The sequence below is a fragment of the Crotalus tigris genome, unplaced genomic scaffold (genome assembly GCF_016545835.1).
Source record: "Crotalus tigris isolate CLP2741 ecotype Arizona unplaced genomic scaffold, ASM1654583v1 scf7180000024441.2113493, whole genome shotgun sequence".
NCBI lineage: Eukaryota > Metazoa > Chordata > Lepidosauria > Squamata > Viperidae > Crotalus > Crotalus tigris.
The window spans coordinates 894,176-1,019,521 of NW_024100610.1; the positions used below are offsets into that span (position 1 = coordinate 894,176).

General features: G+C 38.3%; 2 protein-coding genes and 1 long non-coding RNA gene across 3 annotated transcripts; 1 reads left to right on the plus strand and 2 right to left on the minus strand.

The window, feature by feature from the left end:
- Positions 1-2,597: 2,597 nt before the first annotated feature.
- On the minus strand, positions 2,598-42,374 carry LOC120302950 (neurofilament medium polypeptide-like). Its single transcript, XM_039331981.1, has 9 exons — positions 41,811-42,374; positions 28,734-28,948; positions 16,690-16,750; positions 14,523-14,618; positions 11,654-11,821; positions 10,926-11,051; positions 8,927-9,147; positions 6,364-6,419; positions 2,598-6,096 (listed from the first exon to the last, which is right to left on the minus strand). The coding sequence occupies exons 1-9, from the start codon at positions 42,144-42,146 to the stop codon at positions 4,004-4,006; spliced, it is 3,372 nt and encodes a 1,123-aa protein (XP_039187915.1). The 5' UTR covers positions 42,147-42,374; the 3' UTR covers positions 2,598-4,003.
- A 6,504-nt stretch (positions 42,375-48,878) lies between these two features.
- Positions 48,879-66,192, minus strand: LOC120302954. The gene is made up of 3 exons (XR_005555293.1): positions 65,734-66,192; positions 65,103-65,190; positions 48,879-48,976 (listed from the first exon to the last, which is right to left on the minus strand). It is a non-coding gene; the product is annotated as an uncharacterized LOC120302954 (long non-coding RNA).
- A 28,140-nt stretch (positions 66,193-94,332) lies between these two features.
- On the plus strand, positions 94,333-114,325 carry LOC120302929 (keratin, type II cytoskeletal cochleal-like). The gene is made up of 9 exons (XM_039331949.1): positions 94,333-94,814; positions 96,837-97,048; positions 102,269-102,329; positions 104,635-104,730; positions 106,518-106,682; positions 107,478-107,603; positions 109,949-110,169; positions 111,010-111,044; positions 113,727-114,325. Exons 1-9 carry the CDS (start codon positions 94,455-94,457, stop codon positions 113,915-113,917), a joined length of 1,467 nt encoding a protein of 488 aa, XP_039187883.1. The 5' UTR covers positions 94,333-94,454; the 3' UTR covers positions 113,918-114,325.
- The last annotated feature ends 11,021 nt before the right edge of the window (positions 114,326-125,346 follow it).

Below are 125,346 nucleotides of genomic sequence, written 5' to 3' on the forward strand. Positions count from 1 at the left end.
TTGGCAGGCTCAGAGGAAGGGAAAGAGGCTTTTGGAGGAATTGGAGGTGGGGCAAAAAGGAGCGAGGCCCCTTTAAGGAAAAGGTGGAAGAGACAGGTTCAGAAAAAGAAAAGGAGGCGAGGTTGTCGTGCAGGAATACAAGCTAATTTGAGGGCTAATCCACATGGAGCTCTGTTTCTATCTCTCCTGTTTGCCATTTTAGAGACTAAAATGGACGATCTGAAAGTTGAGCTGGCCACGAACAAGGAGTGTATATCGAAGGTGATGGCCCTTTGAGAGCTGTATGCAACGGAATTTCATTTTGATGTACGCCGATTGGTGTACATTCCAAGTGACAATAAAGTTTTATAATATTATATATTATTATTATATATATATATATTATTAAAACCATACCCGTTAGTGATTACATCTTGTTTCTTAAAGATAGACAAAAGCTATGTCATTAGTTCACCAGGAAGTGCTGTGGCTGCAAAGAAATTGATATTTTGATTTGTATTGCACTGTACAAGATAATAAATTAGCAAAATGTCCAGTATTCTGTGGGGTGGTTTGGTATATACAGAGGATGGATTTATACTGGGGGGATTCCATGAAGATCCATGACACCACTCCTTATCTATGCAGTTCCACCCAGCACTCTGTTTGTTGGTATTATCAGCCTCCAGTGAAATGTTCAAGTTCAGATGAGTGTTTGGGGAGAGAAAATTGGGACTTATTCTTTCCTTTCCAACCTGAATACCAAGGTTTTGAGAGGAATAAATGACAATTTTTCCAGTTAATTTTTTTCACCGTTTCCTTTTTAAATAGCTTAGGACTTTATTTAACACAGCCATATTTTAATACAATACACATACACAACAGGGATATTGCATTCAATGCCATCAAATGAGTCGATTCTCACTGAATGGATATTTAAGCCACAGAAAATGAGCAAAATGAACAGTATCGGGTACAGAAACAGAGAACTAGGTCTTACTCAAATTTAGCATCTAGTTACTGTGAGGACTTTTGACTTCCCATCTGATAATTGCAGAGAAGCCACCCCCATAGACCAGATGACAATGTAAATAACAATGCAGATAACATCTTACAACTGACTCAGTGCCTGTTTCTTTTGTCACTTAGGAACCACAACACAAAGGCAGTGAAAATTATAACCCTAATGCTTGGGGTACTTCCTACCCCTGTGCTCTTAGTGGTAGAATGTAGCTTGCTCACCTCCCTGGCTTGTAAAAGAAACCCATGCAGAAGGCCACCAAATACAGGTAGTCCTCAACTTACGGCCACAATTGAGCCCAAATTTTCTGTTGCTAAGCGAGATAGTTGTTAAGTGAAATTTGCCGCGTTTTAGGACTTTTCTTGCCACAGTTATTAAATGAATCACACAGTTGTTAAGTGAATCTGGCTTCCCCATTGACCTTGCTTATCAGAAGGTTGTAAAACATGACCCGGGGACACTGCAACCCTCATAAATAGGAGTCAGTTGCCAAGCATCCGAATTTTGGTCATGTGCCCATGCGGATGCTGCAACGGTCGTGTGAAAAAAAAAAGTCACTTTTTTCAGTGCCACTGTAACTTCAAATGGTCACTAAATGAACTGTTGTAAGTTGAGGACTATCTGTATTTTTGATGAAAATAGGGAGAGGAGAAATATGTGGAAGGCCCGACAAAGTTTCCCAGTGAACAGAGCCCTGAATGGAACCCTGCCCGTTCTCCTAATAGCCATATTTTTGCAAAGGTGAGAATGGCCCAGAAATACCACATGTTCTTTAAACCAGAGCTGGAAGGGTTTGTTAACAGAAAAACTCATTGTCTAGAGATGCCCTTGATTGTTATGGGGATGAAGATCTATTCAATATCTTGCTTTAATAAAATCAGTCACCTGTACATCTCTAGTTAATTTAAATAACAGTACAGTTGCATGAATGTCTGATCCCAGTGTATAAAAATGCCAGCTGCAACATGCTTTAATTTTAGTGCAAGAAAGCATTATATTTCAGTAAGACCAAAATAAGTGCTACAAATATATTATCTCGCCAAAGAACAAAAAATATACCCAGAGAATAGTTTCCGATTTTTCATTTACTACTTCCTTGTTAGCACAATATCCCATTTTCAATTACAGCGTATGCATAGGTGTTAAAATCCTTGCTTTAGAAACAGGCGAACACAACACTATGGATTCTTATGATAAAGGCAACTTTAAATATCCTGTTTGCTGTTTTCTTTATCAAGATTAAGGAATGTGAAATAATCATAGCTATTATCCAACTTTTTTGGTCTTTTTCTCTCCTAATTTTCCACATGACTGTCTGCTTCCTCGGTGCAGTTTCAGGACTTCAAGTTACGTAAAGTGTCCTTCCTTCATCATACTTGTGCTGGAAACATTAATTCCCCTTCTTCAGCTTGTTTCTGTACTGCATTTTTGCTCAGGGAGAAAGTTATAGTGAATTCATTTGCTCCCTACGAGTTAAAAAAAAGTACTCAGGCCCTTAACTTTTGTATCCTCACAAATAGGAATAAGAGGGTGAAGAAATGTTTCTTCCACCCAGCTCAACCAATTAGTCCATGCTTAAGCTGTACTTTCTTATCCATTTTTTTTTTAGCTCTGATCACGAGATTCCTAATCCTTGAATATCATTACTGTACCCATTTTCAGTTTTATAATTCCAGTTATAATTTGGAAATACAAGACATTTATCACTATTCCTATCTAGGTTTATATAAATATACAAATAATATTCACCCACCTGCTGCTATTTCCCCAGAATTATAACATGCTAGCATAAACATAATATGGTTATGTTTTGATAGACATTTTGACCTGAATTTGGGTGAAACTTCACTAGCTTGGTTTCAACTTTACTTCTCACATTTTCCCTCCCCTCCGTATTTTGCATGCAAATTGCAATACAAAACTATAAGAGTTAAATTATTCTTATTAATCTTTCTACCCCTTCCTAGCCACATGTTTACAGTCACTGAAAAGCATAAGATTTCTTTTCAGTTAGGCATCTGCAACTGAATTGCTATCAGAAGTTCAAGGGCTTCACTGAAGATTTAAATTTGAGACTCTGCTCAGAGGTTACAATCAAAGATAAAAGGATGCATGGCATTGGATTCTATAACGGTCAGGCAATGTACGAAGCCTCTGGACTATGTTTATCCATCTGCATAGGTGTGCAAATATCAGAAATGAAACAACTTAAGGGAATGCTGAAGCATATGTCTGCAGGCACCTTAAGATCCTTGGCCTAAAACAAGACAAAACAAATTAATAACAGACTCAACAAAAAACCGAACCTTCAAGAACTGGCTGGTGAGTTTTCACTATGCATGCTGCTATCCATTAAGGTTCGCAAAAGGCTTCTAAGCATATGAAAAGAATAATTTTTGCCTTTAAGAATTCAGTGGATCAACTCAAAAGGAGACTCTTGAAATCAGCCCAAAGATCAGCAGTGAAATATACTAACTAGCATCCATCTAATAAGCTTTCTTGCAAAGCATCGTACTGTTTACTTTGATACATATTTAAAATTTGATATATGTAAATAACAGAAAAAGTATAACAAACAACATATAGTAAATTAGATAGTGTTGGTTTATGTTTCGTTGCAGTTTACGTCTCTAGTACTGTAACTGCAATATTAGTCCCCTCACCATAAAGTATAGCATTAAAAAATTCAAATAATGTTCTGAGCATGACTCACAAATTATAATAACCAAAGAAGATTGGGTCATCTTCAAGCCTGCAGGATCCCGTGTTCTATAGTTATGTTGATAACAGAAACATTTTTATGGATTCCCATTCACAATCCATCTGTCTTTAGAAGAACTTGAGCTTCTAGAATGTGGTACCTGATTCCTATTCATGTGTTTGTGAGAAACTTACTTTGTGGATGGGTTGCGATATAATAACATTTCACCGGAAGGAAAGTAGTGTTACACATCAGAGCAAACCTCATAAGCCAAGGTAATGGGATGTGAGAATGCTGGCCTTTCACTCATTTCTGTTGTCATGGCTTGTATACGGATTCTCCACTGCAACTTCATCTGTGTTGCTGTAGCTTCTAGAAAGGGCAACTTCAGATTGATCTTCTCCTTCACCACTTTGGTCTTTATAAATTCCAGATGGGGAAAGTTTTCCACTTTCAGAATTGTGGCTTTGGCTTCTTTCTAGAACATCTTCAGCCTTGTCACTTTTAGTTCTAGAGTGGGATGTAACTGCACATTTATAACTGTAGTTTCTAGAAATCACACCCTCTGTGCATTTTTCATTTTCTTTGTCACAACTAGTAGAAACATGAGCGTCCTGGATATCTCCATCTTCTTCATTGGAGCTTCTTGATAAGAAATCAGCTGCTTTAAAACTCCCACTATCTTCACTGTGGCTTCTAGAAAAGCTGTGTTCAGCAGCATCTTCCTTTTTTCTGTGAAGGTGAATAGGAGTGGAAGTCTTTACAGGACTTATATTATCACCGAGATTTCTAGAAAAGCTGCCTGCTTGTTCACATTCAGTTCTGGAAGGACCAGACTGTGAGACCACTTCCTTTGTCTCATTTGCATTTCTGACATCATAATCTGGAAAAGTTGTAACTCTTTTGATTTCTTTACTCTGATCTTTCGTAAGATTAGCAGCTACAGCTCCCCTTCTGCTGCTTTGACCTCTGGAGGAACCACCTTCCAAAATGCTTCTGTTGAATCTGGAAACCACAGCTTTTACAAAACCTTCGCTTCCATCAATCTGACTGCTAGAATAGTCACTTTTATCTGGGACACTGTGAGGTCTGGCAAAAACACATCGAGTGAAGCCTTCTTTTCTGTTGGTGTGGTTTTTAGAAAGCCCACTCTCTGAATTGCTTTTTCTCCCATATACAAAACAGCTGGGATTATTTCTTGAGATACCTCTATTCTCTGTTGTCTGGAGTCTAGAAAGTTCAGGCAGTGAGAGGTCTTCACTTCTGGGACTAGGGTCTCCTGAAATATTGGTTTCCAAAGCACTTCCTCTTGCCTTACTATGATTTTTTAAATCTGTCTCCTCACACAAACCTTCATCTACACTAGTAGGAGTTCTGATAAATACACTGTCACTTAAAGTTGTACTTCTTATACTTGGGGTTCTGAAGCCACCACCCTTTGAGATGGATTTTTTCTCACCACTAAGGCTCCCCTCTACATAGGCTGTATTACTATCAGTGGGGTAATTATGAGGGTTGCTCTCCTCTGTACCTTCAGTGTGGCCTTGACTAACGATTGTATTGGTAGAGTCTTGACTTTGGTCTCTTTGTATTGGAGAAAAGTCACCCAAAGAACTACCGGTATTTCTGTTGGCCTTGCTGCTGCTTTCAGAAATGCCACCTACTGGGACTCCACCATCTTCAGTGCTTCTCGTTCTAGAAGGTACAGGTTCAGCAATTTTTTCACGGCTGCCTCTAGATTCAGGTTCATCATTCTGGCTTCTAGATAGGCTGACCTCTGAGATGTCCCTGTTCATTTCACGATAAGTTCCAGGAACGCCACCTTCAGGGAGCCCATCATCTTCAGCACTGGTGGTTGTGGAAACAGTAGGTTCAGCATATTCTTCATTTCCATGAACATTTCCGCATTCATTATCATCACTCTGGCTTCTAGAAAGCCAGCCTTCTACATAGGACGCACTAGTCCCACTATAACTTCTAAAAAGGCTGTCTTCTGAGATATCACGGCAGAGACTTCTACCAAAAGCATTCTCTGTAAACTCTCTGCTGCCTTGGCTTTGAGACTGGTAACCAACTGGTACGCTTTCTTTTCTAGAACTATAGTATCTACGTCCAGAGGAATGACTGCTTTCTCCGCTTTGATTTCTGGAAAATTTGGAGGTCAACAATTCTGTACTTCTATGACTTGGACTTCCAGAATCAGAGCCCTCTTGAATATTGTCACGTGTCTCACTGTGAGTTCTGGCAAATATAGTGTCAGTCAGGGCTTCATTTTCATTGTGATTTCTAGAAAGTCCAGTTACCAAACTATTTCCACTATGGATCATTTTATTTGTCAAATCTTTTGCTCCTGATGCCACATCTGGGACATTTGTGATGTCAGAGTTGGATAAAACTGCAAAGGCAAAATACAAAACACAGGGGTTTTTTTTCTTTTTAATGTAATTTTCTATTTTATTTTTGCTTTTAGTACTCATACATCTGAATTAACATAATTTTGAAGAGCATTATACAAGTTTTTGATGCTATTCCCCACTAGCTTTGTATAATCTCAGCTCATTCAGTTCTTCAACATTTGGGAAAGCAAATGAGATTTGAGCAAATGTTGGTGCCTTTTTTAAAAAAATGATCATTTCAAAGAAACATTAAACAAGAAACTTACAGGACTTTGGTCTGCAGTAGATTTTGCTAATGAATGCAGGTGATGGAGATTCCATGCTGTAATTAAAACAACAACAAATTAGCTCAGTTTTACTATAAAAACCAGTTTTCAGAAGGATAATATAGCAATATAAGGGTTCCATCCTGGAAAACTAAAGCATTTCCAGAACAACAGATTCTTGCTGCCAGGATAAAAAGCCTTAATTCTTACACTGCCTAATTATTTGTCACTGGTGCCTCCTCCTTTTTCTTCTTAGCACTTATAAAATAGGTGATTGTAAATACAAAGCTCTTTGGAACTCTTGAATCTTTAGAATTCCAATGAACACGTATCTCTGTGGTATTCTAAGCACCCAGAAGATTCTATGGCACATTTTATGGCACCCATGTAAATATTTGTTAAATGTATTAGCTACCAAACCTGTGCAAATTCAAAGACCTCTTTTCACACTAACACCACACAAACTCCAGTATTCGTCCCTTGCCTCAGAACAGGGATCTTCAAACATGGCCCTTTTATGACTTGTGGACTTCAACTCCCAGAATTCCTCAGCCAGGCATGCTGACTGAGGAATTCTGGGAGTTGAGGTTCACAAAAAAAGGGCCACGTTTAAAGACCCCTGCCTTAGAAGGAACCTGAATTAGATTAGATTGCCATGTGACCTGAAATGGTGGTGATCAGCTTCATTATGTAGATGCCCACACTATGAATGGAAGCAATGCTGTAGAACAGGGGTCCCTGACCCCCGGTCCGTGGCCTGGTGCTGGGCCATAGCCAATTTGGACCCGGGCTACAGAAATGGTGAGTGAGCACGCGTGTGCGCATGCATGCTGAAAGCTGCATTTGTGAAAGCAGAGCACATGAAACCATCCCCCCTTCCCCTGCTGCTGCCACAGCTGCCTCCAGCGGTCCACTAAGCGGGAAAGGTTGGAGACCACTGCTGTAGAAGACATACAATAATAAAAGTCTGGATGGCAAGAAAATATGCAGGCAGCTAGAGAAAAACAACATCTGTATTTTGGAATTATGTTTTGAACTAATCTTTGGCTTTAGTGCTATGCTTCACAACAAACGTCCAGAAATGGGAGTTTAGTTGAACAATAAGAGAACCCGTGTTAGTCTCTGATTAAAAAAAATAATATCAAAAAGAGTATGGTCACAGCTTTTCTGACTAACACATTTTATTAAATTTGATTTTTAAGATTTTTAATAAAAAATGTTATTTGGAAAAAGTGCTACCAGACTTCTGATGTAGTGATCAAGGATTTTAGGATTCTGAACATTAACTGTATACAATATCGAATGCTAGAACATTCTGGAGCTAGCATGTTAATTCTTCAGGCAGATGTGGCTAATTCTATATTGTAGTGTCTCTATCAAAGAAACTGTATAGCTTTCTCAGAACAGAAAGTATTACAAACCTGCTGAATGTTTCGGTTTTCCTACTCAAAATCTGAATCTGATGTTTTTAAATGCAAAGTTGTATTCTGAATATTTTTTCTTTAGATTTTGACATTCAAGCACTATAAAATGGTTGGTATTTCCTGGTTTCTTTTATTTTGATGTTGAAAAGAACTTTCTGATATGACATGCCATAGGCCAGGGCTTTTCAACCAGTGGTACACGTACTACCTGTGGTACATTGGCATCTGGCAGGTGGTATGTGACCATCCTACAAAAGTGGTAGTGGGGAGGGGAATGAGCTGAACCGGTGGCAGCACCACACAAGCCTGAGTGAGAGATGGCTGGAGCTGTAGGGCTGTCAGGGCTCAGCAGAAGCACCAGGATCAGTGATGCTTTCTAGCTGATCAGTGCTTCTTTGGGGCTGTCAGGGCTCAGTGGAAGTGCCAGGATCAGTGCCAGGCTCCAGCTGGAGCTCGGCGCTGATCCTGGCACTTCTGCTGAGCCCTGAAGAAGCGCCAATCAGCTGGAATGTTGCAGCATCTCCAGGGTCTTGTGATTTACATTCAGATGTTTGGCAACTGATTCATATTTACGACGGTCACAGTGTCCCAGGGTCATGTGAAGTGACCAAAACCTGCTGCAACCACCCAGCAGATGGGTGGAATAAAAGCCAAACACCCCCCACTCCACCCCCGCTGCCAATCCCCAACAGAAATGCTCACAACAATGAAAACCTCGGACAGGAGGAAGAGTGCTGCTGGGCGGGCAGGCAGGTGTCTTGCTCGGCTGTGGCTTGGGGGCCACTTTTTCAGTTCCATTGTAACTTTGAACAGTCATTAAGTGAACTGTTGTAAGTCGAGGACTATCTGTACTTTATCACTTTTTTCCTTTTTGGGGGGGGGGGTCATCAAGTTTTTGACACCTTGCTAGGCAACTGGTGGTACTCGGATATTGCCATATCCTAAAAGTGGTACAATGGGTGAAAAGGTTGAAAAGCCCTGCTGTAGGCATCGGATGCTTGAATCCTGCAATAATTTCTGAAAGAAATTCAATCTCCCAGGAGAATTTTGAACAGATACAATATATTGGAGGCAAATTAATCTAAACTCTACTTTCCTTTCAGTCTATATATCCAGAAGCTTCAAATAAACAATCTTACCTGATTTCTTCTCCTTCTACTAGTTTCCTGTAAGTGAGAATCTCAATGTCCAAAGCCAGCTTGGTATTCATCAGCTCTTGATACTCCTTAACCAGCTGAGCCAAGTCTTGCCTGGCGTTATACAGGGCATCTTCCAATTTTGCCAGTTTTGCTTTGGCATCCTTGAGGGATGCTTCTCCTTGTAGACCAACGTCTTTGATGTTATCCTCTAAATGTAGACACTGAGTACACAGAAGATCACAAGTAAGGGAAAGAAGCTTGGTGATCTCTCAAGCACCCTATTTCTCTTCTTTCTTCCCTTTTGAAATAAATAAACTGGGAAGGACACAAAAATGTCTTTACTCCTGCATGTCAGTACTTTTCAATAGCAGATATAAATTGTGGCATGTCTCCAAGCACACAGGCAAACATAGAGAAATGCCTGCTCATGTATCTGCACCAGCTCATTGCCACCACTTGTAATTTTCCTTTATTACCCCATAAACTTTGATGTACAGGAATAGTTTGGTTGTTGCTATTAGCTTGGATAACCATCAAATGTGAATACTTCTAAACCATACAGGAAAAGAAAAAGCATACATAATTATATTTCTTAATCAGATACTACATCAACCACACCAAGTAAATTAACACAACTGAGTGGGCAAATATGGCCAGATGACCTTCCTGGACTTAAATTCTCCAATTATAGTTTTTTTCCCCCTCCTTTGCTCTTTAAGATATAAGTTTTCAAAATTTTTGTCCTAAATGCTGACATTCCTGTAGACCAGGGGTAGGCAACCTTGGCTCTTTTATGACTCATGGACTTCAACTCCCAGAATTCGTGAGCCAGCCATGCTGGCTCAGGAATGGAAGTTGAAGTCCACGAGTCATAAAAGGTTGCCTACCCCTGCTGTAGACCATCTCTCCCAGCTTGATATCTGCCAGATGTGTTGGGCCACATTTCTCTTCAGTTCCAGCACATCTGGCTGGAGATGATGGAAACTGATAGTTAATCAGATGCGGCGGCTCCCAGAATGAGAAATAAATTTACTAAGGCAACAACATGGTACTTACTGTATCATGGCACCTCAATATGCATAATGAGATCCATACAAACCCAAATTAAATATACCTATACCTATTTATATCTATTCCTATACCTATTTATTTATACATATTTCTTAACCATCCATCTCTCTCAGATATAGTTATACTTATACACATACGTGTGTACACATACACACTCTTATGAGAGCCAGTTTGGTCTAGTGCTAGGCAACCTTGGCTCAGGAATTCTGGGAGTTGAAGTCCTCAAGTCATAAAAGAACCAAGGTTGCCTACCCCTGGTCTAGTGGTTAAGGCATCAGACTAGAAGCCAAGAGACTCTTATTTCCAGTCCCGCCTTAGGCACAAAGCCAGCTGGATGATCTTGGGCCAGCCACTCACTCTCAGCCCTAGGAAGAAAGCAAGAGCAAGTCACTTCCAAGATCTTGGCCAGAAAATTACAGGGACTAAGTCAGGCAGTTGTGGGGCATCAACACTGACTAGAACAGTGGTTCTCAACCTTTCTAATGCCGCGACCCCATAATACAGTTCCCCATGTTGTGGTGACCCCCAACCACTTATACATCACCGGGTGCCAGGGGCGTGGCCAAAGAAAAGGGGAAAAAAATGGCAGACAGCCTTGTTTGGCGACCCCCGTGAAACGGTCGTTCGACCCCAAATGGGGTCCCGACCCACAGGTTGAGAACCACTGGACTAGAAGGAAATAAAAAATCCCCAAATAAATATATTCTCATGTGATTACACTTTCATGTGCTTGCATGAAGACTTTCAAAATGAGATGAAATAACCAGAACCTCATATAATGTATAACATGATGGGAGTTTAGTCATATTTATTTTATTTTTAGGAGTTTTTTTATATCTATCCTATTGTGCCAAGAGCATAGATTTCGTTTGCATATTCCTATGGGGAGGATTGTGTTTTCGCAATCTTCTACCAGTCATATTCTTACCTGGCTTTTCAGACAGGTAATGCAAGACCTCAATTTTTGGATCTGTATATTTAACTCAGCAATCATTCTCCGGTCGTTAAGGAGATGGTCCCCGTACTTAGCAGATAACACTTCTCTTTCATTCAGCTGGAGGCGAGAATTAAAAGAATATTACACACTGTAATGCTTCCTGCCCCCCTCTCGTAACATCCACAGTATGGAATATAAAGCTGCCAACCCCCCCCCCCACAAAACCATTACTTTGTGATCTACAAGAACCATATTCACTAAAGCAAATCTCTCTCCCTCAACCATCTGGAGCTTTAGACTCAAATGCCCAGACCATATACAGTAACATTAGATTTGTGACTAAAAGAGTATAATAAAATGCTTTATATCTGAATATTAATTTATTTTCTGCTTTCTCATCAGCATTCGTTATGAATTCTTTTATTTTCTTCTCTGCCCTCATTCTTTGCCTCATTATTTCTTTGATCCAGAGATTTTTTTTATACCAGATTTTATTTCTTTCTTGTCCTTGCTGAATCTCATTGCCATATTTTCTGTCAGCCTCCATTTTCTATTTCTTCGTGCCATGCTTTTAAGTTCAGTTAGACATGGAGTTCTGTGGCAAAACCAAGTGTCTATTCATTATTTTCCTTTTCAGTCTGTTCATTATTTTCCTTTCATTACAACTGAGGTTCCCAAGAAGCACTTTGGAAAATTTTTAACGATACATGAATGTATACCTTGGATCGGGTGAGTGCCTCCAACTCTTCCCAGCTTTTCATAGCCAAATCTTCATACTGAGCTCTCACATCCTCCACAATCTGGTGGGGGTCAGGAATGTATCTGTTGTTGTCAATCCCCAGGACAACTGAAATATCTTTAACCTGGGACATCACTTCCTCAAGCTCCTAGAATCAAAAGGATGTGGGCTGAGATTAATATGTAAATCATACATTAAGTTTACAGAAAGGACAATATCTACGTTTATTGGTGATTGGAAACCCCTTATTTCTGCATAAAAATGAGGTTATGATTTATGTTTTTGAGGCGAGGCTTAGACAGGATAGATTATAGACAGAAGGGAGTCATTATGTAATGTTATAGAGAAAGATTAAAATATAATTGTACTTTTAACTGCTGTGATGAAGATCAGAGGACATTTCTTTGTACCTTTATAATCTTTTTAATTGTCTTTTTCTTTTTTCTACCACTTTTTTCATATTGCAGTTTTAGCTCTTTCTGTTATTTATCCTTTTTCCCCCTTTGTTCTAGTTTAATTTGCATTTTGATTATTGCTGTTAAGATTTTCAATATCAGTTATATAAAAAAGCAGTGGAAGTTGATTGGAGAACATGCAGGTAGAATTCTCTGTACGAAGAGAACAGAACTGTACATCTTAATGTTTAATTTGATTGTGTAATGGAAAGCTGAGTTCAAAACCTTTTTACCACATACTCTAAAACAAGGCTTGGAGAAAAAGCCACGTTTTCATGACCCGTTTAAATGAGCTCAAACCTAATTAGCAATTAAACAAATCTCTGTTCCATAGGGCAGGCAATGTACAAGAGGTCTGCTTCCTGGACCACCGTCAGAAGACACTATTTACCGTAACTGATGGGATCTGAAGCATTGAACAGGATGAGTAGAAACTATAGGAGATAGTTCCTTAGATAGCTAGGTTCTATAAGATGAAGGTCTTTACAGATGATAATCATCACCTTGAATTGCACCTAGAAATCACCTGATAATCAGCACAGCTCACAAAGCGAAGATGTTTCATGAGTAGTGGCATGTCTGCAAGTTCCCATGCCATCCCATTCTAATCAGCTGCAGTTTCTAAATAGTTTTCAAAGGGTAGCCCAATGTAGCACCCATTGCAATAGTATAAATATGTGATGAACAAGGAGTGGGTTACTACCTGAAGGGTCTTGTGAAGGAACAAGTGAAACAGGTAATAGCTTTCCTGGCCAAAATTATCACCTGTTCCTTGAGGGTCACTGAGAATCCAATTAACATGCCTTGAAAAATCTGGGATTCTTGTTCATCCAGCTATGCTGCCTTTTGAAAATGTCCTCTGATATTGAAAACAGATTTTATCAATAAAAGTCCAAAAGGTTAGACTTTGTTATAAAGAACAAAGAATCTCAGGATGCTGAGATCTATGTGATGTAATTAAGAAAGATACAAACTGACAAAAGATAGGTATATATGGGTTAGGATGGCAGGGAGATTATTTTTTTTCTTTCTGACTGATGGTATTTATTTTTTCCCCAAAACATTGGTTTTTGCTACAACTAGAGACAAAACAATAAGTGCTAACCTCACTGAATTGGAAAGTGGCCTAAATTTGGGGAGGGGGGAATCAGGACCATGCGAATATCAAGATACCCTTGAAGTCCTTATGATATTCCAGTGTAAGTATCATATACAAACAAAGAACTGGTTACAACAAGAAAAGAAAGCAAACTACCTCTGCCAGTAGTGCTTTTAATTCTAGCAACTGAATTGGGTAAGAATAATGAAACCCTTTAATGCAACATAAAATGAAAAAAAAGAAGGGTTAGAAGCCAGTATAGAAGGCAGCCCATGTCTACTTCTTAGACAAGCAATCAACCAGCCCACCTGCAACTCTTTCCCTTTATTGGATTTAATACAATAAAGCTTAAGTCATTGGAAATGAGCTCAGAGGCCAATGCAGAGTAGATGAACCATTCTTAACAGAGATAAGAAGGCTGTAAAGATGGGGGATTTCATAATGGCTTGTTTTAAGAAACAGATCCTCAAGGCCAGATATGTCAAACTTGCGATGTCACGTGATGTTGTGCAACATATCAGGACGGCTTTGCCATTGCCGGCAATGATGCATCTGGCCCATGGGCCAGCAGTTGACACCCCTGCTCAAGGCTATGAGAAAGAAGAATTCCAGGATGATTATGTATATGTATCTAGATCAGGGAAGGTGGGAAAGGCTGAGTGAGTACCAGGGGGTTCCTTACTGAACCAGGTGGAAATAATTAGGTCTCAAACACCAAGGATGTGTAACAGATGTAATTGCACACTAGTTGTACTCAGGAATGCCTGTGATTGACACAGATTACTGGTTTTGCTTCTTAGGTGCCACCATAACTATCCATATAAGTTAGAATTAAGATATGTGTACAAGATATTGCAGGTTACAATTGATCTGGCATGTGATGAAGCTCATGATTAGCAGAAAGGAGGACAGAAATCCAATGCAAAAATAATAAAAGAGTGGGAGTTGATTCACTTTGCACATGCTCCAAGGCACGAAACCTGAGGGGTTCTATGCAGGTATGAAAGTTTTCAAATCCATCTCTGAATATCTGTATAATTGCCATTATATACTTTGTTTTCCTCTTATTTCAGCAATCTTTCCAAGCTTCAGATTTGGTTCAAATATTTATTGTAAGATGCTTGTAGCAGTACAAGAAAGGGAGGGGATAAAATCAGAAAAAAAGTACATCTGCTGTTTAATTTCCCAATGTAGGTCAGTTCCACCTATTTTTAAGGCTAATGTTGCTTGCATCTAGTAATACAAGCAGCATCAGTATGCAAACATATGTCTCTTTCCCTCTCTTTCTTTCTTACCTGCTCATGGATAATATTCATTAATTCCACCCAAGCGTGAAGTCCACTTAGTTTCGTTTCCAGTTCTGTTTTGTGGAGAAAGCCATTATCCAGGTCCTGTAGATTAATGAAGGCCAGAGAAAAAGAATTTGTGACTTTTCACTTTAATTGGAACTTTTGGCATAAATTTCAGTCTCAAGTGAAAGGAGGAGAGACTGTTCTTTGCAGGATTAGCATTTTGCCATTGCCATTTGAAAATAGCATTAATAATAGGTCAGAAAATTTGATTTTAATTGGGAAAAATCTTTGTCAACAGAATTTTTCTGAAATATCTCACCAGTATGCTTGTTTTCCTCATTGGTGACATGAGTCTTCTCCTTCTGTAATTGCCATTTTGAAATTCAGGTGACATAAACCATGTTCTTGACTTATTATTGTAATTGGAATTCTGGTTGTAAGTCATTCCAGTCATTAAGGGGGGGGTCATCACATGACCAACCTGATTTTACATTTTTTTTGCCGCAGTTGTTAAACAAACCTGCAGTTATTAAACAAACCAGCATTTTTTTTTGCTAAAAACTAGAAGTTAAATACCATAAATTGTAGTCATGTGACCACGGGACTCTGCAAACAGCCATAAATGTGGGCCAGTTGCTAATTACCCAAAATGCAATCACATGACTGTCAGAACTTCAAATGTGAATAGCTCTTTTGGGTCTGTCGGAACTTCATCATAAGCAACTGATCATAATAAGTCAAATACCATCTATACCAGGGGTAGGCAACCTTGGCTCTCTTATGACTTGTGGACTTCAACTCCCAGAATTCCTGAGCCAGCATGGCTCAGCATGGAAACCTCTCCCTTTCCCCTCAGCATGGCTGGCTCAGGAATTCTGGGAGTTGAAGTCTACGAGTCATGAAAGAGCCAAGGTTGCCTACCCCTGATCTATACTGATGTCTGAGAGGTTAAAGGCTGTGGACTGGATTTTTTTACTCTGAAAATGTTGGGGAATCTATGCCAAAGAGAGATTCTAATCTATGACATTCATACAGCAATTTATAAATCCAGCATTTTAATGAGTAAAAATAAGTAACAATTGACAATATTGCACTGCTTACAATAATGTTAACAAGGAGTAAACAGCACTTGCTGATGTTGCAATAAAGCAAAGGGGGCACAGATATTATTCAGTACTATCTTGTTCCTAGTGTGTCATTCAGGAGATGCCTTGTTGTTCAAAGAAAGGAATGGTCCTATCCAGATGTTCACCACTAATACAGTCAGGGTGGAAGATGAGATTTTTCAGCCTTGCATTTCCAAGTTTCAAATTTAGGATTCTAGATTTAGGGAATCAGGGTATGTATGTCCTCTATAGATCTCATTTTCTAGCATATGTATGACTTCCACAATATTTTAATACTACTGGAAATGAGAAAGGAAAATGGGTTGGCCCACTAGTCATCACTTAATCATAAGGAAAAGGACATAAACAAGGCAAGTATGTTTAATACCGGATGAACACAATTAAAAGGAATTTACGGTTAATAACAGCATCCTAATAAGAATTGTTGATGCCTAAACAGCACATAGGTCACTCCAGCTAACATTGAAAATCATTCCTCTAGAGCTGGCCTAAGTGAAATTTGTACTGGGACAAGGATCATTAGAAAGTTTAGAATTGGAAATGCTGGAAAATACTCCATTATATATTAAATAGATTCAATATAATTAGATGCTTGACTAAAAAAATCATAACTCAATATTAGATGATCCTGAACAGAGCCTGGATTTTTTCTTTTGAATTGCTTTTCAGAGGAAGAATTACAATCAAGCAAAACTCTTTATGAATTCGTGACCACCGTCCCAAACCAGCAGCATCTATGATTTTTACCTGCTCATTCCAGCAACAATATCAAAACAAACTGGTATGATTACATTGTGGATTGCACTTGCTTTCTAAGGGGCGGTTAAAAAGTTGTGGCAATGATAAAAGTTTTAAAAAGGTGAAAATCAAAGCTAAGCTTCAAAAGTATAAAAACTGAACTACCAGATGTGAATCCAATTAAAACAAAACTACTTAAAAAAAAAGCTCAATTCTGTATAAAAGCTCAGTCAGATGATTTATCTACCTGGACCCTTGAACTACTGTTCCCTGCTTGGATCTGTAAGGAATGCTTCTCTGCCTACCTTCTTGAGTGTTGCGAAGGTGAATTCCATCCCCGTGCGTTTGTTTATTTCTTCTTCGTATCTAAATGAAAAAGGGTTGGTTGGTATGAATGAAATGACAAAAGATATCATTAAAAGAGACTGTATAATTTATGTTCTCTACATTAGCTCCCTTTATGCTTAGGAAATGAAACCAGTGATCCCAATGCAGACAAACAAACATCCTATAAAAAACATACACCTGGAGCATCTGCTCATGTAAGTGTGAATTATTATAACACCAAGATACGGATCTATTATACTGGTTTCTCTGCAAGTGCACACTCATCAGAGACTAGCCCCGCCCTGAAGAGTTAGCAAAGCAGCTATACAATGTCTGGTAAAATAATATACAAAATAATAATTCTGGAAATAATAGCAGAAAAGAGTAATGACGTTGTAACTAAATTTAGAACAAATGACAATCAGTGGGACTTCATCATTTGACTGCCTCAAGGAACAAAACAAACATTTTTTTCCAATCATTTGTCCCATTTCCTTCCCAAAACATTTTTGGTTTGACAGCCACAACTTCTCACTGGCCATCTCAGCACAGGTGGTCCTCGACTTACAACAGTTCATTTACTGCCCGTTCAAAGTTACAACAGCTCTGAAAGTTTTTCACACTCATGACCGTTGCAGCCTCCCCAGGGTCACATGATCAAAATTCAGATGTTTGGCAACGGGGTCATATTTATGACGGCTGCAGTGTCCCGGGGTCATGTGATCCCCTTTTGCGAACTTCCAACAAGCAAAGTCCACAGGGAAGCCAGATTCACTTAACAACTGTGTTACTAACTTAACAAATACAATGAGTCACTTAACAACTGTGGCAAGATAAGTCGTAAAATGGGGGGGGGAACTCGCTTAACAAATGTTTCACTTAGCAACATAATTTTTTGGCTCATTTGTGGTCATAACTCAAGGACTACCTGTGTCATAATTCCACATGACACAATCCCTGAAATCAAATAAGATCAGATGCTCAGATTTAACATACAGCCTGCAAAAGTGTAAGGATTGCTAGCAGAAGGGACACAGGAATTGCTCATACAATCTAAATAAGCTTCATAAAATCTTAACATCCTCAGCAATGCTATCAGGGTGATGGGGGAAGTGAAGCCTGCTTAGCCAGAATACATTGCTGGCTCTTATGCCAGTGTTTGCCTTTACAAAGGGACACTAATGTTGTCCTGGGATACAGAAATTACATCTGAGGAAATCACAAAGGATTTTTCATTGGATTTGAACAAATAACAAAAGCACATATCTGGCTTTTGAAAGCAAGTTATGGGCACTCTGAAAAAATTGACTGTCCAGTCATAAAGATCATTCATCAATTTGCTCCCTGCCCTACTAATCCCCTAAGATGCCTTTACACCCCAGGGGGAACGCACTTCAAGTAAAGCTCTGGGATGCGCTCACTCAGCCCTTTTCCTAAAAATGCTTATAAGGTCTTTTCATTTTTAAACATTAAGGGATGCTATTTATCATAACCAATGTTGGCCAGCTTTCTTCTTATGATTCAATCCCTGCCCAAAGGCTTGGAAATAATAACAATAGTTAATAGTTATTCAAGCAGGCAGAGAAACATCTGTGGGTACAACTGTTATGGACACCCAAATATCTATAGGACAGAATACATGAATGGCTCTATATTTGATCATTTCTGTCCAAACCAAATTGTTGCTTTTCCTGATCTCACATGATGTCATTGCCACTGTGATGGTGTTGTTTTTATACAAGTGTCTTAGCAGCAGCAGTCCCAAATTGGATCCTCAATTCAAATATAAATGGCTTTATCACCCTCTTTATATCCAAATTACCCTCAATTTAAAGACCATTAATTAAACAATATTTACTATAAGTATCTAGTTAGAAAATAGTGTTCTCAAACTACGTATCTCAAATCATATTTTAATGGGTTTTGACATATTTTTATCACCCTATTAACCCTGGATAAATTACAGCAAATTCCACAAATTCAGAAGAATGAAAACACAGTCTTCAATTAGGATCCTGTCAAGCAGGATCAGGATTGAAAATAATGGTCTATATGGCAGTGGTGGGATTCAGCCAGTTCGCACTACTTCGGCAGAACCGGTAGCTAATTTTTTGTTGCCCAGGCCCAGAATGGACTTTCGGAAGCGGCATCCACACAGAGAACCAGTTGTTCACATATTAGAATCCCACCACTGGTCTATGGTCTTGATCAGGATGAAGACCACACTTGCTCTTTGAATGGCATGCTGAAAACTCTGCAGAGGATGGGACAAATTAAATCTAATTAAAGCCTAATTAAATCCCAATTAAATTAGGCACAGTTAAGATATTATTCTCTGTGTAGCCAATAATTTCTCCTTTCTATCATGTTAACAATTACTTCCATGAAAACAATCTTTGGAGGAGTTGTAAAAGCAAAGCCTAAAACCTGGATGATTGCAAGATTTGTACCCCTAAATTTGAACATGGTCACTTACCTTAGACTAATGTAGCAGGAAGCCTCCCCCCCCCTAAGCTTTATCTACCTGCTTGCTTGGTAATATGGAAGGAGGAGCTCTAAACTGGTTTCCCCCTTAGTGACCCCCTAGGATAGTCCACCTAAATGATGAAGTTCTAGGTTTACTGAGGCTTCCAATTTGGTTAATAATGGAGGGCCTTGTTCTACTCTCTGTGGTTTCCTTGGGTCTGCGCATAAAAAAACCCCACATCTTTCTTCCCATCAACAGTAAACTAAGTAGAAGGCTAACATTTACCCCTTCCCATGATTTATATATAAATCAAATGCACTGGAAACCCTCAAAATGTTCTCATTTCTCACAGCAGCAACCTTGATCACTTGCTTCTCAAAGTCCTAATACTGGAAAAGCCTAATATAGCCCCCATTTATAGCATTATAGGATCAATGTTGCCCTGCTCTTGGGATTACACTATCTGGCAATTTTTTCCAATTTCACTGATATCCAGCTACCTTTTTTAATAGGAGCTTTAAAGATCATAGAGATGACACATTCAGTGGCTGAATAGATGACCACATATCCATGGAGAGACTGTTGGGTGCCAAAATAGCTCTGAACCATCTATCCTGTGACATGAACTTGTTTTCTCCCTACTGACTCATTTTTCCTGCGTTTGGTTTGCATTTGAAACTGCCACATGCAGACTGCCTACTTCCTTGTGGAATGATATGTTCAATATGGTGAGGGAAAGGTTGATGACTGTAGGATTCCTGGTCTGATTAGTTTCTGAAACACCTAACCAAAGAGAAGAATGTGAATGAAGAATTTATCACTGCAAAGCTAGTGCCTCTTAAAAAATATAGTAGCAACCCATAGTCACTCTTAATGTTACTGTAATAAGATTCTTCACATTGCAGTAATTCTTCAGGGAGACGGCTAGTTCTGCAAATAGTTGTAAACCAACTTAATTTGATTTTCTGCTATTTAAGTCACTCCTCCCTAACAGCAAGAGTGGGTAGTTTTCTGAAATTACATTCTTTGGTTCTTCCGGTTGTTCCAGCTGTACACCATATGCCATATATATTAATTGCTCATGTATATGAAAACAGTAATCAACTGTGCTTCATTTTATTTTACATTCTTCATAAAAGGTGTAGCAGAACATTTTAGAGCAAATAAAGACAGCTGAGATTTATTTCCTGTTCCATCTAATTCAACTTGTAAACATCCCCAGAAAGGTAAGACAAGTCTAGCAAACAATGTAAAGCAATTCCAGGAGTGATACAAGGTAGTTTCCTCTTGTTCCCCAAAGAGGGATTGTCAAGATATATGTTTAAAGGCAAGTTTGCTTAGGTGCTTAAGATGAGACGAGAGTACGACATCCTCCCTTGTGATTTATTTTTCTATTAATTAAACAAATTTATGTAGCTGCCCGACTCATATGGAGCAAATCCGAGCAGTGTACAGCATTAAAAATTCATAGTTAAAAATCCACAATTTTTGAAAAATCTACCCCACACCTGACCCAATGGTGGCAACAACAGAATCAGACAAATCACTTTATTTGCTTTGAATGAGGCCCCAAACCCACTGACAAAACCATGTCTTCAAGGTTTTGCGGAAAAGCAATAAGGTGGGAGCCACTCTTATTTTTTGGGGAATGATGTTTCAAAGGGAAGGTGTCATCACAGAGAAGTCAAGTTCATTAGATATCAGAGAAATGCTGGTGGGTTATAATATAATTCTGAAGGAAATCCATTCTAGAATCTAGTAATGAGGCAAGAGAGGCTTTTTCCTGGCTACCAGACCATAACCTATAATCATTCTTACTTTCATGTGAAGTGTTAATATACCACTTTATAATGCCTTGGTAACACCACACTTGGAATATTACATCCAGTTTTGATCACCACAATATAAAAAAGATGGTGAGACTCTGGAGAGAGTGCAGAGAAGAGCAACAAAGATGATCAGGGGACTGGAGGCTAAAACATATAAAGAACAGTTGCTGGAATAAGGTATGTCTAGTTTATTGAAAAGAACTAGGAATGACATGATAGCAGTGTTCCAAAATCTAAGGGGCTGCCACAAAGAAAAGCAGAGCAACTGAAGGCAAGACAAGAAAACCTGGAACTAAGGAGAAATTTACTGACAGTGATAACAATCAGTGGAACGGCTTGCCTCCAGAACGTATGAGTGCTCCATCACTGGAGGCTTTTAAGAAGAGATTGGACAACCAATTGTCTGAAATATTATAGGGTTTACTGCTTGAGCAAGGGGTTGGACTAGAAGACCTCCAAGGTCCCTGCCAACACTGTTATTCTGTATCAGTTGCCTATAGATAGCCTCATCATCCATGTCTATTCTTTTTTATATAAAAGTTTTATTAATTTTTAAAAATTACAGTCTTTAGTGCTTAATAACCAACATGTTGTCTAGGTTCAAATATTTAACATTAACTTCTTCAATATAAATCTGTTCAATATTACACAATCCAGTATTTTTTCCCTGACCCTCCTTTCTTCTCCATATTTTTCCATTTTCTCCTCTATACTCAATTACAACTTTTGGTACTGTTAATGTATACAGAGTTAAATATAAACATCTTCATCATATTTTACTAATATCATTCAGATAGCAATAATATCAATTCATAAATCAACAATGTCAATTCATTAATCAATATCCTGTTTTTCGTGCTCTTGTTAAGGTTTGATTTCCCATCAGTATTTGAAATATCTTTTATCAGTTACGATTTTCTCAATATTAATTACATTTATATTGCTAAAAGTTTTATTCAAATCAATCCTCATCTTCATATCTCCCATATCAGAAAAGAAGAAAAAAAATGCTATCTTAATTCTAAAACATATCGTTCATTATAAAAGTCTAATTTTATCTAAGGGTCATCCGTTATTTTAATCTTATTTAAACAAGTATTTAAACATACAATGCCCCCTCTAAAAGGTCAAATCTTCTGTTTTTTAAATCTGACTCTTGCAATCTTTCTTTGCCAAGTCGTTTTCCAAGCCAGGGCAATTAGATCACCCAGAAACTTCTATATTTGTAAAAATTGCTTGGATGAGAAAGACAATTTAGGTAGGGTATTTATATTTATATTCCTTAAGCAATTCCCAGTTTCTTTCTCCCTCCATTTCTCTTTTCATTCCCTGTCTCCCAAGTTGTGACATTTCCCTTAACAGCTCTATATTCCCTTTTTTGAAATCTTCTTCCTTGCCATCATTTATATTTTGCAGATCTAAGTGGTAAGGTCTTTTGCATTTTCATTGTTATAACTAAGTCTTGCTGTATTTTGTTTGTATATAGTTGTTTATATTTCCCTTCTTTTGTCTCTTCCATCTCTAAATCCATTTCCTCTGTTTCGTCTTCTGATTTCTGGATTGTTTGTTCATATTTTGTGATCTTTATCTGGGAACTTTCTACTTGTAGGTTTAATTTGGAGATTTGCTCATTTATATTGCATAAATTGTTTTTAGTCTCATTATGATTTATTTTCATGTCCTCTTTACATTCAACAATTGTTTGATTAATCAGTTGTAGCATAGAATATATTTCTTTCTGAAAGATGTTTGTTTTTTCTTGAGGCATCATTCCTGGAGATCCTCTAGTATTACCAGACTCAGTAAGAGTAGATCAAAGTTTCCTCTAGTTTTCTGGTCTTCATATGTATCCTTTATAAAGTACAGGTTCAGTCCTGAAAGCAGTGTTTTATAGTAATCCTTTGTCTCAAGTATCCAAAAATTGACTATCAGGCAATGTTGTAATCCACAATGGTCAAAGTGTTCAAAATGTTAAATCTCTCTGAAAACAGCTCAAAAGTCTCTCCCAGCCAGGCGTAGTCCAAGGTCAAATTTTTCTTTCTCTCCCACTAGCTCTTAAAGTTAAAAGTCCAAGCTCAGTAGGTATTTATAATCCAAAAAGGTCAGGGTGATGAATATGCCAAAATATTTTCTTTTATTGCCAGCTGTCCTCCCAAGCAGCCAGGAAACAAAGTATAGTGCTATACACAAATCCACCACTATATGTCAATCAAAGTCCATTTTCCACTCTTAAAACAAAGGATTGCTTTCTTGTATTTCACCTCAATGTTTTTTTTCCAAAGATAAAATCTTAACAGTTAGTTCTCAAATTTATCAAAACTGTAGCTTTATGTTACTTCCACTTCAGTATTGTATGTTTCTGTCCCCCATAAGATTAAAATGCCGCTTCCATTTACATTCAGAGGTTTTTAGCTTCTTGGGAGCCTTTCCCAGGAAGTTCAGTTGTAAAATAGTAAAGAAAGGATCAATATTCTCACCCAGTTCCAAACATGCTGTTTACTATGTATTAAGTAGTGCGTTTTCCTTCTTCGGTTGTCAGCAGCTAATGGCCAGCTGCAGAGGTATGGACGGTCTTTCCCCTGCCGGTTTGGAGGGCTTTCCTTGGATTGAATGGAAAGATCACCATCTCTCTGTAATCAACAAGGCATCCCTCCTCTACATCGCCTCTTCAGGGCAATTATAGGCCCTTTTTAGGCCCCCCAGCAGGGCGAAATCAGGCGCGGAAGGCAGAGCCCTGCCTTCCTGCGTCCCATTTCACTGCAATGCAAACCGGAAGTCCCATGTCTATTCTTTCAGGTAAAACATCTCTTCCAGTTCTACCTGGAGTTCCCTGGGACTGAATCTGGAAGCTCTACCTTCAAAGCATATGTTTATCTACCGTGAATCTTCCTTTAATGCTTACACACTGGTTATAGTCCACAACCACCTAGAGTTACTAGGAATTGGGCAGAATATACATTTAATATATAGCTGTCGTCATACTGTGTTCATTCACTTTTTATGGATACTTAAGACCATTTTTCTTCTGTTCCCTATTAGCTGGAAAACCCAGTTTTACTACATGAGGCAGATTATTTTTCTAACATTATGATCTTTTAAAAATGGCATTTTAAAAATGTTTGCATTGATTTATAGAGTGGGGAGCTGAGCTGCCAAGCTTCTACATCTACATATCTCTGCACTATTACTTATTCACAATGAACGGCAACGTCTGAATAAGGTTGGAGTCACAGATAGCCTTACCTGGTTTCAGATCTGAAATAGGAAATTGAACTAGGGATGGACAGATCTAGAAATGCAATGAGTGTAAAATACTAACAATAGCAATAGCATTTAGACTTAGATGATTTACAACCGTCTCTGAGAAGTTTACAGAGTCAGCATATTGCCCCCAATGATCTTGGTCCTCATTTTCCCAACCTCGGAAGGATGGAAGGCTGAGTCAACCTTGAGCCCCATCAGGGTTGAACTCCAGGCTGTGGGCAGTGTTAGTCTGCAATACTGCATTCTAAACACTTTGCTACCAGGAGTCCCAGATATGTGCATTAAAAAACACAAAATACTACCTAGCTGCTTAGTCAAAATGAGGCTCCCATTATTTGTACCAGATGTACAGAAACTTTATGCCAGGGGTCTTCAAACTTGGCCCTTTTATGACTTGTGGATTTCAACTCCCAGAATTCCTCAGCCAGGCATGCTGGCTGAGGAATTCTGGGAGTTGAAGTCCACCAGTCATAAAAGGGCCGAATTTGAATACCCCTGCTTTATGCTATCAGTTATTGTAGGTCCTCCTATCTTGAGGCCTGAGTGTATACAAAGGCAGGTTCTCAGTGTGCCAAGTCCCAGCCTCAGAAGTTGGATTCCCAAGCTAAACCCTGAAGACCCTGAGCCAGCAGCAAAGATGACATGTTTGCAGCAGCTATAAATGAAAAGGAATCAGCAACAGAAACACCCAGAGGCTTCAGGAATAGGCCGTTCTTCCAAAGACAAAACAGGTGGTGACAGAACCTTCTCCCCACCCTGGGAGCTACCTATTTCATAAGTCCCATTAAAAGGATAATGGCAGAAAGGTTGGTTCTTCTGGTTTTTCTGCCCTTTGGCTGGAATGTTTGATTTGTAGCCAGGCTGTTAGGCTTAATTACAACCTGCCTCATCAATATAGCCCGCCAGATTCCTCTTTCCCTCTTCTTTGCAAATGAACTGATACTTCTTACTGACCCAGCCCACCTAGAGAGAGGATATTACAGATACCTGAGCTCTCCAAACAAAGTGTGCCAATCTGCTACGAGTTTCTGAACAAAACTGGTTTCAGAGGAGTCTGGAATCAAAGACTTAATGGAAATAGAAGGTTCCCTCCCAAGTCCCAATATTGGTAGCAGAAGGATAGGCAATTGGGGAGGGAAATATGGTAACGTGTGACATGACAACATGAGATGCACAGAATTGCATCTCATGTACACTGATTTTTCTTCAAGGCTGGCTCTGTGTCCTTTATAAAAAAGAAAGAGCAACCTTTAATGTGCTTCAAAATAAACAAATCTAATGGATATGATAAATGCAAAAGCAAAATTATTCAGGATAACTGAGCTGTAACCATTAATAGGTAATCCTAACACAGGAAGAAAATAGTTAATACATATAGAAGAATGGTTAGTCTTAACTTGATACTTCTTATCCTACTGTAAAATTCTGTTATTCAAATCGAATCAAAGCAAGCCTAAGAACCAGCTGCAAAATGTCTAGCATTAACAAGGAAACATTTAACTATCTTCTAGATTTTTATTTTTATTTTTTAAAAAAACAACAGCAGCAACATAATGAAACAAAGACGTTTCACAGATAAACATGCTGTCCCTGCTGGCTTTTTTTGCCTGCAGTTTGTCCCCCACCCAACAGTGTAATATAAAAGCCTATTACACCCAACAGTGTAATATGAAAGCCTATTAACTTGTCTGGTGGCTAAAAACATTAGAAGATATCTATCCAGAGATCTCAGATTGTAGTTTGGCACATTGCTCTTAGGCAGGTTCCTCATAATAAAATACTGGGTCAAAATTATGGGAATTTTCCAGATGGCACTTTTGTTAGAAAGTAAAAATATGTATAGGTTTTAAGTATTTTTCTTTTCAGAGAAATGACTTGCACAAAATATCATAGAATCTCCTCTCCTCCCCTCCCCTCCTCTCCTCCCCTCCCTTCTCCTGCAACCTATTTGATGGCCATCTTGACAGACTGCTAAACCAGTCACTATAAATATCTACCTACTCTTGCCCATCCCCATCTCATCCCACATTAAGAACAGTTGATTCTTGTTTCTCCCACTAGTAGGTGACACTCTGTGGGAGGGGAAATATTGGTGGATTGCTATCACTTTCCTTTACCCATCCCACATTAAACAGCAAAGGCAGTCCCACTCCCCAGCCTCGTGACCAAGGCAGCATAAAGACCATCAATAAGACCAATGCAATGTATACCATTATATTTTTCCACTGGTTGACAGAGCAGCCCTTTCAAATATGGCCAACTAGTTGCATCCAGTGTTGAAGCGTGCAGTGCCATTATAAGAGACCATGGGGTAAGACGTGAAGGAACATAAAAGGGAAGAAAAAGAAGAACGGAAGAAATAAACCTTTTGAAGTCTCCAATGCCAGACTGCTTTCAAATGGCTTCTGAGACTTAGGGTAGGGAATCATTCCTTAACCATCATCCATTCCTTAACCAAATCAGCCACAAAAACTGGGTTGGGAAAAAGGTGGGGGCTGGACAATTGCATGTCCCTTTTCAAGGTGTTCATTATGAAATCTCTTACTGTACTTAATTCTCAGATGCTTCCATTGGTAACTTTCCTAAATTTTCCTCATACTTTCTTTTGATAAAAATGACAGCATGAAGGGTAGAATACCTACAAAATCACCTGAAGAACTGCAGTTATCTTAAAGGCTAACTTTAAGGAATACTTATTTTCTCAAACAAAATAAGATGGGAATCTGATCTAAGTAAATGCTAGGAAAAAATACACTATTCTTAAGCAACTCAAGTCAAATCAAGCCAAGTCAAAACAAAGGAATGTACATTTTGAAATGTAAAATGATGTTAATCCCCTCCTAAAACCCATAGATATTAATTGGGCATCATAGTTGTGTCTGTACTAGGTAAATATTTTAATTTTTAATCCAGGGGAACAGCTAATGTGAAGAATATGGTCCGTGGTAAACTGGATATATTTCTGCTATTAAAAAAAGAAAATAAATCTGAATGTAAAATGTTGGGCTAAGAATTAACCTATTCTAGTTTCAGCTTTATAATAAAATTACATTCAATATTTGTTAAATTAACACTGAATAAATAATCTTGATCATCAAATTAGCTTTATTTTGTTTTTGGTTGTTTTTTTTTTAGACAAAATATACCCTTCTGCTTTCTATCCTCAATTTTATCCACTAATCTTTCTGGCAATCTTTTTATCCAGGTTCATCTTGAGAACACTTTTTGGTGAATTAGGCTAATGATTCATATGGCTGCAAACTGCATTCGTGTATCTTTTTAAAGAGGCTATTTATGGTTATGCACATTACTATTATTTATAAAACAGACATAAATGCTATGTGTAATAAAAATATTAAACAGAGAAAGTTGAAGAGAGGCATTGCTTGCAGCTTATATAGCAGTGGTTCCCAACCTTTTCTATGCCCCACACCTCTAGAACGCTTCTGATATATTCTTGTACCCCTTACAAAAGTTCGAAATGACAGCAACAAATTATGCATATACACAAGTTTCCACACCCCCTGGAATATCATCTCACACCCCCAGGGGATATGAGCACCCCTGTTTGGGAATCCTTGTTATATAGGAATACAAAAGAAAAAAAATAAGGGAGATCATTCAGTAAAGTAGTACTTCTTAAAACATTTTTAGGTTTGGATTTGGTAATAGAAAAAAGAACGATGGGGGGGGGGGAATAACCATGCTATAATCCTGAACTTAAGTAGGAGGTTGTCATTAGAAGAATGTAGGAAAGAAAGGTTGAGAAGTGAGACACTGGAGAAGGGCATATTAAATTTATACATAATTACACGTTTATCTCCTTGCTTCTCACATTTCTTTTCTTTTTGATTGAACTTCATGCATTGGCTTTTCAACCAGTGTACAATATCTACTTATCCATCAAACCACTATGAGGTTAAAAACATTATTCATCAACCAAACTCTAAAATTATGGGGTTGGTCTGTGTCTCAAAAGGGAATAACCTTTCATACAGGCCCCATAATGTGACTGTGTGTAACTTGATCTTTTCTTAGAATCTGTTCACAGGTCTAATGAATGAGAAATCAAGGAAGTCCATTTTGGCATTAGGGGAAAGCTCACTCTGATACTCATAGCACTAACAATGCTGGATTAGAAGCAAAGCTTCTTCTGACCCCCTTGGTTGAGCAATCAACTTCATTTTTTTCAGGAGTAAAGAAAAAGACATAATTGGAGAGGGTTATATGATGGCTATGGCCACAAAAAGTCCACCAGGGGAAAAAAAATACTATTTCAAGATCACTAGTAACTTTGCATTGCATGATAACAAAACCTTCACCACAGAGGCCTTCTGGCATAATTTTGTTTATAAAGTATGTAGGAATGCAATTATTAAAGTGCGTAGAAAAATGGAAAGATTTTATAGGTATGCTCACCAAACCTGTGAAGGACGAAAAGAAAAAGAGAGAAGAGACTCACTTGCTTCTGAAAGAATCCATAGAAGAATGCACTTCATCAAGTTCTGAGTCCAGCTGTTCTTTTTCCGCATCAATAGATCGCATTTCGAGATTCAGTTTGTTCATGTACCGGTCATAGAGGAGTTTGATGTCTAAATCAGAAAGGGAATTGTCTTGTTCTTTCAAAAAGTTCCATCTTGTAACCAGAACTTGGTTGTGCTGTTCCAGACTTTGGACCTGTGGATTATTAATAGGTAAAGAAGACTATAAGAATTTTCTTCATTCAGCTGCTGCCGTAACATAAACATTGCCATGTTAAAAGGATATTTTGCTCTCTCTCCAAAATTATCTGTGAATAAGTAGGAATGATGTTGCCTTACACTGGCTGGTAAGGTCAAGGAAAATTGGACAGGGGGTACAACCTGATTGCAATCAGCTAAAAAGCCTACATGCCTTTGAAGGTGGCTACTGCTTGGGAGGGGTTGTTTGCCCAGAATTTAACTCTTTACATAATGTCTAGACAATTCTTTCCCTTCTTTTTTGTTATCCCTGCTAGAAGGAAGGAAAGTTTTTTTAGTTTATGAAAGAGAATGGTTGGTATGTGCAGATGGGGATCAGTTAATATGGAAAATAGAGTACTTCCTTTTACAAGCAAATATTTTTAATTGATATTTATTAATTAAATTAATATGCATTTATATTTCTGACCTGGCCTAGCCCTTTCTGATGTGTGTGGTTTCTGCTAGATCTATATATCCATTTATTCACACACCCACATAAACATGTGAGTCATATGTACACATATATTGGACAAGATTGCGGGGGGTGGGGGTGGGGGGCAGAATCTTCAGGATTAGTTTTGGCCAGAGGCATCTGCAATATCAGATACATTAATCAAAATGAAATGCGGCAGCATTAGGCAATAAAAGTCCTGCTCCTTTCATAGGTGCGCATGCACAAAAAGGGCAGAGCTTTTGTACCATTACAGGACATTACTTTCATCATCTTTCCACTACCAAACCCCTTGCAGATCCTTCTAGTTTCAGCTTTTGGCAATCATCATTTGTTGATATGGGAAAGCAGGGCATTACATGGGATTTTTTTTTTTTTTTGCTGTGATAATAACTGTTTTCCTGTTTATTCTTCCTTTGGGGAACCATCTTCAAGATTATCTTCCTTTTGGATAAGTAGAGTAGCATCTCAAATATGCATGTTAAATTTTTATCTAGCTTATGGATAAAGCAGCCACTGCTTTCCCCATAGCATTACATCTGAATGTTATTTATTTATTTAGAAACATTTATATAACTGCCCATCTTTCAGCCACCTCTAGGCAGCTCCCAATCGAACATAATTATTATGACAGAACACAAATCAATTCCCACAATTTATTTCAGTATCAACATTCTAAAAGCAACATTCTTTGATAGATGGGTTTCTCTGCAAACTAAATACCCCGTTTTGTACATAATTATTTTATGTGGGTCAGACATTACTTCAGTTCACATAACAATGTGCTAACAACCATTTAAAAAAAAATATCCCAAACTTTACAAGGCCAATGGCTACTATAATAAAAGTCTTTAAAAAGCAGCTTGATAGATAGAGAAGATAAAGTACTTCTGATTGACTTCAAGAAGCATCCTTATCTCATAAGGTGGATAATATGAATCTAAGATGTTACACCTTGGTTGCTTGGTGGGTCATTTTTAGGCTACTTTATGGGACATTCTCAGCAAAGGGTAGCACCTGGCCAATTTTATTTGACTTGGGAGGCTAAGCAACTTCAGATTTTAATTAGTACAGACAAAGAAATAGCAGGGTTGTAGACAAGAGGGGAAATTTTAGAAGTATCTGAAAAGAAGGCCAGGACTGGGACCAAGAAAACTGCACATTTGTTCCCATGTGATCTCTAGATAGTGAGTTTGATTCACGAACATCTTTCCCTTTACAAGTACATCAGTTTAAACTTGCAAGCAATTGTGAAACTACAGAACAACATCTCTCACTTAAGGAGTCCACTGAATTGTCACTTTATGATGGCATGAGCATCAATATGGCATATTTTCTTAATATATTCTACTTGCTCAGCACACTTGTAAGAAAGGAATTGGAAAAAGACAGGAAAAGAGAAAACAAATGCACAAGTAAGTGTACCTAGGTTGCAGGTTTACAGGACAATCCAATCCACGCTTACTTGTAGATCAGAACTGACACAATTGGTGTAATCAAGGATCTTTCTCTCTCCACCCTTCCCCAGAGGTTTAATCTATTCTCATGAAACAACCACCTATTTTTGTTTTGGGTTTGTGTGTGTGTATGTGTGTGTGTGTGTGTGTGTGTGTGTGTGTGTGTGTATACAGGTAGTCTTTTTTTAGCCTTCTTACTTGTTTACAAAGTAAGTACTATGTCACCACATAAAGACTTTATGAGAGAGCCCTGAATGTTGATTTCTCATAACATCATGATTACATTCCTCTGAAGAGTTCCTGCTTGTAGGCTACTGCTATACCACAATTATGCAACTGCTGTTACATCTCAAGAGCATTTATTTATATCCACCCCTTTGATTTCCCCAACTTAACCCTACCCATCCATATAGCTCCCTTTCAACACATCGTCTCCCCCCCACTTTTTTAAACAGAGCATCAGACAAATGATGTGGATGAAAAACACATTATTACATTCTACTTTTGTGGAGGAAGATGACATGACATTATAGTTGTTAAATCCTACCGGCTAGCATGAAACAACTCTTGATGCATCCCCATTCTCTGCAAATGTTGGCATTATCCTTGCTCTTAACTATAGCGCTCTGATTATCAGCATAATTCAGAAAACATGAAATAGAGCTTGAAAATGTCCTGCTTCTAGAAACACACTGTAGAAACTTAAGAAATTGAAGGCTTGATAATCTGAAACCTGGCGGCAGAGCTAAAGAAAGTGCAAAAATCAGGTGATCATTATGAAGATGTTGATTCAATAGTTAGTATGTGGATAAAATTAGTTCATACTTCAATTTGCTCTTTCACTGGCTTTTTTAAAAAAATGCTTAATATCTAGTAGTTGTTCAGTATCCCTTTGTTCGCCTGTCTGTATTGTCTTATCACTCTGCACCCACATCTCTTCTGCTGGACAATGGTAATTTCCATGGGGCAGAAACTTGTCTTGGCAGTGATACTCTTAAGATTATGCCTCTTGTTCTGATACTGCCACTAAGGTGAAAATATGTCATATTATAGTATCTGCTATTATAAATTACTATCTGCAGCAGGGTAAAACACAGCTTTAAAAAAAAAGGGGGGGGGAACTATGATGCTTATTTTCACAGAAGTCCCCCAGAGATAATGCATTCCTCAACAACTGATGATCCATGTAGTAATCCAGAGATCAGATGACTGATTTGATATACTTGAAAAGGAGCTAACAGAGAAAGTAGATAAATAAACTGAAGCAAATCATCTCTAGCTGGGCTAAGAAAATAAATAATATGCTATCATCCCTGTTCCTCAAGAAAGATTCATTGTTGAAATTAAGACAGATAACAATGGGAGAGACAAAACAGAGATGATAACTTTCTGATTCTAATTAGGTGTTTTGTAACTTCATTAAAGCTTTAAATTAAAAAAAGCAACAGTTCCAAGCTTTTAAAACAATGATAACTGTGGAGTCATTTAAACAGACAGGTATTGCCAGAATAATTCCTTTAAGATAAATATAAATGGAAATTTCACACAACCCTTGAATGCTAAAACCTTACCTGCAGAAAATGGTGTTTTTATACCTATATTAAGTGTTTGAAATATATAACTCAATAAATAACCAGCTGTCTAGTTTGTCACCATGGTATTTGGTTGAGATGGTTAGAATCAAGATGGGATTAATAGATATGACCTTTATATTCTCCATCATTTTGAGTATCAGGATCATCAAGATCTGATCCATCACTTTTCTTCCTGATTTTCATGAAGCTGGACTCAATAATGTCAATTCTAAAAATGAAGGACAGATCCTTTAACAAAGCCTTTCCTAACCAAAATGTCATTCACATTTGTTGAATTTCAGTTTTCATGATCCTTTGACTAGGACACAGCCAAAGTATTTGAGGTTCAAACTATGTTAACTGAGTGTTACAGGAGATGAACTATCTGGAGGGCACTAAATTGGGGTAATATACATTACTATTTACTTCCATTTGTCTACTAATGATTGATTTGAGCATCTCGCTTCAGTAACTGCAGACAGAACATACTTCTACAACTCTTCAAATGCAATGGTTTCAATAGATGCAAGGAGAGGAGCATTTTACTCAGGAGGGTAAATAGTTTGTTTTTGAGCAAATGACTTCAGTGAATGAGGGAATATTTTTCTAACAGTGGGAGGATTGATTCTTTGGCACAGATGACAAAATAATTTCCACCCTTGTGGAAGATACTACCTCAAAAGCCTACACAGAAACCTTAAGTATCATCTTCTTGGTGAGGAGTTTCATCATATCTCTTGAAACATCTCTGTAGGAAGTTTTTTACAGCTTTCAGACTTGAAATATACATGTGGAAATATCATGCAGTAGGGAGGTGGGAGATGTCAGAAATATGATAAAGAATCAATCTCTTATCACTTTAAAAAAATGTTATTTTCCTTAACTATTCCTACTTAGAGAATTAGAGATTAGAAAAGATACAGAAAACCAAAAATAAACATTAAAGGGGAAAACATTTGCTGGCAACAGCCAGTCATTTGTGGCTACCAACCATATAGTGACATGAGTATTATTCTATCATTTTATCAGAAATATCTGATAATTGTGGTCACAGCTAAACTATGCCTCACATCCCAATGCAGTTGGATGTTATAGTTGAATATGGTTAAAATGTACAGGTAGTCCTTGTTTAGCTACCACAATTAGGACTGGCAACCCAGTCATTAAGTGAAGTAATCATTAGGTTAAACCACAACTGTATTTATGATCTTACTTCAGGTTTCCTTTGTTTTACAGATTTGTGAAGAAATGTCAGATTTGGTCCTAAAGTTACTGTTTGATAATCGTCATACTTGTGAATTGTTGCTAAACAAGGACTACCTGTACTGAGTTTATAAGTAGCTAATAATGTCTTGATCCAAATGATGTCAAGGAACAAAGTGTAGGTAAAGTGTAGGTAAAAGGAAAACAAAAAAAATGTTCATTCCATAAATCTCAACTTTTCAGAGAAAAGAATGGATCATAAATAAATATTTCTTACTAATAAGCTATAGGATCATAGCTAACAGACTCCAAAATATAAACTGTGTGATTATTGAACAAAGGAAAAAGATATGTCAATATAAATTTCTTCATGTCATAAAGGACAAGCATCTACAATGAACTTTATGTAATGGCACAGCCCAACTGATTCTCACAGATATTCTTTGTCCAGATGACATTGTATTTCATTACCATGGATTCTTATTGTTATCCTTTCATCTGATCACAGATAATCTAATAAGGAAGAAAAGCTAAAATAGCTGCCCAGCATCTTTTGGGTTTTCCATTTAAACCATCCAACACCTTACTTAGGGTTTGTGCCAAAGTTTGGATTTTTGTGTTTGCTTTTTTTTTTTTAAAGAGACTCTCCTCTACAAATGTCACAATAGAGATATGAAGATTGTAGTCACATGCCCAAAATAAAAAATAACAAGGATTGCTCTCACAGTCGATTATGTTGTCAAAGATTTCATGTAAAGGCAGAAAGACTTGTCTCCTTCCAAGCTTTTCACAACTGCTGGAGGGTTTTGGGAGAGGTAGAATTTTCTCTGACTCACACTTGTTTGATAAAATGAAGAAACAACTAGAGAGAGCAGGTTTTTTTTTTTTTTTTTTTTGTGATTTCCAACCTCACTGCAAATGAAAGAAAGCCCAGCTCTCACAGAAGTCACTTTCATGTACGTGACAATGAGGGGATAGTGCAGAGAGGAATTGGTGGCAAGATCAAATAGAAATATAGAAAGCCAGTGTTATATTCCTGGATCTCTTTTGAAGAGATCTTCTGTCACTATCACATTATAGCCTTTTTTTGTTAAAACTACATAAGCACGCATTGCTGTAAATTAGATTAAGTAGAATCTTTGAGTAAAGAATCATGGAATTAGCAAATGTATGAGGTTTTATAACTCTCTACTTCCTTGCCCAATGCAGAAATCTACTAAGTAATCCATCTCTATCAAGCACCTGTCTGAAACCCACCAAAAAGGAGAGTACCCTGCTGTTCCAAGCAGACTGTTCCTTTGTTAACTGCACCTATCCATTAGAAATAGCTCTTAATCTCTGGCATAAATCTCTTAATTTTCAACTCATTGAAAATAAGTCTTACGTTCTAGTCTTACGTTCATCATAAGACAGGTCTGAACCTTAAACAGCAGTTATTTGTAGATGCTTATACTGTCTGCTCTTTCTCCTTTGCAGACTAAACACCGCCAGCTCTTGGTCTTGTCCCCTCAAAAAAGTGAGCTGGACAAGATATTCCAGATGCAGCTCAGCCAAAGCCAAGTACAATGGAACCATTACTACTACAACTCCATCTTTACAGGGTTTAGTTATCAGTTTATATTCTTTCTTACTTATCAGTGTGCTGCCATTTCCTACAAATCTCCTTTTCTCTTCTCAGTTTGTCAGTATTTTTGATATACATTTCTATAATCCTCTTAAAGTTTCCCCCTCATTTTTTTTCTCACAGATGATTTGTGATAATAGATTCAATATTTTATTTTTCAAAATCTTCCTCCCATCTTCCTTACTCTTTAGGTTATCAAGTAGAGGTATAATCCTCATAATTTGCCTATCATTCAGTTGTGTCTATCTGAAGTTCAAGTAATATATCTTTCAACTTTCCTTTGTCGAATTATCTTCAACATGACATAGTCACTTTACCTCAAGGTGCCTAACATTTTCTTTCATTAACCAGTTCCTGTCTGTGGATTAAGATCGAGTCCAAGATAACTGATCTCTTTGTTTCATCATCTGAAAATTACAATTGTCAGACAGAGATTAGAAGTCTGAGGGATCCCCATTGTTATTTTTCCATCAGATATTTGGGTAATTGAAGTCTCCCACTATCACTCTGCTCTTGTAAGCACATTTCTTCCATCTTTATGAGATGCAGTCCCTTCTGAAGCATTTATTTACACTGGCATTTGTAGAAGGAGAGCCATATTACTCTATAGTGGCAAAAAACCAGAAAGAGTCTAGTAGTATCTTTTCCATATTCTTCCAGTGGAAATTCTTGATTTAGTTATCTTTGTGAAATTGAGAATCTGGAAATAATATTGTATGGTGTCTTCTATAAATTTCAGTGCAAATGCATTATACTTCATATTCCTTGGATATAGCTTATCCACTTAGATTAATGGCTTTAGTCCAAACTGCCATGATAATGAGCTTGCTAACCCATGTTTAGGGTATTATCACTTTAAAGAGCATCTGCTTCCCTTTATCTGTGACAAAGGAGTCAGCCCCTTCCTTTGGTCTCCTCTTCCTAAGCATAATTACTACTATTAGTTCACACTTTATGTTTGTTTGGACCTATGGAGATATTTTTGATGTTCCTTCCTGTATCCTTTACTATACACAACCTGGAAGCTTTGAACAAGAATATTACCGTGTTGGGCAATTAGCTTTGTAGAACCATAGGAAAAAGCACTATTCAATAACATTTCCCAAAGGAGGCTTCGAGATGAGGCATCTATTGTAAAACTGCACTGGCTTACTGACAACATTTATAGATGCTTTAGATAGATAGATAGATAGATAGATAGATAGATAGATAGATAGATAGATAGATAGATAGATAGCATTTAGAAGTCCGAGGGACTCCCATTCTTTGTTGTTTTTTCAGCAGATACTTGGGTAATTGAAGTCTCCCACTATCACTCTGTTCTAAGCAAATTTCTTCCCATCTTTATGAGATGCAGTCCCTTCTGAAGCATCTGTTTACACTGGCATTTGTAAAAGATAGATTTTCTCTTTGGAATAAAATCTGCAAAGGCAAAATTGTATGCTTATGCACTGCATTTTGATTGGCAATGCCAAAAGCCATGCACTTGAAGGACCATAATTTAGAAGAATTTGAGATACTTTCAAGAGCTTCAGGTATATGGGTAAAGAATAAGAGAAGCAGATGTCTTAAAAATGTATAGCTCCAACTGAATTTAGTGTCTGAGCAGTATACTTCCAGATATCCACTTATTCTTCTAGTTAGAAAGTTATGTACAACTCTTCTCTCCTTAAAGGATGCGGGGTTTTCTCTCTTTTTTTTAATAAAAAAAAGAAGTAGCACCGAGAAAACAAGGACAGTTACAAATTGTAGTCTACAAAATTCCTTGCAATGAGGTAGTGTGGTGGCAAAGTAAGAACCTTATCAGAAAGCATTGTTAAAGTAATTCTTGCCCAGACTTGCAGTATAGCTAATTGTTAGCCTTATGGCTTGGGTATAATAGTCCATATCCAGCCATGAAAACATTACTGGTGTTTATTTAAAAGGTTGAACTTAGGTTATAAAGAGGCCACTGATCAGCAAATACAACATTATGCTCAATGACAGATCACTAAGCCATAAGCTATTACCCATATACTCCAGTGTTTTGGAGAATAATCTTTTCTAGAACTTCCATTTGGGGTCCAATTAACATTGAGAAATCAGGACTGAACATAACCTCAATCTTTATTATGTGACTCAAGGAAAGTAGGATTGCATCCAGGATTCCACACAGAAAGCAAGAAAAATCCTTAAAATAATTAATGGGATTTTAAAGTGGCCTACGGGTTGATACTGGTATCCAATTGGAGAAGAAAAAAGCTTTTCAATATATGTAGAGATGGCTTAAGTGCGAAGCCCAGGATGACATTGACTATAGCAGAGACACATTTTGATGGCAAACAGTGCTCAAAATCCAAAGCAATCCATAGCATTGTGGCATTCTTTGGAAACGTTGCAAATAGGTTCTATGGTATTTTTAAATTTGCAAAATGATTTATGATTATATCACTCCATGTTACAACCATATTAAAGATCGATTGTGATCAGTTACTTTAACATAGAGAACTGAAGTTGGACAAGACTACCCTGTCACTGCCATATGATCATTACCATTTCCAATCTCACTCTTTGCTACTTGGTTCAGACATTCATTTATTACATGTAGAAACTGTAGCAAAGATGGACTGATCACAGATATGATCACTGGGATATCTGATTACAAGTAAAATAAAAACACTTCTGCAATGATAGAAATGGCTACATACTATATCAGTATCCTGTTGATTTCTTTTATTTCCATTCAATACATATTGCACAAGAAATTATGAGATTTGACTTCTAGAGCAAGGGTCCCCAACCCCCGGTCCATGGACCGGCACTGGTTCACAGCATGCCAGCAACTGGGTCACACAAACAAGCAAAGTCCCATCTGTGGTACGCAAGCACCATGCAAAACAACACCCTCTCTGGTCCGCAGGAAAAGAAATTTCTCTTTGGAACTGGTCCTTTGTGCCCAAAAGTTTGGGGACCGCTATTTTAGTCAGAGAGCTAGAATGACTAGAAGAATGATAAGCACAATTATATCACATCACCCATTCCTATGGCTGCTGGAAAGATACAAGATTTAAATTAGCCGTCATCCCAGTCCTTGGCTTCATATTACATCACCTGACTTCTAGATTTAAGCCCAGTCCTCTATTAACAGACCAATTTTTTTTAAAGAAAGTGGGTTTTTTTTTACTCATAATGACCAATTTCCATACAGACATTTCTATTGAGGAATACTGGTATATCAGTTAAACAAACAACATGTGCTTCAGAGGATTTGGGGGGAAGGTAGTAGAGGCGGATGGCCAGATGTCCCTTCTGTCCTTTATAAATGGGGGGAAATACTCTAAACCATACATTCCTTTGTGACTTTAAATTCAAGGCAATATTTGTAGTAGTGGTTAAATTGTTTTTTAAGGGAAATCATTCATCATTATGTGTCACCACTGAGAAAACATTAATTTTCCATAGAAAGCATTAAATTCCACATTGTACTGCGATAACACATTGGCTCCTAATGTGTTTTTCATTCAGGCAAAGAATGTACTTAAAATATGTAAAGGCCGGTTTCTTAAATGCTTCTTAGCATTTCCAAAGCTCAAAAACTCAACATCAGATCTCATTTTAAGGCACTGGAGGTCATGTCTGCTTATTTATCTGTGTGTATCTTTTAAACACAAGAATAGTATTGTAACTGAGAAATAAATGGAGCTTCTTAACATTAAAATGCAGATATATCATTCTGAAATGTGTGTGAATATACATATTGTATGTGTGAGTTTGGAAGATTGGCATCCCCAGAAGCAATACTTCAGATTAACATCTGTTTGCAGAGCAGGAGGGCTTTGCAGTAACCTGCCAAAACTATTTTTCTTTGAAAACAATCTTCCACCTTCACTATGGGTTCAATACATAAACACCTTTCTGGTAAGAAAGAGAGAGAGAGAGAGAGAGAGAAAGAAAAAAACCCTAAGCTCCTTGCAGCTTCCTTTTTTAAATTTCTAAAGTTTCATAATTCTGTAAAACTTTAAAGGGGTTTTGGATGATAGACTCAATTATCTGATGAACAAAATAGGTGTTTTCAAATAAGTCTTTGCAAGCCAGATGAGGCCCTGTTATATTCTTACTGATATACTTCTCTTTCATCAGTTTCATTTTTAGACACTGGAATCTGTAAGGAACAAGGTCAACCCTGGCATGAATCTTCTCATAACATTACATCTCTGCCTTCAAATGTTACCAATAAGTCATTTTTTTTCTTTTTAAATATAGCAGAGATATAACCTTGCTGCTTTAGGAAGAATGGCTGCTTCCTGAGTAGTAAAACCATTCCCATCAATGACCAAACTTTATAGCCATTGCACTTATTACATCTCAAGAGTCACCCTAAGATTTGTACAGTGGGTACGGCCAAGACCCGGAATGGGATGGGCAGTTGGGGAGATTTTAAAATGGGTCCTTAAGCTTGCGCAAAAGAGAAGGCAAACATTTTGACTCTTAACATCCCAATACCAAAAAATAAAAACATGCACATATGATCATTCCAAACATTGAACATATCAGCCTTGCCTACTTTAGCCCCCCCCAGAAAAACTACATTTTGTATACCAGTATTATAGGGAATGAGATGAAAGACAAGTAAGGTCTTTTAAAAAGTCAATTCCTGCCGATTTTTTGTTTGTTTGTTTGTTTAAAGGCTTCTAAAGCTCTACTCAGCCCACATTTTTGACATCTGGAAGACCCATTTCTCCTACCTAAATCTGTCCATTAAGAGTGATTTCATTGAAGGGCCTTCTCCAGTTGTTGCCATCTTTTGACATGGACAATAGGATTTCCCCAGAGATGGCTGTTATATTGTTTGTGGATGCTTCTGCTACTTCCTGCTGCCGTCACATTAAAGCATTCTGTTCTCCTTGCCTTAAATACCATCAGTTTGCTTTTATGAATAGGGATCCTCTTTTCAGTGGAATTATTTTACTACTGCTTTTACTACTACTGCAATCCATTGTTTATTTTTATGATTATATTTTTCATTTTTTATTGATTTTTGCAAAATTGCAGAATATAAACTTCCGAAAAATAAAAATAGAGAATTTTGGACTATAGGCATATTTTTAATGGTCTCCCTTGTTTCTGCCTCGAATATAGTTCCCTCCTTGTAGAAAACTACAGCATTTAGGAATAAACTTTGCTAAAACTATGTGATGTATTAGATATGAGAAATTTTCAGTTAGGGATGGCTTTGGGAACATGACAGCTCATCCCAATCTGCTGTGGCATATTCTAGAATGCTATTATTACAGTAAATCACCTTATTTATTTGGAGTCTTTCCATAATCGGCTATAATGTTATTCTGCATATTCTGCATCTTCCACATCAGCAGTTTATAATAAGGAAATCCATTTAACTTTCATATAGGGATGTTTAATGGAATGATGCTACACCAGGATTTAAATATAAGTAGCACCCCTGCTATTTTCAAATAGTATAAAATTAAATCCAGCAATGTCCAAAACAAGGCCAGCTGTGGTACACATAATTAGAAATGTGAAAGAAAACCAGTTCATTCCCAGTAACATGACAAATATCTGCCCTAACACTTTCAAAATAATGTTTAGCTGAATCCATAGAAGCTGCATTCTTATGGGCTAGTATCAGAATTGTATTGCTGTAGTATTAGCATTTTCAACAAACTACATTTCCCAGAATTCATTGGGGAAGTCATGACAGCTTAGCTGGTAAAATAAAACATGTTAAATTGATATTGTGCTCAGACAGTAATTACTCAATGAATGGAAAGCCTCAATTTGTTACTACCCAGAGGATGCTCCAGAAAATGAGCTGTTCATTGCTATTGTGCTGTGTGAAAACATAATGGTATAAATGATATACAAGTGTCAGTAGTGAAAATTAAAGCCAATGACAATATTTTTTTCTTCTCTGCATGTTGAATATTTCAGTTCAAATTTGATTGTAAACATGTAATTTCATTGTACGTCTTCTATACTATACATGTGCATAATAGTTTAAAAATATACATACTCGCAAGAGTATGCTTATTGTCACAACATCATTTAATATTTTGAGAGTACTGCATATGCTTTCAGTTCTCTGAGCTGGCAACCACATTTGAAATTTCAATGAATGAAAGGCTAATCTCCCTTTCCTTGCTTCCATTTACCTACAGAGGTGGTTTCCCATCAAAACCCAGATAATTACCCGAGGAATATCTGAAGGAATATGAATCTGTTGCTAAGAAGCAGTCCATGTACTATTATCTGGAAAATATAAAGTTGGTATTTTTTTGGTCTAAATTAAATCTGGCCACTGACAATTTGGCTGAAGTAGAAAATTAAACAGTAACTTGTTTATAGAAATACAACTTGATATTTATAGAAATACCATCATTGTCAGCATCATGTCTACCATCATCTTCTTATGATGCTCTAATCTGTCAGTTGAGTTAGCCTCCCATTTCCTCATGGTACATCATTACAAGGCTATTCTCTGCTCAAGATAAGGAGCAACTTCATCTTACCTTCCCAATTAAGGCAGCAAATTGGTCATTGAGCATCTTGAGATCTTCTTTCTCCTTGGTCTTTATTTCTTGGAGAGCTGGATCAACATCCAGGTGGAGCGGTGTCAAAAGATCTCTGTTGAAAGACACTTTGGGGTATGTATAATTGTAGCCATGTCCTGTGAGGCTGGAGGAACTGAAGCTTTTTTTACTGGCTTCTCCCATGGTAGGGCTGCTGCAGGCCCCATCCCTTGAAGAATGAGGAGAATGCGAAGGAGAACATTCTCTTCTCCAGCTATAGGAGGCTTTGGGAGAAGTAAGGGAGCCGGCACTGAAGTTCCCAGAATGACTTGTCATCCTTACGATGAGGGAGAGCAAGGAAGCACTAGGTCAGCTACCGAGAGAGAAGCAGCAGGTTGTGGAACAGCAATGTAGATTAATTCCTGTCTCTGCTGAGCTCAGTTTAGCTAATGAATTACAAACACCTGTTCTATGTTCATAAAGTCAGGAGGGTGTGACTGTTGATGTAATCCAGATCAACCTGTTGGCTTTGTCTCTCCCTCTTTCTCTTCCTCCTTCCCCTCATGCCTTTTGTAGTGTTGTTTGTGAGGTGAGCACATATGCCCAGACGCTTATAGGAAAAGAGGGAGGGAAAAAAAAAGCCCCAAACCAAAATTACTCCCTTGATTCCATCAACTTGCTTCCTGAGGAAAGGAAGTTAAGAGGAGGTTTCCTCAGTCTTAATGGCAAACAAGAGGTTTGAACAGAGACGCTATCTTGGCTGAACCTCAAGAGCAGGAAGCCTTAGAGGGTTGAACATGTTAAAACATTCAAGCCCTGCTTCTTCTCCAGTGACTGTATGCTCATTTCTATTGTAAAATGCCAGTTAAAGATTTTGCATGCTCAGGTCATTCAGTTTCAGGCAGTTTGAATACTGAGACAGATTCCAGGCACTTTTCTGTCTGGCTTGTCTAGTCAAAACGTTTTGATTAAGCTGCAAAATATACAAAATTATTTCCATCTACGCTTATAGGAAATGTGGGGAAGCTAATGTATTTAATCACATGGATAGTTAGGCTGCAGTTAAAGATGCTTGAATAATTCAGTGTTCACAATTCCTAATAAGAACTGAAAACATATTTTCCAGAGTTTTCAGCTTAAGCTATCCCTCAGATTTACAAATCGAATATATTTTTAAGGCATTCTGACTTCACTAGAGAGATTACATGATATTTGTGGGTGGAGGCTTAAAAAGTAAACAAAAGAGGAAGCATGATAGAACAAGTAAGGAAACACAGATGAAAAAAAATGGAATTCATTCCTAAATTTGTCATACAAAGAACAGTTTTGTGTCACTCTTAGACAATTGTATTTGTGCTCTTTATGTTTCATTGGGTGTTGCATATTGCTAGTTAAGTAAACTACTGACATTTCAAATGAAGTGCAAGTATTGTAATATATTCCCATGAAGGATTTCTTAGTCTTTTATTTTGGACTTGGTCTCAGTTGCTCAAAAAAGTGGTCATCTCAAAAGTATATTAAGGATTACACAATACTATTACTACTTTCTTGATAGAAAAATAAATCATTTCCATCTTGTACTTGTATGGGCAATGACCTCATTGCCCATACAATAAAGCATATTTCCTAGAAAGATGTTTCAATCCAAATATGAACCTGATGCTTCTATGCATGCATAACATCCCATTGAGATCAGTCTGATTTAAATGTTTTAATTTTAACTGAATTTTGATCCCAATTTAAGGGTTGAGACGTTTAACATACAAAACCTCTGCTCCTTCACAGAATTTTAGAGAGTATATTTCCAGACATTGCCTTACATTTGTAATCATCATATGGTTCTCTGCCATTTTTCCATCTTCTTTCTACCAGCATAGGATTGGTAATGTATAAAATTGTTTACCTGGAAGCACCTAGACCGAGCAATCCTAAATTCAAATTAAGGCATTCCAAAGTCAGCATGCCAATAAATCCTAAGGCCTGACTAGAAATGGCTCAGGAGAGCAGGAAGAGTAAATGTAAAGGTGCTCTTCCTGTGTTTTTCATTTAAATTGTCTCTCCATTGCATTTAATGGGAATAAATTTATAGCAATTTCTGAGCTAATTTATTCTGGATTGATATGACTGTATCTGGAATCTTGAATCTAATCTAGCCTGTCTCTGCCATACTCTGTTTTGTATTTTCTATAGTTGGGATTTCATTATCTTTTGAAGATCTGACCTCTATATATGTACTTTAATTCCAAAGTCCCAAATATGCTTCTCCAAAAGGCAACTGGACTTTCTTGGTTTTTTTCCTTGAAAATATTTTGCTTCTCATCCAAGAACTTCTTCAATTATGGATGATTGAGAATCTCCATAGACTAGTATCTCAAAGTATTCTTCATCCAAAGTAGAGAAGAAACATTAAACATTGGCCTTCATAAAATGAAAATTGCTCTTGAAGGGGCAGTTGATTATACGGACAGTAGGCAAAAATAGTTATAGTTTATGTGAGAAATTAGCCTGATTTCTATCTGGTCCTTTGCCTTTCTATAATATGTAACTATTTAGCTTTACTTAATTACTATGATATATAGGGCAGAATATCTGCCAACCCTTATGAAGTGGCTAAAAGAATTTAAGAGGAAAACAACTATTAAATACTTTGTTGAGGGTAGTAAAATGAAACCTCTGTTTTTGGATTAGTACACATTAAAAAGACTGGTTTAAAATCTACACAGGATGACATTTGCGAACTTTTGAAAAAATTAATTGGCCCCAGCTGCTGTTATAATAAATACATACATGGTGCTCTTGATAGTAATAGTAATGCACATTTGAAATTTGGTATGCTAGTGAGAAAGGCTTCTATGAATTCTTTTGCCAGTTGTATCTCACAATTTCTTGTTCCTGAAATCTAGACGTTAGTGCTTCTCAAACTTTTTCCTTCATTACCTATAATTGTTTAATAGAAAGCCGTTTTTATCTAATGTAGGTAACAACACTTTTAAGTCAATGTAAATGTTCCTACTGTGATTGGGTAATGGGCTCATGTATTGCTATCTAAAATAAAACCACTTTTACCCAATTTTGGGTAATTTACTTAGGTTTGGAAAGCACTGTATTATAGACTGTTATTCTGTATTAACTGACATGGGAAGAACATCTGTTGGAACCTTAATTGGATATTTATTTATATTCTTTTTATTTCTGGGAAGGAGATCTGTATCTCACACCCCAAAATAATAAGCAGTGGGACACCATGCGCCTCCCTTCAAGCTTTCCTAAATGCTTCCTGTCCTTACCAGATACCTGAAGCTCTGTGGTGATGTTGGCAATTCAGATTTATAAAATTAGCAAATTCTTCATACTGTTTGTTTTTCCACTCAGTCAAAACAAAATGTCGATCATATTTTCTGTCTTACCAGTCTGAACGTGCCGAATCAGAGAAAGTGATTACCTCTCTCTTGAAAAAATGCATGGCCCAAAGCTGATCTGATTATAATTAATAAATAGTAATTGATATAAAGATCTGGATTAAGTTTGACTTTTGTACACTAGTCATGGTTAGACATCAGCTCAACTCTGCTGTTCTGTAGCTTGTCACCATGGAGCATTGCAGAAAGACGTGTAAAGATTAAAGCTACTAGACTATTCTGATCAAACCTCTGGTCTCATAATGATACCTTCAGCTGGTTACACCAAGGATAACTGCTCCCTGCCGAAGAAGCAATGTTTCAGCTTTTGCTTCTTACTGGTTTAATCTATAGATTGTTAATGGTTTGATGTCACCTGAAATAAGGAGAATGAGATGTTCTCCAAGAAAGACTTACAAAAAAAAAAAAAAAATCATACTGGCATAAGTTAGTTCACTGAGAGGATTATTTATTGAGAAAATAGTTCTAAAATATTATTTTAGGCTGCTTTCCCAGGGGAATTTAACTAAGTTAAAAGATGTGGAGTCTTTTAAATGCATGAGCTAGTGTAGTCAAGCATAATATACTATGTCTCTAGTCCAGGGATCTTCAAACTGGGCCCTTTTATGACTTGTGGACTTCAACTCCCAGAATTCCTCAGCCAGGCACGCTTTGTAACCCTTTCTTACAATTAAAGAAAAAAGTGTAAGAAAAATAAAAATGAAATATATATTTAAGAACAAAAATAATTGTTGGAATCGGCTGCAAAATCAGCTGGGCTTATGTGAAATGGCCACTGCATATTCTCTTTTCCTTGACCTGGCAGAAAGTTAACAATTAGTCTTCTGAATCATCAGTAATTTATTAATTATTACAAAGATAGACATTCAACAATTGAAAGAAGCTGTGCCTGACAGAATAGCATGAAAAGTATTTGCCTATAAAGTTGCCAAGAGTTGGACATGACTGAACGGTTAAAACTACTACTACTTTTATTAGTCCTCAGAATTAGTTTTTTGAATGATTAGTTCTTAGTCTCTGGGCTCTCACTGAATCACTTCCTCTTTTTTTTTTTACTCTAAATCAGTAATGGTGAACTTTTGGGCTCAGCATATCAAAAATTCAGAAAATGCCTAATGTAACTGTTGGCATATGGATCCTGTTGGCAAAAGGATGCTTTTTCATGAGGCAACTGGACTTCCTTATTTTTCTTTAAAGACATTTCACTTCTCATCCAATGAGCTTCTTCAGCTCTGGCTGGATAGAGGGGAATGGGAGGATTCTGGCATATCGCTTCTCCCAAGCAAAAGAGAAACAATTATCTATCTCCCTCCTTGCCCATCTAGGTTACCTTGAAGCATGGCACTCAGTAGCAGTGCTAAGGCTGGACCTGAAATAAATGCCCAGGCCTTGACTTCAGCCCTAGAACCACTGCTGCCACTCAAAAAGGGCATCTTGTGCCATTCTCCAAGTCATACTAACCTACAGAAATAGTGCAATTGCCTTTGTGGTCCAGCACTCCTCAGGGTCTGCTATGCAATGCTTACCTTCAAGCAATCTTCTTTTTCTATTGACAAGCCCTTATAGCCCAGCTGAGGCTGTTCTGGATCATACACGCCCTTCGTTCTTGAAGCAGCTACGGAAAATGCTTTTCTGCAGCTTCTGAAAACCTCACTAAAGCATGCCCTGCTCTCATGTGATTTTTGGAGGGTACAGAGACCATGCACAAAAATACCCCATTCTTGCATGGCCTCCACAAATTATTTACATTTATTATTAATAAATAAACACATAATTGTAATTATTTTTCAAAATGCCTACCCAAGGCAGCTCTGCATCACATAAGACGTGGAAACTTTGGCGGATGCTCCTGCATGGCCTTGCGCCTGACAAAAAGAGTGGGAAAACATGCCCTATTCTTGTACAACTTCCAGAGGGTCCAGAGATCCATAAAAAATAACATGGGGTGCCACATGTATCATGGATTCACCATCGCTGCTCTAAATCTCCTATTTTCCTCTATCAGTTTCATTTTCCAACATCTTCAGTTCTGGGTCTCCATTAGCTTCTGAAGGAAAAGAAGACCCCCAACATAAGCTTTATTTTTCCACTTTCTATGACAAATCCTACCCAGTTCTCTTTAAAGAGATCTATTTTCCTTGTTCTCCATTCTTGACTTTGCTCTTCATTATTCTAACCTGCTCTTTTCATTCAAGATAATGATTCAGGAAAAGATAGGTCCCCCATGTTACAGAACATTGAGAGGGATAAAATCAATGTTTTCATTCAGCGGTTCTAGCAAGATCATCCAAAGGGCAGGTCTTAGGCTATTCCCAACCTCATTCAGCTAAAGCTGCTCATTTGGTAAACCTCAGGGCCATATTTTACTTCCTCTAACTATACGAAATCCCTCCACCATTTCTTCAAAGAACATCATACTTGCAATGCATCTATTATTTGAGAAATAAACACTCACTGACCAAAGTTTTCTGGGTCCCCAGATAAACCTCTCTGTTGAGGCCCTAAATTCATTGTCAAGTTTTCTTTGGCATTATGAAGGCATTTTTCATCTCCTTCATATTACATTTTACTACCAGAATCACTGCTTTATAAATATAAATTATAACCAAAGAAATAATAAATATTATGCATAGAGCAGGAAGGGATTTGAAATGTAAATTATATTAGTCCTTCATTTTAGCAAAAATGTTAAAAAGCATATGTATTTTTTTTAAATAATACTTCCGTAGAATTGTCTCCTAAGTTCCTGTTCCATGTCTTCCCATTCTCCTCTCAAGACCTTAAGACAATGATGTATACTTAAGATTTCAGAAAATGTTGCAAGTTAACAGGAAGATATAGAATCATACATGTATTTGTAATGAACCTCGCTTATACTTAAGCAAAATATTCTGTGGGAGGAGAAGTGGTTGCATTATATGTGAGAGACATGGAATTTCCTGCTTTTTTTTCCTTTTGTTGTGATGGCGTGGGAGTAATAACTTCTTTAAAAGGTGTTTTTCCACCTTTCCTGTTTAGACTTTTGTAAACAGGACCTTTCCAAATATCTATTGCAAATTAAAAAGGCAGATTTGCCCCAGTTCTAATTGGCTACATTAATTAAAAGCTGGAGGGACCAGAAGAGAATATATTTGTTATGGTCCCAGTGTGCCATGGCAATCAAAATCTTCCATAAATTTCAGTGAATCCAAATTGCCCTAATTGATTTGGAATCCTGTTAAATTATGTAACATTTTACAGGTAAAATTACAAACAGCTGTTTAATAATAATTGTCTTCCAAAACAGTAACAAAATATGTATAGGATCATTTGTTTTTACAAACATGTGGTATAATAATAATAATAATAATAATAATAATAATAATAATAATAATAATAGTAACAACAACAACAACAACAATAACAACAACAATAATAAAGTTGGAAGGGACCTTGGAGGTCATCTAGTTCAACCCCCTGCTTAGGCAGGAAATCCTATACCATTTCAGACAAATGGCTGTCTAGTCTTTTCTTAAAAACTTCCAGTGTTGGAGCATTCACCACTTCTGGAGGCAGGTTGTTCCACTGATTAATTGTTCTCACTGTCAAGAAGTTTCTCCTTAGTTATAAGTTGCTTCTCTCCTTGATCAGTTTCCATCCATTGCTTCTCGTCCTGCCTTCAGGCCCCTTGGAGAATAGCTTGACTCCCTCTTCTTTGTGGCAGCCCCTGAGATATCTCTTCAAAAGTTATCACAAAGGAGGGGGGCACTGGGGATCAGAAAAATTATTTCCATTATTCTCAAATTGGCAAGAAATTTATTTAATTGCATTTTAATTTTGCTGAACAAAGTTATACATGAATCAGAACAAAATTATATGTCAATATCTTCATTTTAAAAAAATTCTCCCCTCTCCAATATAGTTGGGGAAACTGTGCATAAAACAATTTTATAAAGAAGAATGAACATCAAATTGTTTGGGAAACTGCGCACACTAGAAAAAATCCAGAATAAAATGTACAATGTAGGAGAAATGCATATGGAAATATTTAATTTTCTTTTCTTCTGGAGATTTTAAACAAGCAAATATGCTCAGATGTGAACAAATAAGTTTGAAAAAAAAAATCAGAATTGAACATGATTGCCACTAAGTCACTAGCTCCACTGAATCAGACAGAACTCTAGGCAAAAGTTATCAACACCTTTGTACCCTTTTGTCAAAAACCTGAATCTACCATTAGAATAAAGAATTTTATTAAATAGCTAGTAGAAATGTTGACAATCTAAATAAAAATATAATCTTGATAAATGGGAATATTGTTCCATAGAGTCTTTATCATCGTCTGTTATGAAACTGCATTTTAGGGATTACACACATTCTATAAGCATTTCTAAATTCAACACAATTCTGATTTTGTGGAATGTGGTAATTTTCAAGATTAGATGAAACACTGTGTATAGAACAAATATTAAGTATTTTTATGACAAGAAATAGCATCATCAAAAATTCTGAAGACATCAACATCAATTTGGCTTTCTGTTCCTATGGAATGCTTTACACCCATTGTCTCGACACAGACACTGGATAAATTATATATAAGTATAAAAAGTAGTATAATTTTCAAAATTTTCCCAATTCGAGTTATCCAGTGTGCAGTTCCCAATAACACAATATTGCTTCTGAAATAAAAGAAATGCTACAGGAATTCTCTATGACTTTAAAGCCTGTTATTTATATTTTATGCATAGTACACAATGTATAGCTTGCTGCAGTTATCCCTTCTTTTGCTCATGTGCTTCTCCCATCCACCCACTACTGTGTAAGTGTAATATAGGTTGATGAAAGACACAACAAAGCCACTGTTATGCACTCAGTAATTGATGGCATTGTTTAATTAATGTTCATGTGGAGATATATCATTAAACCATCTCAATATGATTGGTTGTTCCACAATTCTTCTTGCTTTTCCCCCCTAAATACAAGTCTGTGCAATATCCTGTCCCAGGACATGCACTCACAAATGCGTGAAGGGGTGGGTTTGTTTTCTTTATTAAATGAGGCTTACAAACTTGCAGTATAGAGACAGGTTTCTCCAAAGTTCAGCAAATTTGGCTTTCAAAAGTTCCAAATCAAAGTGGCCACAGGAGAGTTTTTAGATGGAGTCCAAGCATCCAAGTTCAAAACCAGGATTGTGAGGTTCAGGTGTCAAGGCACTGAGAGTTCACAGGTAGTTGTTGTCAATAGAAAGCTTGTGCTTGCTGCTCCATTTTAACAGAAGAGGCCCTGGTGGAGCTCATTTACGAGAGTGAGACTCCTTCATAAACAATTTAGATGAGGGAATAGGAGTCCTCATCAAATTTGCAGGTGACACTAAACTGGCAGCGAACACCCCAGAAGATAGGCTCAAGATCCAAATGGGTCTTGACAGACTTGAACATTGGGCCCTACCTAACAAAATGAAATTCAGTGTAGAGAAAAGATTTTACACTTAGACAAGAAAAACCAAATGTACAGGTACAGATTAGGTGAAACCTGACTCAGTAGCAGTAACTACAGAGTCCTAGTGGGCAAACTCTTAAACATGAGCCAGCAGTGTGTGGCAGCAGCCCCCCCAAAAGCCAATGAAATCCTAGGCTTCATTAACAGAGGGATAGAATCAAGATGATGTGAAGTATTAGTATCACTTTATAAAGCCTAAGGCCACATTTGGAATACTGCATCCAGTTTTGGTCGCCACAATATAAAAAAGATGTTGAGACTCTGGAAAGAGTGCAGAAAAGAGCAACAAAGATGATTAGAAGCTAAAACATATGAAGAACAGTTGCAGGAATTGGGTATGTCTAGTCTAGTGAAAAGAAGGTCTAGGGGTGACATGATAGCAGTGTTCCACTATCTCAGGGATTGCCACAAAAAAGAGGGATTTTCTATTCTCTAAAGTACCTAAAGGCGGGACAAGAAGCAATGGATGGAAACTAATCAAGGAAAGAAGCAACCTAGAACTAAGGAGAAATTTCCTGACAGTGAGAACAATTAACCAGTGGAATGGCTTGCCTTCAGAAGTTGTGGGTAATCTACCACTGGAGGCTTTTAAGAAAAGACTGGACAGCCACTTGTCTGGAATGGTATAGGGCAGGGGTAGGCAACCTTGGCTCTTTTATGACTCGTGGACTTCAACTCCCAGAATTCCTGAGCCAGCCATGCTGAGGAGAAAGGGAGAGGTTTCTATGCTGAGCCATGCTGGCTCAGGAATTCTGGGAGTTGACGTCCACAAGTCATAAAAGAGCCAAGGTTGCCTACCCATGGTATAGGGTCTCCTGCTTGAGCAGGGGGTTGGACTAGAAGGTCTCTTCTAACTCTGTTCTCTGTTATTCTGCATGAGCAATCTTGCAGAGCACTTTTGCTCTACTCTTTGTAGCCCACTAAGCTTTTGTGCTAGGAGGGGGCCGTAACTCCACACCCTCATTTCCAGATAGCAGCTGTATCCGCTGGTTGCTGATGTGTGTTACCTTCTCTCCATTTGGTGGTGGTGGAATTGCTTTTTGTCATTTGTTGGCACTTGTGGAGCTTGCTGTATGTTGTTCCTCTCCTCTGACTCCAAATCTGACTCCAAATCCCTCTTGACATGCAGTGGTAAAATGCTACTTCTTAAATCTTTATGCACTCATATATTTAGTCCCTCCAATAGGACCTCTAGTTAGGCAAAGATGAAATATAGGTAGTCCTTGACTTTATGACCATAATTGGCCCAGAATTTTGGTTGTTGCAATCATGAGTTGAGTCACTATGTGTTTGGACTCAATTTTATGATCATTTTTATCACAGTCATTAAACAAGTCCTCATGGCCATTAAGTGAATCACATGATCTTTAAGCAAATCACATGGTCATACATCCAAATCCAGCTTATCCAATGGGTGTTTTTTGCTGGAAAATCACAAAAAATATTGCAAAATGTGAGCATATGATCATGGGATGCTATGTTGTTGCCCTGCAGTCCAGCCCTATTTATTCTAAGTGACTGGTCCTCTTTAGAACAGTCCTTGATATCAAAGATGTATTTCTGGTAATATGCACATTAATTCTCTGCAAAAAGGAGGCATCTTAGTTTTTCTTTTAAAAGAAACCTAAGCAAGAGTGCTTGCCACAGAGTATCGTTTACAATCAAATAAGATACATGCAATGTTTTCAACAGATGGGGCACCACATATGCACATCATTTGATCGTTAGACTTATACATGTTGAGTGTTTCTTTCACTAAACCCTAAAATTACCAAACCCTGTTGCAAAGTCTGATCAAAACAGAATGCCCAAATGTACTTTCAACAGAATGCATAAGCATCTATTTTTCCCTTAGGGAATATCAGTTATACTGTTTCAAAATATCTGGTTCTCACATCTGGAGGGTACCAGCTTATGGAAGATTACCAAATAGGACTTCAAAGGTAAAGCAATTTGGCAAATAGCACAAATGAAGCAACACTGTAAAAGCATTTCACAAATTCAGGCATCAGAAATTAGCATGTCCAAATACTTTTTGGAAGCAGCACCACACAGAACATATTCTAGATGTCAAATTACACCTTACTAAGGTAAACATTATTTTATATCTCTTTCAGGAAGGATATATACAACTTTGCAAATTAATTTAAACATGTTAAATTGGACTGTTAGCCACTGCTATCATTTAAGCAATCAGGAACCATAGCAGATTATGGAAATCTAGATATACAGTAATCATAAAGTGTAATGCTACTCAAAAATAGTTTTACCAGTATAAGTTCCAACATTTGGAGGAATTCAGTCCAAACTGTACATTGTGCCATTCACACAAGTATGAATCTGTAATTTGCATTGAATTTAATCCATTCTGAAACATCTGTACTTTGTGGACCCCTATAATTTCTCATCTTGCCAAATTTACATCACTGTTGCTAATGATATACTTTACATGCCCTTTTCTCATTATTTCTATGTTTATACCAAGTAAGTTGAATGGCTGTTACAATGAATGGTATTCTGAGCTTTGATTAGGTGCCATCAAGTTGTTGTTTACTCTTACTGACCATATAGATATCTATTAGTTGTGTGGACCTACTTGCAGTTCTGAGAAATAAAAAAAAATACACACTGGATTTTCAAACCTGTTCACAAATCATATTTTAAATTTCACTTAACTTGCCACCACTGCCAAAATGTCAGCTTGTAATTTGTGCACTGTGTTGATTTAACCTTTCAATAAGTACTCCAAAATTCTTCTAATGGGGAGCATCTATTGGCTGTGATGAACATTTGGTTATGTTTAATTCATGCAGTGTTTTCTGGAAGAAGGAAATTGATCCAGGATGTGATTGAACTATAACAAATAGGAACTCCCAAAAGAATCTAAAAAAAAAAAAAAGAGAGAGAGAGAGGAAAAAAATTGACTCAGTAGTCAACACACTTCAGGCCCAAACAGTCCTTCATTAGGAACATTCAGAATAACTAAGCTTGGGGATTCAATGTGTTCTCTATTCTATGTTCTGGGCAGAAGCGCAGTTTAGTAATTCCAGTATATTTGTCACAAAATGGATGGGTGGATGGCCTCCTCCATTCAGTTACAGTGGATTATTTTGGTCCAGTCACTCTTTTTAAATCTTACTTCACCTTAAATTAGTTCATTAGGGCTCTTGGGAAGATGAAAGACTGCCCACTGCTCTGTAACGGATGTGATGAACTCAGACATTATAACCTGACTATGATGTCCCTAGAGCTCTTAGGATATAGATGTGTCTCTGTGTGTGAGAGAGGAAAGGAGGAGACAAACAATTACTGGTTTGTCACTACTAATTGACTTTACCCACTTTCTATCTGCATTTCAGCAGGTACCATCGATTGCTGATTAAAGTGCATTTGTTTATATGATTTTCTGTACAAGAAAGGCAAGTCCAGGCAACCACATAGAGCACCACCTGGTGTCCTCCTCTGTCAGAGGCACCGTTTCCTTATAACGCAGATCAAGTGTAGTTTTTTGGCAATACAGATTCATTTTACCTCAGGGTTTTGGATTGGGCTGATGCTGTATTTTGAAAAAAAATGTGTGAATCAAAACAAACTGGGTCTTGACTGATATGATGCAATCAACAAATACCTGGTTCACTCATGTTACTCAGAGTAATTAAACCCGTATACATTTACCAGCCCAGGAAACCAAACCGCGTCTTGACTGATATGAGACAATCCACAAATAGCTTGTTCTCTCATATTTCTAAGAATTGAGGCTGACCAAACCGGTCTAAATTCATCAACACAGGAAAAACAGAAGATAATACAGGTTGTCCTATATTAATGACCACAATTAGGACTGGCAACTTGTTTGCTAAATGATGTAATCATTAAGCAGGATGTGACTGCCTCAGACTTATGACCTTACTTCTGCTCTAATTATTAAGTGAGACATTATATGAGCATGATGTGAAATTTTAACCCCTCCTTCTTCATTGACTCTGCTTCTCAGAAGCCAGCTGTGAAGCACACAAACTGACTGTGGAACACTACAATGGTTGTAAATACCTGCTGATTGTAAAGCACCCAAATCTGAATCAGGTGACCACTAGGATGTCGCAAAGGATGTGCAAAGAACAATCATAAAGCTACTTTTTCAGCATGGTCACAACTTCAAGCAATTACTAAACTAGGCAGCCATGAAGCAAGGACTACCTATAGACAGTATCTATTACTGTAATATAATATTTGCTCTTTGACTTAGAAATCACCTTCCCAGGACTAATTTAGTGGAAAAGAAAATCACAAAGGTCACAGAGATTAATAGAGAGGTATAATTGGGAGGAGTCTTTCAGCTTACGTTGACTGAAGCCAGTCTTGACTGAGAAAACTGGCTTGTCATTTTTCCTCCCCCACTGGAGATCTGACTGTTCAAAATGGCTCAGACCCAGGCCATAATCCAAAATCCTTCCCCATCTGTTTCTAAAGGGAACCAGGCCCTCCAATCTATTTAGTCGCACACTATTTATTTTCACATGCACATGAAAGAAGAACACACCCTGAATCCTGATAATCATTATGTTTAAAATGTGTACACTGGTGTGTCTATATCAGCAGGAGCTTTCCAGCAAACATCCAGGCCTGATGTTCCAGGATCAATCTATTACATCTCTGCACCACTTCACTGCCAGAACTGGCTTTGCAGATAATGTATGGCACACACACTTGGCCTCAATACTTCAATGTCTCAACAGCAAGTCATTTCTACTTCTATTATACATCAGACCTGGTTATCCATTAAGTCACACACAGTTTATTCGTGCTGCATTGGGCCCTTGAAGATACGGTATTTAATAAGTTGTCTGTCTTTGCAACCTCAGGCAGCAAAATCAAGTTTATTCAATTTCTAGAGCCAGGTTTGGTGGCCCACTAGAAATGGAATAAAGCCAAGTTTCCTCTGAGGGTTAAAAAAAATTGCTAAATATAAATAAAACATTAGCACACATCAGAGCCTTGTTTTTTAATCTATAAATTTCCCATTTGACAGTAAATGCTGTTAAATCAAAAGAAACAAGTCTGGGAGATAAACTGTGTAACTTTATTCCAACTCAGAAATGAGTTCTTTGAAATTAATGAATATATTACATGTAGGGTGGGGAAAAGAAGAGGTGAATTATAAAAAAGGTCTGAAAGATAGTGTGTAGGATGGTAGGATTTTTATACTTTTCATAGAACATCCAAAGTATGAAGGTTCTTGCATTAGCAAGAGGAAATGGCAAATAAAAAATGTATTTGCCACTTCCGGCTTTATTTTGACAGTTTCTCCTAGGGCAGGGGTAGGCAACCTTGGCTCTTTTATGACTCATGGACTTTAACTCCCAGAATTCCTGAGCCAGCCATGCTGAGGGGAAAGGGAGAGGTTTCCAAGCTGAGCCCTGCTGGCTCAGGAATTCTGAGAGCTGAAGTCCACGAGTCATAAAAGAGCCAAGTTGCCTACTCCTGTCCTAGGGCAAAATTTAGAGGAAGTTAAAAATTGCAGAAAATATTTGATAAAACAAATGATGAACTAAGGATAGAGACACTAGTGCAGAAAAAGTTCCTATTATCCAATTGTTGATATTATTACTTTTTACCAAATATAAATATCGAGACAAGTTTCTTCTTTGGCGGAACATCTAAGCATTTCCAGGTAAAAAGCAGAGGGTACAAAATGCTTAATAAAATGTCCCAAGAAGATAATTTTGAATAATTCTGCAGTTACAATGCAATCTCTATTTAACAGAACAGACCAGTCTTGGAGACAGGTGCTAGTTATACCCTAATTCTGTTAAATTCTGTTCTGAATGTATCTAATTTGCATTAATCTATGCCTTTTGGCTCACACTAGGGTGGAAATAGATACAAATGACATTAATTTGCATGCATCTCCTGGACTACTCGAATATGATAAATCTTGTTTATTATTTTGAAGAGATTCCAAAAGTACATTTTGTTCAATACATCCAATGTCTATTAAATCAGCATGTGTTAAACTGATGCTTCACTATATAAAAATCTAATCAAATATGGGAGAACAGCTTGGAAGATATCAGAAAGAATTCTACTTAGTCACCTGATATCTATGGATGCTTAATGCAAATGAATGCACCACCGATAATTAGTATAATACAGACAAGCCTAGTCCATTTTGTTTACTTCCACAATCTGATTCATAAACTGTATGCATTTTTATAGGCCCTGGAGCTAAATTGATTTTAGATGGAAATTCATGCCTCAACACTTCTGCAGACTATGAACGCTGATAGGATTGGGGAGCAAAGAGAATGATTGATTTGAATTTGAATGATGTAAAATCGATAGACCTATTAATAAATATAATTTAATTATTTGCGATTGAATTATCCCCCCCTCCCAAAGCTGGCAACAGGCAGAGTAAGAAAGAGATTACAAAGCAATGAATGTGTTATGGTAAACAATTGATAGCTCAGAAATAATACAGACATGATATTGACTGATGTCAAAGGGAGTAGCTGACCCAATATGCAGAGAGATGTAATTTGGACTCTTTTTTACTTTTGATGGGTGACCTAGAAATGGGTGACTGAGTCCTTTGCCATGGTTGGGTCATGTTGTGGTATAGATGAGATTTGTCATTATCCATTGTCTCTGCAAGATGGGTGGACCTGTTAAGATGATTTTCTCAGGTGGATTACCAACTTGGAAAGTTTTGCAACAACTCAGTAGGTGGTTCATTAGGAACCTAGTCTCATTGGAACTGAGAGGCAACCAGGGAGCTTCTTGATTCATTGAAAACTGCTAGAGATGAAGGGGCAAAGATGACACCTGGTATACTAGTGGAGTAAAGGGAAAAAAAACAAGCAAGAGAATAGCTCATGTTAGAGCCCATCATAGTTAATTACAGAGATCAAGGGTTTGTAAGTCGCTAATTTATAATATCTGGGAGGTTGGTTTTTTTTACCTGTGAACTTTCATGGTGTGGTCTCTAGCATGATTTCTACTACCAAGGGACTTCTTTCATGCCTCTCCTGGGTACTTTGACTCTTCAGGCGGGATTGTGACTATCTGGATCTAGGAGTTCACACTCTTTTGTGGAAGCAGGTGTGATATCTAATAGTTTTGGACAACTATTGCCTGATGGTAACCAGTCATCTGAGAGTATCCTTGAAGAAGTGAATTATCTGGGCCCTTTTCAGTCTAGATTTGAGTCTTTGTATGGGATGGAAATAGCATCAGTCCCTCTGTTTGGTCATTTTCCTTAGGACCTACATGAGGAGAGAGTCTTTTGGATTTTTCATGGTATCTTTCTTGATGATTTTCAAGGATTAAGATGAGGGCCCTCTGCTTCAATGGCTCTATTCCTTCCTTAGCAAGCAGTTTCATTCAAGAGCATCAAGACACCATCAAGTTGGACATATATCTATGAATTCCCTCGATATTTGATCCCTTTCATTCTGTTGTTCATCATCTGTATGAAATCTATGGGAAATAGATATAGTACTTCATATCCCTTTAAACAACAGGAAAAAACAGTCCAACCTATCAAAAACAGTACTGTAAAAAACAGATTAGAAACACAAGTTAAGATAGACAACTAAATGGTAAGTGAACACCTGTCCACCCTAGATGAGTTCAAATCACCAGGACCAGATGGACTACACCCCAAGGTTCTGAAGGAACTGGCAGATGTGATCTCACAACCACTGAACTATATCTTTCAAAGATCCTGGAGTACTGGGGAACTACCAGAGGACTGGAAAAGAGCTGAAGTAGTTCCCATATTCAAAAAAGGAAAAAAAATGGATCCAAGAAACTACAGACCTATCAGCCTGACCTCAGTACCTGGGAACATCTTGGAAAAGATAATCAAGCAACGAATCAGTGAACACCTAGAGGCAAACAAACTAATTACCAAAAGCCAACATGGGTTTGCCAAAAACAGATCATGCCAGACAAATCTTATTGCATTCTTTGACCAGGTGACAAAATTAGTGGACCAGAGGAATGCTGTGGATATAATTTACTTGGACTTCAGTAAGGCATTTGATAAAGTAGACCACAAGATATTACTTGATAAGATAAAAAAATGTGGGTTAGACAGCATGACCACAAGATGGATTCGTAGCTGGCTGACCGGCCGTACTCAGTATGTGGTCCTCAATGGAACTGCATCTACATGGAGGGAAGTGTGTAGTGGGGTGACCCAGGGCTCTGTTCTGGGCCCAATGCTCTTCAACATCTTCATCAATGATTTGGATGAGGGGATTGATGGGGAACTCAACAAATTTGCAAATGACACTAAGTTGGCAGAAATAGCCAACACTCCAGAAGATAGGTTTAAGAAACAGAAGGATCCTGACAGACTTGAACATTGGGCACTATCTAACAAAATGAAATTCAGTGGTGAAAAAAGTAAGGGTCTACATTTAGGCAAGAAAAACCAAATGCACAGGTATAGTATAGATTGTACTTTGGCCAAGAGTAGCAACTGTGAGAGGGATCTTAGAGTCCTAGTCAACAAACACTTAAATATGAGCCAGCAGTGTGCTGCACCTGCCAAAAAAGCCAACACAAAAGCTAGGTTGCATTAACAGAGGGATAGAATCAAGATCACATGAAGTGTTAATACCACTTTACAATGCCTTGGTAAGGCCACGCTTGGAATACTACATCCACTTTTTGTCACCATGATGTAAAAAAGATGCTGAGACTCTAGAAAGAGTACAGAGAAGAGCAACAAAGATGATCAGGGGACTGGAGGCTAAAACATATAAGGAACGGTTGCTGGAATTGGGTATGTCTAGTTTAAGGAAAAGAAAGACTAGGGGTGACATGATAGCAGTGTTCCAATATCTCAGGGGCTGCCACAAAGAAGGAGTCAAGCTATGCTCCAAAGCACTTGAAGGCAGGACAAGAAGCAATGGATGGAAACTAACCAAAGAGAGAATCAACCTAGAACTAAGGAGAAATTTCCTGACAATGAGAACAATTAATCAGTGGAACAACCTGCCTCCAGAAGCTGTGAATGCTCCAACACTGGAAGTTTTTAAGAAGACATTGGACAGCCATTTGTCTGAAATGGTATAGGGCTTCCTGCCTGAGCAGGGGGTTAGACTAGATGACTTCCAAGGTCCCTTCCAACTTTATTATTATTATTACTGTTGTTGTTGTTGTTGTTGTTATAGCAAAACCATGTCCACCCCATTGCTTGGCAATGGCAAAAAAGTTGCGATATGTCGTGACACGCCATGTGACGTTGCGAGTTTGACACCCCTGACTTAGAGGTTGTTGAAGTCTGGGTGGAATTAAAGCCAAAGTTGAATCCCAACAAGGCAGCACTTATCATCACTTAGTTGTATTACTGCAATGTGCTTTATGAAAACTACTCAAACTGGAGTTTGTTCAAAATGCAGCAGCTTGCATGTTGGAACAATCACATATGCATAATGCTACTATATAGTCTCTATCTCAGTTGCCACTAGGTTTACGGTGCAATTCAAAATATTTAACCTAAAATTCTATATGGCTTGGCACCTACATACTTGTAGATGTGATCCAATGCCAGATGAATTCTTCCTGCCCCCTTAATTCTATGCTAACATAGCAAGAATAGGGAATCGCCTGTCTGGGGAGGACCTGATTGTGGTTTTCAAGCATCTTTAGACTAAAACAAAGAAAACCTCAATAAGTGATTAGTAGCTGTGGCAACCATTGAGGTTGGAGGAGCTTCTCCTAATTCCCTTTTACATATTTCCAATGTACTATCCCTAAGTCCTTCACCCCAGAGTAAATAGATCCTTTCAAAATCTTTTCTCTCCAGATTAATTTGTTTGACTTTTCATTCTTGATCAGTATTTCTATCATACTTCCCCCCCTCCCCCTGAATCCTTGCCTCTTCTTATGTTTACTCTTGTGTTTAGGACAGGTAAGCTAAATTTTCAGGAAAAGCACCATTTGCAGGATCCAAACTGGGTCGGTCACCAGGACCAGAAGCACCATTTTGTTAACTCCCGACCTGTTAATTTCTATTTTTATAACTGAAATCTGCACAATGCGAGTCTTTACAGCTGAGCTTCCAATCCATTATCTACTGTCCCTTGAAAGCCTGCCTTTTTTATTCCGCTTGACACTAATCTCTATCTCATGATCAATAAGTTTGGAGTTATTGCAATACAATCCATAAATCATCAAAAAGAGCCTTTGTCCTTTGTGAGACATTGAGTTATAAATGCACAGAGAGAAAATTCTTTCCCCTTTCTCCTGAAGCCAATAAATTCTGACTTCCTCCTTCTTTTTCTTGATGTTGCTTTGAACATCATGGGGAAAAAAAAACCCTTCTGAGCAAAACTCAGATTTTCTCTCTGCCTATTTCTAGCATTCATGTTTGTCTATCTTAAATGAAGCTCTCTTCTTCTTCGTTGGGATTTTAATATCTCAAACCATTGGGCAGGAGACAGGTGGGAATATAGGCCAGGAGGTTGCTGTTTTTCTTGTTTTTCATTCATTCTCCTGTCGCTATCTGCAGAGCACATCTTCGTCTGGGAAAAACTGGTCTAGTTTGGTAAAAAAAAAAACACCTGCTAATATTTCAGGAAAGGTTAGTAGCAAAGACAAAAAAGCAAAGTTGCAAAATATATTCATATCTTTCAATCTGTGCTATAAAGGAACACAAAAATGGAGTTGCTGGTCTCATGCATGATTTTTCCAATATGGGGTTGCATTGATCCAACAATCAACAGCTGGATATATATTCAGATAGGTGAGGTTGTTCCTTAAACACCATTATCAGTTAAAATAAGTATGTAATGACGTCTCAAGTGAGATTTGAACAGAAATCCCCAACTTTTTAGCATGTTAGGAATATTTTAATACGTTGTGGACATACTTGTAAAAAGGTTACAGAAGCCCTTGTCTATTTGTACAGTAGCTCTCTCTAGAATCAATTATAGGTCACTAATTTACTTCTAGCCAGCCCATCACAGTTACCACTGCTTATATTTGTCCTTTTTCTGAATAAGTGAGCTTGTTTAACATTGAGCTGCAGCCTTGTACAGTATCAAGCTTATGAGGTCTGTTTTGGCCTGAAGCATGATTAAAATAAAAGGGATGGTAGAGGTTGGCACTTTTAAATACTATTTGTAATATAAAATGTCAGATACTGTATAGTAGGAAGTATCTGAAGTGCCAAGAGTTTGGATTCCCAGTTACCATGCTGGGATCCTATGCTTAGTTAAGTGTGTGAACTCAGCTGTTCTGGTTTGTAAACCATAATTTATAACTTAATTTTATGTATGAATTAAGCCTCTATGCTTGGTGTAAATGTGCTATTAACACAAACTACAGCTTATAACAATATATGTGAACCTACTTGTTGCTTGTAAATGGAGGCAGAGCTTTAGGCTAACATGGACCTGTATCAATAATTTGTTTGTTTGACCTTCTTTAAAAATCTTTTTATGTTTAGGGGCATGAAAACATTACAGCCAAACTATTTTGCTCTGTTATTATATGGAGCTGCTCCTAAACAAATGATTATGATTATAATACTTAGCTTTAAGAAAAAGGGATCTTTCCCTTACCTGTTTCCACTCACATAAAGCATTTAAAGAAACATATGTATGAGGGAGGTTTTCTGCACAAGCAGGTTTTCTGCACACGTTTGTAGTCTTTTGTGTCCTTCTCCAACTTAATATCCTATTAGCATTGAGACATGCAAATTCTGCAATGTCACAATACAGTAGAAGCAGTAAAAGCAGAACTTGCATCATATCACAATGCATGTTTCATCATTTCAATACCATCATAATCAAGGACAGACTTCTATATCTGTTACCATGATGCTTAGGTATTTTGGAAGTTTAGGCTTTGCACCTCAGGAGACTTTCTCAGTCTTGGGAGCGTGAAGATATATGGACTTCAACTCCCAGAATTCCCTGGCCATTGAATTCTGGGAGTTGAAGTCCATACATCTTCAAGCTGCTAAGATTGCGAAATATTGCTTCAGACAGATCTTTGTAGACTCCTAGGATTCGAAGTTAGTGGCTATCTGGACACATTTGTTTATCTTGGCATTGCTTTCTGGAATGTCCTTTCAACTTCTAGCCTACAGCTTGGGAATTTCCTTGAATTCTTCAGTCCAAACAGTTGCCATGTTTTTGCTCTGCTTTTGCTCTTTTTTACCTCAAAATATCTTGGTTCTTCCTACTCCTCTCACTGTTTTTGTTTACTTTTCCTTAGAATAGTCAGACTGGAGCTATAGGGATTTGCAAATAGTTTTGGAATTAGAACTGCTTTTAAGGACCATTGTCAGTGGTTCTCTATAGTTCATACCATGTGATAGAACCATGTGTTTCAAGGTTATTTTTTCCTGTTTAAAGGAAATTAACCTTCCCTAGCATCCAGACATTGTATGACTGAGAATTAAAATTGCAAAACAACAGTCTCTAACAGTGTTTAATTCCACCATTAAACATTGTATACACCATAGCCTTTACCTCATTGACCTACTCTATATACACTGCAATATTCTGCAATTATGAGAACAACAGATAATTGTGGATAGGACTATAGACAAAGTAATAAAATATGTCCCAGTTTTCCTTCCACCCCATGCTTTAAGGCCCTTAACTCTTTCCCAAAAATTGTTTACTCAAGACCATAGAATCATACAATGGATGGAACAGAACACCTAGAAAATTGTTGCCCTTTGAAGGGCAGTATGCCCAACAAACAACCATTCAGCTTCTATTTTGTAACTCCAGCAAAGGAAAGTCAATCATCTCCCACACTCTTGTGTTGGGGAGTCTATTTCATTGCCCAACGGTTCTTACTATTACAGTATAATATTTCCCTAATGCCTTCCTGAAATCTACTTCTTTGCAATTTACATTATTTCATTTTTGTCTGGTCTTCGGGAACAAAGTTAAACAAAGCTAGGTTATCTTCTCCATGAAAGCCTTTTAGTTACTTGAAGATAGCTAGCATGTCTCCCTATAGTCACTTCTTCTCCAGGCTATCAACTCCAAACATTCCTCATAACCTTTTCCTTCTAGGCCCCTTATCATCCCAGTTCACCTCTGGAGATGCATTAATTTTTCAGTGCCCTTCCAAAAGTGCAGTGCCCAAAATTGGATATGATATTTCAGGTGTGGCCTGAGCAGCAAAGAATAAAAACAATTACTTTTCTTGATGTTGATCGTGTACTTCTGTTGATGTGATAACTGTCTTCTAAGTCAGTGATTCTCAGCTTTTATTCACCATGGACCTCCTTTAAACCCCTTTTGTGGCCATGGCCCATGGCCATAAACCCCCAAGACTTGACTCAAGATTTAAATTATAATATTTTGTCAAGCCTTTGCAGACCCTTTGTGATAACATTGCAGCTCCCTAGGGGTTCGTGGACCACAGGTTGAGAACCACTATTCTTATGCATTCATTGTTCATCCTATATGGCATCTACAAATTTGATCATCATCCAAGCCATATTAAAAACATGCTGAACAGTATAGGACTCCAACGTAGTTATATGCTACCTCTTTCCAGTTTGCTGGAGAGTCACTGATATGCATACTCACTGGGTGCAACTGTTCAATTAGAGTAGCATAATCCAACCCATATTTTGTCAACTGCTTTACTCATGGGAGTAAATCTCATGGGAGATTTTGTCAAATACTTTGCTGAAGTTGATATATGCTATATCTACCACTTTCCCAGCCTATCAAAAAAGGAAATTACATTGAATTGATATGGCCTGTCAAGCAGTTCTTTGTTTTCTTAATGGTCACAAACTGATTGCTTAGTAATCTGTTCCAGATCAATGTCAAGCTTATTAGTCTATATTCACTAATTTACTCTCTCTCTCTCTCTCTCTCTCTCTCTCTCTCTCTCTCTCTCTCTCTCTCTCTCTCTCTCTCTCTCTCTCACACACACACACACACACACACACACACACACACATTGAAGTTTAAAATAATATTTGCCTTTCTCTATTCCTCTGGCATTGTCTGGCCTATGAGGTAACCAAATGAAGAAATTGACTCTAGAAGAAACTTATAACTATATTTAAAGAGTATAACTTTAGTAACAGAAACTTTAAAGTCTGCTTATGTTTGACCTTCCCTCCCTGAGACAGGAAGGAGCCAGCCTGAGCCTCTTCATAATACTATCTCCTTTCCCAGGGTTTAACAAATGTTTCTGCCCTTGTTTCGATAACTATTTCTGACTATTCCCCTCAAGGCCATCTCTATGGCTCTCTACAGGCATTATGTCCAGCCTTCATATTTTTTCAAGGATCGCAGAAAGGTCTCCTTAAAACTCTAGTTTTCAGGTCTGGTCCCAACGATTTAGAATCATCCATGTATTCATTCAGTTGCTCCCTAGCCATGTATTGACTTACCTGAAATCTAGCACAAATGGGCAATTATGCTATTGTTATGTCTTTTGTAGTGTCTTGAAGCCCAGAAGATCTAGCTGGGCAGAGAAAACTGGAATGGTGGGAGAGAAAAAAAGAATAAATTAGCAGAAATTGTAGGGATGCAAGAATGAAATAGCAGTGAAGACATTTTTGCTTTACAGTACATATTTCATGTTATGTTTCAATTTTGCTTTCTCCACCACTGTTACGTGAAGTCATTCAGAGACAATGGTTAAAAAAAAAAGTAGCTAAAACCAGGATAGGAGCAGGGTAAAAAGACATTTGTTTTCAGCAGTAGACATCATACATGGTCAACATTTAATTTGTTGTTTAAAAATGAATTGTAATAGCAACCACTGGGGTCTTCTTATTTATGACCTCAAAGAGTTTATGAAAACCTAATTTCAACATGATTGTGACTATTTCCCTCAAAGGGGCAGTGCAGATTCCTGCTAGGCACCAGGCTGGCTTCAGTGGCGCCAATCTTGGCTAGGCTGCTGCTGCAGCGCTTGCAGCTTGGCTTCCATGCCAGCTGCCTTTCTTTCCTCTTGCTTCGACCTCTTTTTAACCTCATACCCCACCTTCTGTAAGGGAAGGCAAAAGGCTCACTCACCTTCTCATGAAAGTTGGCTTCCATGTTGTGGTGCTCCGGCGCCTCATGGCTCCTCCTAGAAGAGGCGGACAGCACCAGAGGGGACTGCACTTGGGCAGTCTCACACCGTACCGCCAGCGGGGCATTTTCAAAAGTAAACAAGGATAGGAAGGGCAACAATAGGAAAAGAACGCAACTCTGGAAAAATCTGTCAAAAAAAGGTGCCGGAATGCCTTTCCAGTACGTTCTATGACAAAAAAAAAAAAAAGCCCTGGTCATTTGTAACAGTTCAGGATGTCAAATACTTAGCATTAGATTTAAAGCAAAATATATTCCTACAGAGATGGAAGTGAGTAGCCTTCAGCATTTCAACCATTGCTACAGACTAAAAAGGCTCTAATCTTCACGGGTTCCATATTAAGGAGGATATTGTTTTTCCTACAACAAAGAAAAACAACGGATCCTAGGTCAAATGGTAAAAAAATGGAACAGTGTTGTCAACAGAATTCAGATCTTATCTTTTGCCACATTCCAAGGCCTCTCCCTCTATACCACACACTGTGCTTGGTGCTTGTTATGTCATTACACCATTTGGGAAAACATCTTGAAGTCCAAACACTCCTACATCCACCCTTTTGTACAGGAAATCTGCAATTAAAGTATCCAGCAACTCGTGCCTCCAGCTTCAGGGAAATTAAAACTTTGCACAGTACCACATCCAGTCAGTATACTCTAAGAATTTAAAATTGAACAGCTAACATTGTGTCAAGAAGAGAAGCCCCGTGAAGAGTGTCAGATTTCAAGATTTTTAAAAAAATCTTAATTTAAAGATTAAACTGATGTTAGGAGGTATGTATAAGGAAGAAGTCAGGCAGAATCCTGGTTACAGAAAATAAAAGCTGGCAACCTAGAATCTTCCCTGAATTCCTGTCCCTGAGCCCACATCCAGGGGGACCTTAGAGTAATTCTGCTAGCAAGATCCCTCTTGAGCTTTGGTCTCTCTACACAACCCAGTTTCCTATAACAGGGGTCTCCAACCCCTGGGCCTCTGACTGTTACCAGGCTGTGGCCCATTGGGAACTGGGTCTCCAAAGCAGTGGGTGAGCACATGAAGCTTCATTTGCACATGCATGGGATTTACTGTGGGCTGCACATGCAAAACTATTCCCCCACACCGAAATCCCTGAAACCACTGCTGCCGCTGGTCCATGGAACCACAAAAGTTGGGGATCCCTGTCCTACAAGGTCAGAGGTCCTGGTCCATTCTTGCATTCAGTAGATCGTGGGCTAATCCTAACCCCCAATTGATGTTTCTGGATTCTGGTTTAGCTAGCATTCCTAAAGCTAAGATGGTATTGCATTAAATGGTAGCATATAAAGTTGGGTGCTGTGGTGGAATGCAGTCCAGAGTTGTGGGAGGGAGGGGCTCTTTCCCAGAGAGCAAAGAGACAGCTGAACTTGGAATGTCTGGTGGCAGGAAGAGAACAGATCTGACCCTCCCTAGCAATTTGCAGAGTATATCTATAGTTATTGCAGATTAATTGCTTTAGTCTGGTAAAATTCAGTTTGTAGGCGTACAACAATAACAGAAATACTCAGTACCTGAGTAACTTTTCATGCCATTCTTGGTTCCTTTGGGCCTGACAGGTGCATATATTTCCTCAGTTTCTTTACATCTGCTGCCATTCATTATTATCAAAGCATATGTGCACCCAGCTTAAAATACAGTCCATATGCAAAAGTAATCCTGATTTCCTTATCATCATATCAAAGTTGCCGTAAGGTTCTTTACTACTACTACTACTACTACTACTACTACTACTACTACTATTATATTATTATTATTATTATTATTGTTGATTTTTTTTACAATAACAATACCTAGTGCTTAGCAAACAGTAGGTTGTCTGGGTTCATATATTTAAAAACAATCAATAATAATTAATTTATATAATTAATCAATATGTTAGTCAATGATATATTTCTTTCTATTATCTATTTTTGTGCTTTTCTTGACAAAATTTCATATTAAGTACCTGAGTGCAATCATGCATGCAGCTATGTCAAAATGACTATGATTTTTAATTATTGCATCATATCTCATATTTACAGCTGTGCCTCTGAAAACAAAGCATTTCTTCATGCATAAAAAAACAATTATTGTTATGTCCTGGGCCTGTGATTGACAGAGTAGGTGCAGGAAGCTGCAGAGAGACCCGGGGAGACCACGTGGCTGCCCGGCCAGACAGGCTGTCTCCAGCCTATTGCGCACGCCCAAAGCGGGAAAAATACGTTGCATTTATTGGCTGAAGCTATTCCCTGCAAAAGGTATAAAAGGGATCCACGCCATTTTCTGTTGGTTCTGTTGGTTCTATTGAAGCTTAAATAAAGAAGCCACTGTTGTTACACCTGCCTCGTCTCAATACCTTACCAACGCACAGAACAGAACAATTATGATATAATCATCTGGGTGATCACATCAACTAATCGCACAACTTATCTACATTCATCAGTACAATTAAAGAGGGGTCAAGGCACAAAGGAAATAGAGTGGAAGAAAGGGGAACATGCTTTGGGTTTTGTACAAAATTTAGCATGAAATGACACGCATTCAAAGTCTCAGAAGAAATTAGATGCACCTGAAATAAAGACAGGACAAAGCCGCAGGGAAGAAAAGCAACTTGCTTGGTTTGAGCCAAATGCTTATTTAGCTATTTGACTTGCTTGTTTTGCTTGTTACTATTTTATTTTAGTTACTCATTCAACTTACTTTCATCATGGAGGATGTGAGGGATGTAGACTGCCAGATCCTTCATCCCAAAGCCTCCTTTCAGAAGTTGAGGAGGTCAATTTTTTTCCTACCATTTCCCCCCCTCAGTTCCCATCTGTGGCTTCCAGTGAGGTCTCACCTGAGGCACTCGAAATTCCTGTAAAAAGGGTGAAATTCCCTGTTGTACAAAAGAATTTTCCTTTTGGCACTCCTAGATCAAAGCCTTTTCTTTTGTTTCATCCTTATCAAGCTTTTGATGTAGACACAAACACAGATGTTATGCAAGTTCTCCACTGAAGATGACTCAGTTTCATTGGGGGGGGGGGTTGAGATCTCTAGAACAGCCATGCTTAAACTTAACATAAATCAGGCGAATGCTGTCATCAGTTTAAACAAAGTAAAATAGAAGGATCTAGAAGAGAAACAATCTGTTTTTGCCAACCAGAGAATTGAAGCTCCTATTTTGACCCAACTGAGAGAGCTCAGGTGGTGCCCTTATCAGTTCCCTCTCTCTGCAAATAATAGTTTAAAGGTTAGGAATCATGGTTGGGAAGAGGGGAACAGAGATTAAATTCTTGAATGAAAGACTGTTGTCACCACATGCATTGTTTAATACATTCATAATCATTGCTTCCAGGCTTATTATATGGCCCTACTATTTTTTCTATTTCAGTTACAACATTCATACTAGTGGTGGGATTCAGCCAGTTTGCACCAGTTCGGCAGAACCAGTAGCTAATTTTTTGTTGCTCAGGCCCAGAATGGACTTCCAGAAGTTGCATCCGCACAGAGAACCAGTTGTTCACATATTTGAATCCCACCACTGATTCATACTATCTGCATGGCAATTTAAAACTTCGATTTTCATTTAGAAAATCTCATCTCACACACACACACACCACCCCCTTTTGAAGACCCAGTTAAATTTGAAGTTCCAAGTGATTCCAAAGCATTGGTTATTGGTCTTTCTTTCTTTTAGGATTCCTGGATTCATTTCAGATGTGCACTTCTCCCTCTTACCTTTCTAACATTCCTTTCCTTACAGCAATGTAATTTGCACCCCCACTGTTGTGCAGCAGGGATTTCCCAAGATCCCCAGCATGTCTTATTGCCACTGCCAGTCTTGCCACCAGTTGCACAATTACGAAATGGATTGTAAGGGTTGCCCTGGGGCTCTGTTGTGAAATGTGAGTTGGTAGATAGGAGGTGGGACAAGCAGTCTAAGAGCAGATGATGCCCACCAGCACAAGGCCATCAAGCCGGAAAACATATTACATCCAGCTGAAAGGGGAAAAAAAAACCACACACACACACTTCCCTGGGAGTGGACAAGTTTAGAAGTTTTCTATTATCAGTGTTATTTGCATCTGATGCCATATAATGGTTAAAGGAGCAAAGTGGTCTATTGCCTGCCTGGTTGATAACAGTATGGGAAATTCCCAAAGGAGGGGATGGGGAAATGCAGCGGATATAATCTTTGTTAGTATTAAGATTCAGTTTTGAGGATCTATGGAAAGAAGGAAGAATAATAAAATAAAATACAAAATACTATTTTTAGCCATGGAAACTTGGAGGATGATTTTGAACCAGTCGCTCTATATTTCATCATTTTAGCCATTGTCTATCCACAACAGGATGAAGACCTCTTCCACATATCTCCACCTATATGGTCCTGAGCTTTCTTTTGCCAACTGGGCCCACCATGCTTGCTGATGTCATCGATCCATTTTGTTTTAGGTCTCTTTCGGACACTTTTTATTGAATGAGATTCATTCTATGACTGCCTTGGTCCACCTACCCATTCTATCCAGTCTACATCACAGGTTGCACTTGGGATAAAATGAAGGGAGATCTTTACATAAGGCAATTTGACCTTCTAGGGGAAACACAGAATATAAATCTAGTACATAATGGTAAATAAAAGACAAGGAGGTGTGGCACAAATATAAAATACAAAATGAATGCAAGTATCATACCAAGCGTGGGGTGGGGGGGAGCTATGCAAACTGAAGAGACCGGAAATAAACAAATAAAATCCCACCCTTTCCCATGGACATTGAATTTTTGGAAGTAGAATTTCAGGAGGGAGAATGGAACAGTGTGACTGCTGGCTGTGCCTATCAGGAACAGCCTTTCCTGTAATACTCTGGTAGGAGTTTCCACTTTCAGGTAAATTAAAGAATCCAGCTTCCTTGCCTTACAGCTGTTCAAAGCAGAAGGACAACACTTATTCTTGTCTAGCCAGATTCCTCCCCCAAGCCAAAAAAGGCCTTCAACATATTGCCCATTTCCGAGTTACTTTTATTAAATACCAAGACTGGGTATGCTAATGAGAGGGGAACATCCTGTAGAAACTCCTCTGATGATTCAATGGGAATGTTTGCTGAACGAATTACAGTACATGAATACTATCATGATGCACTGTTTACTTAGAGATCTAGTGGCTATTATTGTATAAATAATAAGCACACATCACCACATACATCAAGACAAAACTATGACCCAATTATGGGGATGGGGGAGTGGGGGCTACCTTTTGCAAACCAAAGCAGCAGGAGACTCAGTTGAGGGGTGGGGCTGTGGGATGAAACAGAGTTTTGTCCAGTGCGCAGAAGAAGCAGGTGGCAGAAGGCAGAATTGGGAAAATGACCTCTGTGGCTTCCTTTGACCCATCCCCGTCCACTTAAACAGTCCCTTTCATTGTTTCCCTCAAATGCCCAATTCCTGCCTCTCCTTCCTCTTAGACTCTTTGTTGTTTATATGTGAATCATCTGTTTCAAATCTGGGACCAGATTTATATTTAGAAGGCTGAGCTGGGCTGAATCATGTCTATGGATTGCAGGTTACTTGCAAAGGGGGATCATCCAGGAGAAGAGGTGAAGGCTCATGACCCAATCCAACTTGAGACACTAAGTCTCTTTCAACAGTAGTGCAGGAGGATATGATGATCACTCACACCAAAGCTGAATACATCTCACCCCCATATCTTAAAGTGCTCCGAGATATTGGCCCAAATCTCTCTCTCTCTCTCTCTCCCTCCCTCCCTCCCTCCCTCCCTCCCTCCCTCCCTCCCTCTCTCTCTCTCTCTCTCTCTCTCTCTCTCTCTCCAGCTCACAGGTTTGTTGTTATGGGAAAAATAGAAGGAGAAATGAATATTAAGTAAGTTCATCACCATGAGTTGGCTAAAATACAATATATAAAAAGTAAAGATAAAATATCATGTCATCATGCACCTGACATAAAACTTGGTGCATTATTTAAGGAAAAAGAACAGCAAGAAAACAGTAAAAGTATATAAAACAATAAGAGAAAAAGAGAAAAATGGTGTTATTGGCTTCAATTGTGTGATGACATGAATGATGTATGTCATCCATGACATTTGCACGATGACTTAATGTCTTACATAAGTTACTACTCTTGCCCTCCCTGTAGACACTCATACATATGTAAAAGTAAATAGGTAAATATTTAATATATAAATCTCCTAGACTGGTTGGCAATCCTAAACTGATAAGGTAGGAAAGATGGGTATTACACACGATTTTTATATTCTGTCTGTGCACATATTATCATACACACATATACATACACATTCTATTTCTGTCTGTTTTCCTTGTGGAGGAAGATATCATTTTAAAATCAGGGTTATCATCCTTTAGAGTAAATATGGCATGGATTTTGCACCAGCTTCCCACTTAGTCAGGAATCTATTAAAAGAACAATCCATAAAACTAACTTTGCACCATAGCTATTTTGGTATATTTTAATGGAGTATATACCAGAGGACTGGAAACTGTGGTGAATCCTGTAATTAGCTTCTACTGTCACTTCATCATAGTATCATCACTCATCTTGATTAGGAAACTCCACCCATCTTTCTCAATGCCATGACATCACAGCAGTACAGCTCCATCTAGTGATACCACAATATTATAGGGGTAAAATTTCCATAATGAATGGACATAACATAACATGCAGAAGCAAACATTGTTAAAAACTGGGTTGTCATGGGGGGCTTTTTCCTTCAGATGGAGTTTGAAATTATTAAGTTATATGTCATGAATAGTGTTAATGATTATGGAACTTTTTGGGAAATCTGAGGTATTTTAATAACATTTAGAGGAAATCTGAAATAATTATATCCAGGATATGTGTAGGACTTATTGATTGAATATGTGCCATCAATGTTGATTCTGAGCAACCACATAGATTTTCTCCAGAATCTAGCCCTAATCTGGACCTTCAGATCTTCTAACAGTGCATCCATTGCTGCAGTAATTGAATTGAATCCAACCCAACCATCTTGCTGCTGGTTGGACTCTTCTTCTCTTTCCTTTTATCATGTTCAGGATTATACCCTTAGTTAATGCAATGCAGTGCAAAGTAACGCAATGTAATGCAATGCAGAACAATGCAACACAATGCAAAGCATAATTCTAAACTCCTAGTGTTTCACAATAAGAATAAAATCCCACAAAATCCAACAAAGTATATTGAGGTGGTCATCAGAACAATCACCTATTTCCCAAAAGTCCAATCAAATCATATTATCTTGATCAACTTCTCAGGAGTCATATGGATGGGAGTTCCATGTGGGCAGGACCCTCAGCATCCTCCTGCACACACACAGACTGGAGGCACTTTACCTGAAAATGACAGTTTTTGAAGTGCCCAGGTGGTTGATAGCACTTTCAATTAGTTATTGCTCACCAGTTCAGTGTCCAGAGAACTGATATAGCACCAACACAGTGGTTCTCACCCATTAAGCAATTTGGCCACTGAACTTTGTACTGACACTTCCAATTACCCCCATGCTAGATAATTTATCCTTGTAGTGATAAGTGTATGAGTCAACTGAGCAAAGGTCCTTGTGATGACCCAGGGAACAGCACAGAGGCAATACAGTCAACTGGCAATTCAAACCACCCTTTAATTGCTCCAAATTTTCCCCAAATGCTCCCACGTTTCTGGCAAGTCTCCAAACAAAGGAAGACACACACACCTTCAGCTGCCTCTGGCTGCAAGTAGTTTCACATACAGTCTGATTAGGAGAGGAATTTACTCAAGGCCATGGAGATAACAAGGAATGACACATACATCATAAACCTAACAAGTCTGTGTGAATACACGCTTGCCTGAGGGAAGCCAAAGTACAATCCGAGATCTTTGAACATCTAAGCAATATTGTCAGCCAGTCCAATGGTCAGAGTTTCTGGGTTTCCAAGCAGAAGTCACAGAACAAGAGATCACCAAAAACACACACAAAACTCCAAGGAATCAGCATTTGTTCCTGACAAATGCCTCTCCCCACAGCATCTCCTTAAATCTCAGTCTCCAGGTGTGCCTTGTGGAGAGGGGTGGGATGCTCTTCTCCCGAGTAGTTGAGCCTGCCTGCATTGTTCCCTCCTTCTCTCCACTCTCTGTGCTCTAAGATCAGGTGGAGGTGGCCCTTGCTCATTGCCTGAACTCTGTCTCTCCTATTCATCCTGTCCCAATCCTGAAGGGCCCTGGCCTGTCTCGGCCTGCTTTTCCCCACATTCCTCTAAAACCACAGACATCTCTTCCTCGACTGCCATAGAGTCCCATTTCAACTCATTTCCCTTCGTAGATTCAGGCTCTGACAGAGGCATGACAGTCTTATTGGCCATGGTTTCCACTGCTTTCCAGGACATCTATGGAATTGTTCTGCACTGATCTCTCTCAGGAAGAGGGCAATCCCCATCCAATACTAATGCTGATACTATCTTGGAGTCAGAATGGACAAACAGTAATTCTGTCTTGCTGAGAGTGGGCCTCAGCTTGTTTCTATCCATCAAATACTTCATAGCTTGATTTATGACTGAGCCTGGAATTACGGTCATAAGTCATACTGTTTGTAAAGTGGGTCACCATGGGACTGCACTTGATTTCACAATCTTTTTTGCAGCAGTCATTAAGTGAATCATTGCAGTTGTAAAGCATGCACCGCAATCATTAAGCAAATCCATTGTCCACAATAAGCACTTTTGTTTTGCTGGAGATAAGTGCCAGCTTCTGGAGGGGAAATCATAAATCACAGTCATGTGACCATGGATGATGCAAATGCAATCATGTGACAATGGGTGGGGTGGCCATCAGAATTTCAAATTGGCTTGTATGTAGCCTTTTGAAGTAGCAACCTTTTCTTGCTGCACTTGAAAATTGCTGACCAGAACAAGCAGTGCCAAGTGGTCAATCTATAGCAAGACAAGTTTAGAGGCAGGGATCTCCCCTGCTGTTACTGACCTCTAGGTTTGTTGAGGTCCCTCTCTGGCCCCTGCTGCTCATTTTCATTGCTCTCACTTCTGTCCTGGAGGCGGTGATGGTAGTAGTAGCAGCTACACTGAGCTAAACTGCTATCCAACAGTGGATATCCCCTCTTCCCCTGTTTGAGGGATGTAGTATGAAGCCAGGGCAGCATTTTAAATATGTGTTCAGTAGCCTTCCTGTAGACCTCTGCACATATATTTAAACCAGTAGTCCCTCTATATCTTCTTGCAGCTTTAGTGCTGTAGTGCCAAAGCCACGTCAGAGCCTCTTGTATGCAGACATGCCAGCTGCAAGGGATCACCTATAATGTACAGGTACTGTATAGGTGATCCCTTGCTCAATGGTAGCAACTGTGAGAGGGATCTTGAAGTCCTAGTGGACAATCACTTAAATATGAGCCAGCAGTGTGCTGCAGTTGCCAAAAAAGCCAACACAGTGCTAGGCTGCATTAACAGAGGGATAGAATCAAGATCATATGAAGTGTTAATACCACTTTACAATGCCCTAGTAAGGCCACACTTGGAATACTGCATCCAGTTTTTGTTGCCACGATGTAAAAAAGATGTTGAGACTCTAGAAAGAGTACAAAGTAGAGCAACAAAGATGATTAGAAGACTGGAGGCTAAAACATATAAAGAATGGTTGCTGGAATTGGGTATGTCTAGTTTAATGAAGAGAAGGATGAGGGGTGACATGAGAGCAGTGTTCCAATATCTCGGGTTGCCACAAAGAAGAGGGAGTTAAGCTATTCTCCAAAGCACTTGAAGGCAGGACAAGAAGCAATGGATGGAAACTAATCAAAGAGAGAAGCAACCTAGAACTAAGGAGAAATTTCCTGACAGTTAGAACAATTAATCAGTGGAACAACTTGCCTCCAGAACTTGTGAATGCTCCAACACTGGAAGTTTTTAAAAAGAGATTGGAGAACTATTTGTCTGAAATGGTATAGGGTTTTCTACCTGAGCAAGGGGTTGGACTAAAAGACCTCCAAGGTCCCTTCCAACTCTATTATTATTATTATTATTATTGTTGTTGTTGTTGTTGTTGTTGTTGTTATTACTGCTTATCACAGAGTCAGCCAGATGTTCAGACTGGGTTTGGCATTTCTGTCTACCTATCGAGTCCTTACCAAGGATTTGGGATAGGCAGATGTGGATGTTTGATGGTATTACAGATATCGTTGCAGGATTGAAGCAGTTCCTGGTAAGACCGCCTTTTGCAATTGACTAGTGGCAAATTTGTCAATGCCAATGGTGTTCAAGTGGTGCTCCAGTTGTTTTGGGATTGCACCCAAGGGGCCTATTACTATTGTTACTACTTTTGCTTGCCTTTGCCACAGTCTTTCTATTTCTATTTGTAGGTCTTTCTTTGTATTTTGTTATCTTCTCCAGTTCTTTCTCATCTATTCTGCTGTCTCCAGGCACTGCCACGTCCACTATCCAGACTTTTTTGTCTTTCTTATTGACAATTGTTAAGTCTGGGGTGTTATGTTGCAGGTGCTTGTCTGTTTGAATTCTGAAGTCCCAGAGCAATTTAACTTTATCATTTTCTATGACTTTCTCTATTTTATGATTCCACCAGTTCTTGCTTACATGCAAATGATATTTCTTGCAGATCTTCCAATGTACCATTGTTTCTATTTTGTCATGCTGCTGATTGTAGTCAGTCTGTGTGATCTTCTTGCAGTAGTTTACTAGGTGGTCCACTGTTTCTTCAGCTTTTTTGCATAGGCGGCACTTACTGTCTGTTGCTGTCTTCTCAATTTTGACTTTGTATGCATTTGTCCTTAAGGCTTGGTCTTGTGCAGCCAGAATTAGTCCCTCAGTCTCTTTCTTCAACCTTCCTGCTCTTAACCATTGCCAAGTCTTGTCATTATCTGCTTTCCCAGCTATTTTTTTAATATACTGGCCATGTAGTGCTTTGTCTTCCCATGCCTCTATTCTGTTCTTCATTTGGTCTTTCTTGTAGGCCAGTTTGGTCTCTCCAGTAGTCAGTAAGCCTTCCTGATATACTAATTTCAGTGCATCTTCATCATTGTCCTTCAGATATCCTTCCAAAGCATTTTTTTTAACCATCTGATGTACTTGCAGCATTCCATGCCCACCTATTTGCCTTTGTAGACAGAGTCTGTCAATGTCACTGCATGGATGAAGGACATGATCCAATGTCATTATTTTTCTGATCTTCCTATCCACTGCTTTTAGTTCTGCTTGAGTCCGGTCCACTATTCCAGCTATGTATCTAATGACTGGAATTGCCCATGTGTTCATTGTCTTCATGGTATTTCCTCCATTGAGTTTGGACTTTAAGATCTTCTTCACTCCTTGATGTATTCACCTCTAATCTTTTTCTTGACTTCAGTGTGCTTGATGTTGTCAGCTTGAAGGATACCCAAGTATTTGTAGTAATCTTCCTCATCCAGACTCTTAATGTTATTTTCGTGGGGCATCTTGATTCCTTCAGTTTTCACTACTTTTCCTTGTTTGATAGTAAGTGTGGCACATTTGTCCAAGCCAAACTCCATTGCAATATCTTGGCTATATATATGGACTATGTTGAGTATATATTCTATTTCAGATGATGTTTTTCCATACAGCTTCAGATCATCCATGTCAAAGAGGTGGGATAGTCTGGCAGATGTTTTTGATGTTTGATAGCCATACCCTGAGTTATTCAGTATTTTTTTATTGAAAAGTTTTTTACAAATTTTTAATACAATACAATATCTCCCCCCTACCTCCCCCCCCACCCTAACCCTCCCCCCTTACTTCCCAGAGCTGATTACAGGGTTAAAAAATAAACAAACAAATTCTAATTAAGCTTATCCAACTATACAAATAATAAAATCCCTAAAATACTTTAACTCAAATACAAACAAAAAAATTTTTTTTTCAAGCAAAAGCATAATTAACAATATAAATAATTCCCATTTTAAACTTTAAATTATTCAAAAACTAAATAATACTTTCTAATCCCATATTTATTCTGTATAAAATTTATCCATCTTCTCCACACCGAGATGTATCTTTCTTGTGAATGATCCTTCAAATAAGCAGAAATTTTAGCCATTTCTGCTAAATTGGAAACTTTAAGCAACCATTCTTCTATAGTAGGCAAAGAATCTTTCTTCCAATATTGTCCAACCAATAACCTTGCCGCCGTAATAAGATTCAACATTAAAATAGTTTCTTTAACATCACAATCTAACAAAAATAATTGTGGTGAAAACTTTATCTTTCTATTAAAAATCTTCTGAATGTTCCACCAAATCTTAATCCAAAAGGCTTTTATGTTTTTACACATCCACCAAATATGATAATAAGTTGCATCCAAGCATCCACATCTCCAATACTTAGGCTGTAAATTAGGATACATGCAAGACAATTTCTGTGGATCCAAATGCCACCTATAAAACATTTTATAAAAATTTTCTCATAGATTTTGAGCCTGAGTAAACTTTATATTCAACCCAAATTGCCTCCCATATATCTAGTAAAATCGGCTCTTGAAAATTCTGAGCCCATTTTATCATACAATCTTTAACTAATTCAGTCTCTGAGTCCAATTCCACTAAAACATTATAAACTCTCTTTATATGAGCTCGATTTTGATCTCTAATTTGTTTTATCAAATTCTGATCTTCCAAAATAAAACCAACCTTTTGGTCTTTTTCTGCCCAAATAAATTTATTGATACCCTTCTGCCATTCATCTAAATTAACATCTTTTTTCAAAATAGGTATCATTTGAAACAAAAAAAGAAATTTTGGTAGAACATTCATTTTAACAGCAGAAATTCTCCATAACAAAGATAATTGTAATTTTTTCCAATCATTTAAATCCTTCTGCACTTTAATCCACAGTGTCTCATAATTATTTTTGTACAATTTTGCATTAGAAGCAGTTATATACACCCCCAAATATTTAACCTTTTTTACAATTTCAAAACCAGTCAAACTAACTAACATTTCCTTTTCCTTGATAGTCATGTTTTTAGATAATATTTTAGTCTTATTATTATTAACCTTAAAACCAGAGACTTGCCCATACTGAGTTATAATTTGTAATAAATCTAAAACCGAATTAATCAGTTGAGATAAAGTAATTACCAAATCGTCAGCAAAAGCTCTTAACCTATAATCTTTCTTATTTATCATTATTCCCTTTATTGTAGTTGATTCACAAATTTTTATTAACAAGATTTCTAATGTTAAAATAAACAATAAAGGAGATAACGGACATCCCTGTCTTGTACCTTTTCCAATTTGAAAAGCCTCTTTTAATCCTCCATTAATTATAATTTGAGCCAATTGTTGTTGATAAATGCCCCTAAGGGCTTGCAAAAATTTATCCCCAAAATTCATCTCCTCTACTACTCTTAACAAAAATTGCCAATTTAACTGATCAAAAGCTTTTTCAGCATCTAGAAAAATCAAGGCAGCAGTAATCTGGTTATGTTTATCCAAATATTCAATTAAATTAACAATTTGTCTAACATTATTTTTCATATATCTTCCAGTTATGAAACCAGATTGATCAGAATGAATCACTTGTTTCAAAACAATCATCAATCGGGGCTTCCGGTACGGAGCGACAGCGATGGCGGCTATCCTCTAGCCATCCAGCTGGGAAAGTGTTAGAGCCGCGGAGCGCAGCGCGCATCAGCTGGCCCGCGGCTCGGAATTCCCTTCCCGGGCAAAGGGAAGGGACAGAGAGTACAAGAGTAGAGGTAGAACCCCTGAACCCTCTCTGGATTTAATTCTAGAGGGGGTGAAAGGAGTGTTCCCTCGGAGCTCTTGTTGTCTCCGCCTCCCAGCTGTTTTTGCTTCCTAGGAAGCAAAAGAAACTGCCGCTTCTATCTCCGTGCTTATAGAGAGTTGGTGAGTAATTCCTAAAAAAACGGACAGAGCAGTTTAAAGGATTTTTTCTTATATAATTTAGGTGTTTATTTTTTTATTTAGTTTTGATTATTTCTCCTTTTTTTTTCTTTTTATTACTGTGGAGAAGGAATTAAGATGGTGTTTTGAAAGTGACGGAGTTTTTTTTTTCCCTTGTCTTTTGTTTCACTTTCTCCTTTTAAGGACTGGACTTTACTTTTGCTTTTGGTATTGAATTCTCTTTTTTGATTTTTTCTTCTTGGTCTTTTTTCTCTGGATTTTCAAGGATTATAGTGTTTTTGCTGCCTCTTTTAAAACTAAAAATTTTTCTCTTTCCCCCTCATCTCTTTTTTTTGGGGGGGGGAAAGGGAAGTGAGAACTGTGTCATTTAAAATGGCTTCAAAGAGACAGCCGCCTTCTACAACATCCAAGGTGATTTCCTCCCCTATAACTTCTACTGCACAACCACAACAACAACTTAAACATGCACCACCGGCACAGCCACCACCCTCCCCTCCTTTGCCTGGACTTTCAGCACAAGAGGTTAGAGGTATAATGGGAGAGGCTGTAGCTCAAATGAGAGAGGAAATGAAGCAATTTTCTACACAGCTTAAATCAGAAATTAAATCTGACTTCAAAGAAGAGATAAGTGGGATAAAGGATCAATTGGAAAATAACAATAATATTTTGCGACAAGATATACTTGCAGCAGTCTCAGGTTTGGCTACAGTGGTGGTTAAGCTGGATGCAAGACTCGAGGAAGTTGAAGATAAAGTTGATTCCTTTGATGATAAAATTCAAGATGTGGAAAGGAAGGTGGAGACTTCACAAGAAGATATTCTGATGTTTCAGTATAGGCAGATGGAATATGCCTTGAGGATTAGAGGCCTCAAGGAAGATATGAATCAAGATCTGATGGAGGTGGTCCTTACTGATTTGGCTGTGGTTTTGGATATGGATAAAGGAGAATTACGCAGAGAAGTTGAAAAAGTGTACAGGCTTAACTCTTGGATTGCTAAGCAGAAGAATTTGCCTAGAGATGTGGTGATTTATTTTACGAAGAAGTCTCTGCGTAATGAGATCATACAAGCCTTTTATAATAAAAGATTTCAGATAGCTGCCCAAGATGTCATCATACTAAAGGAAATCCCATCAAAAATTTTAAGAATCAGGAAAGATTTTGCTTTCTTAGCTAATGAGCTTAAAGCTAGATCGATGCCATTTAGATGGGAAATCCCGATGGGTATTGTTTTGAGCCATGCGGGGACACGTTATAGATTGAATACGGTTGATAAAGCTAGAGAATTCTATACTTCAGTCCTAGGTGCAGGCTCAACTTTACCTGTTCAGAAATCCCTGAGTGGCAAAGAGGCGGAGCAGCAGTCTGAGGCATTAGGTTTGGTTTCTGCTGGGATGCTGCAAGCTGAATGGCAACGCCAGACGGAGGTTAAAGAGCAGAGAATGACTCGTGCAGCTTATAAACGTAAAGAGAAGGAGCAACGTAAGAAAGAGGCCAAAGAGATTTCTCCTGGAAATGTATCACCGCCGGTGGGAGGAGCAAGACCCAAGAGTCATGCAACACATGTTGCAATTTCAGATCTCCAAGGTGTCTTCTCCAGGCTGCGGGCCAAGGGAGATGGCAAAGTTTTTGACCTGGAATGTTAATGGATTGAATTCTCCTCAGAAAAGGAAAAAATTTTTTTATTATTTGAAGCAACGTAATAATGATGTTATTTGCTTACAGGAAACTCATATTTTACTTAAGGATCAGAAATATTTAGTTAATGCCCGTCTGGGATCTCACTTCGTATCTTCTGCTCCCGGGAAGAAGGGGGGAGTTGTTATCTATGTTAAGCAAAATCTACCAGTTTGTCTGGTGGAGTCTGACCCCCAAGGGAGATATGTGATGGTTGAATTGGGCTTATATGGTAAGAAAGTACTTATAGTGGGACTATATGCACCAAATCAGCAACAGGAACAATTTTACAGACTCTTACATGAAAAAATAAATCTGCTGGACTACAGATCCGTGGTACTAATGGGGGATTGGAACGGTGTCTTAGATGTACAAAGGGACAAAAAAGGTTCCTCTCCTCTTCTTAAGCAGGCAAAATTACCTAAAGCCTTTTTTGATATGACAGAGGACTGGGAATTACGGGACTATTGGCGGGAATGTAATCAAGAGGAGAAAGACTTTACCTTCTTTTCAGATAGACACCAATCCTTCTCAAGAATTGACTTCTTCTTGATTACAACGGACTTATATAATAGAGTAAAGAATGTCAAGATTTTCCCTAGGTCTTTGACGGATCATAGTCCAGTTTGGATGGAGTTGACTCAAGAAAAAGAGGAGAGAAGATCCTGGAGGGTGAATGAGAATTTATTTAGACAAGAAAAAAATGTTCAGAAACTAAAGGAGTGTTTAAAGGATTATTTTGCTTTGAATATGTATAAGGGGACTTCAATGTCAATGGTATGGGATGCAGGGAAAGCATTTATGCGTGGGATTTTGATAAAAATGAATAATTGTCATAAGCAAAAACAGATTCAGAAACGTAAAGAATTGGAAGATGAAATTAAATTAAAAGAAAAGTCTTTGATTTTAAATCCTTCTGATGAAAGTATTAAAGAATCCTTAAAGTTGTTAAGAACACAATTTAATATGTTGTTAGCAGATCAAGCTGCAACCAATTTATTGTTTATGAAACAAAATACATTCTGTAATGCTAACAAGCCAGGGAGATGGCTGGCTTATCAATTGAGAAAGAAACAGAGACAGAGAACAATAGATAAAATAAATTACAAGGGTAAATTAGTTTTTCAGAAGGAACTGATTAAGAAATCTTTTTTGGATTATTATCAAAAATTATATAAATCTACTAATGTGCAAATTTTAGAGATAAATAAATATCTAAGCGAGGTTAGTTTCCCTAAATTGACAAAGGATCAGAAACATGAAGTTAATGGTTTAATTACTAAGGAGGAAATTTTGTTAGCAATTCAACAATTGAAACCAGGGAAAGCACCGGGTACGGATGGGTTAACAGCTGTTTATTATAAAGCCTTATTGGAGGAGATGATTCAACCATTAGGTGATCTTTTCAATGGCATTTTACAGGGTCAAGAGATTCCTCCCTCATGGCGTACTGCTTTTATATCATTGATTCCAAAGGAAGATCAAGATCTTACTTTACCAAAGAATTATAGGCCTATATCTCTTTTAAATGTGGATTATAAGATATTTGTAAAAATCTTAGTAAATAGGCTTATGAGGGTGGTGCACCACCTTGTGCATAAAGATCAATCTGGGTTCATAACTGGAAGGTACATGAAAAATAATGTCAGACAAATTATTAATTTATTAGAATATTTAGATAAAAATAACCAAGTTCCTGCAGGGCTGATATTTTTAGATGCTGAAAAAGCCTTTGATCAATTGAATTGGCATTTTATGTTAAGAGTAATGGAAGAGATGAATTTTGGTGAAAAGATATTGCAAGCTCTTATGGTAATATATCAAAAACAAACGGCACAACTTATCGTTAATGGAGGCTTGTCAGAGGTTTTTACAATAGAGAAAGGTACTAGACAGGGTTGCCCATTATCACCGTTGCTGTTTGTCTTAACACTGGAAATACTGTTGATCAAAATTCGAGAGTCGCAGGAAATTAAAGGAATAGAAGTTAATAAAAAAGAGTATAAGTTAAGAGCTTTTGCGGATGACTTGGTTATTACTTTGTCGCAACCTACTTATTCTGTAGTAAAATTATTACAGTTGATTCATAATTATGGTTTGGTTTCGGGTTTTAAGATTAATGTTAATAAGACTAAAATTTTACCTAAAAATATGACTAGTCGGGAGAAGCAGACTTTGGTTAATTTGACGGGTTTTGAAATTGTTAATAAGGTAAAATATTTGGGGGTGATGCTATCTGTTTCTAATGCAAAATTATTTAAAAATAATTATGAAAGGTTGTGGGTTAGGGTACAGAGAGACTTGAAGAATTGGGAAAAGTTGCAATTATCCCTCATGGGAAGAATTGCAGTGATAAAAATGAATATTCTACCCAAGTTTCTCTTTTTGTTCCAAATGATACCGATTTTGAAGAATGAGATCAACTTAACTGAGTGGCAGAAAGGCCTTAATAAATTTATTTGGGCAGGGAAAAAGCCAAGGGTTAAGTTTAAAATTATGCAAGATTTCCGTGAGAGGGGAGGACTCAAGGTGCCGAATTTGAAATTATATTATGATGCGGTGGTTTTAACATTAGTTAGTGACTGGGTAAATTTGACAAATTCTGATATACTTCACTTAGAGGGATGGAATTTACTTTTTGGGTGGCATGCCTATTTAATATTTAATAAAAAAATGGATTGGGCTTTTAAATCTCATATCTTAAGAATTTCTTTACTTAGGGTTTGGAGAAAATATTATAAAAGTGATTTCAAAGTACCATTATGGGCTATACCTTGGCATGCAATAGAAGGAATAAAAAGAGGGGTTAAAATGGATATGGTGTCCTATAGACAGTTACTTAAATGGGATGGACAAAACTGGCAGTTAAAATCACGGGAAGAGTTAGCACAAGAAAATATTATTTATTCTTGGTTCCAATATAGGCAATTATTAGACAGATGGAAGATGGACTGTAAGGTGGGTTTTCTCAGAGAAGATGAAAATCTTATTAAGCAAGTGAAGGATCAAAGACAAACCCACATTAAGAGGATTTATGGGGTTTTAGTTGAATTGGATTCAGAAACGGAACTAATTAAAGATTGTATGATTAGATGGGCGCAGAATTTTGGTGAGCCAGTTCCATTGGACACCTGGGAAATTATTTGGGTGAGAAATGTCAAATTTACACAAGCACAGAACTTAAGGGAGAATTTTTATAAAATGTTTTATAGATGGCACCTTGATCCACAAAAAATGTCTTTTATGTACCCTGACTTACAACCTAAATGTTGGAGATGTGGTTGTATGGATGCTACTTATTATCATATTTGGTGGTCGTGCAGAGAGATAAAAGCATTCTGGATTAAGATATGGTGGAATATCCAGAGAATTTTTAAAAGGAGGGTAAAATTTACTCCACAATTATTTTTGTTAGGTATAGTTATTGATTGTGATACAAAGGAGGTTATATTGATGTTAAATTTGATTACAGCTGCGAGGCTGTTAGTAGGACAATATTGGAAGAAGGAATCTTTGCCTACATTGCAGGAATGGTTTCTTAAAGTGTCTCATTTGGCGGAAATGGCAAAGATTTCGGCTTTCTTAAAGGGTCAAACGCAAGAGAAATTTCTTGCTGTTTGGGATAAATGGATAAAATTCATACAATTTAAATTTGATATAAAAAAATACTATATAGTTTTTTCATAATTGTTAACTTTATATATATATATATTTTCTATTTTATATTCTTTTTTTTATAAATATAAATTTTTTTAACTTTTTTTAATTAAGCCTATATTCTGCTCTGGGAGGCCCTGGGGGGGGGGAGGGGGGTTTGGGTAGGGGTGGGGGAAGGGGGGTTTTGTTGGGTAATGTTTGTTTTTATTTGTATATGTTGTTTTTTGTTTTTGTATTGTCTTTTATTTTTTGTAAAATTTATAAAACTTTTTAATAAAAAAAAAACAATCATCAATCTAATCGCCAATATTTTAGAAAAAAAAATATAATCTGTATTCAAAAGAGATATAGGTCTATAATTTTTTGATTGAGTAAGATCTTGATCTTCTTTTGGAATCAGTGATATAAACGCCCTTTCCCAAGATGGAAGCATCTCTGCACCCAATAATATACTATTGAAAAGTTCCTTTAATGGTTCTAACATTTCCTCAGATAAAGTTTTATAATAAATTGCAGTCAATCCATCTGTACTAGGTGCTTTGCCAACTTTTAGTTGTTTAATAGCCATAATAATTTCCTCTGAAGTAATTAAGACATTAATCTCATTTCGTTGGTCATTTGTAAGCTTAGGAAAATGGGCTTCTTGTAAATACTTATCTATATCCAAACTCTGTATCTTTTCACCAGTATATAACTTTGTGTAAAAATCTTAAAAAGTTTTTTTAATCAGCTCTTGCTGAGAGACCACTTTACCTTTATAATTTATTCTATCTATAATCCTAGACTTCTGTTTCTTCTGTAATTGATAAGCCAACCATCTACCAGGCTTATTTGCATTACAAAAAGTATTATGTTTCATATAACACAGGTTGGTTGCAACCTGATCAGCCATTAACATATTAAATTGTTCTTTAAGCATATTTATAGAGGCCTTCAAATTGTTATCCAAAGGGTTCAAATTAATGCTCTTTCTTTCAATTTGATCTCCTCCTCCAGCTCTTTACGTTTCTGCAATTGTTTACGCCTATAGGCGTTATTCATTTGAATCAAAACTCCTCGCATAAAAGCTTTGCTAGCATCCCACATCATCGCCATTGAAGTACCCTTATACATATTCAAAGTAAAAAATTCTTTCAAATATTCTCTATACTTCTGTGAGTTTACCTCATATCTAAATAAGTTCTCATTCAACCTCCAAGATCTTCTATTCCCCTTCTCCACAAATAATTCCAACCATATAGGACTATGATCCGTCAATGTCCTAGGAAATTTTTTAATATTCTTAACACTAAAATATAAATCAGTAGTAATCAGAAAAAAGTCAATTCTTGAAAATGATTGGTGCCTGTCGGAAAAGAAGGTAAAATCCCTCTCTTCCACATTTCGTTCCCACCAAATGTCTCTCAGTTCCAAATCACTTTCAAATCAAAAAAAGTCTTAGGTAATTTAGCTTGATTGGAGAGCATGGAGGATCCTTTCTTGTCCTTATTTGTTTCTAAAACACCATTCCAATCTCCCATCAAGATGACAGATTTATAATCCAATGAAGTTAGTTTTTGATGTAATAATCTATAAAATTGTTTTTGTTGTTGATTAGGAGCATACAACCCCACTATAAGAAGTTTCTTATCATACAACTCCAACTCAATAAAAACATATCTCCTTTGAGAATCAGAGTCTATTAATTTAGCTGACAAGTTTTTCTTTACATAAATAACAACACCCCCTTTTTTCCCCGGAGCTGAGGATATAAAATGTAAACTCAACCGGGAATTAAACAAATACTTTTGGTCCTTTAAAGCAATATGAGTTTCCTGCAAACATACAACATCATTATTATGTTGCTTCAAATAATGAAATACTTTCCTTCTTTTCTGTGGAGAATTCAAGCCATTAACATTCCAAATCAGGAACTTTGCCATCTTTTCCCTCCTGAAGCCTGGAAAAGACTGCATGAAGATCTGCTGTTGAAGATCTTTTCGGTCTTGCTCCTCCCACAGGCTCAGAAGTAGTGGATTCTTGTGTTAATACTTTTGCCTCCATCTTCTGTTGCTCCTTCTCCTTGCGTCTATTGTTGACAGAGGAAACAATGCAATAACAAATAGTAGTGGTGATAATGAATCTCCTTGAAATATTCCTCTCTTGATATTAATTCCAGACTCTCACCATTGACCTGCAACCATGTCTTCCATTGTGCCATCGATCTTTGTACAAATTTTCTGATGTTTCTACTGACTCCTGTTATTTCTAGGCACTTGATTATCCAATCATGTGGCAGAGAGTCAAATGTCTTTTTGTAGTCAATCCATGTCACATTGGTCTTCCTTTTTTTTGCAGTTTGCCAAGATCATTTTGTCTTTTGTTCCTCTGCTATTGGGGCAGTTTCCTTTCTGCTCACGTGGAAAGAGATTGTTTTCAACTAGATGCTGTTGGACTGCATCAGCTACCACACCAGTTACCAATTTGAAAGTTGTTGGTAAACAGGTAATTGGCCTGTAGTTGCTTGGTGTTGCCTCTTTTGCTGGATTTTTCATTATTAGGTAGATTTTCCCAGTTGTTAGCCACTTTTCAGTTTCTCCTCCTTGTAATATATTGTTGAACTGCTTGGCAATGAATGGATATATAACAGTTAGATGTTTCAACCAAAACCCATGCAGTTCATCTTCACCTGGTGCAATTTTTGATCTTTCTTGCTCTTTTTTCTACCATTTCTGTTGTTATTACTAGTTCTTTCATTCCAACTTCTGTTTTATTTGCATCCACCTCTTATAACCAAACTGCATCCTTGTTGTATTTCTTTGGGTTATCCCATATTTGCTTCCAGAACTGCACTATTCCTTCCTTGTCAGGTACTGACTGATTCATTGCAGTTTCTCCATTGATGAATTGGTAGAAACATTTCTGATTGGATTGAAATTGGAGGTTCTGCCTATAATTTGCAATTCGAGCTTTGTATCTGCTGATTTTCCTGGCTATAGCTGTTATTTGTTGCTTTATTATTTCCAGTGCTTCCTTGATCTTCCTTGTTTCTAAGTGGTATTTCTTGATTAGGTATTCTTTGGTCTTCTTGTTCTTCAGCTTCTTTTCTTTCATCTGTTCTAGCTTGTTTGCATCTGATCTTAACTTGCTGATTTTTTTTATTATTATTTTAGACCAACAAAACAAAACACAACAAATATTACACACTTAACTTGCTGATCTTATTTTCCAGTCTAACCTTCCATTTTTGTGGTGCACTGTTTGGTTTTTTTTTTTTCTTCTTGATATTCAATTATAACTGCAGCTGTGCTGTACATTAATTGGTTTGTTTCTGGCAGTGAATTGGTGCTTATACTTGATATTGCAGTATTTGCATATTTTAATGCGTGCTAACTGTTTCTTTGGAACAAGCTTCAATGCTTTGGAACAAGTTTCTGTTGTTTTTGTGCTGTTCTAGATGCTCAGTTATTCTTTGTTTCAATTCTTTTATTTCTTTAGTTAGAGGATTTTGTTCTTCCTGAGGAACAGGTACCTGATTTCCAAATGAGAACGCTTGTATATCTCTGCTGGATTCCTTTACTGCCAACTCCCCCTGGTTTGCCTCTACATTCTGAATTACTTCTGGCAAGGCTTTGATTTCTTTGCCCTGGGTAAACCTTTACAGTTCGTCCAATTCTGTTTCTGTGAATACTTTATTTTGTATTATAAATCGGCGTTGATCTAATAGTCTCTGTTCTGTTATTTCTGATTCTGGATGTTGTTCTTTCCAGAACTGTGCATTTGTTTTAGATATCCTCTTCTTGTTGGACTTGATCTGTAATAACAGATCATTATTTCTTTGTTTTCAATCACTGTGTATTTGTAAACAACTTTTCTTCCAGTAGTTCTGCAGTTGCTGGCCCTAGTTGCTCAGGCAACAGTCCTGAGTCCTGTAACCCATTCTTCACCAGATATTCAGGAACTCCAACATCTAGCAAGAACCTTGTTAACCCAGGCGACATCTGAGCTGCTATGGCTTTCTGAAATTTATGACTCACCATATTTGTTACGGGAGAGATGCTCTTTGTCTGACTCCTCTGATGAGACCTGTCCAGTATAGTTGAAGCTCTGGCATAGCTCTCATCTTCCTCAGAGTACACAAGCCCCACAACCACATCAATGTAATGCCTCACTGGGGAATTATGGTTATTATGATTATTATGATTATTTTCCCAGGCTTCTCGGGGTGAGGAGGTTCTTCAAGGTGCTCTCCTATAAGAAATAGGGACACATGTGGGAAGAGAAGCCAGGACAAGTCGCTCTGCAAGTTTTCCCACTGCTATGGGAAAATGGTGAGAAGGCCTCCTTCTCCTTCTCCCACTCCTTTACAATATAGTCATAAAAAGCAGTGGGGGAGAGAAGCAGTAGAGATGGTTCCTTTGGTGCCAGTTCTCCAATTTCACCTGCATGTTCTCCACTGTGTTCCTTCTGCTTATTAGTGGGTGGCACCAAAAGAGGTGTTCCCCACACTGCCTCTTCTCCCCCAGATTCTCAGTGCAGAGAGTACTCCTGTTCTGCTTCCTTGCCAAGGCCGAAGAAGGATCCCAAATGGTCAGCCTTTCTTTGGCATACAAAATCCACCCTGGATTACAGGGTTGCTATGTGGAAGAGCCAGAAGGCAAGCAAAAATGTACTCTATGTACTGTAGGCCCAGAAACAAACTTCTTACCAAATAGGGAAGGCAAGAGAAGTATATTCCCTTGCTATTATTATGGTAAAAACATGTTGACACCAACATATAGGACTGCATAAATCAATCCCACTTCACTATTCTTCAGAAATGGGATATAAATCATGTCTTGTTTCAGCACAAACTTGAAGTGGGCGAAGAAAGCTCATCCCTAGAATTTCAGTGATACACATGGAATTTTCTTGCTCTGTCACATCCCTCCCCTCCCCCTTAAAATTCCTGGATTTGAAGATATTTCAAGTCAGGCTCATAGCCCTTCAGGCTGGGCCTCCCAATAAGAGTTTCAGGTATTTCTATCTCTACATAATCCTCCTTTCTAGTCTGTCATCATTCCAAAGCAAAATAAATCAGGCCATGTTCTGAGGCAGAAGATTTACAGGCTAGTGTTGTATTTTTCAAACTAAAAATCCAGTTACTTTAAGTTTGCTATGAACACTCTAAATGTTGTTTCGAGCTCATTCGCTTTTTACATTATGAAAACTACCAGCAATTCATTATTCTATCTCACAAATGAGATCTTACCGTTTTCATATGACATATCACAATAATCTCTGAATGAGATAGCTGAAATCTTGCAATATTTTGGATTGCGAGGGGGGGCACGTAAGGATTATTGCACAAGATCATGCAGTGAAAAAGAGGCAGAGGCAGTTTTTAAAAAAAGTCCTTTCCAATGTCTGCTACAGATCATTCTCCTGACATCAAAACATGACAATTTGCACAATTCTGTTATAGCAATCAGCACATTTTGTAGAAATGCTGTCAGACTACACTCATAATTAATCTAAGCAGCTGGGAACTAAACTATGAGTCCAGAAACATTATTCTGATTGACAGACTTATAACATAAATAATAATTAGGTATGAATGTACATTCTTCTTTGTATAATGTGACAACCCGAACAATTATCCATTGTCTACCATTACATCATGGTTTTAAAAAATAAAGCTATTGTTTACATAAAACTTGTTAAGAGGTAGGAATGAAGCTAGTCTGGCTGATGATGACTTATAGGAAGTGTGAGAAAGAAAAAGAAAAGATGAGATATGGTAATACAGGACTGTGTCATATGACTCATGAATGAAAATTGCACAAACTAGGTCCTTTAAAGGAAAAATAGTAAAAGAAAACTTTTTACTTTCAGGGAATATTTTGCACATTGATTTGTCTGTAGTAAATCATTAGTGTCTGCTATCCAATCTATTGATAGGAAGGATTCAGATTGGTGTAACAGACGAAGTTTGTAATCCTTATGCTATTATTTCTGATAATCCTTATTGGACTTTTGCTGATTAATATAGAGAGATGAGGCTTAAGGATGGGATGAGGCTTTAGAGAGTTTTTTATCTTAGAAATGATAAAAGAAGAAAACTTTCTCCTCATCCCCAGCAAATATAATCAGCATTAGCAATTTGTCACTTCAGACAGACATCTCTTTTCTGCACTTTATGATTTTTTTAAAAATTAAAATATATTTCTGTACTATGCAGTTGTATTAGTTTTTATCCATCTAATATAATCTTCAATAAAATTATTGGGGAAAAAAGAATTATATATTTTTCCTTCTGTCATGTTAATTTTTTTTTTTTTTTTTTAAATGTTTCTGAGGGACACACTAAAGCCTTTAGGACTCTTGTAGTTCTGAAGCTTTGGCCTGTCACTTCTGCAAAAAGTCTTCTTGGAAAAGGAAAGGAATTTGCCTGATGACTGTCCACTATTACTGGACTTCTTCCTGAGAAACCTGTAATGCATTTCCAAGATGTGTCTTATGAGAAAGTGTAGGCAAAAAGAATGAAGAAATTGTTGATTCCTAATTCATCATAGACATTTTACGGTACAATTTTCAAAGACTTTTCTCAGAGACAACAATCAGTTGCATGATTTCCTTTTATGGCCCAGTTAATCAATTAATCACCATCACTATTATCTCTTTCTCCTTCTTCATAGAAATACAGGTGGCCTCAGTTAACAAGCATTTGAACTTGCAATAGCACTGAACAAGTGATACTTACAATAGGCTCTCAAAGTTCCAGCCATCTTGGTATCCCCATAGTTATGCAATCAGGATCCAGGTGCTTGTGCAGCTCACAATTATGACATTACAGGATCCCACAAACACTTGATCACCCTTTGAGACCTTTTTTGCTGATTAACTATAAGAAAAGTCAATGGGGAAGGAGGCAGATCACAAATGGTGACCACACGATGTCCTTGCTTAATGGCCATATGGGATTCACTTAACAATGACAGCTGGAGCTGCCAACACTAAGCAGTATGGTCATGTGACATCATGCATTACAATGTCACTTAACAACAGAAATTCTGGTCCCAATTGCCATAGTTATCCAACGACTGCCTGTATTTAACATTCTTTTCCTGCCAATTGTGTGATTGTCCACCCATCCTCCTTTATTTTCTTCATCCTCTCACACAATCTTATTGATGGTATGAGAAGACAGTAGAGCAAAGCAAATAGACAAAGATCTTTGTCACAGAAGTTTACACGTACCAAAGAGTTGAACCAGCTCCCTAAAAAGATTTGGCCACCAATGGAGTTCCCTTTTTCCTTTGCAGAAAAGCATAAGACTTTTTGTGTCTTTTAGTCAGCTGCTATATTTACAAAGATCTGCAGAAACTTTCCACATGCTTGCAAACCTCAATGTTTGCTTTAGCTAGGGCTATTACTGGTGCAGAGAAATGATCTGTTTTCTTCTATCCCCATTCTCAGGTTCACACACTCAGGGATCTGAGCCTACCACCTAAAGACTGAATTTTCAGTCTTCACTTCAGCTTTGTATCAAAAAGAGGAAGTCTTTTTCTCTGTGTTGCAGGAGACAGAACTGCCAAGGGTCAGCTCTGTGGACTGGGAGATTGTTTGCCTAATGGTGGCTGATGTTACCACGGTAACCAAAACATCAACTTGCACCTTTGCTTCTGATAACAAGTTTGGCCTGAAACTTCCTAGGGCAAATTCTTATCTGTTTTTTTCCCTCCCTCTCAGAATAACTCTTGAGTCAACTCATACCAAAGAAATGAATTGCCCCCAATTCCATCTTAAGCAGGATTTGAAATGCAGACATGAGCCAAGTGGGAGTCTTTGCTGGGGTGTCACAAAAAGTCAGCCTTTTAAAACTCCTTGAATGTCAGAAAATAACAGTAAAGTTTTTCCCCCCTCACAGAAATAAACATTAACCCTTTGTGACAAGAATGTACACAATGAAGCTTCTATAAAAAGGGTCAAGGACTAGTTCTAAAAACTCAGCAATTCTTTCAATTTAATGTGAAGGACAGTAAAACAAGGAGATCTTACAAAAGGTCTTTTTGGCTACCCTTTGAGATTTGTAGGCTGCTTCCTTTGGCTTGATGCATCAAGTGTAGTAAATCAGCCAGTTCCTGAAGAAATACATCCTGAGTTTTCCTTATAAGGTTTAATTCCCACACTAGCCAACCAACAGATGAAGAGCAAGTTGACTAGGTTTCCACATTATATTAAGCCACAATGTCTTTGTTTGGTTGTGGCTTAATGTGTGTGAACCCAACCACTGCTTATGGATAAGGGGGCAATGTATGAATCTAGCCACTGTGGCTTAGTTTAACAAGCCATGATTAAAATATATCCAGCCAGTCCATTCATATTATCAGAATATAGTCCACAGTTTCTTTCTTCTCTATCAGTCTGCTTTGAATCTGTGGAGACAATGCAGGGATCTAGGACTATAGAAAAAATCTCTTCTAGATTAAAAGGTCCAGGAAGAAGGTTTGATTGCAGCTGCACCAAAACAGCTCATGTGCTGCTTTAGTCAATATAAATTACACTAAAAGAGCATATGTTTTGGAGGCCTAGGATTAAATTTCCTCTGTTGCTATATTGGAGTATCTAAAAACCTTTCAAGTCTACTGTTTGTGAGCTGAAATGACCAATGGTTACCTTCCTTCAGTATGAGGGAACAAAATCCCGCCGACTGGTGCATAAAAACACAAAATATAAGAAAACCAAATATAAATTATTAACCATGGAAATGATGAGAAATTGAAGTATTTGTGCTTATTTAGTTTATACCCATTTGATGCAGATATTAACAGGAACTGTTGTTCAACTTATTTGGAAGGATATCAACCTGGGGTAGATTTTTCATTATTGTATCTTTCTAAATGTTATACAAAGAAGGCTCAGAAACAGCATATCTGACTGAAGGCCCTGACTGAAGATGCTGGATTTGCAATGTTCAACAGGTTTTTCTTCCCTTTTGATCTCATTATCCTTGGTTTATTCTCCCTGTCATTTCTTTTTTTAACATAAAACCATGCATTATTTCAACTTCTCTCTGATCCCTGTATATTTCTTTTTACATGTCCTTAGCCACAAGGCAGGAATAAAAGACTGTCAGACATTAACTTTATTCTGCTTGGGGCCAAGCTATCTGGGAAGGTGGACAATAGCTGCTAAGAAAAGGGCAAGGTGTAGGGAGTGGAGCTGATAGCGTTTCCCCAGCTGCCTTTCTTCTCCACTGAGCTCAGCAGGTTGAAGGCAGTGGGCCGGCAGCCAGACACACCCAATTCTTTCAGGCAGTAAAATGATCCTTTCTCTGCCCCCAAGCCAAACCCAGCTCTTTCTAATAGATAAAAAGGAAAGGAAGTGCTAGCCTGCAGGTTCAGAGGGACTTTTTAACTCCCCTGAGTCTAGCTTGCTGTTCTTCCCCTCCTCATCTGTAGTTTGCCAGATTATAAACCCCTGTTTGAGCAATCATGTCGCAGATGACTTCATTCAGTTCTCGTTCAGCAACTGCCCCTTCTAACTTTTCCCAAGTCCGGATCAGCTCTGTTTCTTCATCGCGTGGAATCAGAGGGGGTGGAAGCTTTAGGAAGCCAGGTGCCTTTGGTAGCACCAGTTTGTATAACTTGGGCTCCAGCAGCAGGAGGATTGCCCCGTCCTTCTCTGTCTCACCTTCGCTTGGATATGGCGGTGGTATTCAAGAAGTCACTATTAATCAGAATCTCTTGTCCCCACTCAACCTGGAAATTGACCCAACCATCCAGAAGGTACGCAAGGAGGAGAAGGAGCAGATTAAGGTCCTCAACAACAAATTTGCATCCTTCATTGACAAGGTGAGATATCAGCCTTTTTGTGATATCAAGAAATTTCTATAAGCCTTAGTGGATTGCAACTGTATTCATAATGCTGTGATATTTCATTGCTTTTTTTTTTTTTGCAAGGTTAGGGATTCCTCCAGGCTAACTACCTAAGCTGCATTCAAGGAGATACTTGATTTTCACCCAGATAACTGGGATTTAAACTGTGATGGCTCTTCTTCTTCTTCTTATGCCATATCTGTTATCGGACATTGATGATCATGTTGGCGATCCTGTTTTTATCAGCAGCCACACGAAAAAGTGTTGCTGAGTTTTGTCCAAACCAATCCCTTAGATTTTGAAGCCACAATGTTCTTCTTCTGTCTGGACCTTGTTTGTGATGGCTCAGTGACTCTATACCACATGATTGTTCTTAATAATCCCTTGATTAAGGCTGGGTATGGCAGGATAGCAGGCTTTTGAGCTGATCTGTAAAAGATGGTATATTTTCATAATATTTTGTTCTTCCCATGTTGTCAGGATGGAGGCTAATAACATTATACACACAGGGGGAAAAGGAGAGAGATCTCCCAAAGTTCAAAATTATTCCGGGGGTCATACTCATAGCTATGAGTGCACACATCTTAATAAGTAATTACACTTGATATGTTCTGTAACATTTTTTGCTTGGCTCTTAAGTGGCCCAAATGTCTTGTTTTTATATTTGTGCACTGGAGGTTGCAATGTATTTGAGTTAATGACAAAGGGAAAAAAAAGGATGGATCCCATTCCATGATGATTTTATCTCTATATACCCTTGCTCACCTTTTAAACTCTTCTGCGTATTATCTTGTTCCTGGGAGCAGCTGCACTGAATATATATAGGGATTCTGAGTAAGGATACTGGGGAGCATATTGTCAGATATCTACACAGAGATATCCCATAAGTATTCATCACAAGCCATCTATATACCTTGATGCCATTTGTGCTCCTTGTCTACTAGTTCTGGGTTGGGTTGGGTAGTTAGCCAAAAGCCAAAGCTCTGAGCCTATGAAGTAATTGTCCACTTACAACCATTTGTTAAGGTACTGTTTGAAGTTACAATGACACTAAAAAAAGTGACTTATGACTGGTCCTCACGCTTATGACCATTGCAAAAACCCCACAGTCATGTAATCAAAATTCAGGAGATTGACAATGGTACCAAAAAAAATAGAATATTTGTAGCTCAGGGTTGAAATGAGGATTACTTAGTGTCCCTCAGAGCTTGGCAATGGGCATGTATTTAACAACTGCAGCTTGCCATAGTTATACTTGCCATTTGCGACCTTCCCAGATTCAATGGGAAAAGCCAGATTTGCTTAACGACTGCATGTTTCACTTAACAACCATAGTGATTCACTTACCAACTATGGCAAAAAAAGTCAGAAAATAAGGCACAACTTACTTATTCACCCCTTTGCTTAGCAATTGAAATTCTAGTCCCAATTTTTGTTGTAAATTAACATGTCTCCTGAAATGTTATAGCCCCTATTAATGTAGTTTATTCATTTAAACATTAGAGAACAATGTGTGTGCATGAATGAATCTCTGCTTAGCTATAAAACTGATCAGGAAGTTTCTTTGCTGGAAACCCAAGTCTGTAACCTCCCTCAGTTCTTAAACCAATGAAAAGAAAATGCAGTAAAAGGCAAAGCAAACATTCCTGAGCTCTTAAACTGTGCACCATGCAAAAACTAAATAAATATCACAAGTTCAAAAAGCTTGTAAAACGGGCAACTAAATTCAGGCATGTGTTTTACGCTGACCTGTGGCTAAAAGGCTTTCTTCAGACCAATCTGCTAAAACAAAGATTTATCCATAGAATTTTTCTTCCTTTGCAGCTTCCCTCCCTCCCTAGCTACTTAATATTGTCAGATAATTCATTCTTTTACCCTTTTCTCTGTATCTGATAGCTGAGGCTATTCAGGCTGGTCATTTTCTTCTGATTTTGTGGCATTTCATGTTGTGCTGGTAAAACAGTTATTCTTTAAAATGCACTTGTGGGTATTTGTCAGGTCCGATTCCTTGAGCAGCAAAATAAAATGCTGGAGACCAAATGGAACATCTTACAGCAGCAAAAGACCAGCACCCGGAACAACACTGCACCTATCTTTGAGGCGTACATTAACAATCTGCGGAGACAGCTAGACAGCTTGCAGAATGACAAGGGACGGCTGGAAGGAGAACTGAAGAACATGCAGGATCTTGTTGAGGATTTTAAGAACAAGTAATGTATTCATAACGGTTTTTGTGAAGTCTGGGAGGCTCCAGGTGCCTCTTTGCAAAGCATCCCAGGTTTTGCTTTAGGGGAAGAGTATCTAAAAGAGAATTTAGGGTCTAAAAGTGTGTGTGGTTTTTTGGGGGGTCAGAAATTCATGGCAAATTCCAGTTGACCCTATTGAGACTCATTCTCAAACAAATGTGTATTGAATTGCAAATAAGCAATATGAACTCACAGGTGATTGAAATAAGCCCTGGAGACATTAGCAAAGTGTATTTCAAGCACATGACATGCAGAAATTGAGCTGAGATTATTCTCATGCTATTTGAGATCTGGAAAACTGTCTGTATGTCTGTCTGTATTTATTTATTTAATTTCTAAGCTGGCCCATCTCCATCAAATAGAGACGATTTTTATTTCTTTGTGATCTTCATTTTTGCAACCTAGATCTGGTAATTCTACTATTTAGGTTGCTTCAGACAACTTCTGGCATACAGGGGAAGTATGCAAATAGTTAAGAAAGGAATTATATGGAGGTTCTGCAAGATAAAGCCAAAATATTAGTCATACAAATAAAAACAAATTCAATTTTACGATGCTTTTCCTTGGAAAGTTAATAGGGATCAGATGGGCTTCTTTGGAATCATAAAACATGAAGACTAGAATAGTTGTGGTTGAGCATGATGCGTACATACCCATTAAGATCTCCAGCCTATTTAACCTATTAATTATGAACTCTTAAGACTGGCTGAGTCTGGCCAAAATGGAATCCGAAGTATGACACAGCCCTCTTTGGATGGTACCATTTACTAATTTGCAGAGAGGGAGATCCCATTTAAATCATTCAGTAGACAGCATTAAAACACTTCTGCCTGATGTTCACACATCTCATACAAAAGGCTTTCCAGCAGGTATGCAGATAACTGTAACGGCTTAAAAGATTCATTTGCAAAAAAATTCTTCTGGTATACAGTTTCTGGAGGTGCAGAAATGTGGGTGTTAAATAATTGCTTTCATCTACCTGATCTCTGCATGTATACTTTATGGGCAGAGACAGGGAATGCTTTGTCTACCTTTCTACCACGTATCCTTGATTTAATGGTGTAAATGTCCTGGAGCTGTTTTCTGCGTGGCATTCTATAGTCTAGAAAGAGAAATTGCTAGAATCCAAGGGGGTTGCTATATATTTAAAGCACAGTATTAGCCTAGATAGCTGGGTCACCCCATTTTAGTTTATGTATTCTTTACAAATCTGATGCACTCTTAAACCAAGATTAAATAAAGCAATCCTTATAATGATAAATATCCTTATAATTTGATCTATGAATATCCAAGTTATATTAATATGCATATATTCCATAGTAATTATGCTGCTGAGGTGTATCTTTATATGTAGCAATATTCTGCAGCCTGGCTTGTGACATTTAACAGATAATTTATATTACTGTTACATGAGCCTAGGAAAATGTTTGTTTAAGGGAAGAACCAGTCGTCTTGAATCAGGCACAGTATGGAACAATTGATGCAATAGATTCTTCATGGGTTCTACTTGGGCATAACTTTTTTTCATACTGGTATTTTATTAAAGCTGCCCTCTAAAAATGCTGATAGTAAGGCATTAAAACAGGCTTTAGAAAAGCCAGCAATACTTAGAATATAAAAGTGAGAATAAATATGGAGGTGTTTGGGGGGGGGGGGAGGAAGCCACTGTGTTTTCTGAGGGAGTGATATATTCTTATAATTTGGCTCAACACAATATCTTATTGTGTGATGACAGCCTCAACTACCTCTAATCCCCAGTAACAGACACTTAGATAACACTGCATATGCAAAATTTATGTAATATTCCACCACCTGCCAGTTTTATGTATGGTTGTTCCTTAAAATTAATGGTACCTGTAAATTATGGCTTAGTCAGGCAAATATTATTTGCAAATTCTACCTTCAGTTCTGCGGAGTCCAGCCTCTAATCTCATGACCACATTAGGAACAAATCTAGGAACTGAGAAGGAAATCCTTAAAAAAAGATTCTGATCTCTTTCACAAAGTATGAATGACAGCCTACTTTTGCCTCATATAATGGTGGAAAAGTGATTTGGTTGTGAGACGTTTAAGATCAAGCCAAGATTGAGAGGAATCCCTGGCTTAAATGGAATCTCAGAAGGGCCCCTGGGTTCCTTTGGGCTACAGAAAAGACATAGTTGGATTGAGTTTTACTGCTTTGTGAAGTTTGGATACTACTCTCAAAAATTGGATGCTTTTAGCATGTTTGATGGCTTGATTGTTTATGAGCCTTTTACTTAGCTTAGAAAATCTATATAGTTATATTTAAAGTCAAATTCCTTTCTAAAGAATTCAGAGCAGGGCACATAGCTCAAACACAAATCCTTGTTTTGTCTTCTCAGTGTTCCTACTCAGTGTTCTTATGAGGTAGATTTTACTGAAAGCAACCAGCGAGTGACTTAACAAATTGTATGGAAGATTGAGGATTTTGAGTGAGTTTTTTCTCAGTCTGTGTCCCATACTTCAACTATTGCATGATTATCCTGATGTGGCAGACCTTGAACTTAGGACTTTTTATCTCATCTGTGTAATTTAAGGGTATAATAAATTATAGCCTAATTCTTCCACATTAGGAGCAATTTTGAGTGGAAATCCCTCCCATGAAGGTCCTGGATTAATTTCTCATGCAATCGGTCAATACAAAGAGCATGCTAGCAAGTGAAAGGTCACTTTTTTTCTCCTATCTCTTGACAAAGGACTGTTGAAAAAGGGAGTTGGAGGAAGGAAGTTTAATATTTTATCTGCTGATAGCTCTGCATTTTACCAAGGAGCACACCTGCTGTTATTCAGAAAGCCCCCATGGAGACAAAAGAGCAAATGGTGTGAACTCGTGTGAAAAAGCCTCTTGCTGAACCTATGTAAAAAAGCTCTTTGCTTCTTACAAATGTCCAAGAGAAACGGACTCCTCGCCTATTTTGCCCAACCGGCCACACCTGTAGTGTTTAAGAAATAGAAAGTTGGCACGCTAGCTTCAATAAGAATGGAGATCAAACAGAACTGATAAACTGCTTGAGGGTGTGTCTCTGTGGAGGAGAAAAGTCAATAACTTTTAACGGTTCCCAAAGGGCAGACAAGTTACAATATGGATAGCTGGAGAAAGGGAGGAGCAGCCTGAGTATAGGCCTTAACTAGGCTTTCTTAATGACTGAGGGGCACCAACCCCTTACATATGTAGTAGGGATAGTTCTTTGTGTGAGAGCCCAATTGTGCCATAAGCAGCTTAAAAAGGCCTTTACTTTTATGAACTCCAGGAATTTGTGAGAGAGTCTGTTACAGAATATTCTCTGCATCTGCTTCAATTTACAATCTCCACAATTTTTTGCAATGAGGAAGAGGAATGTTAAGTTTCAGGAGTTTCAGGTTCTTCCAGGAAAGAACAAATTTACAGATTTGAGAGGTCTTCATGCCCAAAAGGAGAGTAAGAAAAATAATTATATGCAGAGCTCTCCTTTCTTTGTTCATCCGTTTAGGTTTTCCAGTTCCAGCTAAAAACAGCCCAGGAGATAATTTCTACCTTTTCCTCATTTAATGTATTCATGGCCCATGCTCACAGAACCCAATCTCAAAAAAGATAAACCAGGTTTTTTAAAAGAAAATATAATTAATGATGGATTGAGATCTGTGTGATATAAGCACACGCGCACACACACACACACACACACACACACACACACACACACACACACACCTTCTTCCATCTGGTAGAAAGGAGGCAAAAACGAAATTGGAAGTGAAATGAAGATAAGAAGAGCTGTATTGGACAGGAAGGGAAAAAATGAACAGAGTGAGCTTAAGCTGTAACTATTGTGTATTGTGGAAAGGGACCACACTGCAGTTCTCAAAAGTCCACTTTTCTTATGAATTCATTTTGTGTCTTTGAAGGCTCTGCCTATCTACAATACAAGACTGTTTTAATTGTCATACACCATGTCAAAGATGAATACTTTTTAATTTATTTGAAGCATGACTGTGCACTTAGCTGTTGTAGGTTAACTGGCCAGTCTTAATGATAGACGTGTCCATTTTTTGTGTTTTGAGTAGGTGACTTATCCTTGTTTATTGTTTGTTTGTTTGCTTGCTTGCTTGAAAATTGTTGGATAAGGAATCAGAATTCTTGCCAACCACACCCCAATTTCTGCCATTTCTATTAACCCTAACTCAACAGAGCAGAGAATCTAATTTTTATAAAGGCAGAATTGTCAAGGCTACAGTTCAGCATTCTTATTCCATTCCAAAGGCAATCTGGCTTGCAAGCACTCAACCTTCTTTGCAAAAGCACTGTATTCTCTCTTCCAAATTCACACATAGTTTTCAGAAATAAGATACTGTTGTTTAGAGCAGAGATCCCCAACCTGTAGGCCGCAGCCCACTAGTGGGCCATGAGGGGTTTGCAACTGGGCCCTGGAAATGGCCAGCGAGTGTGTGTGTGTGCAAGTGCATGCTCATTTGCACGAGCAGCGGGCAAGCATGTGCGTGCTCCCTTTGTGTGAGTGTCAGGTGCGCGTGCATGCTGCTCATGCAAATGGAGCTGTGTGTGCACTTGCCATCCTCTCCACCAGTCCGGAAATGTTGGAGAACTCTGGTTTAGATCATTCATTTGAGAATGAACATTCCAAGTTATCTATTGCATTTCTGTTTGATAAACTTATGCCTATTTTGTACAAGTTGGCAAATATTCAATAGGCCAGATAGCAGCTTTATCCACCTTAGTAGCCAATATCTACCAGATCATGAACTATTGGAACTGAAAACATATCTTTATTTTAGTGGGAGTGCAGTTCTACTGAGAAAGATGACTCAAGTGCTTTGATATAAAGCAGCTTGCTTTCTGGTAATCATATATAATTTGGGAATAAATCCCCTTCAGTACAGCACAACTTAATCTTACAATAAGCAGACATACAGTATCTAAGCTTGTCATCCTAGATTTAAATGTCCACAGTCACAATTTGACTTCCCAAACTTGAATGTTTAATATGAAGAATCCTGTTAAAAGATAAATTTTCATTTTCTAAAATAGTGTGGTGGGGGAAGGAGACCTGATTAGTTTTAAAAGGAGGGGCATCCCATCATTGCTGCTAGGGTTACATGAATTTACAATTTCTGTGATGATTTAATTCATGAGCCTATTTAAACCACCTGTCTCTTCTGCATTCCTCATAGGTACGAAGATGAAATCAACAAGCGCACCACTGCAGAGAATGATTTTGTTGTGCTCAAGAAAGTAAGAGTCTATTAACCTAAATTTGCGTGTTGTGCTATAGCTAGCAGGGTTTCAGGTGTGAAAAGGATTTCACTAATAGAATTTCTGTAGCATTATGTGCAGGATAGCCCTTAAAACAGTATCTTTAAAACAATTGAAATGGATCAGAGTAGAAATTTATGTCAACTTATTAAATTTATTAGCACTACATTGGGATGTAAAATTTTATTTCAGTGATGATGTCCAAATGTCAAATGTATTGAAATTTAATAGTAATTATGGAAATGTAAACTTTTGGGTAGCATCTGTTCTTGTCTATACACACACACACACAAAATGATGGCATTACCTCAAACTGCCAATCTAAAGGGCCATCTATTTATTTTCAAAAAGAAAAAAACCTGTGAACCTATTAAAAATAAGTTGTCATGGGAATAGACTTTTTTAATGTCAGGTTTTTATTTCTGTGCAGAGATTATTTTCTCATGGGAAATATTAACTGGGGCAACCTGTCATCTCCACTATAAAGTGGATATTCCATATATATGCTTTGAACAGAATAAAAACTGAATTTAATAAACATTCCAAAAGGAAGATTCTTGCAAACATTAGCCCAATTTTTTTTTGAAGCATGTGAATGACAGGAAGAGTTAAAAAAAATGCATTTTTAAATCACTAAACACACTGCTGCAGTCACCAAACTCCTTAGAACACGGGTGTCAACCTTGCCACGTCATGTGACGTGTCGTGACGTATCGTGACTCTTTTTGCATTGCTGGCATTGGGGTGGGCGTGGCTTCAGTATGATGAAACCGGACCGGCAGTTTGACACCCCTGCCTTAGAAGGATACTTTTTTTTTTTTTTTGCAAATTGGTTTCATTCATTCATTCATTCATTCATTCATTTATTCATTCATTCAAAAAGCTGTTGGATAGCCCTGATGCAAGAATTACATTGGGGTATAATAAATGTAACACCTATCCCATTAGTATAGAGTTACAGCACTAAAAGCAGGGTTTTATATTATGCAGACAGGCGTTTCTTTTTATTTGTATACAAAGCAAACAGATGAGACGGAAGAGGAGAAGGATAAAGGATACACAGCAAGGATAGGTGACCTACCCAAGGTCAACTGAGTCATCAATATGGACAAGACATTTAGGGACGGTCTACAATACATATTATCTGAAATGGATTACTTGCAGCTACCTTCTTTCCCTTAAGTAGTTTATTACAGGAAAAGGAAATTTATTTCTGAGCTTGACAAAAAGGAGAAGACAAGTGCAATTGCAATTAAAACTAGAAAAGGAAAGGATAAACTTCTCCTTCCCACATGCAGTGGACTCAGTTCTAATTGTGCCTTTAAATAATAATGATTAAAAAGCCACAGTAGCCTGGTGTGTGTTCAATATCACATGTAAGGAGTGCCTGTGGATTTTAATTTGCTAGTCATTGCCAATTATAGAGGGCAGTCTCCCACTTCGTTTCAAGAGCCATTGAGGCAGAGATGTCCAAAGATGTTTCTGCAGTCATGTGACCAGCATGATGTCACAGAGTGCTGTTACCTTCCCACCAAAGTGGTACCTATTTATCTACTGCAGCGGTTCTCAACCTATGGGTCACGACCCCATTTGGGGTCGATCAACCATTTCACGGGGGTCGCCAAACAAGGCGATCCGCCATTTTTCCCCCTCAGGGGGCGATGCCGCGCATGCGCGCTGCGCATGAGGCGATGCCGTGCATGTGCGCTGCGCATAGGGGTGCTGCCGCACATGTGCACTGCGCATGGGATGATGCAGCGCATGCGCGCTGCACATGGGGGCAACGCTGCACATGCGCGCTGCGCATGGGGCGATGCCGTGCATGGGGGCACCGCACATGCACGCCGCACATGCACGCCGCGCTGCACATGCGCGGCACGTTTGTGTGACGAGGGTCGCCGTCACACAAACGTTGAGAAGCGCTGATCTACTGGCATTTGCCTGCTTTCAAATTGCTAAATTGGCATGAGCTGGGACAAGTAATAGGAGCTTACCCTGTCACACGATGCTCGGGTTTCGAACCCGGGCTGTTGATTTTCCAGCTGACAAGCCCAGTGTCTTAATCATTGAGCCATCGCACCACCCCAGTATCGTGTGTACATTGATGCTAAATCATTCTGACAATTTCATTTTAAGGCAGGGACAAGGATGATTAAACCTAGCAGCAAAGAGATGAGATTCTCTATTACATTTTTGGTTTTTGCCCAGGGTAGCAATCTCATCCTTTCTTTATTCTCCATTTCTCAAAAACATAAGTTGCTTTTTTTCTAATGGTTTCTTTTAGGATGTTGATGCTTCTTACATGAATAAGGTGGAGCTGGAAGCCAGAGTGGATGGGCTGACAGATGAAATAAATTTCCTGAGAGCGCTTTATGAAGCAGTAAGTAAACTTTACTGTCATTTTCCACAGTCTGGTACTGTTCAGATATGCTGGTTTACAACTCCCAGTCAGCAAGAAGCATATCTGGAAGATGCAAGGCTAAGGAAGAATGTTTGTGCTATTGCTCTCCATACAGAAGACAAATTAAGTGATCCTTGTGAAGAATGTATTTAAATATTTACATATGACCTGTTAGCTTGTCGTGGTCAAAAGTTGGAAAAGTTGGCATGGTCAGAGAGATTGAGCAAAGGATTTGTTTTATGAAGGGAGAGGAAGAATTAACAGAAATAAAGATTATTCATTAAAATAAAATATGTAACTTAGCAAATAATAAAGATAAACATTCTGTAATGACAGTATTCAGCTTCAGCATCTCACAAAAAAGAGGAAAATTAAATTCTCTCATAAATTTATTCAAGGAAAACTAAGGAAGGTCATTTTCTTCTAGCAGAAATTTAAATATGCAGATGTAACAATTGTAATCAAAGAAAGCAAATTATGGTTCTCCATTACATTTGAGCCTTGAGGAGTATTATCTTCTCCATTGTTAAATATTGTCAAAAATATATTGTCACTAATATTGATCCCAAATTATTTGATCCCTAATGTAATCACTCTGTGTGGGTAGGTGAATTTATTTGCTGAATTTTTCATTAGAAATTTATTTTCTCAGTATTGAAGAAAATAGGTTCAGACAGAATTCCAGTCTGCTTGGAATCCTATTTTTAACTGAGTTTATATTACTATGTAAGCCAAAATTTAATTTGTTTAGTTTTGACATTTTTTTTATCTGTTTAAATTTATTGGCTGCCAAACTCCAATTGCTTAATGTGATGTGTGTCCCCAGACATTGTAGTTTATTCAACAAACCATGGTTAAGCAAATGATAATTTAATACAACATGCAAAGTGCACTTACAGCAATCTTTTGATTAGATTTAACTCCATCCTTTGACTGGGTAGGCTGCATTTTTAAACTAAAATGTATTTTTCAAGGATAACTTTGCTCAAGTGAAGAGTGGTTCTATATTCCAAAATTCCACTGGAAAATGCAGTTTCCCCATATAAGTAAGGAGCCTCAAAAAATTAAATTCAAGCTTGACATGACATTGAATACAAAGCTGTTAGAAATTACAAGCACTGGAATTCTACTGATGTAATCATCTATATTTACTTATCATTGTTCTGACTCCCTTTTCTCCATAATCTCTAGGCTATTTGTCAACCCTGTCACAATTTAATGAACAAATGCCTCTGTAGTGGAAACCTTAAACTCTTGCTAAATATATCAAGTCTCACATGATTCTTTTGTGCAATAGTTGGGGTATCAAAGGAGTTTACAAATCCGGCTATTTTAATGAGTTAATATTGTTTTTCTGTATATGTGTATGGCACAATGAGCTTAGCTTGCATGAACAGGAGAAAGTTGCTGGCACTTGTTCATTGACACTATTGCCAGGTCTTAAATGGGGTTTTTGTTCTCATTATTTTCTGTGTTTAATAGAACTCATGGAGAAAAAACCCATATCTTCCATATATAGCAATGTCTTGTGTTTATAATTCAATGTACATGTACATTGTACATAATACAAAGTACATGTAATTCAATGAATACTGAGCTACCATTTTGATCCTAATCTCATGAAAAATTGTAGCAGGAAGCTTGGTTTCAAAAGCTATCTCATTCCTCTCTTTAGACTTCAACTGTTGTGTTGCTATACACCCTCACCAGAACAACATAGGAAGGGCAGCAAACAACAAATGTCTGGTTTTTTTTTCCCCTGTCAGGAATTGGCTGAATTGCAGAACCAGGTCTCTGATACATCTGTTATCCTCCAAATGGACAACAATCGGAATCTGGACTTGGACAGCATCATTGCTGAGGTCAAAGCTCAGTATGAGGAGATTGCTAATAAGAGCAGGATGGAGGCAGAAAGCTGGTACCAAAGCAAGGTGAGAATGGCAGAAAAAGATGGGTTTACAAGGGAACCACTGGGTGATATCCAGTAGATCATTTATAATGGCTTACTGCTATATTATAATTTTCAAATATATTGCAAATGTTTAAGAAAGCCACTTCTAGGTACTATATTGGATAGCTGCCTGCAAATGAACCTCAAATTTATGATTAATATGGATACTTTTTATTACCTTCATAACATATTTGGAATCTCTAGCTCCAACATGTTTAATCTACTCCTTTGAGTAGAAGCTGTAATAATATCACCATCAGTTAGCCTTTTTCTTCGTTATGACTGTCCATTTTGCAATGCCTGTTGGATGAAATGTTCAGGAAATTTCTCAAATAAGCTATCAGACAAATGTGTACATAACACTGGAAATACGTGATGGAGATTGATGTTATTTGTGTCCTGTCCTATACCTTCTGAATATTTCCTAGTTTTCCACAAACTGTCTTAATAGTCATTTATCCTCTTTCAGCTCACTCTCCCTCCTAACCCTTTCCCCCAATTCACACATGCATACCCCATTCAGCTGAAGAAATTTACTTGGGCATTTTGTATTTGTCCTTCTAGCCTCAGAAAGGGATCAGTTGCTACTTGGAGCAAAGAAGATATTTCTTTTGTCTTTTCATAGAAAACAATTCTGAAACTTGAACATTATACAGAGTTCCAGGAAGTGACAGGGAACTGAGCCTAGGCAGGAGCCTAGGAGGAGGAGGAGAAGACTAGCAACCTCCCTTTATATTTTCAACAGCATATTTTCTGCATCTTTCATTAATTTTAGTTTGAGGTCTTGCAAGCCACTGCTGGAAAGCATGGAGATGACCTGCGGAGCACAAGGAATGAGATTGCAGAGATTAATCGCACAATATTGAGGCTGCAAGCTGAGATTGACAGTGTGAAAAACCAGGTGAGTAAGAGAAAAAAATACTAGTTCTCTCACTGCAAAAAACTACATGGAGAATCAAGGAATCAAGGAGTGTGATAGAATGCCCATGCACAGTTCCAACAGCCCAACTCACCATCCCACTTATGACTTAAACCCGTACAGGAAATAGACAACAGCTAGAATTATATTGTTGGATTTATGGTTTCTTTTTACAGTAAAGCCAGATGTATCGACTTGCTATTATAAAGGACAGCAAGAAAAAGCTGGCTGAGATTCTATTGTAAACCTGGCTGGAGTCAAAGTTCTTTTGGTAAAAGCAAGGTTGATAGGTTATGGAGAAATTGGAGCCCTTTATATCTGCTGAAACATAAAAAAGGCGGTGGGGGGGGATCTGGCCACACATCTGTCTTCTTCATTTTGGCCCTCATCTACCTAAGTGTTGAGTTCATGGTGTTTCAAGCCAGAAAACCCTCCTTTTTTTCTGTTTGGGCAGCTTTGTCAGTTTGTTGACTAAATAGTATATATGTTAAAAAAAAAAAAACCACAACCCCCACCTATTTATATAATTGTGCTACGGTTGCCTGCAAGGATTGGATATTTCATGATAAATTAAATAGACTGTTTACACAAAAGTGAGAGCTAAGCTATTGTGAATCATTCTCCATAATGTGTGTTTGGCTTTAGGGCAGGGAGACTTAAGCAAACATTAAAGGAGAAGCAATGCAAACATAGTGACCCAGGCAAATTTACCTCTAAATGATGAATGGAGATCTGAAGTCCAGATGCTTAGCATTACACTTTTCTTCCACGCCCTGAGAATAGAGGGAGTGGAGCACAAGGAGTATAGCACCTAAAAATTTCTTGTATAGCAAATTGCTAGTAGTTTTATCTCAGATCAGCAATGTAATAAATGATTGTGGCACGAATGGTGGGCAAAGGGCAGATAACTAGAAGATTTCCCCCCCCCCCATCCTTTTTCCTTTGAGACAAGGTGTTGCTATTTTCTGACCCTACTGAAGGCATTTTATCTTTCACTCGTCAACGCCAGGGCAGATGATGATGAACTGCTGACCATGAAGATTTGCACAAGTCATTTTGGAAGCACTCCTGCCAGAGGCCCATTTTTTTGGCATGGAGGGGAGAGTGTCTCCCTGTGTGTTGTTCTCAGGCTAAGGAACATGCTCCCTTGTGAACATATATTTAAGACAGACATTTGATTAATGTTGATTCTCATATTAATTTTAATGCTGTGGGTCACATTTCTTGAACTCCTGACTAAATTATTGTGGTTGACTGTAGTACTCCAGGATTGCCAAGCAAAAGTATTTCTTGACTTATTGACTGGAGGGGCCACGAATTGGGTCTGCTCTGGAAGGGGGGAAGAGGCATTGCCACTTGGCTGTGGGCCCTTCTCCCCTAATAAATCAAATCACAAGTATTCTGCTAATGATGTTTGTGCATTGCTTTAAATAAAGGTAAACCTTTTGTTTCCTCTCCAAAGAGTTCTAGTTGACTGAATTATGACCACTAGCACAAGTTCCTCAGCCCTGTTTTACAAAATCCAGATTTTTGGCTTGTTTAGTGTAATCTATTTTTGCTCTGCCGGGGGCTTTCCTGATCTTCAGTAGGTAGTTTTCCAAATGTTTCAACCTCAATTCTTTGTACATTACTTGATGAACTACTTTCAGTATACAATGCAGACATTGTACTGCTGACCCATGGCCTCCTCCCCTCCCCTTTTCTTTTTCTTCTTAAAGACACAGCACTATTTGCTGGACTTTGACCTAGAGGGCATTGTATCACAGTACAATATCAGTTCAATGATTGCAGTGACTTCTAAAAAGAAGTTAATGCCTTCCTGTTCTATGGGATGAATATGATCTGCCCTAGCAGAAAAATTAGGAGATAGAATCGATTGGAGCTCCCTTTACTTTCCAATTATTTCCCCCCTTGTTTTGCAGAACTGAGAAGGAAAAGATGAAAACAGGGTTGAATAGTGAATCTATAAAGAAGGCTTGAAACCCTCTACTTGCTGAAATGCTTTCTTTACAGCCAGTAACTTTACAATAAAAATTTCTTGGATTTTTGTAAACTGACCTAACAGGTTCAGTCTTGCCTTGGCAGCTGAAGCCAACTTTAGATTTTTTTTTTTTTTTCTGGTCATAGTTAGGGATTTGGTCTGAATGTATTTCCTGTAAAAAAAGTAGCAAAAGAAAAAGAAAAAAGAAAGGATGAATGGATTTCCCCCTACGATACTCATTTCAGCTATGGCTTTGGAATACTTTTCGTTTTCTCCTCCTCTGTATTGAATGCCATGAAAAGGCAGAAGATCTGAGTAATTCTGTCCTCTTGGTCTGTCTTTCCAGCGTGCCAAGCTTGAAGGTGCCATTGCTGAAGCAGAAGAACGCGGTACGTTGGCTGTCAAAGATGCCAAGGCGAAACTAGAGGAGCTGGAGGGGGCCATGAACAAAGCTAAGCAAGAGATGGCCCTCCAGCTGCGTGAATATCATGAGCTGATGAATGTCAAGCTGGCTCTGGATATTGAGATTGCTACTTACAGAAAGCTGCTGGAAGGAGAAGAGAGCAGGTATGTGACTGGAAATAATATTCTGATCATGGCAGCAACTTTACTAAGGCTGCAGTGTTCAGTCAAGGGGTAACGTAGATTTTTTTTTAAAACCAATCAAAGTTTTATGTCTCCGCCCATATTATATATAAAATAAGTATTTATGATCAGGCATTTACTTTTTAAAAATGGTTGTTTTTTAAAAATCCCTATTTATTTATAAATACATTTTATAAATAAATTTATAAATAAATAAATAAATTTATTAGCTACCCATCTTACCACAGGGTAACTCTGGGCAGCTTGCAATCAAATTTTTTTTTTTGTGTGTGTGTGTGTGTGTGTGTAGTATATATATGTACATATATAGTATGTATGTATGTATGTATGTATATAATATGTGTGTGTGTGTGTGTGTGTATAAAGTATATAAACTATATATTAACTGCTAAAGTCTGCTATGTATTACTCTGTATATTTAATCCAATGTTACCTTTCATTAATTGAAACTCGTATGGTGAAATGGTTAAGATTAAATGAATCATGAAGGAGACCTGTGCTTTGTCCTTTAAGCTTATCCTACTCGTATTGTCTCCAATTAACAACAATAAAGGATTGGGTGGGGAAGAATCATCTCTTGGATCATTAATCTCATCCAATAGAGTGGCTCTGATCTTCTTCCTAAGGCCAGTAATGTACATTAATTAAAACTGGCAAGAATCAATTAGCACTCTCCTCTGTATATTTTATATTAATAATGTTTTATTTTCTTATTGCCAAGACTAAAAACTTTCAATTAGAAAAATGATTGCTTTCTTTTTTTTAAAAAAATTGCTTCTTTGCTTATTTCTCATACAATAGATTGTCTGGAGACGGAGCTGGTTCTGTAAGCATGAGTAAGTTTACTTCTTATTTCTTGACTTCTTTTCAGTATATATTAAACCCCAGGGACCACATCCCTTAGGGCAGCAGTTTATCATTTCTCCAAGATGAAAGCCCCCCTCCCCCCCGACTTTGAGTGTGTGTACAGGCATTCCTCACTTAGTGACTGCCTTATTTAGTGACCATTCAAAGTTCAGTGTTCAAAAATCCCCTTAGAGACCAGTCCTCGCATTTATGAACTTTGCAATGTCTTTCTGCATTTATTTTCACTTATTTAGCCCATACCAAATTGTCCTCAAACAGAAAGAACCCCAATTCAGCTGAATGAAGCAAAGGAAAACTGGAAAATTATAAGCATAGTCATGGTCACGTTATTTTCACTTAGTGATTACCTTGCTTAATGACCAAGTTGCTGTTCCCAACTGCGATTGCTAAACAAGGATTACCTGTAGTTATAGCTGCATTCCAAGAAGTAGAAGACATAGCTAGGAAAAACACTTAGATTTAATTAAAATAAGTATAGAGATCGTTTGTTTGTTTGTTTGCCGCCTATCTCACTGTGGGGCTAATAAAAAGGAAGAAAATGAAAGCAGTGTAAAACAATAGAACAATACAGGTAGTCCTTGATTTACCAGCATGATTGAGTCCAAAAATTATGTTGCTAAGCGAGACATTTGTTAAGTGAATTTTGCCCCATTTTGCGACCTTTCTTGCCACAGTTAAGAGAATCACTGCAGTTGTTAAGTTAGTAACAGGGTTGTTAATCTGGCTTCCCCATTGATTTTGCTCCTTAGAAGGTCATAAAAAGTGATCACATGACCCAGGGACACTACAACTGTTATAAATTTGAGTTGGTTGCCAACATCTGTATTTTGATCATGTGACCATGGGGAGGCTGCAATGGTCGTAAAGTGTGAAAAATGGTCATAAGTCACTTTTTTCAGTGAGGTTGTAAGTTAAGTACAACCAAAATACATTGATTTGATAACCAGAAAGATGGATGGGTGGAGAGCCTAGAGCAGGGGTAGGCAACCTTGGCTCTTTTATGACTCATGGACTTCAACTCCCAGAATTCCTGAGCCAGCCATGCTGAGGGGAAAGGGAGAGGTTTCCAAGCTGAGCCATGCTGGCTCAGGAATTCTGGGAGTTGAAGTCCACCAGTCATAAAAGAGCCAAGGTTGCAGACCCCTGGCCGAGAGCAAAGGGGAGGAAGGTGGAGTATGTCATCAATCCAGCAGCCCCCTCCAGTGTGGAAATTCCCCATTTGGTCCCCAGGCCAACAGGCAGAGCCAAGTCTTCAGGCTCTTCTTGTGGGAGGTTGGGGATTCTATAATAGATTCTATAATAGGAATGCATTTAATAATTTCATTTTCTATCATGTTACGTATCACATTTTGATAACTTGGAGCAATTTCTTGGGGCCATACTCAAATTTATGCTCCTTCGCTTTAGGGTGTAGATAGAAAGAACAAGCTAGGGCTTTTGTGTATTGAGGAAACAGAAATAAAGGATAACATACAAGATGCTATCTTCTGTTTTCATAAGAAATATTCTGAGTCGGGGTTCAGAAACAATTTTGCCATTCATATCAAAAGCTTTTTAATGAAAGGTAGATTGAAGAATATGTATTTATATATATTTTTTATCTAGCCCTACTATAAGTCTCCTGGATTCATAACAATGGCAAAGAAAATAAGCGTAATGAATATGCTTCATTCTCAGTTAATTCACATTGTCAATCAATCTTGATAGATTAAAGAAATGGGCTGGAACAGCAGAATGAAATTTAACAAGAGTCAAGAGGCCAGGATAGGATGAGAGAAACCTGGCTCAATATTAAAAATGTAATATGTATTTAGAATGATCAAAAATGGAATCAGAAATAGTAGTGAAACATCACTGCAAAGAAACCAATTGTGCATTTTAGCCAGGTCAACAAAAGTATAATTTCTAAATCATGGAAAACAGTAGTTCTGCATTGGTCAGATCGCCTTTGAATACTATCTGGGCACTATACTTCAATAAGGATTTAGCAAAGGCCAGTGAAAATGATCAGATGATTGAAAACTAAGCTGAATAAAAATATATTGAAGAAACCAAGCGCTGAAAAGGTGGGATACGGTAGCAGTTTGAAAATACTTAAACCAATGCAAAGAAAACCAAGAACTGCTTCCTCTTATTCCAGAACAGAGGACATAGAATAATGAAACTCAGTTACAGGAATGTGTATTCTGGATGAATATTGGCAGGCAGCCATCTTTATAACTTGAGGAAATATCTATTAGATTATTTGTAGTTTTGAAATCAACGATGCATGATCAGTTTCAATAAAAAAAGGATTTTTTGGCTGCCTTATCCTGCCTTAGTCAAAGAAGATAAGATGGTGAATCAGGGATCCCAGAATCAATGTGGTTTCACCACACTGCCCTGTTGCAAGTCAGCCCACTCTATATGAGCTCTCTGAGAACAAGGGAATCCAATTGAATGGGATAGCAAGAGTAACTTGGCCAAAATGGCCAAAATCCCCTTTTGCACATATGAAATTATAAATTAAATGGCCTCTGCTGAGCCATAGTTAATGCATCCACTCCCTTCAAGGATCAATGTCTTGCTGTTGCTGGCAGAGTATTTGTTAGAACATTCCAAGGTGTCTCATTCTTTCTGCTAAACATGACGTGCTTTTTTGTATACTGCAGCCCTGCTCAGCTCCAGTGGTGGTGGTGGTGGTGCATACAGCAGTGGAAGTGGTCTTGGCTATGGTGGAGGATTTACTCTGGGAAGTGGAATGGGCAGCGGAGCCCTCGGTTTCACCTCTGGAGCTGGCTCAGGCAGCCTGAAATCGACATACAGTGTGACAAGCACATCCAGGAGAAGCATGAGAAATTGAAATAAACAAAGAAAGAGTCATCACTGAATAAAAGAAATGTCCCTTCCTTTCCTTGCAACAGAAAAAAAAAATTGGGCTTGGGGGAAGGGGGTTGTTTTTCCCCGGCACCCCAAAATGGCCACAATATCAAGCAGTGGTGATACAAATTTATAAATTCAGGAGCTCCTCCCTACTTTCTTTAAACAGCCTTAATTCTCTTCTTGTCCCCGCTTAGACCAAGGAGAACTTTGCTGTCGATTTCACTGACAGCAGAGCAAACCTTGGTCAGAAGTGTCCAGAAAGTAACCATATGCTCTGGCTTTGATGTAGAAATGTGCTGCATTTTCTTACCTTTGCAGATTTTTATTGGGAGTGGCGAAGGAGTTAAAGACAGAAATAAAGTTGAGGCTATCTTACTTTTCTCCTAAATGGTATTCTTTCGTGATTCTTTTAATTTTTCTTCCACATACACCAGATTAAGAAGAATGGACAATTATCATCCACTTTTTTTTTAAAAAAAAAAAGTTGATCAGGCCCTTTGAATTCTTGAGATATCACTGCCAAGATAATTATTTAAGGCCGAAGTGGAGAGAAGGCAGGCAATCAAATAACTTATAGGATCCATAAGGTAGAGCTACAGTATATGCTGCCATTAAGAAAACAAAGAAAAAGTTGTTCCTCAGGAAGTTCACTAAAGTAATAGTTACACATTGTTGCATAAATTGGGATTCTATGAAAACAGAAACTTTTCTATGCCTAGTAGCTATTAAAAAGTCTTCAAAAATAATTGATGTGGATAAAGTCTTCCCATCTGGAGTTCAGCCACCTCTTTATGCTGAGTTGTTAAAGCTGCCCAGGAAGTGACCTGTAGTTAGGTCCTTGTGGTGGTATTAGCTTCCTTGAGAAAGGGGGTAAAGTTCTTCCTACAATGAAAAAAGTGGTGATGTATCTCCTCCTCAACAAGCCCTTGCTGGTCCCAATAGTTCTGGACAGCTGCAGTCCAGTCTCCTAAAAAAGGGACAGTTGTTTAAATGACAGACATTGGAGGAAGCAAATGATCTGGATCCATTTCAATCAGGTTTCAAGCTAGAATAAGTATGTAAACAGTATTGGTCATGCTAGTTGATGACATCTAGTGAAGGTGGGATGAGGTTGGTAAATCCATCCTTGTGCTCCTTGATCTCTCACCTCTCATGGTTCTTCTTAACGTGGTCAGTTCTAGTTAGTGTTGACCGAAGGGATTGAATCCGCAGTCTCCCATTTATGGTGTGCCTCATGGTTCAATATTCTCACCCCTCTTCTTTAACTTCTACATGAAACCATTGGATGATTTCATCCATTGACTGGGGGATCTGATATGATCAGTATGCAGACAATATCTAGCTATACATCTTGACCCTGGGTCATCCAGGTGATGGTGTTAATGTCATGACGCAGTGTTCGGAGGCTGGATTTGGATGCAGAGAAATAGACTCTGATTCAAATCTACTAAGACTGTGGTTATTTGGACTCCTGGATCTGAGGATTTTCCATGTTTAATCTTGAATGAGGTTGCACTTGCCCATTTGAGACTCTTGTGCCATCTGGAACATATCCAGAACTTATAGCTCTTGCTCAAAGGGCAGGTAGCAGCTGTGGTTGGGAGATCCTTTGCACCGGTCCATCTAGTGCAGGAGTAGGCAACCCAAAACACTCAAAGAGCCACTTAGACCCATTTCCCACCAAAAACAAAACACTGGGAGCCGCAAAACCCTTTTGATATCTAAAATGAAGATAACACTGCATATATCCTTTTTTATCTTTATTATAGGTGTGTGTGTGTGTGTGTGTGTATGTATGTGTGTGTGTGTATATATATACACACAGTATATATATATATATATATATATATATATATATATATATATATATATACACACACACATACATACATACACACACAGGTAAAAAAAAGGATATATGCAGTGTTATCTTCATTTTAGATGTCAAAAGGGTCTCTCTCTGTCTCTCTCTCTCCCTCCCTCTCTATCTGCCCTTGGTCTGCCACTCCTCTTCCCCCACTCTTTCTCTTTCTCTCTTTCCTCTCTCTCTCTCTCTCCCTCCCTCTCTTTCTCTCTCTCTCTTTCTCTCCCCCCCCTCTCCTATCTGCTGCTCACCTGGCAAGCTTCAAGCTGTTGTCCAACAAGCTCAGGGGTAGGCAACCTCGTCTCTTTTATGACTCATGGACTTCAACTCCCAGAGTTCCTGAGTCAGCCTAGCTGGGCTAGCTAGCTCTCTCCTGCTCTTCCTGCTTCCTGCAGAGACGTAGCAAAGGGAGGAGCTCCACCCAGTAAGCTTTTCAGCTCCTCGGAGAACACTGTGAGTGCCCTCTCTTTTACACATACACACGTGTGCGCGCGCGCGCACACACACACACACACAAAAAAACACAAACACACACACAGACATAGAGAGAGAGAGAGAGAGAGAGAGAGAGAGAGAGAAGCAGGGAAGCGCAATTGCTTCTCTCTGTCTCTGTCTCTCTCTGCAAAGGCAGAGGAGGCTGGGAGCCACAGGGGAAGGCTCAAAGAGCTGCATGCAGCTCCGGAGCCGCAGGTTGCCGACCTGTGATCTAGTGCATCATTTCATTCATTCATTTTCATTCATTCATTCATTCGTATGTTTATATAACTAGCCACTTTACAATTGCAAGTGGGCAGTTACAAAGAGTTACTGTACATCCAAATAAAACAGACAAAATAAGAAAAATATCTCCATAAATAGAGAGGATGGTATGGTGTTTCCGAGGACCAGATTGCAACAGAGAGTGCACACTTTCTGGGTCCTGCAGGATGATGCATTTTAAGACGGAATCTGGAGCATGCACGTCCTGCTGCAGACAGACAGAAACAATTATTAGAGAGAGGTGGCCCCACAAATAACCTGGTCCCGTGCCAGTAGTGTCCACTCCTAGAGTAGGCAGCCCTTCAGGCAGCCACTCACATCGGAGTCATTTCATTAATGGATTACTGCATTGCACTGTATATGGGGCTGTCCTCAAAGACCACTTGGAAGCTACAGTTGATCTAATATGCAGTGACACACAGATATGGAATGGGACAATTTATTGGAGCCAACTCGTCTTGGCCAAGTTGCAGTGGGACAATTCACTGCAGGACAAGTCAACAATTCAAGTATTTAAAGTAATTAAACATTATTTTAATTTTTGTCATTCACATTTCATTTTGTCCCTCCTTTTGCATCCTTTTTTAATAATTCTATTCCACTATTTCTTCGACATTAGTGTAATTCTTGTCTTACGGAGAGTTGTCCCATGGCAAGTTGGCTATGGTGAATTGTCCACAGAGAGTTGGCCACGGCGAGTTGGCCGTGGCAAGTTGGCCATGGTGAGTTGGTCATAATGACTTGGCCACATCGAATTGGCCGTGCTGAATTGTCCTAGACCCCACAGATATGCCTCTTTGTCACTGCTGCTTTATGAGCTGTGTAGGTTATTACTTGGCTTCTAAGTTCAATTCAAGGTGTTGTGGAATCACCTATAAAACCCTTCATGGCATAGGGCCAGCTTATTTGAGCAACTGCCTATTACCAATACTGCCTGCCCAGTAATATCAACAACAGTGATCTAATGCCATCTATCAGGACATACTATAGAGGTGCACCTTCTCTATCATGTGCCTGCCTTTTGGACTAGCCTTCTTCCCAAAAATCCATCTGAATCCCATCTTGCAAGAGTTCCAAAAGTCCTTTAAAACCTGGCTTTGCTTGGGGCTTAGGTAAGCTGTTGAGACCTATAACCCCCCCATGGTTTGTGTTTGTTTTCTATAGACATACATATTTATTTTCCTTTCTTTACTTTTAAAATGTAAATTGCTCAGATCAGCCTCTAAATCCAATCAGTTAAGCAATCTTGGTGGAAAGATTGCTGCAAGCACATCTACATATACACCAAACACATTCTCACCGAGAGACACACTTATAGGCACTTGCAGGTTTTTTCAACAGTTAGAGACAAGAAAGTTTGAGTAAAGGAGAGTCCCAAGACATAGTAGTGAGTTCGGGAATTAGAAGAAAACTGCTTGAGATTGATTGGCCAGAGCTATACTGGATGACTTAGTCTGTTCTGTATTAAGATAGTATCAAGAAACCCCTTTTATGTATTATTTAGCAATGGATGGAGTTTCCAAGCTTTTTGAGAGAAGGGCAAACACCATCTCTTTTTGAAGGAAAAAGTTAATCAGTTAAAATGTGTCATTATCTCACTGTGAGTTTTTAGCTTTTGTCCCCTAATAAATTTTTGCTGTTAGAATGGGAGAGAAATCAACGTTCTCACATTATTTACGGGAGCTACTTAAATACCAGTGACTCCATTGAATTTGATCACATACTCTTGGCTCTTTCCCTTCATATTGTTTATCCTCACAACAGTCCCATGAAGTAGGTTAAGAGAAAAGCAAGATAGGCAATATAGTGCTGCACGTTGCCATGGAAACTGCAGGACTCCCAAACATCATCTGGAGAACAATACAATTAAAAGATAATAATAAAATGGCAAAAAAGCTTGCAAATTTGCCATATCTCACAATAACCTGCACATAATTTCTAATATGATATGAGATTTAGTGGTCTTGTCATAAGGTGACCAACTTTTTTACAACAAAAAGAAGGACACGAATAAATTGAAGAAAAAAATATCGTAAATAAAAGAAACATTGTATTTATTGTATTTATAATACAGAATACACTATAATATGATAAATGCATAATAAAAAACAGTTGTAACAATAACATTTTATATTGTAATTATGCTTACATACCTATTAATTATTTAAATGAGTACTTTTCCATTGAATGAATATTTTTGTCAATGTATCATCTTCTAACAATACATTGGAAATATCTGAACAAGAAATATGCTTCATATTGAATTTTACAGCAAGTGCTGCAGCTAGAGTATCAACATTCAATTTCGATTTCTCACTTGTCCAAAAATCTACATGGCTGGACTGTGCGGGGGTGGGCGGCAGAAGCAGGTGTTGTGAGCCAGGTGCTCCAGGATGGCCACGTAGGTGCGCAGGGCAAGGTGGTGGCAGCGCAGGTCAGCACTGCGTAGACCACCAGCTGGCGCGGCCCATGGAAGGTCAACTGCCCGCTGCGCCCCCGCCCACAGCTGCCCCGCCAGCACCACTGCCCTGCCATGGAGAGCCGGCCCCGTGGCTCGCAAAGCACCAGCCACACCGGCTCCAGCCCTGCAACCACCCCCCCAGCTGCCCCCCAGCACCACCACCCACCCTGTGTATCCCCATAGAGCCGGCCCTGCGGCTCGCAAAGGCAAAACACCAGCCACGCCGGCTCTGGCCCTGCAGCCGCCCCCCCAGCACCACCGCCCACCCTGCACATCCTCATAGAGCCAGCCCCACGGCTCGCAAAGGCAAAGCACCAGCTGCCCCAGCTCTGGCCTTGCAGCTGCCCCCCCCCAGCTGCCCCCCAGCACCACTGCCCACCCTGCACATCCCTGTAGAGCTGGCCCCACAGCTTGCAAAGCACCAGCCGCACCGGCTCTGGCCCTGCAGCCACCACCCCCCAGCCGCGCCCCAGCACCACTGCCTACCCTGTGCATCCCTGTGTAGAACCAAACAAGTAAGATCAAAAGAAACTTACTGCTCCAGTCTCCTCCAGGTACCTTCAGAACTAAGTAGAAGATGGTGTAGTTGGGTAGCAGTGAGGGGTGCAAAGTTCCTGCAACTTGCACGTGCAAAGTTTGTCCCTCGGGTGTTTTGGCGCGCTCAGCAGCAATTCCTATTGACTTTCGAAAGCCAATAGGGGGAGTAGCACAGCTCATGCAAAAGTTGAAAAAAACCATCAAAAAAAGGTCCTGGAATGCCTTCTGAGCGTTCTGTGAGGAAAAAAAAGCCCTGCAGATTAGTCTTCAAATATAGAAAAAGAGGACATTTAGGAGGACACTTTTCAAGGGAGGACAGAACTCCCAAAAGGAGGACTGTCCTCCCAAAAGGAGGACGGTTGGTCACCTTACTTGTCAGATTTAGGTCATTTTTTTTAAAAAAATTAATGCCTCAAAATTATTAGTAAGATTTCGAGTACCATAAACAAACTTCAAATATTCTTTGAATATAGAGCAGCGTTTCTCAACGTTTGTGTGACGGCGACCCTGGTCACACGGACGCGCCCCCATGCGTGGCACACATGCGCAGCGCCGCCCCCTGAGGGGGGGGAAATGGCGGATCGCGTTGTTTGGCGACCCCCGTAAAATGGTCGTTCGACCCCAAATGGGGTCGCGACCCATAGGTTGAGAACCGCTGATATAGAGGATGAATTTGTAATGGTATGAACACCAGACATATCCACACACACCAATTTTACTGTTATACTTTTACCAAAATTACTGGAGAGAAAAGTTCACACACCCAATATGTTTCAAGGGTGATCACAGAAGGTGCTTCACCTGCCTTATATTGGAGCTGACATTTCACATGGATTATATCTGATTTTATTACAACCAATCAAGTTCATGATCATCCCAGTCTTGGCATTTCATAGGAGGCAGGTTGACAGAATTCACATAATGACTGTATTGACATATTGCACCAAAATCTGTCTTAGTTAGGATCTTGACAACGTATTAAATCATTGGGTAATTGCAAATGCTGTAAAATACTTGGCTGACTTTATCAAACTGATTATGTGCTGCCAACACTTAACATCCACATAGATATATTTTTATCTGTAATGATCTGTCCCTAACCTGGTCTTTCAGTGATGATTTGTCAAGCTGGAAGACAATACTGTCTGATGCACAAAACACAGTGAGACGCAAGGCTGGAAAACATTAAATATATTGAACCCGTTGTGTCAAAACAGCAGCTTGCAGGCTCTTCTGAGTAAGCAATACTTCATTGTCCTTAATAAGACCACTTTCCTCCCAGGGAAGAAGTTAGACCAGTATTAATGCTAACACATTTCCTATTTATTTATTAAGTTGGTATGGTGCCCAATCCATTCCAATTCACACCAGCTTGCAAGAACAATTAAAGTCTATGGAACACATAACCACAAAAAGCAATACAATTGCCACAGTAAATATACTTCTAACTTCTTCTTTACTTCCTCTTTTACTGCTTCAGTTGTCAAGGGAGATACAAATATATAAGATATTTCTATATCTATTATAAACAATACTATAACATTTATGGTATATATAATACCGGTATTAAAATATCTATGGTAAACAATATAACAACTTAGTGAAATAATACTTTAAAAATATATATTAATTTTTTTTTGAAAAATCTAATACCATAATTGAAATTAGTAGTGTCACAACCAATAAATTATTATTTAATTGTAATTATTATTGCTCCTCCATGCAGACCCACACCTACACAGCCACACCCAAAGCTACACAGCCACACATACATACACCCAAACATACATACTATTTCTCCTGGCTACTCTGCAAAGAGAGATATTATTGAAATTGGTGGAACTTATTTAATATGATTAGGCAGCAAGATTTAACTGTGTGTTAAGATCATAAGATGCTGGAGCAAACCCACCTTTCCACATTAATCTGTCAGAGGTTCTCTAGAGACCCACTAACAGGATGTAAAGAGGATAACCTGTCTAGTGCCCACAAGCTGACTTTGATTCAAGAGATAGCATACATCCACTGACAATAGCAATCATTGATTTTAATAGGCCTGTCCTGTATGGAGGTGTCTAGACCATATAAAACCCACCTAAATTGGGAGCCTTGTTGCATCTTCTGGCAGCTCTATTCTTTAATAACTAGGTACTGTAAAGAAGGATTTTCTTTTATTAATCCTGGATCTCCCCACATTTGTTTCAGTGTTTGATCTTGCATTCCAACATCATGAGCAAAAGAGAAAAACTTTCCTCACTCCCAGTTTCCATGCTGTGTACTTCTGTCACATCCACCTCACCCTGTTCCTTTGTAAGCCAAACGATGTCCTCAGTGCTACAGTTTGTCTGTGGGTTGAGGTGAGAAAGCTGTTGTAAACTATTCCCTTTGATTGTATTTTTCTGCATTCCCCCCCCCCCAATAGGATTGGAAATAACCTCAGTGTTTAGAAATAATGCTTGATGTTTGAGATCACAAAGTGAGATTAAGGATTTAAGGCTTCATGTCTCTCCTTGTCCTGGGAACACTAATGAACAGGACACCCACAAGGAACAGTAAATTTCACTCTAGTTAAGAGCTATAGACTTTAAACAAGAAACTGGTGAAGAATTTCTCCTAATCATGTGGAAATAGCAGCTACAAAATGGTGCAGTCTCAGTATAGTTAAAGTGAGGCTAAACTTTCTCAATACACAGTTCTTCCCACCTAACTGAATCATCCTATCGGATAATGCAGAGAGCTGGAGCCTAACCCAAAGGTCTGCCAACATCCGTCTGGAAGTTGGGAGAGAAGTGAGAGCAGCAATATTTGTGCTTCTTATTTTATTTATCCTAGCTGAGATGATGATGATGATGCTTTTTGGCTTGGCATCTGTTCCAGGACATGGATTTATCAGCAACCAATGTCAGACTACCTGACAGGTTGAGAAGCCTTTTCCAACCATTCCCAGATGCATCTATGGGATGCAACCTTTCTCTTTCTTCTTTTACTGTACTTTACAATATTGAACTCTAATTTTAAAGAAGCATCATTGTGTAAGCTCATCTTTCTGTATCCAAGGGAAGATATCTTCTTATATCCTAGGAGGTTAGAAAAATAAAAAATTCTATGCCTCTAAAGCCATAGTATTGTACCTTAAATTGTACCTATCAAATTTACTTATGAGCCCTGGTGGTGCAGTGGTTAGAATGCAGTATTGCAGGCTAACTCTGCCCACAGTCAGGAGTTTGGTCCTGACTGGCTCAAGGTCAATTTAGCCTTTCATCCTTCTGAGGTCAGTAAAATGAGGACCCAGATTGTTGGAGGCAATATGCTGATTCTGTAAACAACTTAGAGAGGGCTGTAAAGCACTGTGAAGTGGTATATGAGTGCTAAGTACTGTTGCTATTACATGGACAGCCATTTGTCTTTATCTTTCTAACCTGAAGAGCTGGAACAGCTCAATTTCACACTATGTGCTCTCTCTTAATAGCACACATGCAAAATGTCCCATAAAACTGTTATTCTTGGGATCCAAATCTCATATTTAACTATCACTGTCCCCAACCTATGGTCCACAGCCTGGTACCAGACCATAGCCTCTTGGCCACCGAGCCCCAGGAATAGCTGACGAGCCCCCCACTCATGGTAGCACTACTGCCCGGGTGCTAGCAGCCCCATTTGCGCATGCACAGGGAGTGTAGTACTGCTGCCAGCATCACACGAGTGCCAGCGGCCTGTTTGCGCATGTGCGTGGGTGCTAGTGTGAATGCACGCAGCCCACTTGTGCATGCGTGCACATGCTAGCACCGCTGTCATATGTGCGTACATTTCCCTGCTGCTCCCTTTCCTTCTGGGCCGCCAAGATGGAAAGGTTGGGGAGCTCTGTTGTAGATCACTCAACCACTTGTCTGAAATGGTACAGGGTCTCCTGCTTGAGCAGGAGGCTGGACTAGAAGACCACCAAGGTCCCTTCCAATTCTGTTATTCTGTTATTCACTCATGTATCCATGGTAACACATTCAGAAAGTAAGTCCCTTCCTTTGTACTTACCTTGTAAAACACAAGATGAGAATGCATCCATTCATTCTTTTCTCTCTTCGCTGAAAGAATTTTGCAAGACTTTGCCAGGTAAGACAGGCTAATGTATAAGACATGAGCAATAACCAGAAAAATTACAAGCATAAGAATCAACTTAGATGCAGATACGGGTGTTATACAGCATAGCCAGTTCTGCTCTGTATTCAACAAGCCTTTAGCCTGGCTAGGAAAGAAAGATTAATAAACAAAGAAGCAAGAAAATGCTGGGAGTCCTTTTGAGAAGTCATGTCAGGAAATAAATAGACTGGTAGTAACATAGCATCAAAATTCATCATTGGCCCCCTGGTGCTGATTAATTCTTGTCCAGTCTCATTTTGGTTATTCAGCTACTCTGAACTGGATCTCCCAACACAAAGTCCAGCTTAGAATTGGCTCCTTTGGGCAACGTTCCAACTTTTGGATCTGTGTGATTAGCTGAGAGGGATGTTACATCATGACATTCTGACGATCTATAACCTCTAGATTCCTGACTGACTTCAGCTAAGCTCATTCTTCTTATCATACCTTATTTTCAAAATATACTGAGATTACTATATTTCTGTTCCTGACAGGAACAGACACAGTATTAAAAATAAACACATTAACCTTGAAAGATAGTTCATTTTTGTTTCATAAAACTAATAATAACAATAGTCAGTCAGTGCTATATATTGTGATTCAACATTCAGTAGAGATTACGCAAAGCTAAAGCTAATGTTCAGAGCTACAATGGCAGTGAAAAAAGAAACAGGACCATTTTTCATACTTAGGACCATTGCAGCATTCCCACGGTCACGTGATTTATATTCGGTTCCTGGACAACTGACTCACATTTACGATGGTTTCAGTGTTGTGGGGTCATGTGATCCCCTTTTGCAACCTTCTGACAAGCAAAGTCAATGAGGAAACCTGATTCACTTAACAACCGTGTTACTAATTTAACAACTGCAATGATTTGGTTAACAATTATGACAAGAAATGTTGTAAAATGGGGCAAAACTCAATACATTTCTCACTTAGCAACATAAATTTTGGGCTCAATTGTGGTCATAAGTCTAGGACAACCTGCATTTCTGAACAATTCAATAACATTAGAGAGGAAGAAATGTATATTAATTACTACTTGCATTCAATAAGCATTGTAAGCCTAATACAGTCATAGGAACAACAAATGGAAGATAAAGGTACAGTTCAGGTATAAGAATCATTAATGTGCAACCAATATAGTACCACCCAAACAATACATATCCAATACAATAAAGCACTGGCACTGGGATGGTGGTGAGGGGGGTCAAAAAAATCACAGAAGCAGGATTAAAGCCCTGCCATTTTGTATGTGTGTCAACATCCACACCATACCATGAGCCGAGGTGGCGCAGCAGTTAGAGTGCAGTACTGCAGGCCACTTTAGCTGACTGTGTTCAGCAGGTCAGCGGTTCAAATCTCACCGGCTCAAGGTTGACTCAGCCTTCTATCCTTCCGGGGTAGGTAAAATGAGGACCCTGATTGTTGGGGGCAATGTAAATATATATATACATTGCTTACTGGTGTACACCGCTTAGAGAGTGCTTGCACTTAAAGCGGGATATAAGTCTCATAAATAAATAAATAAATAAATAAATAAATAAATAAATAAATAAATAAATAATAAATCCCCCCAAAGTGTCAGGAGATCTGATCATCTTTCTCCTGTTACATAGGTAACGTCACATAGATGGTCCCTAAGCTGGCC

What these genes read in the sequence shown, in the direction of transcription:
- LOC120302950 (XM_039331981.1), bottom strand. Translation starts at nt 42,146, where the DNA reads ATGACAAGTCATTCTGGGAACTTCAGTGCCGGCTCCCTTACTTCTCCC. An exon ending in TTGCTGCCTTAATTGGGAAG is followed by an intron (nt 28,949 to 41,810) that starts GTAAGATGAAGT and finishes AATAATCCACAG; the next exon opens with GTCCAAAGTCTGGAACAGCA. An exon ending in CTACTGCAGACCAAAGTCCT is followed by an intron (nt 6,097 to 6,363) that starts GTAAGTTTCTTG and finishes TTGCCTTTGCAG; the next exon opens with TTTTATCCAACTCTGACATC.
- LOC120302929 (XM_039331949.1), top strand. Translation starts at nt 94,455, where the DNA reads ATGTCGCAGATGACTTCATTCAGTTCTCGTTCAGCAACTGCCCCTTCT. An exon ending in ATTTTGTTGTGCTCAAGAAA is followed by an intron (nt 102,330 to 104,634) that starts GTAAGAGTCTAT and finishes GGTTTCTTTTAG; the next exon opens with GATGTTGATGCTTCTTACAT. An exon ending in TTGACAGTGTGAAAAACCAG is followed by an intron (nt 107,604 to 109,948) that starts GTGAGTAAGAGA and finishes CTGTCTTTCCAG; the next exon opens with CGTGCCAAGCTTGAAGGTGC.